Source organism: Glossina fuscipes, unplaced genomic scaffold (assembly GCF_014805625.2).
Source record: "Glossina fuscipes isolate IAEA_lab_2018 unplaced genomic scaffold, Yale_Gfus_2 112, whole genome shotgun sequence".
Lineage (NCBI taxonomy): Eukaryota > Metazoa > Arthropoda > Insecta > Diptera > Glossinidae > Glossina > Glossina fuscipes.
In genome coordinates, this window is record NW_023998455.1 from 8,766,062 (window position 1) to 8,910,240 (window position 144,179).

At 34.1% G+C, this 144,179-nt stretch overlaps 13 protein-coding genes across 35 annotated transcripts in view; 6 read left to right on the forward strand and 7 right to left on the reverse strand.

The window, feature by feature from the left end:
• Positions 1-3,061: 3,061 nt before the first annotated feature.
• Positions 3,062-45,397, forward strand: LOC119639619 (protein tramtrack, beta isoform). 7 transcript variants are annotated; one of them, XM_038037106.1, is made up of 7 exons: positions 3,073-3,721; positions 3,898-4,149; positions 29,899-30,311; positions 30,386-31,018; positions 32,672-32,795; positions 34,046-34,551; positions 34,798-36,652. In XM_038037106.1, exons 3-7 carry the CDS (start codon positions 30,168-30,170, stop codon positions 35,479-35,481), a joined length of 2,091 nt encoding a protein of 696 aa, XP_037893034.1. In that variant the 5' UTR covers positions 3,073-3,721; positions 3,898-4,149; positions 29,899-30,167; the 3' UTR covers positions 35,482-36,652. The 7 variants fall into 7 exon arrangements, with proteins under 7 accessions (XP_037893028.1, XP_037893030.1, XP_037893032.1 ...); XM_038037100.1 differs by lacking the exons at positions 34,046-34,551; positions 34,798-36,652 and adding an exon at positions 40,763-45,397 and having other exon boundaries at positions 3,062-3,721; XM_038037102.1 differs by lacking the exons at positions 34,046-34,551; positions 34,798-36,652 and adding an exon at positions 40,763-45,397 and having other exon boundaries at positions 3,063-3,425.
• Positions 45,398-52,415: 7,018 nt separating this feature from the next.
• Positions 52,416-56,857, forward strand: LOC119639457 (protein takeout). The gene is made up of 6 exons (XM_038036841.1): positions 52,416-52,857; positions 53,551-53,669; positions 53,771-53,892; positions 55,880-56,013; positions 56,332-56,484; positions 56,553-56,857. The coding sequence occupies exons 1-6, from the start codon at positions 52,791-52,793 to the stop codon at positions 56,705-56,707; spliced, it is 750 nt and encodes a 249-aa protein (XP_037892769.1). The 5' UTR covers positions 52,416-52,790; the 3' UTR covers positions 56,708-56,857.
• A 5,131-nt stretch (positions 56,858-61,988) lies between these two features.
• LOC119639217 (axin) lies at positions 61,989-90,036 on the reverse strand. Of its 8 annotated transcripts, none has more exons than XM_038036495.1 (12): positions 89,751-90,036; positions 82,198-82,447; positions 66,797-67,270; positions 66,505-66,737; positions 65,756-66,436; positions 64,091-64,225; positions 63,897-63,993; positions 63,701-63,835; positions 63,375-63,630; positions 62,757-62,889; positions 62,392-62,703; positions 61,989-62,302 (listed from the first exon to the last, which is right to left on the reverse strand). In XM_038036495.1, exons 3-12 carry the CDS (start codon positions 66,887-66,889, stop codon positions 62,164-62,166), a joined length of 2,214 nt encoding a protein of 737 aa, XP_037892423.1. In that variant the 5' UTR covers positions 66,890-67,270; positions 82,198-82,447; positions 89,751-90,036; the 3' UTR covers positions 61,989-62,163. The 8 variants fall into 8 exon arrangements, with proteins under 8 accessions (XP_037892423.1, XP_037892422.1, XP_037892419.1 ...); XM_038036494.1 differs by having other exon boundaries at positions 62,392-62,697; positions 64,091-64,234; XM_038036491.1 differs by having other exon boundaries at positions 64,091-64,234.
• Positions 90,037-93,211: 3,175 nt separating this feature from the next.
• Positions 93,212-95,543, reverse strand: LOC119639477 (protein downstream neighbor of son homolog). Its single transcript, XM_038036884.1, has 3 exons — positions 95,122-95,543; positions 94,839-94,996; positions 93,212-94,774 (listed from the first exon to the last, which is right to left on the reverse strand). Exons 1-3 carry the CDS (start codon positions 95,170-95,172, stop codon positions 93,253-93,255), a joined length of 1,731 nt encoding a protein of 576 aa, XP_037892812.1. The 5' UTR covers positions 95,173-95,543; the 3' UTR covers positions 93,212-93,252.
• Positions 95,544-96,252: 709 nt separating this feature from the next.
• LOC119639479 (ninjurin-2) lies at positions 96,253-102,596 on the reverse strand. Of its 2 annotated transcripts, XM_038036887.1 has the most exons (4): positions 102,406-102,596; positions 97,014-97,190; positions 96,660-96,887; positions 96,509-96,594 (listed from the first exon to the last, which is right to left on the reverse strand). In XM_038036887.1, the coding sequence occupies exons 1-3, from the start codon at positions 102,454-102,456 to the stop codon at positions 96,684-96,686; spliced, it is 432 nt and encodes a 143-aa protein (XP_037892815.1). In that variant the 5' UTR covers positions 102,457-102,596; the 3' UTR covers positions 96,509-96,594; positions 96,660-96,683. The 2 variants fall into 2 exon arrangements, with proteins under 2 accessions (XP_037892814.1, XP_037892815.1); XM_038036886.1 differs by lacking the exon at positions 96,660-96,887 and having other exon boundaries at positions 96,253-96,594.
• Positions 99,014-100,716, forward strand: LOC119639478 (protein maelstrom 1-like). Its single transcript, XM_038036885.1, has one exon. The coding sequence runs from the start codon at positions 99,037-99,039 to the stop codon at positions 100,483-100,485; it is 1,449 nt and encodes a 482-aa protein (XP_037892813.1). The 5' UTR covers positions 99,014-99,036; the 3' UTR covers positions 100,486-100,716.
• Positions 102,597-103,541: 945 nt separating the features above from the next.
• LOC119639500 (actin-related protein 1) lies at positions 103,542-106,609 on the reverse strand. Its single transcript, XM_038036909.1, has 7 exons — positions 106,381-106,609; positions 105,534-105,598; positions 105,287-105,461; positions 105,064-105,215; positions 104,699-105,008; positions 104,074-104,310; positions 103,542-104,005 (listed from the first exon to the last, which is right to left on the reverse strand). The coding sequence occupies exons 1-7, from the start codon at positions 106,414-106,416 to the stop codon at positions 103,862-103,864; spliced, it is 1,119 nt and encodes a 372-aa protein (XP_037892837.1). The 5' UTR covers positions 106,417-106,609; the 3' UTR covers positions 103,542-103,861.
• LOC119639501 lies at positions 105,607-106,145 on the forward strand. The gene has a single exon (XM_038036912.1). It carries the CDS (start codon positions 105,735-105,737, stop codon positions 106,143-106,145), a length of 411 nt encoding a protein of 136 aa, XP_037892840.1. The 5' UTR covers positions 105,607-105,734.
• A 2,288-nt stretch (positions 106,610-108,897) lies between the features above and the next one.
• LOC119639362 (suppressor of fused homolog) lies at positions 108,898-110,439 on the reverse strand. Its single transcript, XM_038036682.1, has one exon. It carries the CDS (start codon positions 110,362-110,364, stop codon positions 108,919-108,921), a length of 1,446 nt encoding a protein of 481 aa, XP_037892610.1. The 5' UTR covers positions 110,365-110,439; the 3' UTR covers positions 108,898-108,918.
• Positions 110,440-114,826: 4,387 nt separating this feature from the next.
• Positions 114,827-127,601, forward strand: LOC119639158 (monocarboxylate transporter 10). 2 transcript variants are annotated; one of them, XM_038036401.1, is made up of 4 exons: positions 114,827-115,739; positions 123,435-124,547; positions 125,328-125,444; positions 125,529-126,044. In XM_038036401.1, the coding sequence occupies exons 1-4, from the start codon at positions 115,376-115,378 to the stop codon at positions 125,681-125,683; spliced, it is 1,749 nt and encodes a 582-aa protein (XP_037892329.1). In that variant the 5' UTR covers positions 114,827-115,375; the 3' UTR covers positions 125,684-126,044. The 2 variants fall into 2 exon arrangements, with proteins under 2 accessions (XP_037892329.1, XP_037892330.1); XM_038036402.1 differs by lacking the exon at positions 125,529-126,044 and adding an exon at positions 127,237-127,601 and having other exon boundaries at positions 114,928-115,739.
• A 3,826-nt stretch (positions 127,602-131,427) lies between these two features.
• On the forward strand, positions 131,428-136,495 carry LOC119639159 (probable cytochrome P450 313a4). 2 transcript variants are annotated; one of them, XM_038036404.1, is made up of 8 exons: positions 131,428-131,782; positions 132,838-133,035; positions 133,099-133,284; positions 134,687-134,756; positions 134,833-134,959; positions 135,027-135,173; positions 135,234-135,663; positions 135,721-136,495. In XM_038036404.1, the coding sequence occupies exons 1-8, from the start codon at positions 131,629-131,631 to the stop codon at positions 135,882-135,884; spliced, it is 1,476 nt and encodes a 491-aa protein (XP_037892332.1). In that variant the 5' UTR covers positions 131,428-131,628; the 3' UTR covers positions 135,885-136,495. The 2 variants fall into 2 exon arrangements, with proteins under 2 accessions (XP_037892332.1, XP_037892333.1); XM_038036405.1 differs by having other exon boundaries at positions 131,430-131,782; positions 135,237-135,663.
• Positions 136,496-136,879: 384 nt separating this feature from the next.
• Positions 136,880-139,602, reverse strand: LOC119639614 (glycine N-methyltransferase). Its single transcript, XM_038037094.1, has 4 exons — positions 139,280-139,602; positions 139,090-139,217; positions 138,763-139,019; positions 136,880-137,376 (listed from the first exon to the last, which is right to left on the reverse strand). Exons 1-4 carry the CDS (start codon positions 139,495-139,497, stop codon positions 137,107-137,109), a joined length of 873 nt encoding a protein of 290 aa, XP_037893022.1. The 5' UTR covers positions 139,498-139,602; the 3' UTR covers positions 136,880-137,106.
• Positions 139,603-142,938: 3,336 nt separating this feature from the next.
• The window catches only part of LOC119639371, a 9,427-nt gene continuing 8,186 nt past the window's right edge, over positions 142,939-144,179 (reverse strand). For all 7 annotated transcript variants that reach the window (XM_038036698.1, XM_038036697.1, XM_038036694.1 and 4 more), the window contains exon 8: positions 142,939-144,179. This exon is cut by the window's right edge. In XM_038036698.1, the coding sequence (XP_037892626.1) occupies positions 143,279-144,179 (901 nt within the window). In that variant the 3' untranslated portion in view covers positions 142,939-143,278.

Below are 144,179 nucleotides of genomic sequence, written 5' to 3' on the forward strand. Positions count from 1 at the left end.
TTCAGTCATCTAATCCAATATCCTTAAATTCCTTTATATTTCTATTTCGTTTCTGTTGTATTGTTACTGAGTCCCTGTCTGTAACGTCCTCAAGATTTCCGAATAGATTGAGATAAACAGAGCTAATCCAAGCAGAATATTCAATGTATTTGCAATGATTATAAATTACGGTGTTTGCACCTACTTGCTATCTTCCCTCAATATATCTTTGGTATAAGGCTGGATGTGTGTATTAGATTTCAGAGACTATTTGGTCACTGTCTCGACATCAAGGGACAAAGGGAGGAAGTTACTGGAAAGACCTTTCCGTACCTAACAGGGCCATGGCACGATTTTCACTCACGACAACACTTAACCTATCCGCTGTAATAAGGCATAATAATAACATATCCAAAGCATAACACACACACACACACACATCTATATATCTAATCAAATCAACACAAACTTTAGCGTGAAAGCCCACTCGGCTGACAGTGTATAGGAAAGATCATGCTGGAGAGAGCACAGAGAGTAATCAGATTTTTATCAACCGTCCGCAAATTTATTGATTCACTTGAACTATTTGTGTATTTAGTCCGACAGCATTGAAAGGGAAGTTTTGAAAGCAGAAGTACAGTCTCAACAGGTGGACGCTCTAGTCGAGATAGTTAATTCGATTCTATTAATCGCTTCGAAGGTTGATTTCACATCCAAAGAACGTTTGGCATCTTTAATGCACCCTGCGATGGGTTTAAAGTTCACATACGACAACAATAATCAACTGCCTTTCACAACCGCTACTCTCTACGTGTAGGTATACCTCTCTTTTTTAGCGAAACAGAGAAAAGGTTTTCCTCTGCCAAGTCGTGAATAGCAATAAAGAAACAGAGTGCTCTTCATTCAGCAAGTGTATGTTTGCAATACACAATTTGTAGGCGATTCGCCTTTTTGACGATTCTTTTGATTTATTCAAAATCTATGGGTGTAATTCTCTTAAAGAGATGCTGCCTGCGAGTCAGTGTACATGAAAACCACAAACAGTGCGTGCTATTATGCTCACCATTAGAGCTGGTGTACTTGCAAATAGCATTGAGGATTCTACTGTATATCAATATTCCTGATAAGCGTGAACGCGCGGGGAATCTAGCGCTACTGGTCTTCCTTTCATTAAAAGGTGAAAACATGTCACAAGAGAGGAGAAATAATAATTATGTGAAGATATGCGGACAAATAATTTTTGTTTCATCATGCCAGCTATACACGAGTACAAGTGTGGATTGGCTGCAACGTTCGTGAGGTGTAAAATTATGTTTGGATATCTTACGCAAGTAGGAGAGAGAAAAGGGAAAGAAGGAGGGAAAACATAGAAAAATGGTTAACAGATCATAGCGACCTTTTACTAGCCTAGCAAAGGTCTTGATCCTTAGGCACAAATTACTTCACTACTCTTTCAAGCTTCCCAATCAAATGGTAATTGCCTCTAAGTGCTAGTGCAAACGACTGCAAACAATTATCAAATTGGACGCTTATTCTCACATTTTTCGTTTATTCTCGTATGTGGCCAAATTTTTATACAAATACTTGAACAATTATTCAACATATGTAAACAAATTGGACATTACAGATTGCTTTATTGTTGCAATGAAAACAATTAACACAGCTCTCAGCAGTTGTTAGTGGTTCCTGTTTAAAAACCTTTCCTACCGATATACACATGAATGTACAAGTAATGCCTGCCCTCTTTAAGCGCAGCCAATTTATTGATTTCATTAAAATTATTTGATAAAATATTGAAAAACGTTTTGTCTGAAAAGACTAGAAATTGGATAACGTATATATATAATGTATCGCATAAGAATATAGGTATATATTCTATGTGTACGTGGCTATGTGTTGTGAGCATTTCGCAAACTTAATATTCCCCTTACGCTAAGTAAAAATATTGCAAAGGCAAGGTAAAATGTGCTGAGCTTACAAGTCCATGTAAGCATGCGTTATAGCGTAAAAAATAAAAATGCACAGATCGAGGACAACAGCCACGATGTAACAATTATTTGAAAGCACGCAGAAACTTTTTTTATATAAAATTCCGCTGTTGTGAAATACACACGAATATATACGTGTATGCATGTGCTGAGGGCAGCATATTTTGTAAAATCTAAAACATATATTAATACGTATGCAGATGTGTTCTACCGTTCAAGTAAAAGCACGAAGAACACTTACATATAAACATATATATAAACAAGCAAAAAAAAGCAAAAACGCAAAATAAAGAGGAGCAAACATAATTCATAAAAGTACACTTTGGGGTTAAAAGAAACTGAAATAAACCAAAAGGAGAATAGCAATAAGAAACTAGTGAATAATTCATAGGCTAACTGCTCGCATAAGCAGCGATAAAAGATTTGATTTTTTAATGCTATGAGAGAGAAAGTGGAGAAAGAGGAGAACAAGAGCACAAGAGAGTGGCCCCCATTTGCTGAGCGATGTAAATGTTTACGAAAATTGGTTTCGTAAACACAAGCGGAATTATGCGATTGCATGCTCTCTCTTTTCTGTTTTGTTCTCCCCAATAGCGGTTTATCTCTCGCTGTTTTTTACACGACAATGAATTTGTTTTTTCCATACTCTGGTTTATGTTGTGTTCGTTTTTCGTATTCGTTTGTATTCTTCTCCGTTGTCTTTTTAACTTATTTTTTTTTATTCGTTTTTTCTTCGCTTTGGCTGCTTTTTGCGCCTCAATTATTGTGATTTTTGAGAACTGGTTAAATAGTCTAAAATATTAACCGCTTGATATTTCATTTAATTTCATTCACTAGTCCGTCCATGCACTTACGCAAAAAGTGATCAGCATTCTGTATAATGCCACAATAAGCATAAGCTCTTCCTAACAATAATGTAACGAATTATGTACAAGAAAAGGAAAAAGAAACATTTCAATCAAAGAAGAAAGTGTCATTCAAAAATGTAAAATGACATTTTTATAAAAAAAAAAAAAAATGTCGATGCATAACAAAATTGGTTATCTGCTGTGTAAATATACATACATATGTATATATGTGCGTGTACATTTTCTAATTTTCAATTGCATGATTTCGTTCGTCCACATAATGTTTACGTGTTCGGAAGCGAGTGTTTTTTACATGGATATCTGACTATGCAGCCAGTAGTAGAGTAGTCCTATTCATATTTTGCCTCCGTCTTAAGCTTCCCTTTCGTTTTTATCTCTTTTCTCGGTTCATTCTTTTTTTAATTTTTTGTATGAGTGCGCGAGTGTAGTGTAGTGTGGACGGGTGTTTTTAACTCGTTGAAGAAAAAGTATAACTGAATGTGTGAATGTATGTGTATATATAAGCATTGTTTTTGCATTCGCCTCCATGAGCATTTTAATAAAAACAATACACAGCGCGGGGATCAACAGTGTACTATTCTCCGTCAAAGTATGTGAGAGTGTGTGCGTTTATGCTTTACTCTTCTTCCATTCTCCTTTTCCTATCAAAATTTCAATAGGGAGGCTCTCCTCGTTGTGTACAAATGGTTGTTGTTGTCGATTGTATTTTAAGTATCTTTTGTGCTTTCGAGTAAGCTTCGGGTTGATGTTGCCGACTACTGCGATTCGTATTCGAGTCCAAGCAAAACGAAAACAACCGACAACCAGTCAACCAACTATTCCATCTACAATCTATCAGGGACAACAAAGCTCTTGATATCCCTACGTATTCAGTATATTTTTGAGGTTTGTCAGCCGCTGGTGCGGTATTGGTTTTTTATTTATTCATAATGTGATTTTTTCCCTATTGGAACAATATTTTATAAACAATTTTTTGTTCACGCTGAACAAATGAAAATTAAAAAAAAATATATATATTTTATTTCATTTTTCTTTAAATATATTAATGAAAACTTTAAAAGGCGAATAAAGTGAGAAAACAACTGTTAAAACAAATGCATTTTTCAATGAATTTTTCTGTGTGTGTGCATATTATGTGGTTTTACTCAAATTTTATACTTTTGTTTTACAAATTTGAGAATCTTGCAAATTGATTGTCGAGTCGCCCTCTTGATTGTTGAAAACAGTGTTACCCACTGTAACAAACTTATGGACTGTAACAAATCGCATAAGATTAATTTGATAGCTGCTTTTTGTCGACTTGTGGATTAAAGGTAAGTGCGCTCGCTCTAAGTGACTAAACTTAGTCGCTATTTTTAAAAGCAAACTTGATACGTTGTAATACGTAGAATGCCGTTGTGGAGTTATTTGATGTGAAAACCTATTACACGCGATGAATGAAATCGCCCTTAAATTATCGATTGATCTCATGTTGGCACATCTGTGGAAAGAGACTTCTCACGAAAAGCAAAAATAAACGATATCCAAGAGATCGTAGTCTGTCACTATCAATATCAAAGGTATATGGATTTGTGTTTGTTTTTACGTGTGTGTGTGTGTGTGTGTGTGTGTAAGTGTATATATCTGTATAATTAACAATGAGCAAGCAAATAGAAAAGAAGGAGGATTTAAACAATTCACTTTTCCGTCCTGTTGGTTCCAGATAACTTTGATATTATGGTGTGCTTATAATGGTGGCTCCTCGCATTAATTGAGTCTAAATTATCAATGACTGGAAAAAGGCGTCTATCAAGCCTTCAAGTAAATTATAAGCAAACAATTTCACGACATGAGATAATTTGGTTGATCGGCTTATTTGCACTTGAGGTTAAGTGACTTTTTAGCTTTGCGATGATTTCATATAAGATGAAGTGCACATACACATACACGTATACATGTATACACGTTGGCTTATGTGAGTGGCTGTGTGTAAATACAAATTCAAGCACTAATACACACTTGCTCGAAAAGGGATACAAGCTGTGAAATATGAAAGTGTGAGAATAATGTTAACGGCGAATTTCATTAGCTATACACTAATGTACGTTCCCCAAAAGAAAGTTCCATGTCACTTATTCCGAATCGCTACTTGTACAATCAGCAACGAATATGCGAAGTACTACGCACAAGAGATTTGAATTCCTCTTCCACTTAGCCGAAAAGTTTTTTAATATGTAAATTATTTAAAGAAAATTCAAAAACCGAAATAATTTGGAATGAAAATAGCTTAGTAAATATGGAAATTGTTACCCCTTTACCCTTTACCGATTGAGAACGCCAAGAAATAATTTACAGATATTCTGATAATAAGATCTATCTCTCTACTACTGGCTAGGTAAGCATAACAACAACTCATCGTACGCTTACAGCAAGCATTTCAAGCAAGCAAATCCATAAGAAAAGCGGTCTCTATAAGGCCTGAAAGGAAAACTGAATATTCGTCCAGGTTACGTGGAGAACCAAATTAATTCATATAAAATAAATCAATTGCTTGAACTAACTCGCAATTGTGAATGCGTACATGGCGTGCGTAATCATTGTATTGGTCCAAGATAAATTTTTGATGTTGGGCTCATCGTCAAAAATACTGCATTTAAGTGCAGCGCATAAAAGAATTGCAATTTTTATAATTTCTCCATAGAGTTTAGGTAAACATTATTGCAATGGTACCACACCTTCAAATCGAAAATTGCGAACAATTTCAAATAAATGTGAAGAAAGAATGTTTACATATATACATACATGTATATATGCGTATATGAATGCATGTACTTACGTACTTACATATAATTACTGAAAGTAGATACATATGTGTTTGTATGCATGCTTGTACACGCAAACCCAAATGCCAATTTAGGGAAAACAAAAACTTGGCACACAATTTATTGACATTTTATTGTGTGCATTGTCGTCTGTTGCGTCTCTTATGAGGAGAGCCTTTCTTGTGGAAATTTTCAATTTTTCATAAGACGGCAGTTAGTATTTGCGGCACAAAAAACTATATATAAAAATAAAAGACAAATTTTTCCGCATCATTCATTTCTAAACTTAGTTAACAAACATTCATATGCATACATGCATAAATACATATATACATGCATATTACGAATAAGCGATATTTGCGTTGCATTCAAACACTACTACTGTCTGTTTTGCTGGCTTTGGGTTTCACATGCGAAAACCTCTCTCTTTCGGTATTGTTGTTATCGCACTTTTTTTGTTTGTTTGTTTGTTTCTTTTCATTTATCGGCAAGATAGTAAGTTAGTGATGAAACATTAAACTTAAAGTCGTCAATTTTTGAGGATAAACATATGTATGTGCATCATGAGCGAAACACATTTATTTTTACAATTTTAGTTTTAATTATTTACACACATATTTCCTACAACATAAAATACCCGCATTTCGACTACTCACTGTAATAATAATAATAATAATAATAAGAACCGTTATGTGCTCATTTTTATATTATTCTTTCTATAGAGATTAATTTTCATCTCGATTGCTTTCTCTATTTTCTTTCTCTCTCATTCTCTCTTTGCCACTCTTTTTCTCGCTTTCTGCGTTTTTGCTCCTCGTTTGCATTCATTCAACATAAATGACACCGTAAACATATAAACCGTTTTAAACATTTTCGTAACAAAAACCACTTTTTAAAAATTTTAAATATATATTAATATATATATATATATATATATATATATGTAAGGGAATTGTCTTCGCGTATATAAATATTAATGGGATTTATTTGTTTTCCAAAATTGGGTTAAATGATAATTTAATAAGCGAATGGAAAGTAAATGTTTCAAAGTATTGCATAAATTCCCTGATGATCAGGATGATTATGGTAACAGATTATAAACGTGTTATATTCATTTTGCATACACCGAACGATATTCATCATTAAAAACACTCTAAACTTTCAAATCTTTGTCAGTCAGAATATGTGTGGACCTGGTCTTGCTTAAAATTTCTTACGTTATAATAATATAATGAAAAATTAAATAATGAAAAGAGTTCAATAATTTACGATAAAAAAAAAGTCCCAAAACATATCTCCTATCCTATTATACTTGTAGGTCTGCAGATTTCAATCAGGATTATCTTTCCATATCTTCAAGTTTTTATTTAAATTTCCTGCACTAGACAGACAGACCAAAGTTGGCATTTCTATATATATGCTTAGGTTATGAGTTTTTATTTTTCTTATTTAGTACAAAACACAAATTTATTTTGCTTTATTTCATGGCCGATATATTTTTTAATACCGATCTTATCGTTTGTTCTTTGATTGAAAATTTCAATGATGTAATGTAAAATGACAAATGCACGCGATCTAATCTTTTTGAGAAAAAGTTTCATTTCATTTCTTTCTCTTCATTATTAATCTGCTCTTTTTCTATAAAAAATGCTGTCAAGTTCAATTCTTCTTTTTTAGCAGTACTCACTTTATTCTTCGCTTCTCCATCCTTATCTTTATCCTTTTCTTCTCTCTCTCTCTCTCTCTCTCTTTCACTCTCTCTATGCCTGTATGCAACAATATACAACAATAAAGGCACAACTAGGACGCATTTCCCTATGAGAATAAATGCAAGGATTTATTACGGAAAATTTCAACTGCGATATGCCACTTTCGCGAAAGTTTTCAGATTTTCAGGCGATTTAGCAAATTGCAAAGCGCCGGTGGAACGCAGTCCGTTTGAACTCCAATCGCAATACAAAAAAAAAAGCAGCGAACAAAAAGTTTTATTCCCAAAAAACCCTAGAATTCCAAAATTCTAGGTGCACTTTCCGAAAGATGATAGAAAAATCAATTGGAGAGGCCCTAAGAGACATTTGGCGGGGCTTTTATAATTGTCTTGAAAGATTAAAAGAAATGATCTGGAAATGCAACAGAATGACATTTATATGTTTTTACTGAGCTACGACTTAAAGGGGTTTTAAAAATAGGAGTCAGTTGCTGGGTAAATAAGTCCGGCACTAAGTAGTAAATGTAACAGAGATTTTGGTAAGCAACATAATACGAGAGATATTCCTTTCATTCCAAAAGCTTTAAAATAGGTTTGTATTTATATCACCAAACTTTTAGGAAAAAGGGAGAAAAAATTCGGGGAAACTGCTTATAAGAACTATTGTGTTAATCTTTTTTATCATTATCGAATTCGTCTGAAGCGTCTGTTTTGCTGTGTTTTGTTCAGTCGCAATATGTTCTTTCATATCTCGGCCCCAGTCTGTCGCCTTTTTTATTAGAACAGACTTGTCTAACAACTAACAACATAAAGGTTTCAACAGTTTTCCAAATGTGAGTTGAAAACATCATCCACAAGAAAAAACAAATAAAAAAATTAGATGCACTTTGAAAGGCAGTTGAGATACCAATCCAAGCTATGCTGTTTTCAATTTCATGTTTCCATGACTCGGATAAATATATGTATTTAAGATTTTTTAGTTTCTTAGCTTCCCGCCCGTCAATAAAATTTACGTTTGTAAATTAAATCCGCTGCGTCGTGTCCGTTTTGACGATTCCTTCTTCGTAGGTGTTACACAAATAACTTCTTATTTGAAAAGCGTGTAGAATAAATGAAAGAGACATGTTAAAGACCTTCAGGAAACAGAACTCATGTTTTGTTACAAGCGTTGTCACGAAACTTGTATAATCTCCCCTCCGACAAATTCGTTTGACACAAAACTTTTTGAAATTCAAAGCGTATAGTAAAAATAATCGAACAACAGGTAGAAAACTGAAAGAAAGCTAAACAAAAAAAAAAAAAATTTAGGGAAGATTAAGAAATTACAAAGGAGGAGAAGTGAATTCTTTCAGGTTTTGTAAGACTTTACACAACACATACACGCATATACAAGCTCATAACAAAGTTATTTTAATCGTATGGTTGTAAGTAAAGATACACGTAAGAAGTTGTTCTGTTTACTTTCTTACCCGAAAAGTTTGTTTTTCGCTCTCTCAACGCGAGAGTCCGTCATCACCGCACACTGCGATCGTTATCTTCATTGTAAACGAAAGGAACACAGTGTAAATGTATGCATAAAAGAATAATGGATTGTGTCTATATATACTTATATACGTATGCGAGTGTGTATGCGTGCGCACATTTTTAAATAAGATCACAAACCCTAAAGTTGACAGAATGCCAACAAGGCAACCATCGTGTACATATGCACATATATATTTACATACATGTGCATATGTATAACCCAGACGAAATAGAGTAAAAGGTTTCATAAATTTGGTTGGAGATGGACGAAGGGGGAATAGCGTTTTTGTTAATTTTGTATTCGTCAGCAAGAAAATGGAAGTTTACATATTTTATCCTTCAATTAATTATGTCGAAAATGACGCGTCGAAAATCTTACGTTACGCCTAAGATTCTCAGTGGATACATCATCCTCTAATAAATAACAGCTTGCCATTGCTATGGAAACTTTGTTCTTATCGAAAACTGGAAGGATTCCCCTACAAAACGTCTGTAGCCGTCAATTTGCTCATACAAGTTTTAATAATAATGCTACCTACTGAGATTGAAATAATGGGTGACTTTGCAAAAATTTACATCACTTAGTCTTTACTCAATAACTTCTTTCCCGACGTATGTTACTACGTGTTTACCGTGTAAGCTTATCTTAAAAACATAGCCGATGACACGAGGTGTTTGGTTTTTACGATTGCGCTTCACTGTCGGTGTACTGGATGCACTCGAACAAATTATTTTCAGGAATATAGCTCTAATTAATGGTAGTAGTAGATCAAATCAATCGTCAAGAATATGCCATCAGGAAGATTAGTTTCTCTTACGGAGATTTAAAATGTCATGGTCGCATTACTTATTTAAGATTTAATTATGATCAAATTATTATTTATAAATAAATTGATGAAAATTTCACCGCATATTTTACAGGCGATGCTGTAGTACCTGTGAAAACTAGAAAGTGTTGACCACGCCTACCTAATCTCCGTCCCTTCGTCTGTCTGCCTGTCTATCTGCCCAACTGTGTAGTATTTGTGGTTAACATTCTGCCGTTCGCAAAAATGAACACAGAAATATTCACACATGATATTTAGAAGCGAAGAATCGAGAGAGGTTCACATATTCAGAGTTCAAGGAGAAAACAAACTCCTTCTCTTATCATATCCATCCTAGATGGTATATTTTATTCCAAAGCTTTTTTTAAGGTATGGAAGTGTACACACAGTATCCCCTGTATATATACTGTGCCCATCCAAACAGTGGTATCGATATAGATGTGCTTATCTTTTCTCTATCCGTTCGTTATAATAAGATGCTTCTAGAGAAAACTAACTTCATGTCTTAAATTTTTTTTTTTTTTTTTTGTTAAATCAAATCGACGTGGAAACAATCATAACGCGCTAAACATCGGGTTATTGGTCACTTTCTCCTAGAGTACAACACAATGCTTAGTTTAGAGCTTTAAGTGTGATCCTCAGTCTTCATGCTGTCTTTGGGGTATCCGCAACCAACTTCAGCATGCTACTCAATTAAACTAAACTAATTTCATCACCAATGAGTCAAACATAACCTAAAAATCAAAAAATCAAAAATTTTAATAAAAAAGCATCAAATATTTCATCACCATGTAAATTTTTGAATACCATCAACGGAGTTCAATAACGTTACTGGATTATGGATCTAAATTGAAGTTAACAAGTCCAATCCATATCGAATATAAACTAAAAAAAAAATTAAAGTAAGTGTGATCCTAAGTTTGCTGTTAGCGAGGTCTCCGCTTCAGCTAACGCACAAATGAGCTAAATAGGACCAATAATGTGAACGTGGCTGTGGAGGCAACCAAACGTACGAGACGCCTACACCAGTTGAATTATTTTCTTCTCCTTCATCTACTAATCCGATAAAAAGTCTTGATATCATTCTTATTTCAATAAAATAAATATTTTACGAAATGAAATCGGCCATGTGCAGGGTACCAATGAGGAATTCTAGCCATCAGGAAATCTACGTAAGTAAACACTTTTCCCTTCTGTCGAAATGCCTGGGGAAGTTAAGATTTCTTGTAAGAATAGGTGAGACACGTGGAGGGAAGTCCTCGGCATAAAACACTTACACACACAATTTTCTATACGTACGATAGGTGATCGATATATCGAATCAATCATGCTTTGCGATCAGTCAATCATTGTGCACAGACTTCTAGAGTTGGGCATTCAATAATTCGGCCTAAGCTCAACTTTTATATTTTAAATTCGATCTTGATGTGGTTTATGATTTGATTTCTGTGTTTTTACGAACATATCGTTGTTATTGTTTTAATATTATGTAGAGTTTTTGTTTTTTAGGTTTTTCCATCGCTTTTTTCAGCACAACAGTATATGTTTTGGTCACTGACCTTTATATCAATGTGTATCACAATTTTGTTTACCCACATAGTACTGTGTAAAAAGTATGTACAAATACATATTCAACACTCTATTCAGCCATTCATTCATCCACCTATTTAAAATAACAAAACGCATAAACACACTCACAATGTCCATGCGTTCATCTAGTTGTTATTCCAACATTCACTCGCTGGCCCATCATCATATCATCAGTTGTTGAGTCGTGTCGGCTTGAATGTGCGTGAGTTTCTTTTACGACTACCTTAGGATTCAGTTGATGTTTGTGTGTTCCACTTTTGATTTTATACTGTTTTCGTTGTTGTTTTATATTTCCTTTTGTTTTTGCTTATTTTTTTTACGGACATTTTCATGACTTGAAAGGAGAAAGAGCGAGAGAGACACAGAGAGAGTATAAGAGAGATCTATTGTATATTACACCCCCTCTTGATGAGACGCATTAAAACAGAGAGTGCTGCACTATTGCAATTTTAGGTTGCACGGTTTGCAAGCTATTATTCACTCCTAGACGACTAACCAGAAGTGTTTCACTTCACCCAGGATTGCTTATTATTTAATGGAATTCTCCCGAAAATTTTTTCTACACATTCATAGAATTGTTGGAAAATTTGATTGTAGTATTTTATCTGTCAGTTTAGCAAAATAATGGGTGATATAAAAGGTCTCCGCGGATTTTTGGTCTTCTTTTGAGCTCCTGTTTATAGCGTGCTCTTTTCAAATGCTTCCAAACTGTCGTGGGCTTATCTATAGCGCCTCCGCTATTTCCTGACAGCTTGAGTGCTGATCTTGCTCTACCGGTTGCAAAATTTCATCGGCTTTTTCAGTGACTCACCAACCAGAGTGAGGTGGATCTTTCACATCAAAATTTCCAGAACGGAATCGAGCAGACCACTCCTGGAACCTTCTTTCCCTCACAGCATCCTCATCCTACATTTCGTTAGTTTTTCGGCATGTTCTTGCATATTTTGCCCGTTTAATGGTAAAAAAGCATCACATAGCGTATTCCTTCTGCCATTTCAGTCATTTTCAAATCAATATACTTTTTAACAAAAGCAAAGACGTAGAAAACTATCTTCACAAAAAATGTAAGCTGAAAAGTGACCTTTTAAGCTCATGTCCGCTTGAGACAATCAGGCGAATGTTGCCCGATATCTAGTAGCAAGAAACAGCGGAGACTTTTTATATCACGCACTAATTTGAAAATGTTAAAACGAGGACCAGAATCCGGCATAAGGTGAAATAAAGGTATCATTTCTGCCGTGAATTTATAAACGGTTTCAATAAAGTTTATGCTAAAAATAATAAAAAATAATTTATTGAAATTGATGTCTGCGAACAAAACAAAAGGGCATAGTTGGGAAAATCTTCCGAATTTCTTCAAGAAATGCGGTTTAACTTTGATGGGTGTTTTTTAATTATTGCAAAATTGTTGGATGAAGAGTTAAAAATTGTAGCATTTTACGATGAAGGATGATTTTTCGACATTGGCGTAATATAATTAATTTCACTTCTCACAGTGCATTGCCTTCCCACATACTAGACGCTTTCTTTAGGTTTTCCGAAAGCAATTCGCGTGTAATTTCTCGTTTTCTTTTTTTTTTATCAGTCGATATAAACAGTACTAAAGAACAAAAGCAACGACCACTCGCAAGGAGGGATACTAACAAGTATCGCGGAGTTTTACGTAACCTGTCTTTGTATGTATTGTAAAGAAAAATTATTATTGCTTTCTTTGGGGAAAGAGAAATTTTCGTAATTCGCGAAATTTATACATATACATTTATGTGAGAAAAGTCCATTTGTCTCTCTTGCTTTCACACGATGATGAGCGTGCCAGTAGGTGGTTGCGATCCTCGCCTGACCACAAACAAAAATAATCGTGCCTAGCCAGCAGGCACCGAAACAATACTTAATAAAACTGATAAACAGAATATTTTTGTATATTTTTTCTGTGTTGTTTCTATGTATAACTTTCATGCATTGGTGGAACCCAAGCGGAGGGAAAAGAGAGCCGCACATTGTGTGGTGCTCGCGACGATCGACTCAATACATCGTACTTCTTGTTTCAGCGATTATGTTCTTGTGTGCATGTTTTTTATATGAGATTGTTTTCCTCATTCTCTCAAGGCTCCCTTTCAGAGAGGATCAGTGCAATATTTTACGCAAAGGAATACAGAATCGAAAGATAGAGGCAAATAACAAGCACTCGTATACGTCCAGTGATACACAAAAAATAAATTCTATACTATACATATTCTTGAACATTAATGCGATAAAGACCATAATATGGGGATAGAATGTGAAGAGAATGTGTACATAACAACTAAGAACACTTAAATCACTTCGATACATACCCTTCTTATTGGTTAATAATATTAAGTGACTGAATGACTCTTGATACCAGGCATACGACCGCAAACTTATGCGACCAAATTCTCGTTTTTTTTGTTCTCGACTCAAAATTTTACTTGAAACTCCTAAGTTAACCTCCAAATAGGGCGAGGCCGAATAAACCGAAAGATGAAAGATATCCACAAAGGCATCATGGACTATTTCACTCCACTTAAATTTGTTATCCATGGAGTATATAACTTAATAAACGTAGCTTAGTCAAAGCTTTTTTCGTTGGTAAGGAGGCAAATGGGTCCATCCACCTGAGTTGCCGAGTAGGCAAAGGATCTGGACTAACAACTTAATGGTCGTGGATTCAAATACCTTCGATGCTAGTTTTAGAAAATATTTCTCTGGGTAAATAATAATGCAGACCTGAACATACCTTCTCTGATTATATTACGATTAGCCTTGTTATTCCTTTTCTAATCTCACTCTTTTATTCCTTTTTTTACTCTTATTGTGGCTTTGCGCAGCGATAAGAGCACTTAGTCGTTTGTTTTTGCTGTGTCAGCGATAAGAAGTTCGATCTTTATCTTTATTGGGCTTCCTTTTTGCTTGATAACACAAAGAATATGCGGATAAGCGGTATGCTATAAAAAGTTTATATATTTGTGTACTTCTGAAGAAAGTGAGGGAAAGGTCTTAGGCCGGATATTCCATATACTCCAAGCAATGGTAAACATGATTAATAATAAGCAATACAAGATTCAACTGCGTGCCGAACTGGGGAGTTTATATGCAAAACTTCAGATTCTGTTTCAATTTTTTTCGGCTTTGCTGGCTCGTACAACACTACAACCGGACTAAACTAATTCTCGATTGAGACGTCATATATTTCGAAATCTTCGATTTTTGCCGTTAAATATATCCTCATCCTTTCCGCTATCATAGTAATTTACCTCAGGTTCATTGCCATGCCCCCTCAAATTTTTCATTACAACTCCTCAACCCGTATAACTGAAGCGCTGCATACATTTTGATAAATTTTTCATTGCATTTAAATATTTTTTCATTGCTTGAGCGAGATAATTGCCGATAAAGAATAAGCGAATAAGCGGACTCACAAATTTTTGAACTGTGCATATATCACTAACAGGATTTTCTTACTTAAAAAAGGTTGCTTGTTATCCACACGCATTGATATTTTAAAATTAAATTTTGTGCCACTTAAGCCTTTTTACCAAGTACAACAGAAGAACAGAAAAAAATCTCTTTAATTGAATTAGCGAATGGCGACATGCGAGGCGTGACAGCAAGAGGAAAGTGTAAGAATGAGGAAACCCGCACTAGGCTAAATGTGAAGCCAAAGCTCAATGTCCCCTAAAAAGGCGACTGCAGCAACAACTACAATTACAACTAGAATAAAAGCAGAGGCACGTAAAAGAAATGCCTGCACTCACTTAAATGCACACATATACATAGTCATTTCCAAATACACACATTTTTCCTAAATTACTATGCAAACGAATTGGGGTAAAACCACTTAAAAAAAAAAAAAAAGAACGAAACAAACGAAACACAGCGAAGAAGAAAAAGAGACATAAATAAAAGGCTTTGCCAGCAAAACAGAAACTAAAGCAACAGTTTGCAACAACTATATGGGTAGGCACACCCTTACGAACGAAGCTATAGTAAATTGGATGGTGTAAAGCGTATATGTGCGCTGATGGGGACGATGTCCGTTTTATGTAATTTTCAGGCAATCAAAACAAATCGAAACTAAAAAGCGAACAGAATGTGTGAATAAATTTAATATACCGGTGTCTTATCGGTTAAAATTAAAAATTCGAAAGCAATCATTTCGGTTTATTTTTCATATCATACGATTCAATCCTCAACAAGAGGATTGCAGCAAATATTTTTTTGTGCCTTTTTTCACCATTTTGCACACGAAGCCAATAAGATATAAATAAACCACCCAAACAGCACATTTATTCTCTTATGCGAACAGCAAGCGCACAGCAACGAAACAAAACAAAATCTAAAACAAAAAACTCTTTCAAGGAGAACAAACAGGAAAGAGTCACCTTCGCCATACATTATTACACGTAGGGATGTACGAATAATAGCAAATCAAGGCAAAATCATGCATGCGCACTTCACGGACTGCTCAGACGTGCATACATAAAACGTACTCGCATGTATTTATAAACACGGCATATATATATATATATGGTAGCAACCACCACGAGCCTCGATAAAAATGAACAAATAACAGCTCGCTTCCCGTTACCGTTACTGCGTGTTCCTTAATTAATGCCATTTAACAAAATGACGGACGAACTATTCACAATACTTTTACGAACATTTTAAAACGTCTTCTCAAGTACCTAGAGAGATTAATACACGGGCCGTCTTCACTAAATGGCAAAAGCTAGCCAAATGGAAAAATTTAAATGCGCCGAGAGAAATTCGAGATGGTTTCAATACAAGAAAAGAGACGGAAGAAAGTTTGGAAAATTCACTACATTCTTAGAAAAAGACACTAATCAAGCCACTAAGTGTTGAGAAGTGCTTTACCTGCCTTTCGAGAAAGCAAAGACAGCTTTTGAAAGCCAACGCAAATATTTTGTAATACCATTTTTATTAAACTTAGAATACAAAATATCATTTATTACGACCAATCACTCAGATAACCTCTCTCTCTCTCTACTCGTCTAACACGGTGACGATCAGAAAGATATGAAGAAAGGAAGAAGGCAGGTAGGTGACTGCAACCTAGTGGGTGTGTTCCCCAATCGTCAAGCGTTATGCGTTTACTGATCTGTTAACAAGTTTAACGTGTAGCCATATTGACCAGGAAGTACACCTTCACTTTTTTTCAAGGGCTATTTGCACACTACCAGTATTTAGTAACGTATAGTTATCTGTTGAATGTTGGTGTGATTTCGTATACCTGCACCTAATTTCGCTGCTGTAATATTCGTAATAGTTATGTGGCTGATAAAATTGAACAACTTAGCAGACTCCATCTTTAAAAGTGGACAAGATTACCCATAGATAAAGTATACTAATGCTATGCTTTTAATACAAGGAGTTTTCGATACGATCGCCAATAGGGTTGTTAGATGAGTGCAGGAACGTTGGTGTCTACCTCTTGGCTAGCAAAGTAGAAGAATAAAAGAATTTCTAGAGTTATACGAACTCAAATGGGCTATTCTATCGTTGCGATAAAACAGCAAAGGCCACTTGCACTCCACCGTCCTGATATTAAAAACATCCAAACATTCTTTAAGGAAAGCTGACGGGACTTAATATTTTAGTATTTAGCCGATTACCTCGGTAGCATAATCAAATTAAATTGAAATAAATGTTGAAGAAGTGTTGGCGCTACTTACTTTCACCTATCTTGACAATTTTTTAATTATTGATTCTTTACCCTACAATACTTGTGATATAGGCTGCATTGAGTTATTTGGGATGTATATAACGCCCAATTCTTGTCTGTCTGTCCGTTCGTTTTGTTCTCTTGTCTTCAACCTAGAAGTCGCAATTTTCGAGATGTTTTGATGAAATTTGCTGCATCGATACGCTTTGGTGTAAGGAAGAACGTTATTGAAAATAGGTAAGATCGAAATAGTTTTTCGACCACTCCCCACGTAGCATCTTATTTTGAGAGATTGTTATACCTATGACCATATTAAGCAAAGTGGTGTAGGGTATTTATGGTGGACCATGACTAACTATAATATTTTTGCTTGGTGTTAGTTACATTTTATTTTCACATCGATCCCCACAAATTTCACGAAAAATAACATATACATTCTCGAGAAACTAGATCCACCATTTGTCCGCTGGGGAAGAAAGCTTAAAGCATCTCAGAAATAACATCTAAAAATGAGCATCACTCATCATGCATAAATGTCTTCAAAATAACTGAACAGTTTCAGAATCTGAAAGTTTTAAAGCATTTTCATTAATATCATACGAGTTTCGGCGCTCGATGCACGCCGGACCAATGCGTACGTCTTTTGCATGTTGCTTCTGTAGCTAGTGCTTAGTGCTTGTATAATCATCATCGGACGGAAAAAATAATTAATAAAAATTTTTACCTCTATCAAGACCTCTTATGCATGCAGCACTTAATACATTGGTTTTATTAGTTTATACTGTACCTGAAATTTACGACAACACTAGTCTTGTCTTTGGCCTACGAAAACGTGAGATTTTTAGTATATTGCATATTTGTAGGGAAATCAAATCCTACTTGAACTAAACTCTTAGAGACAACACCTTTTTTATAACTTCAAAGACCAAAATATATGCGTGACAAACGTATAAGAAAGAAACACACATAAATAGAGAAAAAAACGAGGTCAAATAATGATTGCTTTAATAACTTGTAAAGAAGAAAAAAAAAAAAAAACAAAGCATTTATAAATGATCTAAGCTCCATTTCCTTCCCCCATACCAAAAGCACTATGATGCAATGATGGCCATAGAATATCAGATGTGAAACTACAAATGCATACATACACATGCTTGTTCACTTTGCATATCACACAAATACCGCCGATCTGTGTGGAGAGATAAATGGACGAGGACGAAGAGGCCTTAGTTTCTAAAAGATTTGTATGGATGAATATGGAAAAAACGCGAAGAAGAGAAAACAAAATACAAAAATATATTAACAGATTTTCACAACAGAAATAAAAAACATGTATGTTGAATACGTATACGACGAAGCTTTATCAGATGTCTGTTTCTACACACATGTCGGAAAATATTTCTTTGTCACTTTGAACGCGTGGTATCTTTATGTGTTGAGACTAGTCACTTGACGATTCAATACAGACCGGTGACTTGAACCATAATATAAAGTACATAATGAATAATATGAACAACTTCAGCAGCCACACCATCTCACAAATCATAAACTTTACACCATTTTTTTTGTATTAGGAAGAAAGATAAATTATACAAAAAAAAAAAAAAAAAAAAAAAAATGAAAAAATGAAAAAAAAGCACAGACCTTCAAGATAAAGAAACAGGTACAGATTGGCATTACTGAAAATATCATCTTAGGTGGTGTTGATGGTGAGAAGGGAGTGCTGCTATACGTAATGTGAGAACTTTTAAAGGTGTTTTATACTCAGTGTAAATTCATTTATCATGTTAGTTAGTTGGCTTGTTGGTACCGAAAGCTAATGATGTAATGGTTTCAAGAAAAACAACAGTAAGAACGACCACTTAAATAGAAGAGAGCTCGGTGCACACACATATACAAATATAGAAGACGAAGATGTTCGACCCTACGATCATAAGATAGATACAGATTCGTGCGTATGCTAGTCTTGGGATACATTGGCTGTGTTTCTGTTGAAAAATAGATAATAACAAAAATATACCAGCTTCTTAAAGCTTTCAGTCGCAATTTTGTTTTTATAAGATTCGTAAGAGAAATAACACAAAATATAAGAATTTCTACAATAGTGGCAACAATCACTTAACTTATAAGTCAACCCCATAATCACAGTTAAAATGCCAACATGAAACTTACATTAGAATCCTCTCTCTTTTTCTGTCCCTCTCTCTATAGGATTTTAAGCTAAGCAGATCTAATGTAAAAGCAAATATAAAAGGGTATGAGACTACAAAAAAGACAACAACAAGAGAAAATATTAAAAGTAGCTGTTTTCCACAATATATATATATACGAAGCGCACCCCCCGACAGCTCCCCCAGTTTTATTCTCTTCTTTTCTATCTCTGTTTTCTTCGTGTTGATATTTACTGCTCGTCTTTAACTCGTTGTCTCTACAAGTGCACATATATAATTGTTTGTTGTTTGTAAATGAGTACAAGAATCACGCAATAGGGCAAGGCAAACGGGCACAAGCGGAATTTTTAACATGATCGTGAACAAGTACACATACACACATGCAATTATTCACCTATGCTTGTATTGTGTATCTAAACCTACACTATAATAATAAAATGACTCCAGCAAATACTAAACGATTCAGTGACTCTGCGATCATTTTGCGCCTGGGTGTTGTTTGTCTATCATTTTTTTACGCAGAACTAAAGGTATTTTTATTATTATTATCGTGGTCGTTGTTGCCTGGCATGGTTTAGTGGCATTAGAAACGTGTAGGTAAAAATTTACAAACTCTTATATTTCACATTGTATGATCTTTGCGCATGTAAAGGAAGGCAATTTATAATTCAATGACAAAAGCTTTGACTTTAGATAAGTGAATAAACGAACAGGCAACCACCAATCAAATAGAATGCACAACAGGGAGTGGGCATAAGTTCAATTATTCTAAGGTGGAGATCTAATAAAAACTAGTAGGAAAAATATAGCAAAAACGATGAACCATGAAAGTTGCAAAGGAAAATGTATGGTAGCTTTTTGATTTTATTGTTTTTTTTTTTTATACGATTCTATTTAAAGATAAGTTTTTCTATCGCTTTCCCCTGCTTACTGCTCATATATGTTGCAATATGAAGACCGCCTACCTATAAAGACAAGCTGTGTCCTTAACACGCAACAACGCCTTTTTCTTTTTAATAAGGGGAAATATTTAAACATACGCGTATACATAACATAATTATTTGGATATTTATTTATTTCGTATGCAAAGCTTTTCATCCACCCTTTTTTGTACGCAAAGGAAATAGGAAACTAAAACAGGTCACAAAGCAACACCACAACACTACTAACATAATACAAACAATAATTAACGGTGTCTCAGCTTTGTGAGAGAATGTGCTGAGATAGAGAGAGAGAGAGAGAGAGAGAGAGAGAGAAATATTGAAGAAAAGAGCGCTCACTTAAATATCTGAGCGAAGAGTACTCAAACTTAATAAATACTTAATAAATACGCGACGCTGAAAATAAAGAAGAATGCAATAGACGACATTTATTACACCCTAAATCGAAATTCCTTTAAAATTACTCTGAATGTTTTCTGCATTAAAACATATCTGCCGCACATTTCCATTAATGTTTACATATTTATAACACATGGCGATTATATTTATTCATTCAATTGCATAGCGTAAAGTATAGAAAACGTGCCACCTTATACGAACGGTATTCTTAAACATAAAAAAAGTGATTTTTGAAAATAAATAAAAAATATTTAAAAAAGAAACAAGTAAATGTAAGTACAAACAAATCAGAAAAATCCTTCTTTTAGATTTTATGTAATAAAGTAATTATATTTTCTCGTAATTTATTGCTTAGAGTAAAAGTTTTGTTAAGACGAATGCAGAGAAAAATAGGGAGAGAGAAAGAGAGATACGGATTCATACAATGCTGCCACAGGCTAAATTTTTTCAATAGAAAATGAAAAAAAGAAAGGGTTAACAATTTTTAAACATTAAGTGTAGCAGCTGCTTAACAAAAGAAAGAAATATTCTGCAGGCATACAAACTTTCTATGAAAATTCTATGAAAACGTATGCACTTCATAATAATCACTGTCATATTTTAGTTTCTTTCATATCCCAATACCGGAGAAATACATCGTAAATGATTTTTTTTTTCCTTTTGTGCATATATTTCCATATCAACATGTGGAAACCACATAAATTTTTCTCTCTACTAAACAATCGATCTGGTAACACTCATTTCGACCAATAAAAAGTAATCTGATCATGAGTAATTAGTTAAATAAGTTGAGAGAGAGAGAAAGAAAGAAAGAAAGAGCATCTATTTGTTCTCATACTCTTTGCTGGCAGTCGTAATCCTACTTGATTTGACGTAAAAGGAGACAACGCAAAAACACATTTACACAACGCTGACATAAATTTTTATGTGTAAGTGAATGTGTTTCTATTTGAAATTATATATTCGTTTAGTTTAGTGAATTGTTGTTATTGTGTGTACCCATGCATGTTCTGTTTTTATGTGTAAATATAGTGGTTATTACTGCTGTTGCTTCTGCTATCGCCTGTATCACTTTGTGGCTGCTTTTACGCCTATTGTTATTGTTATTGTTGTCGTAGTTTTTAAGAGGATTTACACATTTGTTCTAATGTAGATTGAATTGTAGGACGGCCGCAAACAAGTACAACAGAAACCACAGATATGTGTACATATGTACAAATGTACAAACACATATACAATTATAACGACAATAGGCAAAACGAGAGGTTGTTTTTCAGCTAACATACAAACACACATAAACAGCGCTTTTATTCATTTTCATATTAAACGACAACACGACAGTCACGAAGTATTTTGTATTTTAGCCTACGCGATCAATGAGGAGCACGAGGACCGCTCAGTCGTGGTAATGGTGTCGTAAACGCGAGTTCAATCATCACATTGTACGAAAGTTATGTTAAATAAGTGCGGGGAAATTTTTTTTGCAAATGATTATAAGAGTCAAGAATTTATTGATTAATCAAGAAAAACCCTGAAAGTGAAAAGGAAATATTCCCCGAGAAAAAAGCAAAAAAAAAAAAAGAAAAGAAATGAATGCTCTTTGAAAAAGCAAATATGTGATATTTCAGTGTTTCGTTGAACGCATTTTCGAAACCTGTTCTACGAAATTATTAATTCAAAGGAAGAAAAATGTATGCATATAAATTTTTCCTATTAGATGTGAGTAATGAAAAACTGTGCGTGTATTCCCTTTACGGTTACCATCAAAACAAGTATCACCACTACAATCGCAAAAGCGATATGATAATTAAAAGAGCTGTATAGCAATTTAACGCTCCGTCATTAAATGATTTGGTGGGGGACGGTTCTGTCTTTTTTATACCCTGTGAGAATTTTCTTACCAGAGAGAACACAACATGGTGGTGGTGTTGTTATATTGCTATTAAATTATAGAGAGCGGATGAACGTTCGTGTACGTACGTACATACGTGAGAATTTTTTAATGCAATGCAACAATTTCCCTCTCATCAACTGCAAGTACCCTAAACACTTCGAGGACTTTAAAACAGTTTTTTCTTTGTTCGATTTCAGCATTCGTTATCGTTAGTCGTGTTTGAAAGGATCTTTCTACAAACCTGCTTGTAAAATATAACTGAAAACAGTGATCATATCAAAAATATGATATAAAGCTTTAAAAAAATATTGTGGAAATGAAAAGCTCCTCTAAGATAAAAATATAAAAACAAAGGCTTGCATTCTGTTAGTTTTATTCCTGAAAGTGGAGTTAAAAAGTAAATATGACATTTGAAAAATATTGTTTCTGTTGTTAATTTATGAGAAGGAAAATAACATTTCAAAATGAAAGAAAAGCAAAGGCCATTCTAATCAATTTTTATACAATGGTACTAAAGCTTGCAAAAAAAAACAATTGTGGAAAAAATCATACAATGCTTAAATAAAAAATTATAAAAATTTATATTTGATCTCTCATTTGCACAATAAAAAAAGTACTATTGATTTAGAAGAAAGAGGTAGAAATAAAATAAGATAGAAAAATAAGCTTCGAGCAGAACTTGAGCGCACATCACATAAGTTCAAAATGTCTGTGGACTAAATTAAATTCATTAGGGGTCTTTCAATTAACAATTGCTCATGCGTGTGTAGTGTAATTAGAGTGAAGAAAGTTGAGGTGGGAGCTTCAATAATTTGTAAACAACGCGGTTGAAGTCATAAATATGTTTTCTTTTTACGCGATCCTTCCGCGAATATGAAGCATTTTGCTGTAAATAAAATTTTGAAACTAAACGTTTACAAAATATTAGAAGTAAAAGAAAAATCCAAACGACCAACAACCACGACATGTGTCTCAAGGCCATTCCACTCTGATATGCTCTAATCTACTCTGCTAAAATAGCACGAATAATATGTTTTCCAATTAGAATTTTGTTGAGCTATGCCCAAGGCAATAAAAAACTTGGAAAAAACCTAAACGAAATTGGAGAGTGATTCTGTCCGTCATCAGAGGATGGATGGCATTGCTCGTAGTACCATCAACAAATCACCCTAGACAAGTGTTATCCCGCTTACATATATCTCTATATCGAATTCTCCTTTGACTATCCTAGTTTATGGATTGTTTGTTGCCATATCGGCTACCAATGTAGTGTCATTCTAATGCCTAATCAATGAGCTTGACATAAGGCCAAATTTAGTAGAAGACTTAAATCGTATCAAAAACGCAAATAATAAAAATAATAGCAACCACCGTCAACATCACAGCATCTTGATCTGTAAAATGCTTATGTGCGGGAATATTTGTAGAGATATTTTTCAAAAATAAATCCCGCGACCTGTCAATAACCACAAGTAGTAACATTAAAGTCTTTCATGAAGAAAGAACGCAATGTTCTTGCGGAGGTGAGGGAAATTTTCACTTTTTACTTTCGGTCTGCCCGTATAGAGGACATTCTTTCAAATTTTAGGCGTTGTTCTCGCTTTTATAGGTTTTAAGATCATATCTGCGAAGGTCGGATCTGGAAGCTTTTATCTTATCTGTTAAGTATATAAGTATAAGCACCTTTTAGAAGACATTCATTTCAAGGGTTCTCTAAATTGACTTTCGTAATTCACTTATATTACAATTTGTTAAGCTCAACATTTCTTCAAACCGTAGAATTGTCAGCAGGTCGATTTTGATTCACATACGAAGTTTAATTAGCTGAATTATTCTGCGATGGAAAAAATGTTAAGGCTACGAAGAAGGTAGAATTCTTGCTTGTATCAAAAGTGAATTAACTAACCATATTTTTTATGCTTTTGTTTTAAAATTTTTAATTTTTTTTTATTACGTTAATTGTAATCGCAACCTAATAAACATATGTTTATAAATAATTTGTATTACAACAAATAGAAGCGTATTACTAGGTCTAAGATGGATTTGTATATTATTTTGCATAAAACTTGGTGGTTATCTAGTGCTATCAGCGCATGGCAAAGAATGCTTTTTTAACATTTCATTCGCCCTTGTTCCAGATTTCCATAAATATTTGTTGGCGAATAAGCAGCCAACGAATGTAGTGGAATGGAATGATCCAATGAGAGTTACTTGCAAAGTACTTGCTTTCAAATATAACTTTCAAAACATTTGCATTAGGGCGGGGGATTTTGTGTTGGAGGTAAAAAATAAATAAATTTTTAATTGTGATTTAAAAATATTAAAAAAAACTGCTAAGACATTGTATTTGACAACTTTAAAAAAGTTTCATCCTTGAACTAAAAAAAAATTTCCATTTAATCCGTCTTGCGATTTCCAATTTTATCTCTTTGACATTTTTTCAAATGTCAAGTTTTTTTATAAGAGTGCAAGAGAGAAAATGCCAATTCACAAGAAATGAAAACAAAAAAAGAATTTAGTAAATGTTTTCACATTGAACGGACCACAAGCAAGTGCAATAAAAGAGAGAGCAAGAAAGAGAGAGAGAGAGAAGGTATATTCTTTATTTGAGAGAGCGTCAAAATGCAATTAGAAATATACGTTTGCGTGCACACATAAGCAATAGCAATAAGTATATATATACATATATATGCAATAAAGGTTAACTCTCTTTTTTAACTCTAAAGAAAGGCTACTTTAAACAAGCAGACAACGAATTACTTATACCTTTCTTTTCAACATTTTTTACATAGTTGGCTATTTTCGGTGCTATTTTCTTTCCTTTAGGCATTAATTTAATATAAACCCAATTAATTAAAAGTGGTTTCTCGAACAACAAATTCCTTACGGCAGGCAAGAAGCAGACAGGAGACGTATTAGTTTATTTGTATTCATGTGACTGAGTATCAGATATATTTGTACTTGTTTCATAGATCCTCGAAATTTAACTTTTAACTAAACGCGAACATTAATAAATGTCTATTTATCGTCACACTCTCTTCTACTTTACTTTTCATAATTTTTTTTTTTTTTTTTTTTTTTTACTTTACTTTTCATAAATGTCATCTATTTTTTATTTTCACAACTGCTTTGTACTCGTTCGCGTAGCGATTGTCTGGACGCGTAGTCTAGATTAGATTAGAACAAACGGGACTCTTGGAAGAAAGCAAGCAATAAATTTTGCCTGTACTCGCTTGCCTATGTATTATTGCATCTATCTATACACTTACAATTTTCCTATTTGCCTTTGTGGCTATTGAAACAGGCAGAGCATATATAAAAACACAGTATTGTGTAAATAATTTACATTACATGTTACGCCTTTTTGCGTTTCATAATATCAGCCATATTAATTATTTTCACTGCAGGCAGTATGTTCGGTTTGTCAAATAGGTGTAGTGCATGAAAGTCCGCAGATGTCACAGATGTGTTAAATATATTATGTTTTTGATTAAAGTGATTCCTTTTAATAGTCATAGGCCTCTATTTACGTGGCTGTTGAGAAATACTTTATTTTTTATTATATAAGACTATGTCCACGACCGGTAAAAGTCTGATACGAATCTATGTCGAAGTGTTAACGAATCGTAATCATTACAATATTTTACGTTACATTACTATATATGCATATAACTTACCTACGACGGCAATTTGTCCTTTTACACTTATGTCACCCTTTCACAGCGGATCATATCTGCATTTCCGCTCTATACGTATAGCCTTGAAGAAATCTTGGGAAAATCTCTTGAATTTTCAATTACGTTAAAAAACAACCAAGGGAATTACATTTTATGTAGTCACAAATTTCGGTGTAGTCTGGATAAGTTTTCTTTCTAGTTTTTCCTTTAAGTATTGGATACACAAATAGTTGCGTGCGCGTGTGTGCATATAAAAGTAGAAAATTTGTATGTAATTGTATTGAAAAATACTGCGCCCTAATGTAGCTTTACAATCAGCTTTACGGTATAGTCTAGCTTTTCAGCAAACACTTATATTGCACGATCGTGCTGTGGAGGAGGATAGGCGGTTAAGAGCGGGCCGGCAGGCACAGTTGTATTTATTCAGTCAACCAGGCAGCGCTCCCTTGTTTTTGTTTCGTTTTTCTATAATCACTACTATGTATTGTATTCATGTGAATGTGGCTTTTGAGGAAAATGCTCTTTTTTTTATGTATATTTATCTAGCTATTGAGTTAGTTTTAGCCGAATGGCCAGCTACGTTGCTTGGGCTACATCATGGAAAACATACAACAACAACGATATTTCACAACAGATCGACACAATGCAAAACATACTTCATAGGATGATAGTATATAGCTTTTTTCTGACGAGGGTAAATTTCATAAGTGCACATGTATGTATGAATGCCTGTAGGCATACATACGTATACATACGAATATCGTATTAATGCACACAGTTGCGTATGGGCACTTTTCATTGTTTCTGTGAGTATTTGCATTATATCTAACAGTATCTGAGTTCAGTCATCTGTGACGTGATCTGCTTTTTTGTGTCCGTTTTATGTGCACATGCATACATAGAAATGCAAACATGCATGTATGCATATAGCGTAAAAGTATAGTTAATGCCTTACTGTAAATGTCATAGAGATGAATAATAATGATGATAGCGACGATGATCATGATGGCCATATCTGAATTTTTATGTTTCCGTTTTAACATTGTCTTGTATATTTGTTCGCATACTATACTCCAACAGTCGCAATAACAGATTTATTATTCTACTTGAATACGAACTATGTATTTTTAGGAAATATGGAATACCAAGATGTATAGGTATCAACAGAAGCTACGCACACAGGACACCAGATCCTGCTTACAATAATTGAAAGATAGTTTAAGTTCGTGTGAGAAATCCTAAAAAATCCAGGCCTATGCTTTTTAAAAATCTCATACATATGCATATATATATATATATATTAAATGAGAAACACAAAAACAAAATTTAAAGCAAGAGAAAATATTCGGCAGAATGTATACAGAATAAATACAGAATAATTGCAAATAGATATTAACTGTGCGAGTATCATTTGGTCAGTCGAAGTCATTCGTACAATGAACTCTACTCTCCTCTATAATTTTTGTTTGAATCGTAGCCTTCTACTAGGAATATATATGGCGAGTTTCAGGTTTCTGTTCAATCAGACCATTGTAGTCTTGAGCTGTTCACGATGATTACCTATATACATATATATTTTGCGGTATTTGTGATTCATATTTCTTGGCATTACAAACTGCCACGAAGGGCATATCTAATACATCGCCATCTTGCAGTAGTGGATATAGCTAGCTGGCAAGTCATTTCCACGATATGTTTAACTGGAGTTTAAGATTTGGGGATTAAAGGCAAGTAAAAACGTTATACCGGGTCACGATCAACCATTAAATACACTACGTTATCCGTTTAATACCGTTATTCATATAAATTCCCAAATAAGGCGTTATTTGAAGAGTGTCCGATAAAGTGGTCCGCAGCATTCCTGCTTGGGGTAAAAGACGTCGAGGTATCAAATTTTACCAAAATATCTTAAAAGCTGCGACATATAGGTTGAAAACAAAAGTTAAAGAGAGAGAGAGACAGACAGACTGAAATATGAAGAAAGTCATTACGAATCAATCGATATGATAAATGAGCCTGCCTCAAGTCTTTCTGCATGTTGTATATAATACGCGCAGCACAAACTTAATATACCCTTATACCACAAGAGGTGTAAGGTAAACATTGTAATTGAGGATAAACAATTCTAAAGGAAAAATAACTAACTCAATGCAATATGGTAACTCCGTGATCGCATCGTGACAGTGCCTTGATCAGTGCATTTATATGCCAACAGGCAGGACCCAAGGAAGTTGGATAAAAACTCCATAATGCTTTCTGCGTACTTGAAAAGAAAATTGAAAACATAGCGTATCCCTTAGTGATATTCGTAAAATTGTGGTCATAGGAAAAGTCCAGTTAGTGTTAAATAAGAAATCAATATCTAAGATTTGATGGCATTTACGCCGCAAGCTGCAAAGTATTTTGAAATTACGTTGAACTCGTTTTATCTTTTAATTATATACATCAAATATGGCTCTTCTACAGCCCTTGAAATTTTAAGTACGTCGGCAAATCAGACAAATTTCGTTATCCTTAATCTGATAAGAACTCCACTGCAAGTGATGTAACATATCGTATAATTTGCGTTTTCTTTTTTACTTAGTGCAAGTTCTTGGCCTTATCTTACATGATGCGATGAGTTATTGGAAAACTCTCCTTTCTCATTGCATCCATTACTGAAAAGTTCAGTGTATTTTGAAATCAAACTCACCTTATTGTTTAATCGCCTTGTGTTGATAAGTATGTGGGCATTAGCAGCTAACTAAATCCAAATTTTACTTATAAAGTGCGAAATAAAAAAGAAACTGAAGTTATACCGAATCACAAAAATCGATCAGTTTAATAAGATAGCCGTCGCTTCCTCTCTCTTATACGAAACGAAATTACATCGTCTTGTTATAAGTTGAAAGAACTGTTCAAACATAACGTGAGTCGATACGTTGTTAGTTAGTTAGTTAGTTATCTCCAATATTAGTTTGGAGGTCTTTCGCATTATGAGCTTAATTCAAAGGTTTAAAAAAAAACAATTGCAATGTATTCGTTGAGACTATTCAGGTGAGACGGATTGTAAAAGTTTACCTCTCACGTATAAGTTTATTGCATATCCATGCGCTCTTCTTCTCTTTGTGCGAACTCTTAAGTTGATGACGTATAGTCCTGCGGTTCTTTTTTTATTTTTTATACACACATACTTTCATTTGTTAACTTGTGGCCTCTCACCGCCAGATTTTCGCTTGCGCTTTCATCTTGGTTCGATTTGAAACGTTCTTGCTGTTGTCCGATATTTTTATATATAAGAAAAGAGTATAAACGATGCTGATGTTGTGTACGATTGTGCTCGTAATTGTCGCGCTTTCCTTCTCTACGTAGTGAACTTTGCGGTGCTGTGATCCTTTGTCTATTTTTAGATGTTGATTTCTGTTCAACTAATATTTAAATTCGTTTATATATATATGTAAACAAATATGCTTCAGCCTCTAGAGCAAAATTAAGAAGGAAGAGAGCAAAACGGTCACGCATATAAATGAAATTTGTATTTTTTTCGGGGGAATTTTATTGTATATTTTTTTTTCAACAAAAAGGTAATGAAGGCTAATTTTAGTTGTTTTCGTATGCCAAGGAATTTTTCTCGCGCACACATACGAAGCTAAGCATATAGAGAGAAGAGCAATTCTCTTTAATGCAATGAATTTCAATGATATATGAAAAAAATTTCATTTCATCTTAAAGAAGAAAAAAATCTACTTGTTTTACATTTATTTCCTTTTTTTTTTTTTTTTTTTCTTATTTAAATGTTTTTGTTTTTTTTCATTTACCATTCCTTTCTCGATAAATTTTCTAATTGCAGGAGCTTTTGAAAAAAATGTTATGAGGAAAATTTTGTTCGCTCTAATATTTGCCTGCCTCATCATCAATAAATGAATAGATAAACCCAACGCGTATGCAGCGAACGCTTTAAACTCTCATTTTACTGGCGAAAGCGGTTTAAAGATTTTTTCAGAAAGAGAATAAAACAAAAAAAAGCACAGTTCATTTTGCAAATCCTTTTTAAAAAAGGTAATAAGATTACTGAATAGTGGTATAGTGATTACTGAATAAAAATAAAACGGCATCCAAATGAAGATGACACCTCAAAGATTTTGCCTAAGATGGAATAACCATCAAAGTAATATGCTGTCAGTTTTTGATCAGCTTTTACATGAAGACCAATTTACGGATGTGACGCTAGCGGTGGATGGACGCTATCTTACAGCGCATAGGGTAAGTTGTTAACGATCCTTGTGTTATTGCTTTTAAGGAACCATTTTTAATCATTATTTTTCGATTTTTTTCAGATGGTTCTTTCTGCCTGTAGCCCATACTTTAATGCCTTGTTTATAAATCATCCTGAAAAGCATCCAATAGTTATACTAAAGGATGTTCCTTATGCGGATATGAAAGCTCTGCTTGATTTCATGTACCGGGGTGAAGTCTCCGTGGATCAAGAACGCCTTACCGCCTTCCTTAGGGTGGCAGAAAGTCTACGTATTAAAGGCTTAACAGAAGTTAATGATGACAAACCATCCGGAGGAAACACTCATAACAATGAACCCACACCACAACCCCCTCAATTACAGCGCATACAACCATATGTTGTACAACAACAACAGCAACGCCAAAAACTATCACATCAATCCGCCAATTCCGTAAATTCCAGCAATATCGCCGCTAATAGTACGCCACAGCCTCCTTTCTCGCAACAACAGCAATCCCTACTTAGCTCAGCATTGGCTTCGATGCCGAAACGAAAACGTGGCAGGCCACGCAAATTATCGGGCAGTTCGAATGGTGATTACGATGAATTCGAACGGGAGGGAGGTCTAGACTCAGAAATGGGCGATAGTAAAATGTGTAATGATTCATATTCGGGTAACGACGATGGGTCCGATGACAACCAGCGCGATCCCGGTCATAACGACGATTTAAATGTAAGTAAAAGCACATAAATTAAATCCATTAACGCATTATTGGAGAATATGATACAAAGATTCGAGAATCACTCTTTTAATAATAATAATACCTGATGTTAACAAATCGGGGGAAATCCATACATCGAAGTTAATTCAAAGAAAATTAGTTAACTGGTGCAAATCATATTTTTCCCAGAATTGACAGAAGTTAGTGTGTAAAACGCCATATATATTGTCAGTTGTGGGTTATATAAAAAACCAATAATTATTTACTCCCTTTAGTAATTAAGAATTTTGGCAATTTTTTAACGCAAAGGAAATAATGGTCCACGCGGTGTTTTCAATTTTATTAGGACTTGTATAACTGGTTATTCCAAGTTTGTTAAAATTTTTTAAAGATTCTCAATGAGAATTCCGTTTATAAGCACCGCAGCTTTCAGAACTCAGATAAATTACAACTTTTCAGTTTTTCAAGATATTAGATACAGTATATAATAATTTATTCGTATCGTATCAGGCAGAAATGTGATAAATTTTTAAAGAAAAATTTAGAATTATTTCAGGGTCGATTATATTCATCGGAAGTTTTTCTTTTCCCAAACCAGAGACAAGAATTGCAGTCAAATTATTTCAAATTTCATCGTTTTCGGAATTTTGCACGTATAGTTTTTTCTGTCTTCATTTCCCGCCCGCTTTTTTACGTTTTTCAAAGTAAATACGGATGTTAACGTTTCTCCAAAATTTAGTGCGTCTTGATAATGATACCTTTTATAATTTCGAAGAAATGCGATGCATTCCACGTGCATTTTTTATCCTAAGCCTATCTAAATTCTTTAGAATGGATAAATAATAAGCGGCTGTTAGTGAATTTCAGACTATCGAGATTTATGATGCATTCACAATATTTTCCGGATAATATTTTTACCTGCGCAATGTCAAGCGCAGTAGAAAGCCCTTGAGTGGAAACCTATTCAAAATGAAAAGGATCGCAATGTTAATTCCAATAAATTGCAATGAAAATTAATTTCATTCATTAATTCATCGTAGTGAGTAATAATAACCGAAAGCAATAGTGAAATTTGAATGAAATTAAGCTGTTGACTCCAAATTTGGCAGAACCATTCGAAGTTTTTTCAATGCCTTTATAACGCACAGAAGTAAGATTCAAAAACCCCATAAAGTATATAAATTCTCGGCTATTTTCAAATTCGCAATGCATGTAAGCGTGTCCGTCTAGTCGAATGTGTCACATCTGTGGTGAACATTGTCCCATTCACAAAAAAGAACGCACCGCCTACATTTTGGAAAAGAATGTGAAAATGACCCAAACGGAAACAATGAACATCTTTGCTTACCGTGTTTTTTGTTTGTTACTTATAAAGAACAACAAGTACACCGCATAATTTTCCACTTTTTTTTTGAAAATAGAAAATATCATCCGCGCTCACCCGACTACTACATGGAGGTATGAAAATTTAATTAGTTGCCTTGTTTTAGTCTTAGGAATATACGTTTCTTACTTGTTTTTTTTTTTTTTGTTATTTTATTGGTAATGCTCTGTCTGTGTGCCACTTTCGGGATATCTGAGGTCTGCAGTAATTGAAATATTCTTTTTAAGCTAATATGTTTCAAATAGCGTTCGAAACTGATTCTCTTAATCTTCAAATTTAGGAAAGCCGCGATTCTGTACCTCCCGCCAAGAAATCGAAACCAGTCAAGGATACTAGAAACCAACAACCACACCAACAACAACAACAACAACAACAACAACAGCAACAAGATGACAGCACTTCCGGTAAGTCAGTCTATATACAAAATTTAACCAATAATGCAGAGAGATTTATTCACAAAGCAATCACTATCTCATAACTTTGCAATATTATAGATTCTCGTAACATAATTGAAAAGAAGAAAACTCATAATGTATTAATTTTAAATTAAAAGTGTGAAATCAAGTCAAAATTCATCACCACCTGCTAATCATTGCCAAACAATCAAACGGGTTTTTTATATATTTAATCAATCGAACTCATACCACTCATATTATGACCTTCTTTGCACCCCTTTAATTAAACCACATAACATTATTCAAAAAGCAAAAAAAAAGAAAAGAAAAAGGAGGAAACTGAAATTATATTAAAACGTGTATATTATTTAGGTTAGAGAGAAAAGAACAACCGCAAACGTATTGAAACACTGTATCGGAAAAGCTAAAAAGGGATTTTACGTGAGAAAGAGTTTTCCAAAAATACTTTATTCAAGTGAAAATCCAAGTGTATTTTTGTTGCTTGACAGTTCAAGAAAAAAAAAAAATAAATAAACAAATAAAAAAGAAAAAAGAAAACGGAAAATAAGAAAGTGTTTAAGTGATTTTCGAAACTTCGGTCTCGCTAACAGCAGCAAACGTTTTCCGTCGGCAGGTGAGTTTCTGCAAATGAAATATTTGAAATTTCGTATAATGCCGATAAAAAATTTGCCAAGGATAACGAAAAGGAAAACTTCAATTTAAAAAAAAAAAAATATGTATATTCTAAAAAAATTACTTAGAAAAGCAATCATTGAAATCAGAAAAAAAAAAAAGAAAAATCGGGATGAGCTTTTAGGGATTCATGGCCGACGTGAAATTCGTTTATAACCGATAGGAAAAGTAAAATTTCTGTAAAATTTTATTTCGAAAATCTTTGAACCAAAATTTCGTTAACATTTTCTAGTCGCAGTAAAAAAACTTTAGTGATTAAGAATAAAAATTTTTTTGTGAAAATTTTAAATAAATGAACAACAAGAAAATGGCTTGAAATCCCTATAGCTTTTCCGATCAAAATTTTCGATAAGTTTCTCTTTTCCAAACATTTTGATCATGTTTAATTTGAAATTTCTTTTTCGTAAATTCCGTAAGTGAATTTTTTTGAAAGCATTATATGCGTTAAAACACAATCCACCTCATTACAATTTCTATATCACACATCATAATAAGTAATAGTTTGAAATTTATTTTGAGTGTGGATGCGTTCTCAACTGTGATCACTGAACTTGAAAATTTTCTAGATGGCAACGACAGCGACAATGATGATCAGTTGGATACTTCGTATATGGAACCGCAATTAATGCTGGACGAATACGATGAGCCCGTTGAATTTAAATTTGATCCAAATAGCAACAACAATAATAACAGCAACAATAACAGCAATAATAATAACAATAGCAATAACAATAACAACAACATATCGTCACAGGACAATAATATTGGTGGGAGCGGTGGTGGTAGTGCTGGTGGCGGTGGCAGCTTTAATCAACAACATGTCAGACAGCAGGCTTTACTGCTGGCTGCCCAGCACCAAAAACACCAGCAGCAATTAGTCGAGGCGACTGCCGCGGCAGTGAGTGGCATGAAGATGTCCGCTATCGTTGGTACAGGTCCAATTCCAGGGACAGTGACATTGTTAAATTCGATGGTCAGTATTCCTAAATTGGCACCGATCGCTAAGCCGTCCAAACCAAAGGTTAATAAACGTTCAAAATTAAAACAGAATGGCCTAGGTTCTGATGGTAAGGTGAGTGGTGTACAATTTTTATTAAATACAAATGTACATGCAGTGACTTAAAATGCGAATATTCCATTTCCATCCAACTTATTAGGTTAGCTTTCTTATTATAACGTTATACATTTTTTCGATCTTCTACAAAATTTTACTCAGGCTTGTGTGTGGAAGGTGGACTATTTCTATTAAAAGTCACTGGGTGCAATTTTTTTTTTTTATTTTCGTTGCAAATTAATCGATTTCCGCTCAATGTTTTAGCCTTATCCAGCTGGTGGCGATTATATGAACATTTTTCCGGATAATTTTATGAATTCAGCAGCTGCTGCGGTCGCCCAAGCTGCTAAATTGAAAACGGCTTTAAGCGGCAGTACAGGCAGTTTAAATATAGCCTCACCACCGCCCAAAACTAAATTGAATACATCGTGCAATTCCATAGTTGAAGGTGAATCAGAAGGTTCCGTACGAGATTATTGTACCAAAGAGGGCGAGCATACATACCGCTGCAAGGTTTGCTCACGTGTCTATACACACATTAGTAACTTTTGCCGGCATTATGTGACCTCACACAAACGCAATGTCAAAGTGTACCCATGTCGGTTCTGTTTGAAGGAGTTCACCCGCAAAGACAATATGACAGCACACGTTAAGATTATACACAAAATCGATAATCCATCGTTGGCCTTAGCAGCAGCAGCAGCGGGAAATACTACCGGTGTAGGGGGAAATGTGTCCGCGTCTGTCTCTCAAAACGTAAGCGCAGCTTCAACTCCAACCCCGCCTGATTTGACTACTCAGTCCTCTAATCAATCAGGTGGTACAATGGGCGCGGCATTAAACTCCTCCACGCCGTTAGGATCATCAGCATCCTCCGTAAGTTCAACTCCAGGAGGATTAAATACGAATACTACGACAACCGTTACACCTGCAGCGGTGGCGCAATGAATATACCCTGCCTCTGGTAGCAGGTGGTGAAGGGGATTAATACTATATAAATAGTTTCATTCTTTCTTTATTGTTTTATTATAATTTGTATGTAGATGATGTAGTATGTAACAAAAAGGTATGAGTTTTCGATTTGCACGCTCTTGCAAGAAACGAACTATCGATTTCAAAAACCGGAATTTGAAGTTTGAAATACAAACAATTAAAGAGCATATGACCATTACTTTACTCTATCAAATTGTAAAAGCACCAACAGGCTTCCAGAATGATTCCAAAAAAACTGTTCTAACGTATAAAACTAAAATATATATTTATGTATAACAATAAAATATTTGTAAAATTTTTCTACCATATCGCGTTTATTAAAAAAGAGAAAACAACAAACCGAAACCTCAGTCAGAGTTGTATTTGCATGAAAGGATTGCATGTCAATATTAAAAGCGTTGGATATATTTTATACTTTAGCCTTTTAAAAATTTTATTCAGTTTTCAAAGCACCGTTTAGGTTAATTTTTTTCAGCGTTACTTCTTTAATACAAAGATAATCTGCAATTGTTTTTTAAATTTTTTAATTTAAAAGTTTATTTATACGTCGGTACTTTTTCGAATTCAATTGCGATTTTTTAAGATCAAAATGTAAGTTCGAATGCGAATTAACAAAAAATCCTCATTCGGTAGCGCCAAAAAGGCGAGACTGGTACTACTTAGAACTGCTGTTCTATCATTTCATTTTATTTTTTTATTTGTCCGAGTCCTAAAATTACGCACAGCTATTCTTAAAGTAAAACTTTGGAGCTATTGTCGGCATAGCATAGATTGCTTCGTGATTTTGTGCGCATTTTATTTATACCGAAGAACAAACGCTTAAAGCAATGAAGTATCTATCACCTTCTTTATGTGTAGGTTTTCCTTTTGTTTGTGTTTTTTTTTTTTTTTATTTTGTTGAAATCATTTAACTAAGACGACAGATCTAATTTTTTCCGAGAATATTTATTTAATTCATCTTAAACTTGATTGAATCCAATATTCTCGCAACGCCTTAACCAGTTAACTCTATCGACCTCTTCACATGTACTCCGTGTATACTGCGAGACGACTTGACAAAATTACATATACATCTTGTAATATACTTATATATTTAAGACAATTACGCACTCATAATTATAAAATTTTATAAGGAATACCGGCAAGGACTGAGAGACGGATCATGATGTATATATTCATTATGCATAGTTAACTGGTTAAATAAATCTCACAAATATTTGTGCAATTTTTTCTATATTCAAAGTTTTCATATAATATTTTTTTTAATTTTTTTTTTTAACATTTATAGCTCAATGAATTGTTTTTTTAATTAAGCCAATTTTCATTTCTCTTTCACTTTTTATTCATTTCTTTGTACACAATTAGGCCTTTTTTATAATGATTATATTAGTATGCCTTATTAAACAAAAAAATAAATAATAAATAAATAAGCAAAAGAAAACGATAAAAACTGCACCAATCGATAATCAAAATTATGAAAATAATTATTCCAGGTTTCAACTAGTTAATTATTTTCTTCGTTTAAGACTTTGCTATTTTATGGCGTAATGCTCTAATACATTTATTTAATTTATTAGTAGTTAATCGCAAACATTCTTCGTCAATATGCTCTTTCAAGTGACATTATTAAACAAAAAACAAAAAAAAAAATAATCATTTAAATAATATTTGCTGATTACTTTCATTCTTTTTTTTTAAAATAAATTGTTATTTTTTTCTTTTAATTTATTAAATTATTTGAAAATTTTGTAATATATATATATATATATATATATATATATATATATTTATTTTATTTTATTTTTTTTTTTCTAATAACTTTATATGTATGCAGTTGACATCATATATGAATCGGAGGCTTAATTCGTCGCCAAAGAATTACAAATTACTACCATATAAAATAATAACCGCAATATTATTTAAAAACAAATAAATGTTTTCTTAAATTTGCCCATTTTTTCTTATTACAAATTAATATTAATGTATAATTTATGAAAATAAATTATGAAACCAACATTTATAAATGTAATTGAAAAAAAAAAAAAAATGTTAATAGCTTTGTTTTGTTTTATATACATAATTAAAACTAATATAGTTTTACGCCCAAATTTCATATATTATTCGATTAGTTCGATAAAAACGCACTCGTAATTTTAAAAAGATCTCCTCATTGTTAACCCTTGCAATCTTCAAAGTAAAATACGGGGAAAAACAATAACTCCCTCAAAAGAGCGCATACTGAAAATCAAGTGAAACGTCATAACCGGGATATCAATTAACTAAATCCTTTAAGCGACATTGATGTTTTAATTAACTAAATGTTTTCAAATCAACTCATTCGACAGAGTTAATATTAAATTCCTTGAAAGAAACAAAGAAATATTCCATAAAAAAGTCAAGTTTTTACTAAATACCAGAAGCTAAGCTAAATAGAATCAATAGAGAATATCAAGGTATCGAACATTTTATGAGATGATTTTGCAAAATACTTTTTTTTTTGTTGCTTCTTCAGTTTCTTTACGTTTTAGCAAAAGTTAAGGATGAGTCAGATAAAAAGTGACTGCAGAGCAGTAACCAATTCAAAGTAGATCTAGTGGTGCCCTTGGAAACACATAAGACGCATGATTTACAACTGAACTAAAATGTTTTCTGCTTTTTATACCCTATGCCACTTGTGCTATAAGAGTATAATAAGCAACACACAGAAGAACTTGAGATGCCCCACCTCTTCTTATACCGATCTAAGCTTGTCTGTCTGCCTGATTGCCTGCTCTGTTGTCCTGCATTCAACGCAAAGGCTGCAATTTCTGAAATATATCGATGAAATTTGGTATGCCAAACTAACGCTGTTCGGACTGCTTCGACTATTTGCCATATAACGCCCTGTTTTAAAAAATCAATACATGAATAACTACGGGGTGGGGTAGAGCGTTGAACGGTGGCCCGTGCCTCACTATACTGTTCGTACCAGTTTATAAGGACAAATAGTTCACTTTGTAACTGGAAAATCTACAACTGTTGATGTAAATGGCAATAATTTAAAAGCGAGCACTTCTTACCACAAGGGCCTATTGATTGCAACAAGTATTCAGATGTTGGATGAATGTTATCAATTTTTTAAGGAAAATTTCAATAAAAAATGCAAAAGATTTCGACTAAGTGCTGAATGGTCGTGAGTTTTAATCTCTACTGCGGTGGAGTTTTCAATAAAGCTGCTAGCCTTCGATGCTAGCCTTTAAGACTATAGTTTTAGAATTTCCTTCTCTGGGTAAATTAATTATAGAATAATAATTCAATGTCGTTTGATCTGAAAAAATTGGGAATTCTTTTTTGTATATATTTTATATCGAAGAAACTTTCATTTTTATTTGATGATAGGTAGAGATGTTGTATATTGTGTGTAATGTGCTCAGAAGCAATTTTCAGGGATGTAAGCGTTATTTTATACCCGGATATTATGAAAGATAATTTCGAAATATTTATACGTGTTTGCGTCTAATCTTTATAGAAAATGCTTCATGTTAGTGTTTGTTGATTTGTTTTTCTCGTTACATTGTTTAACAATTTTTAGAAAAATTATCTAAAAGTGAAAGTCTTAATATTAAAGAGAATAGGAGGAATTGGATGTATTTGCTTGATCCATCGTATATGTTGATATCCTGGTTATATTATAATAATTCTCTTAACTTTGTAAAACTTTTCTTCCTTTCTCTTTCTGACAAGTGCAACTATTGACAAAAAAAAGAAAAAAAAACCTATATTATACTTAACTGATTATTAATTTAGCGTTTAGCTAGTGCAATTTAGTCTTTAGTTTAAATGTTTAAAAGGTAAAAAAAACAAAACAAAAATATTTAATAATCTTTAAAAAATATATTCACATTGTATTTTACTATATGTACTCTGAATACCACCTTTTTTCATCTATATACGCGTAGTAGTTATCAAGAATAAAAATTATATTTTTATATTCATATAATTACATTACATCAGATTTATTTGGCACTGCATTAACTATTACTCCTTATTTCTAAAATTGTTTTTTTAACAGTTTCAGCGATTGCACCCGTTCACGTCATGCTTTAGTTTAATTGATAGTAAATAAAAACATAAACAAACAAAAAATCATATTTTATTGTTAATTTTAAGTTGCACTTCTGTTTCTTTTTTTTTTATAATTAATATTTTCATTATTATAAAACATATAACGTATAATAAAAAAGAGGTTATTATTAATCATGTTCTAAACGGCATTTAAAAAATACACGTTTTATTTTAATGAAAACAAAAGCACACATATTTTACTTTTAAAATGTATATGTTTTCAAAGGACATCTAACTAAAAATTTAAACTTAGAGGAATTTTTTTTTCAAGGACAACAAAGATAGGCAAAGACAAAGATAGACAAAGATAGACATAACCCCATCCTGCGCACGTTCTTGCTATACAATTAGAAGTGTTTGCGTCCCGACGTCATCCGCGATCATACTCTGGCTACTGGAAATAAACTCTTGCATCTGCTTCCGGATGGAAAATTATGCTAACTGCTTAAAGTGAATACTGAAGTATCCAAAATTTTTATTGTAAACACACAAATCGTCCGATTGGGATTATTTCTCCCATGAAGCCCTACCATACACCACTACTGGTATAGTAAATTTGTGCAGACATAAGCAACAACAGGAATGACTCTACATAAACCCACCGTCGATTGTACTGATCGATTCAGTGTATCCGTCTGTCGTATTTGTGTTCAACCCACAGGTCGCAATTTTCGAGATATTTTGATGAAATTCGCTATACAGACAAGTTTCGATATAAGGACGGATACTATTGGAAAAGATCCAGATCGGAACTTTTTGTCTACCATTCCATATGTGAAACCCTATTTTGTAAAGTCGTTATATCAACAACAATATTAAACGAAGTGGTGTAGTGTATTAAATGATGGAGCGCGTCCCATAACAATGTTTTTACTTACGTGTTTAAAGTTTTCTCTAAACTCTCACTTACAACTGGCACAAATTTCGCCTTCAATTTATCGTGAGTTTGCATGCAAAAATTTTTTAGTTTGAGTTACGCATTTTTCAGAGAAGGAAGAATTCTTTTTCATATCTGATTCATTGATATATAATACTTTCAGTTAGAGTGAGGCCTTTAGCTGATTTTTATGCATAAGCTTTTTCTCATGTTTTTCATTTGGGTTTAATTTTTCTTTCAATTACTCAATTGCAGTTCAATTAATTGCTCCGGAATTATCGCAAAGACTGTTTGGTTCGAATAAAATGATTACCATTAGCAATACAACAAGTTCAACGACGCCGGCAACATCGCCAGCAGCAGCAATTCATACTCCTGCAAAACATGCCATGATAACTTTGGTTTCGCAACAACAGCAGCAGCAGCAGCAGCAGCAACCACAACAAAGCCATCTGACGACAGTCAAGGACTTGAATGAAGCGAAAGGGCATTTAACTGCGACAGCACTGGGATTGAAAGTGAAGACCACACTGCAGACTGCAATGCAAGCCATAACTACAAGCACCTCCTCAGTGGCAGGAAATCCCAACTCATTATTAAAGCAACAATTAAGAGCTGGCTTGCGAATAGATTTTAATGACGCTGCAGCGACAACCAACGCTACTTTGCCGAATGTGCAATCATCCGCTAATGTTCATGAAACTCATGAAGCCTGTTCGGCATTGCAATCGCTAGCAAACGTAGCTGAACGTCAAGCACAAAATCATATACAGCCCCCAACAGCTAACAATTTGCATCATCAGTTTTTATTGCACATGGCTGCTAACCCTATGTTAAAACAAACTGGGGAGTATTTCCAACAGCAGCAACAGCAAACACGGTTGCTGTTAAGAGAAGAGGAGAACAATATTGATTTGTTAATGGATCAAAGTGATAAGTCCGATCCTGAAATGTTAACATTAGCCGATGAGAACGCTGGTTTAGATTATAGCGCTAGCACCGAAAACGTCCAACGATCTGACAAAAATAAAAGTCAAGAAAGTTCTAATAATAACAACACCACTAACAATCAGGATAATGGTGCGATGAAATCGGAAAAGTCCAAAAATAATACGCGCTCGAAAAATTCTTCTGGCAAACCTATACAACGCCGCCGTATAAGACGTAAGGCCCAGTCAACCATAGACGATCAAGCCGAGCAATTAACTGAGATGTCAGTGCGGGGATTAGATCTATTTCGCTATGCGAGTATCAACGAAGGCGTCTATCAATGTACCGAATGTGCTAAAGAAAACATGCAGAAGACGTTTAAGAACAAATACAGTTTTCAAAGACATGCTTTCCTTTATCATGAAGGCAAACATCGTAAAGTCTTTCCGTGTCCCTTGTGTGGCAAAGAGTTCAGTCGACCGGACAAAATGAAAAATCATATGAAAATGACACATGAGTCATTTGTGAGTAAAGAAATACAGAGCTTTAATCCTTTGAATTATCTTATAACGGCTGCAGCGTCTGGAGAAATACAAGCAACATTTCCCCAGCTGTCGCGACCGCCTCCTTCGCAAGCATCGAATAATATAACAGCAACTTCTGGTCAAAAGCAAAGCTCAGACAATAGCGGCACTCAATTGAGTGTATTGATCGGTAATAATAACGATTTAAAGGAAGGCAAGACTTTAAACAGTACGCAGGACAGCAAAAAAGTAGCCAAGGACGTGATGATGATGACAGAAACAGATAATTTCAAATTTCCCACCGATATTGAGATTAAGAATGAAATAATTATATCCCCCTCGCCATCACCACCCCCAGCATCTTTATTACCATCTGTTTCAATGTCATTATCATCACATTCGACACTGCAGCAGTCTACGGCTGTGGCATTCTCATTCGGCGATTCACTCAATCTACTGAAAACATCGTCCACAGCACCATCAGCACAAGCAGCTCAAATGCAAAATGCACAAAGACTAGAAGAAGTGAAATAAAATTTAAAAGTCAGTAGATAAATATCTTAAGTTTTCTTACTTAGTTACTAAAATACAGACCTGTAGTTAGAACCACCAAGACTTGAATTGTTAATATTCTAATTTAAGCGTGTTTAAACAGCAACAATAAGTGAAACTATTGCACAAAAAAAAAGCGAACGAACTAAAATCAACTATAGATTAGGATGAGAGATAGATTTTTAATCGTTTACATTTAATTTTTAGATTAAGTTAAAGTAGTTCATAGCAAAACGATTACAGCTTCACTGAAAAATTGACCTTTTTTAATTCTAATTCCGTATAAGTTCCCCACTTAACTTATCTTTCCCTCGACTCCATCAATTAAATTTGGTCACAAGAAAGCCATTTCTTGGTAGATGAATCTTTGTAAAAACTCCCTATAACCCATAAGAAACATGTACAGCAACACAACCTAATTTTGACCTGCGCTCTGAACTGTACCTATATCGCGCATAACGACACCGTCCAGTTCCCTGATTACGTAATAACTGTATCATATTTTTTCTAACAAAAATTTACTTTTAGTTGCTAAGTGCCTTAATTAAGAGATTAGAAACCATTTATCCCCCCATGAATAAGCGGAGCATATAATTGGCTCATTGATTAACGTAAAATCCATAAAGGGCTTATAATTAGAAATATTTATCGCGAAAGCAACCGATCCGCAGAAGCAACAGCGCAAGTGCCTAAAAGTATAAAGATTTTTCTTAATTTTCTCTTTTAGAATGTAGGATATTCGGCAGCTATACTCAATTTATTGCACTCTACTTTTTGTATTGAGACAAACTTAGATATGACATAGAGCATAAGTGACATATAAATGACACAAATTGCATGAGAGCGTTTCTTGTTTTTTATACGTGAACTTCACAAGAAGAAAAAAGACGATTCCCTTAGAAGATTTAGATCAACATTTAAATCCTTTAGCCCCTTTTTTATTTTACTGTAGCTGAGCAGAGTCAGTTTGTTTGCCATTTTTATTTACATTTGATTCTCAAAATCGCCTGCTTGCCAGACTTTGCCGTGAATTTGAGAGTCAATAATTAAGGAAGACCGATATTGTTCAGACTTTTACCCTAGTCAATGAAATGTCTCTTACGCCTGCTTCTAGGTTCTCAACTCCCAATAACAAAATTAATAGATCGCTAAACTAAGCTCTAAATGGTGCTTTAAAAGGCGCAACTGCTTTTTCGGTTAAAAGCTTCATTTTTAAAGCAAATTTACAGTTTCAATTATAATTTCAAAAAAAATGTTTCTAAAAAGAGTTATTCTAATATTTTTTTTATTATTTTTGTTATATGCAGAAAAGATTGTACAGTTTCTAAACTAAATTTTATAATTTATTTATATATTCTGCGTTTATGTACATATTTTCATTTTTCATTTTTACTTGGATAAAAAATAATAATACTAAGGGATCGATCGATAATAAGCTATCAGAAACGTAGCATTATTTTATAATTGTTATTGAATAATTGTGAATAGAAAAAAGGCCGATATTCCCTCCCACCACCGATAGTTTAAAGTCCACCGCCTTTGTAATTACGTTTATAAAAAAAATGTTGTTGCTGCAGAGATCCGTAATACTGCATATATACTCGACTACTATCAATAGCTGGACCGACTTAAGCTATGCCATCTGTGCTCATTGGTTACAAAATATCATTAACATTGATATAAAATTATGAAAGTCGACTCCTAGGATCCTGTCGAATTTAAAAACGAATGGCACTGCAGTACGTGCGTTTGATAATAAACAAAATATTGAGGGCTATAAAGAAAATGTGGCAAATTGTACATATTTACAATACAGAGTAGCACGTAATATATTATGTAAATTAAAATTTTCCTTTTACGGCCTTTTAAACAAAATGACACAGTCAATGTTAACAAAAAAACTGCCCGATGCAGTAAACGTATGTGTATGACAAAGATTTCTTATTTGTTTTATTGCATACGTTATTTAGTCTATAAAATAATTATCCGTCCTTAGTGTGTTAATTATTTTTAATTCATTCATCTTATTATTTTCTTTTTTGTTTTCATTTTGACAAGAAATTGTTACTTAATTATTTTTTAAACAAAATGCTTTTACTTTTACTTTTTGCATTCGAAATATTTGAAAACTAGAAGTTTTACAAGCACAATATCTCCCTATTTAACTAAGGGAATCCCCATTTAGCAAATCTATCCATTTGCCTCTCTTTTAAGCTCACAAGCACAAAACTTTAATTTCTCTTACTTTCGTCAAGTTAAACTGAAAAGTCAATTAGACGATGATTCCACAGCATTGGAAGTATCAACAATCACGTTGCACTGTTTACTCTTTCAATCGATTATGCTAAGTATATTATTCGTAAATTTTCTAATCTCTGGATACGTTGTGCTAACTGCGTGGTTTCGGGCATATTATGTTATACTACGGCTTTTTATGATGACATAGGCTCTGCTCTATTTTTACGCGATTGCGAAATAACATTGTGCATCAACAAGTACAAATACATTTTTTTACACGATTTTTTTTGGTCTAGCACGAATCCCAAAGAAATGTTGTTTTTAATTCTAATTTTGACAGTGTCTTACAGAAACGTACGTGTGCAGCAATTGTGGAACTTTGTGATCAGAAGTCGGTTAGTGACTCGATCTAATATAAGGAATGTCCGAATTTTGTGATTATTTTTCGTTTGAATCAAACCTGACATATCTGCTGATGATAGCATTTTTAGTCCAGTCCGTAGAGAACGTGCACGCTTGCTTTCAAGTAGCGATAAATAGTTGCAAAATTGATTTTTATCGGAAATTTCGATTTACATTTTTTTATTTTATACTAATGGACTAAATTTTCACTCTAGATTAACTTTAATTTTTGTTGTTGTTTGAATTGTTTTTATTTTATAATATAAATAGGTAATGAAGGTTTCACTATTACTTTTTTGCAAGGTTTTTTTTGGATAATATTTAGAGGCTTTTCATCTTACTCAATTTTTTAAAGTTGTGGAACAAATCGCCGAATGCATCATATGTTGCTTTAATTTTTTTTTACACGATTTTTTGCACGGTTTTTTAAGGAACGTAGAAAAAGTGTTGAATATATTTATGGGTGAGCCGAGTACACAGCAGTGCAACTGACAAACCTTTAGTTTTCTTATGTGTTCATTCAAAAAATACAAAGCCGAATATAATTTCTCTTTTTTTTTCCTTTTTGTTTCTAACAAATACTCAAACTAATTTAACGTTCGATCAAAAATATATCTGGATTTTTTATTGTTTTTAATTGAATTACAAAAACAAATTTCTTATCCGTTCTTGAATATAGCATGAATTTGTTTCTTTCAAGCACTTCTCTTTTCTTATGCAACCCTTACAATTGCAAAGTCCAATGTAAAATAAATAAAGATTATATTTCCCATTAAAGTCGGCACAGTCAGACCACAACATTTGAAGTACCTTTAATAGAAATTCAAACCTTTTTTTTTGTCATAGAAAAATTAAGATGTGTAAGAGAGAAGGCATATTGACATCGACTAGCGCGAGATCGTGTTTTTTTATACGTTGGCTTAAGCAGTTAAGTGAGTCGACCTCTTTGGAAATTGCCTTGCAAAAATTCGGCGGGGACGAGTATACTCGTCCTAAACTGGGTACATTCATAATTCAATGAAATTTTATGAAGAAATTAACAAGGACGGATGGACCGATCATAACCATACAGTTGTCATAACGCACAAATTTGTATTTTTTTCATGTCGAGTATACCCTTTCTATACAGTTAACTTCTTAATGAAAATGAGGAGAATAGTTATTGAAAATTATAGAAGACAAACGAAGCCTTTATTAGCTTTCGTTTCAACGTAAGTCGTGCGAGTTGCGGCAAAAATGCCTCTTATTCTAAGCGAGATACATACCTGATCGTCAAAAAAGATCTATTATTTGTTCGTGCTATTCGTGTTTTTCCTCTGTGTACTTCCTCTTACATTTGCTTCAGATGTTATTCATCTTTAAAATGTAATTTTTACTCTAATTAATTGATTGACATATTCTTTTCATTCAATGTCGTACGAGTTGAAAAATTTTCTTAAAAATGTTTGTGCAATCTTATTTTATTTACACATAAAATAATTTTATTTAGAATTTACAATAATATTAAATTATAAATTATACATAGATATATAAAATATCTTTCTTATATATATTCTGGAAATTCTTCTTACTTTATTTGAAATTAATTCAAAGCAATCATTATCTGCAAGACTATTATACATTTATTTATTTTTCCTTTTTAAATACTTTTATGCTTTGCGACCGACTGACTGTCAGTCTAATAGATGCAAAGGGACTTATATACGCATTATTTATATATACATTGTAATATGAATGAATTTTATGTAAATTTGATTGGAAATCCTCCTTAAATTTGATTAGACGTAATAAAGCACTTTTAAGCAATATTTTTGTATGAACGAATAAAAGAAATTGAAAAAGCAATCAGTTTTAGATATTAGTAACAACATTATATGTTTCTTATGTAAGCACCAACAAAATATTTGATAAGGTCATATGCTCAACATATATTCACAGATAACACAAATAACAAACCCATTTAGCGTTTAAGAAAAGACAACACATTTTGTGTGTAAAGATTATCTTCTTTTTACACAGTGACTGCAATTGCTTCCATTTACTTAAGGACTTAATAAATTTAAATTTTTTAAAATTAGTAAAGAAAAAATAACTTGTTTTTTTAATTTCATTTCTTTTAAAGTCGAAATTGTTTATCCTACGATGATAATGTTCAAACACAACGTAATTAAATCGTCTGCGAATTTATCAACTACACTAACAACTTATCGCGTCAATAGGGGTAGCTTTTAGTTTAAGGTTTCTGCCTATCGATTGAAATGCTGGAAGTTTGCAAACATTCACCGATGGGATTATAGCCATCACTATGATTTGTATACCTTGTATACTAGTAAAAGAAGTGGCAGATCTTCAAGCATTTTACGAACAATCTTAGTTGTCTTGATTTGTTTTTTAGTTTCAGTGCATTGCTTCAACTCACCAAAGGTCGATTTGTAGGCTAATTTATTCCAAGTATCTAGCCACTACAATCAAAATTGACGAAGAAGTGTCTGAGAAAAACTTTCCGGCTAAAAACAAATTCATGGTAAATCAAGTATTTCCAAGGATTTTACGTGGCTTTCTGACAAGATCTGCAATTTGGTCGGAATTAAAATTCTTCATCGTTCTCTTACTGGACACTTCCATCTTGCTAAGCGTCGCTCGTCATCAAGCAATCTCCGCAATATTAGAGAAATAACTTTGCACGTAATTTTTAAATTGAAAAAATATAATAAGACTATGATTAAAGGATTAAAAAAAAGAATTAATTTTTAACAATGACTTAAGACGGTTTCCCCGAAAAAAATATCAAAGGCTTCTCAAGCATAAAGTTGTGCAGGGGAAATTCTAAAAAAAAGTGCATTCGATGCGTAAAGGCGGATCTCTAGGTTATACATTTCAATCTATCGAGCTAGGGTCGTGCTAAGTGGATGAAGAAATGTTGAAAAAATTAGATGAATTAGAAGAGTATCCAGAATATTAAGATAGTGCCACCTTTTCGAGATGCTGTGCAAGCTAAAGGCAAGTGCTAAGTGTCAATTTACTTATGTATAATAACAGAACTGCTACATCTTTTACTGTTTTTGATGTGAACGATATAAAGAAATGTTATCCTGAATATTATATAAATAGGATTACCGTTGAGACGCATTAATACAACAGCATAATGCCAGCATGTGGCGAAACAAAATGTATAAATTAAAACGACGACTCACTCTACAACAATGTAATGAAACGGTAATGGACTTTCCCATTCTTCTTAAGCCTGTGTTCACTTGCAAAGCCGGAAAACTTAGGCACAATCGAAACACACGATAAAAGAATTCCTAAATGTATATGTATAGTTTATTTCAATCGCGCATTTCTCTTTACATGAAATAAAAAAAAGCAAAATAACAACATAGAATGTAAGCCGATAGTTTAGCGAATTGCTATTACAGCAAAGAGGACTGTAAACCTGACTGCTATGTTAAAGAGAAAACTGCATTGTTCCAAAAATTGATGATTGAAAGAAGAAGCGAATTTTTCTACGCATTTCATGTGACGTTTTGTATTTTAAGGACGGCTGTCCAGGAAACAGCAACGTTAAGCAGCCTAGGTAGTTGTTCTGTAATCTAACCGAGGATAAGGGCAATGTTAAGTGAGAACCAACCACAAAAGCATTAATAGTAAAAGTGAAGGTTACAACGATTGGAATAGATTGCTTGAGACTTTTCCCATTTGATTCTTATTGGTATAAGTACAAGTACAAATAACATTCTATTCAATTATATGCAATTTTGATGGACGATGGATAGCAATATCTTACATAAGTAAGTATATACCTGTTAGCCCCTATTAACAATAGTGCAGATATAGCTGAAGTTGTGAAGTGCTCTGCTTTAGTTTGTATTTTCTTCTTGATATATAAAAACAAAAAAAAGTGTTCAAATTCATAATCGTTTTCTCCATGCAAAAACTGTTAACAAATACAGACTAACTCTTTGAATATTCGCTTCATTCTATATCGTTAGAAACACAAACAAATAAAAGAATATTGGAATTCATGCAATGTACATAGGGAATGGAAATCTACAAATGAAAGCCTTGCATTAAAATTGAATAGCGCAGAATGGCTCTTAAAATAGGTTATAACGTTGATTTATAAGAATGTTGTTAGATATATTCAGCGACAATTAAATATGAATTTTTGCTGTCGTGTGACGTCAGAATTTAAAAGAATTCCTGCTAATACAGAAAGAGTATGTTTTTATTATAAGAGAAGAGCAGATTTTGTTACTTCGTTCTCTTTGCACTTAACATAGATTATTCATACAGAGAGTCGGTAAAGAGGCAATACAAATAAATAACAGTGTTACCACAATTTTTCAACATCTAACGGAACTTACATACTCTTTAGTCTTTGAAAGAATTAACCATAATTTAACTTAACATAGATTAATTACATTTCCGTTCAAATTTTATTTATCTGATAACATTGTTTTCTATTCTTTGCTGTTCCTAGAGTTTTTTTGATCTTTTTCTTCTTTCCCTTAGATAATTTTAAGTCATAGGTCTGTTATATTTTTGATTTTTATTCATTTTTATTATTTGTCTTGGTCGTAACTAATGTTGAAATGAGAATTTTCCTTTTTCCCAAATATCATTTCTAATTGAATTAGAAATGAGAGCATTGCCCGTTTTTTTACTGATTAAACTTTTACAAACACTTGCCTCAAAAAATATGCGTAGAATGACATTAAAGACGTGACAGCGTCTAACAAAGTCGTTAAATATAAACTTAAAAAGCATCAAACAAAGGAAGAAGGACTCGAGCCGCAAGGTCTAGTGCTTCCCAGCTGAATGCTTCCAACGTGTAGCGAGTAAGTTTCATCGCGTAGATTTGTGGAGGAATGTCATGTTGAAAAGTGGCCTTGCAATATAAATTTGAAGGGTTACTTGAAATTTATAGAGTCCATTATGCACTTATGCACCCCATGCCAAGTTTAAAGGGCAATTTAGAAGTTCTTATTGCAACGCCCAGATATCGGTTTAAATATTTATTTATAAAAGCATTATTCTAATTCAATTGGTTGATACTTTTTCCATTTAACTAGAACTGCGGTACGAGGTGCAAGTTTAACGTAAAAATGAAGCTACGTAAGTAGAAATTTTTAATTTGCTTGGATAAATAACATTATTGATTGATTTAATCTCTTTCAAGGAATACATCTCTAGCAAGATATTTAATTTTAAGACATTACGTAAAATAAAGCGCCTTTTTCGATGATTTGTTTACTTGTTGGTAAACCTCTCGTAAGTGGTTACACTTATGTCTCTTCCTCCTGTTATTTTCTTCTTTTTTGTTCAAAAGCAATATAAGAACGTGTTGAAGTAAAAAAAAATTTTTTCATTGTGTACGTATACTTCGGATAGACACTGTGAAAATTGATTTAATTCATTGTTTAGAATTTGGTTTATCCCGATATTTTCAAGTCGAAATATTGTATTTTGAAAAATAAGTCACGGGAACAGTTATTGATTAAATTTGAATCTTAAGATGTCAATTGTTTTGTATTTAACTGTCATACAACAAAACCGTGTCCATAAATAAATGTAAAAGTTTAAGAAATAATTTTACTGTGTATGTTAATTATGTGGTAATAGTTGTGCGAATGCTTCTTATCAAATAAATTAACATCGTAAACTCGAAATGCTTTCAACGGATGCTTAAAACGCAACAAATAAGAGAAGATATTGATGACATCCGTGAGTTGGAATGCGAATTCTGTCTATTAAAGAGATTAAGTTCTTAAAACCAATCATAAATTTTTGAATTTTACTGATTTTTCGCGACAGTCTTTATGTCATGTGAGAAGAAGAAATTAAGATTCCTTTCAATCCTTTATAAGCGCATTTAATTGAATTATATCTTAGTGTTAGTTCATTTTTGCTTTGAATCCTTCAATTTGTTGAACTATAACTTTTTCCAAAGTTAACAGGACAGCATCGATGCCAATTTTCATATTTTATAAGTTTAAAGCAAGTGCTTAGATACTTTTGGACGAGAACCGATCGTTTTTTAATCAGAATGAAGTACAAAAAAAATAAAAGAAAATAAACATTGAAAAATAAAACTTTTGTTCCTACGCGTCCAATTTACTTGTGCATTTCGTTTAAGTCAGGAGAAAATATTAGCGCATGGCTTAAACATGAGAGATTTGGACAAGTTATTACACGATTACGGCAAATCTATTAACAATGCACGAAGAAAGGTTCCTATGAAAGTACATTATAAACTTGAACTTGAAAAACCTTACTTTATGTATACCAGGAAGAAAAAGTTACGGAAATCTTAGAGCAGGCAAAAGCATTACAGATCGCGAAATATCTTTCGTGCAACCATTCAACAATGTAATCTTAGTGCAAGCTGAAGCCTAATGTAATGGCGTCTTTAGTTGTTTATGATATAATGGAATAAATATATTCACTTTCCTTGGTACTGGCTTAAGAAAGATTGCAGCAGAACCTGTCTGAGGTAATTACAAAGCAGTATTCATTCAGTATTCATTTCTTTCAACGTAACAATAACCAAAACAAAGAAATGAATTCTTAATGAAGCCTTGAGCAAGGGCAAGGGCATGAACGGGGCATTGTACATATCTAGTTAATAACTTTTACGTGTGTATACACGTAGTTGTTAATATTTCCTTTGATTTTCATAAGCCTACCTACACTATAACGTGGTGTATAAAATTTCTTTTGGCAACAATTTTCGTATTTCTCTTGATTCTCTTCGCTTCATAAGAAATACCAAGTGTTTGTAATTCGGAGAAATACGCGTCGCAGGCTGTAAAATGTGTGCATTTTTGATCGATCTACATACACACGATGACTTGATCACAAATTCTTATTAATAAGCAATCATCTTAAATCTTAATTCCCTTTACGAACCGTGGATTTCTGGATAAGAGTGGGATTGAAAATTTGCAGGAAAGATGTACATCAGCTAATAAATGAAGAAATGAAAACTTGAATTTGACTAAAAAGTTTGTTTTTGATATAACGATCACATCACGAATAGTTTGCTGGGTAGTACGTTTCACGTTTCACTTTAACGTGGTAGGAGTCAAAACATTTCGATTCAAACCGATAATAATTTCTCTCTTATTATAGTTTGTATATGTACGCCAATGTACATACATATACTTGCATAAAAGTTTGATGAAAGAAAGGTAAAAACAGAAAAATGTTTCTTTCTTTTGTTTAAACCTGCATAGCTGGAACAGTTTTCAATTCATTTACAATGTGTGAGGCGTGAAAGTTGTACGCATAAACATTCAAAAGAACAGCTTGATAAAACATATTAATCAATCATTAGCGCAAGAGCCGTTTCTTGTAGAACATAAAGCTAAAGTGTTTTCGAGTGCTCGCAAAACCAAAAGAAAGAAATGAAAAAAAGCTTTTTATGTTGGTGTACTTTGACCTAATTTTCAAATAAAGTGAAATTATTAACGATAACGGCTCAGATCGATTATACGGTCACTTACATAAGTACACTTTCGCTTCTCTTTTCATATAAAATTATAAATATCAGCGGAAGCTCGATCGTTAATCAACGGTTAATTTGTTCAAAAATTGTGATTCATTCACTCTCAATTAGAAAAATCAAAAATATCATGAAATCTCTTCTAATCCTTATAAGCATAGTCTCGTGTTTTAATTGCAACGTGTGTGCTCAACAGCGTAAGTATCGGAAAAGAATCCTGAATTTTGATACTCACGTAAATCGCTGCTTACGAACACTTCCATCCCTTCCGTTGATGGCTTTGTATTTCAATTAAAATTTTTTTATTTATTTACCGGTTTGAAAAGTCTGTGTGTATGCATAAGTGCGTGTATGTGTTTATATTAATGAAATTTTTTCAAGTTTATTCAACTTTTTAAAAATTTTTAAAATAACATTTTCTTCAGAAAAATGTGGCGAAAAAAACGCTGACCTTAAGCTCTTAATACAACTTTGAATAAAGCGGTAACAGCGTCAACTATGTAATAACGGAGTCAGCCAATCATAATTGTCTTTAGAAAATATTTGAGATCATCTTCGAAATTTGTTGCATACTTTCCTTATGGAAGCAAACGAATTCTTCACGCCCATAATTCAAAAAAATTTAAAATGAATCTAAGAAATCAACGAACTTAAAGCCAGATGGTGGAATGAATCGAAAAGTTCTTCAAGCTTCGGTCCTGGGCGTCGTTGTTACCTCCACATAATTAAGAATAACGTTAAATGTGCATGAAATTTCTTGAATATATTATTAGTTTCTGTGTGCGTGCATGTTTGTGAGTGGTTGTGCTCCATTGAGGCGTTTTGCTTAAAAGCACTTCAACATCCGCATGTACTTGAGCATTGTTTTAATACATTTTTCCATTTTGCAGCATATTACTTGGAACAATGCCCGCGTGATGAGCTCTATGTTAATGAATGTTTGCGTGATAGCGGTAACAAACTGGTGCACTATTTAAGGCAAGGTATTCCCGATTTGGATATTTATGAGGTAAATAGATACAAAGAAAGAAAAAATGCGACGAATGCACTGGCATCAGACTTCACTAATGCAAGCACAACTTAATTGATTACATTCGGGATGTTTCATAGATTGAACCAGTGGACATTGATGAAATTGGGATTGTGCTGGGTAGTGGACCCGATGGTTATCGGGCTGTATTTCGAAATATCCAAGCGTACGGTGTCAGCAATATAACAGTCACAAATGTCCGGTAAGCTTCAACATATTTTCATATGTAATGCTCAAGAAAGGAGAGAAGAATAACTCCTTTAAATTTAAATTTATTACTGTTATTATCAATTTAGCTAGAGAAATAAATTCAAAGACTAATGTCTTAAAGCATCTAAGGCTATTGGTTTCCCACTCCCATCTAGTTTTTAGTCTTAAAGACAAATATTTTGGTTAAGAAACTTTAGAGCACATTTACTTAAAAGCTTTTCAAGAGGAAAGTTTCACTTAATTTGCTTTTTTATGCGACTTCACTTTGGAAATGTATCTTATATATATATACATATATATATATATATAAAATATTTTTGACAAAGTAGTGCACCAAATTGCTTGCAATTAAATAGCAGATGTAAAGACTTTCTTCAAAAATTATTCGAAAGTTTTTTAATTTTTGGTAGGAAGTACTTAACCGATCATTTAATCTCCGAGTATTAAGAAAACTTACTCGGAAGCAGATATTAAGCTTATTTGGGAGAAAAATCAAACATTGTTTTTGAAGCAAGCAACAATGAAATGAATATAATGAAATTAGTTTTTGGGCTAAAAGCAAAATAATTGATCACTAGCGACACAGGCTACCATAATTGGCTCTACACATACGTGTAGATGTATTTAAGAATTAAAGCTTCTGAATACGTCAAAGCAATGTTACATCAGGCATTGCACTGCATAAAATCAGAAATCGAACCCGCATCGCCAAATCGAGTCTTCCATCGAAATTTGCTGTCGGCTAGGTATTTACGAAAGAATTTCAAAACCACCCACACATCTATACAATCAAAACTGGAAACACTTCTGCTTTCCATGTTCTTTGCTCGTTACTCATAACCTGCAAAAGACGCACGATATAGATTTGCCCTTCCACTCTAAAAAGCAGAAGAAGTCGGTTACACTCACCTAACATTACAGTGTGGAAAGTTAGTCATTTCGTTGTTTTTACTCTTTCCTAAGTTGAAAATGATGGTCGCAGTCGAACGTAATTTTCTCACTTGTTTTCTTTTCGCCACGGCTTTCTTCAAGACAGTGCGACACTTTAGAGTTCATCTGCTTCCTTCTTAATGCTCTTCTCAGTGACTTGCATACATAGAGACCACATGGTGCGATTTTAGTAAGCCTCAGATCTCTGGTGAAATGGTTAAGTTCATAGTTCCTAGTTTCATATTAGATCCTTTAGTCGGTATGTAGTCCGAATAGAGTTAATGAGTTTTACTCAGATTATGATATAGCGTAAAAACTTCATAGAAAATTGTGATTCTCCTATTGTATTCAACGTTAGCTTGAAACTACTCACGTACAACGTACATTGGGCTCACGCCAATCCTGTGTGAAATTTTTTCAAAACAATAATTAAATTTTTCTCACGTGTGTAGAAAATGTAGGAAAGTTTTTTCAAGCGTGCAAGCATCTATCAAAATTCCAAAATGGCAATCAAACATTTGCTGTTGGCAAACGTTAGCAAGAAGATACTTTCAGTATTTCATTGTAAGGTCGATTTTTTACAGTGGCTCTTATTGAATATCCGGGCGATTGAAAAATGAAAGACTTGCTTGCTATGAATTCCTGTTCATCGTTGTGTTGTGAGTTTCACTGCTCTATCTTTAAAATAATAAATTAGAAGAAATTGGAAATATTGAGTTCGTTGTAGAATAACTTACTCGAGAAGATAAAAAAAAGGAAACTGTTTTCTCGGTGCAGAGTTTACTTAAAGCCTTTTAGTTGCTAGTTTCGAAGATTTATAAATTATTTAAATCCCTTCAGTGTAGAATATCGAACTTTGATTGAAAACCATTTCCAGTTAAGATACCTGATGTTTGTTTATATTGTGATTGTGTAGATTGTCATAATGATATCTCATTTAAGTTAGTGAAGCATTAGGTGCAATTGAAACACATAGAGAGGCATACAAAAAGTTAGTGAGACCTTTATGAAGAAATTTTAATTTAAACTAAATGTTTCAACAATTTCAGATCCGATTTAGAAACACTACAATTTCAACTGACTTGCGAGATACCCCGTATCAAAGTTAAAGCACAGTATCGATCGAGTGGTGTATTGATTTTGGTTAAAGCCTCTGGTGCTGGAGACTATTGGGGAGAATATGGTAAAGTATACCTTATATTAGTTATAGTGAAAATCATCTGAATCACCTCGAGGCTTATAGGCTCTTACAAATCTAGTTACAATGTTGCCATGAACACGTGCACGGTAGATAAAAAACTGGGAAAACTGACAAAATCATTTACAAATCATGAAAAATGCTAATCCTTATACCATCGGTGAGGGGTATTTAAGATGAATTCTCAAGCAAATGGAATTTTACAAATTATTTACGGGCAATTGGCCCAAAATGCTTGCAGAGCACATATATTTCGATCAATACTAAGATTAATTTGTATTACTTTCTATTCTCTTTCCGCAGAGGGTGTCAAAGCCAAAATATACTTTAAAGCTTTACCAAGTCTCGGTACGGACGGTCGCACTTACTTGAATACTGAACAAGTAAAAATGGACTTCAATGTTAAGGACATAAAAATGGGTGTCGACAACATTGCGAATGGCAATTCAGTGATACGTAAGTATTGATCCGGAATGATGGTTAATGGTTAATGGTTTCACTTATTTCTCGTCTCGTGAAAACAGAAGCTGCATTAAATTTGTTCATCAACTCCAATGCTCAGGAACTTTTGAAGGAAATGAAGCCGTCGCTTCGTAGCAAACTGACTATGGTTATACGCAATTTTATGGATCGTTTATTTACGAAAATTCCTTTAGACGAATGGATTAACTTAAATTGATAGTAATTTAAAAATTGATATTTTAAGCGGAAGCGTCTTTCGAATAATTAACTCTTAAGAATAGTATTTATTGAAATTATTTATTAATAATAACTTACCAAACAACAACAGTAAGACGAAACAAGGAATAAATTATATTCAGCTTAAGTTGAATATTTTCATATTTACTGTTTACTTGTTTTTGTTATATTTGAATATTAAAAGGAAAAATGTACAACAAGTAACCTGCTAAACATTCATGAGGAAGGGATTATCCAGCAAATGTTCTATGTTATGTAAGAGTGGACACTCGTAATATCACAATTATTTGGTATGCAACGCAGGTTGTCAGCAAACAAGGCAAGGTATTTCCGATTTGGGACATTTACTATCATAGCCAAAACATTCAGCCAATAAGTAGCATTCATAACCTAACATTTGAGTAGAGAAGCTATAACAACGTAAAGAGAGAATTCCTTCACTCGGATATTCTAAGACATAAATTAATAATTTGACATCTAAACAAACTTTTTAGTAAAGTCGTAAGCCGCAAAAGCGCATTTAGTACCCTTTCTCTACTACACCCAGCACAACTGGTGCTTACGACATGCGAGATGCTCTTGAAAGACGCCAGAGAGAGAATGTTATAAATCATTGGTCAGTCAAGTCAATTTAACGCAATCCATTTGCTTGTCTGTAAGCGTTAAGATAGCAAGCTTTCAAATCTGCATTTTTAGCCAATAGCTGCAGATCACATTTAAACCCATAACTTCTTTATCAACATGAAGCTTGTAGATCCAAAGCATGTAGTAATGAGGAGTTTGGGTAGGCTTCGATATCGACAAGAGTTGCGAGAAAAGTGACTCATTCTGAAAGCTTAGGAGCTCTTTCCCATAGAGATTGGCGCCAAGCCTTAGGTAACGCCGATTATGGCCGATTATCTGGTGATTTCTTCACAAATGCAGAAAAGGCGGAATTATTTTGTATTTTACGCTTAACGGTAAATCAAACACTAATCTTTAAAGTACATTAATTCTAATAAAACTCATGTGGTAATGTTTCTGAATTCCTTTTTCTTCTCCTTTTTTACGATATTTTGTTTTTCTTTTTTATTAAAAATTACTCATTTTCAAATCAATCAACTATTTCACATACACGTTAAGATGGCGATTTCATATTTCTTAAAAAAATATTATTACATAAATATATATATATATATATATATATGTTACTGTTGTTGTTGTTGTTGTTTTTGTGGTTGTTTGTGTACATGCATTTGTATGTATACATAATCATGAAAATAGGCATAAGGTATTTGAGAAAGGTAAACAAAATAGAATAAATTGAAATCATAACCGTGAAGAGATATGATTAAATACTAAAACAATCTAATGTTAAGAAATCTTTATACAAATCCTGTGCTAGCAAATGCAAATTTATACGAGTTTCTAAATTTAACATTATCATATATGTTATCAGACGGCGATGAAGTGCTTATAACATTTGCATGGATTTCTAAGGGCTCATATACATAGCGGCAAACCGTTTCGAAAGCTATTCAAGTCGATCAAGGAGATCAAGTAGAAGGACAGTACGCTAATACCCGGTTAGGAAAGCGTGGAGCAAAAAGCCAAGTCTCTCTGGAAATACATTGTCTCTATTTTGAAAGTGCATTTATAGTGTGCGTCAACCAGCAATACAATTATAAATTCATCACTGAGGCTTTATATCCAGATTTAAAACATTACAAAACCCTCGCGGAATTCTTTACAGGGCCTTTACGTCACGGCATGAGGAGAATTGATCCGCATGCCCCATAAAATAAATAAAAATAATACATCTATCGTTTCAAATATTGGGAAAGCAGTTTAACTTACGACATTGTATTTATTTACATATTTCCTTGCTTTGGCCCAAGTTTTTTTGATATAATCAGCTATAGGTTAACAAAAAAGTGAAAGTGGAAAATATTTAGCAAAATCATCTCTAGACGAACTCAGAGAAGCTCTGACACTTGCCTTCAAACAATCATTGAAGTGGTTTTTAAGCACAGTATGAAATAATCTGAAGGACGCAAGACCAGAAAAACATAGCTTCTGTCTAGTTGAAGGATGAAGTTTGTTAAGTTAATCGTATCGCGATATGTGATCCTTATCGAAGAGGGTGATTTGGCTCGGATATAATACTATTCTCTGAGAAGCCTCCAATTATCTTTTTCAATTCACTCCTCCTGGCGGGTAATCTTTGGAAAAGTTTTATTTAACTTCGATTTAATCGACAATGGTAAGTAGGGACTGGTTGACAGGGGCAAGGAAGATCTTGTGTGCACATTGCTCTTTTTTGTATTGCTTCATTACAAAAAAAAAAAAAAAAAAAAAAAACAGGTCTTTAAGGCAATCAAAGCTCTCAAGTTTGCTCAAATCGGCACTGCCTCATAAATCATAGATGTTTAATAGGTAAACTTTTCTTTTTTTTTTGGAAAAGTCATAGCAGAGAATAAATGCATTTAGAAATTTGCGATTTTTTTTTTTTTGTTTTTCTTTTTTATTAGAAAGCACCGAAAACCGGATAGTGATCTAAAGTAGTCTAGAGATTCGGTCTAAACCGAATCCAAGTTCTTATCGGCTTATAAAAATTACTTAATAATCGTGCAATTACATAACGTTTTATTATATTTTTACATCTAAAAAATAATTTAAAGCAAACATGTATTAAAATTGCAATAAAGTCTGCGATTGAAATATAAAGGAAAAATGTGGTCATTTTTTACAGAACCAGAATAAAATTGTAATTAAAAAAAAAAAAAATATTTATAATAATAGAGAATAACTAAAATAAATAAAAAATTTGTGGAGGATATTTGCTTTTGATTCAATTTATACGGCTATCTTGCAAAATGCGTAAAGTCATCTTACACCTTTTCGCAAGATTTATTGCAGGCAGTCCATATTGTGCGTTAACATGTTGAAGTATTGGCATGTCAACTATGTCATCACTATTAAGATTGTATTAATATCAAAAATGAATACAATTAATAGGTACACAAAATGCAAAAATAAATACATGTGTTTTAAGATTTAGTTTTTTCTTTTCAATCTTTTTTTTCTTGTTTTTTTTTTTTTTTTTTTTTTTTTTTTTTTTTTTTTGTTCATTATAAAAATGCTTTACAATGTTGTTGTCTTTAAATTAATCCGAAAATTTTTAATCAATTAAATTTTTGATATTCGTTGATACAAAAATTCGTTTTCATTGATTTATTTATTTATTGATGTTTTTTCCTTTTTTTTTTTTTTGTTTTTTACTTTTGCTAATTTCTATTTCTAATAATCTGTGTGAATGGTTTCATTATAAAATATTTTAAACAATTGTCGTCGTGTGGCTAATGAAAAAATTTCATATTGCTTTTCCTTCCCGGCGTCTTAAATGAAAATATTTTAGTTTACTTAGCGCCCACTGCCAGACTGAAATAACTGAGTTATGATGCTCTCATCTGATCCGAAAAAAGGCTGGATTTTAATTTATTCTAAATCTAGTTTAGATTATGAAATATTAGACAAGCTCACATTTAAAGCCTTCAACTTTAAAGCAATCTTTCATGAGGGTGGTCATTCGTCCCCAGAATTAAGTATATATACCAATATAGAAAAATAAATGAACCTCCAACTCGTATCTTCTCACATAAGTGCGTAAGTCCAATTAAGGACAGCAATTACTTCTAGTGCTAGCGGGAATTTGTGTTGTAAACGGAACTTGTATGCCCCTTACTTGCGGTTTCATAATGCGCAGGTAGATATATATATTCACAGCAAAAATACACCTAATTCTCTTTTTACACGAATTATTTTTTTTTAACACGATCTTAACAAGTTGTATGCATGCGTTATATTATTCACAACTCAGTTAGATTACGTCGATTATATGTGCATATGAGTGTAGAATTACGCATAGGGTAAAGACGTAATGTGTGTTTTAAGCGATGTAGTTTGGTTTTTCAAAGCACAATTTATTTTTTCTAATATAATTAACGAATTAAAATGTGCAAGCACGAAATAAATTCTTAAATAAACGCTAACAAGACTTTTCTAATATTATGTACTGCAATCTACTATTTTCCTATTTAACCAATATCTTCTTTTACAGGAATTTTTGGGAACTCGTCTGTCGTGTAAGAAGAAAATTAGATGTACATTATTTAACCAAATTTTTTCGAACGCAGAAGTAGCGACCGTAGCTCCTAAAATAAACTTGTCCACAATCGATGTACACGTGCCAGTCTTATAGTTGATTCGAAGTTCTTACATCTCAATATCGTGGCATTGTTTTCAAAAATGGGATTTTTCTGTACATGGATTCGCTTCATAATAAGATAAAGCAGACTAGAAGCAATACATTTTGTATTGCTTTCTAACTTTTTCTTGTGCACATGCACATGCATGTTTCCATTGGCAAAATGCATGTATTGGATGATTGACATCTTTTATCAAATTGTTCCTATTAAAAGTATCCAGAATAGTTTCATAAACTTTAATTAGAATCAAGTGTTTTACAAAGTACAACATAAACTGTTCTTAGCAAAAACATTTGCCTGCTAGAATTCCCCATAAATTTGATCTCAGTGTTTGAAATTCAATTTCAAGTGAACATGAAAGATAGTTTGGTCACTTTCCCAATCAAATGAAATGTAGATCAATTAGTGATTCGTTAATTATGACCGCTTTATCGATCAGGTCCATTCTAACATAACGTTTGCAATTTTTCATTAATAATTCCATACAATTTAAGTATATTGACTGAAGGATTTTCAGTTTTTTAATTTACTTGACAGGATTTTGAAGAATTTCAATTAATAGTAGATGAGGTTGGCAGCAAATGGAAATGCGTTAATCAACTTTAAAACTGCATTAGCTGCATTAAGAATATATATATATATATATATATGTATACATACATAAGAGCTGCGGTACATTGCTGAGGCTATGCAAATGACAAAATTAGCACAATCTTGCGATGGACACAGGAAGAACAAGAACCGTTTGTATATCAAAATTTTCGGATTAAAATATAAAAAGTTAAACAAAAGTTAACTGAAATGAATACTCTACCACCCGTATTAAATATTTATTTGTTATTTGTGACCGTTAAGAAAGATAGTGAATATTATTATAAGGTCTCACACACACACTTTTTCTGCCGTTCGTTTTATAATCGAACGATTGAATTTGAAGTCCATACCGATAATTGTGAATAGTTAGTTATTCTCAGTAGAAAAAAAGTGAAAGTCGAGTAAGGAAAACACAGAACCTTAAGAAACGGTATTTTGCAACATATATAACAAAATTTTGTTATCGTTATTATTATTCTTTCTTATGTTTTATGTTTGATAAAACTTCCATTGTGAATATGCAACCAAAAATGTTGGTTTCTGCTCTAATTAACTAAAAAAAAAAAAAAGATTTTTTAAAAAATATTGCTTAATACTAATCGGATGGTTTAACCAGTGGTTTAACCTGACCCATCACTTTGCCCTCAAATAGCGGGAGGATGTCAGAGTCATTAACAATTTCCTCATAAATCACTGGACTCTCAGGATCTTCACAACGCGTTCTAAAAAAAAATCTGAAAATTTCAAAATATTATTTCATTTTCAACGTTGCACTAATAACGCATGAACGTACGGGAAAGACATGCATCGCTTGATTACTAACCTAAAATTACCCTTTTTGGGTAAATAATCCTTGAATTGTTTCAATGTTGGTTGTGTAACAGGTATTTTACTTCTGTATGGATATTCTTCGTCGCAGAAAGAAAATACCACCGTCGTTGTTTCTTGGGGCCTTAAGGGTAAAGGAGGTGGAGCCCCAGAATGGTGCAAACTACTGCTGCCGCTGCTACTGTTACTGAAAGAGGCCGGTTGCTGTGATTGAGTATAACGATGAGATCGTTTGATCTCTTCCAGTCTTCTTTTAGTCTCTTCCTGTTTTGAAGCTGTGCTACTTGAGTCAGATCGTGAACTGTAACTGTTTGCAATGAGAATTTTTCAAAATAAAATTTTTCAAAAAAGTGAGCAAACCTGTTATCTTTGTACTTCATTAGAGTATCTGCTAAGCTTATGCCGCTGTCTGTATTCATGGAAGGCCATTTACTTGTAAGCTTCCTTGAGGAGGAACTGTGATCTGGCATTGACTTTGAGTGTTTTATACCGCCTGAAACAGTAATAAATTCGATTAAGCTCTGCCGATAATAAAATTACATATGGACGTTAGATTCGTATTATTGCTTGTATTTGTTATAAACTTTTTACTAATTTTCGCTCCAGCACCGAAGAATAAAAAATATTACAAACGAATGCCTTCGTTTTTACTGTACAGAGATAAGTCAGTACATAGTGTTTATTAATTTTTATATACGTTTGGATTGCCTTAGAAAAACCTAATGGTGATGGTTCATTTGTCCGTTTGTAGCTTGTCCACGTCGACAATAGGCTAGATTAAAATCCATAGCAGATGTTGCGGTTGTATATATTTGTATGAGAATTGTCGCAAAAATATTTCGCATTGTCATTTAAAACATATAAATAGCTAATGAACATACCCACTATATGAAAACAGATTTTACAACATTGGCGTCAAAGTTTGCATGTCACATCTTTACATGCCTTAGGTATGCTGGTGTTTAGATCACAACTTACTTATACTAGTGGCACCGTCACTCAACATTCCTGAATCATGTGTTATAGTACGCCGTCTAATTGGTAGTGGCGGGCAGGGTGACATTATATCAGGTGAACGATGCGGCGTTTGATCTTTCCACACACGTGACACATGTTGGTCTAATATATCTTGATCATTATCTTCGTCCATGGCAAATTTCTCTCTGATAGCCTGGGCTAAAGCACGATCGCTGGCAAGCCTTTCATTAGTCGGCAGAGTTTCGTCCGATAGGTGCTAAATATTTAGCGAAGAAATAAATATTAAATGTTCTTTTTATATAGAGAGAACCACGCAAGCGACTTACATCTAAACGAGCGCGCTCTTCCATATCCTGTTGACGTTTCACTTCTTCTAATTTAGGGAGCAATTCAGCAAAAAGCTCAGCTCCCGTTAGAGGATGATGTTCATTCGAATGCAGGCGCTGCGTCCGTGGAATGATCTAATAAATATAGAAATTGTTTTATCCTCAATCGTGATTAAAATTTTTCATTCATTTTTACCTGGAAAGAGTTTGTTTCTTTGTTGAACATGGCATTTTCACGAATGGCTTTACTTTCCGTAGAACCATGTCTACGTTGTATGTAAGGCCTGCCGTCCCTGCAATTAAAGATACAACAATTGCTTTAGGAAAACTAGAATAAGGAGAATCATATTCGTAGCGTGAATTATTGTGTGCAAGTATGGCAGTACTTACATCGAACAGCTTGAAAGCGACATTGTATCGGAGTCAGTTCGTCCGCCCGAACTAACGCTTGCTCGTTCCGAATCCACACGTGAATTCGGTACGTAAGACGTATTCGGTTTGCCTGTGTACACATAACCAAGGGCACTACACACACTCACATGCAGATATGGAATATTAAATCCATGCAATTAACATAAATCATCAAAAAAAAAAAATAAAAAAAAAAAATGAAAAATGAAAAGAACACAAAAATCATATCAAATAACAAAATTGAAATTAAATACAAGAGAAAATAAGATAATATTTAAAAGCGAACGCCGATTAATGAACGTGATCGAGAGATTTGTTTCAAATATATTACATGACCAAATATTTATGTATTCAGGCGGAGATTTTTTTATATTTGTGCAGCAAAATGTTTACATTAAAAACGGACATAGAAAAAAATCAGAAATTTATTTGAAAAAGAAGAGAAAAAACCAAACAATGCACATACTTTTACGTAAATAAAAATTATTTAAAAGGATAATAAACACATTATTGCCTAAGCTACGCACTTATCAAATAGGAATGGTCAAAAATAGAGCAAATAGATGGATGCGTATTTTTTAACTACTTTCACAACTAGTTTGTATTATGTAATTTTTGGAAATTCTGACTTTTAATAATAACAGATTTCAATCTAAAGTAAAGTATACCGTTTGCGGCAGTGTATTAAATTTGTGCGGGCGGTTGTGATACTCAGACGGAATTGGGATATATCTATCTCTTACGATACGGCTGGATTCACAAATGCTCTCTAATTTTGCCTCTCTGTCCGACCATGTCTTTATGTGTTCAACCTGAAAAAAATTATCTGCCTCCTCACGGTCTGCCTTAATATTTTTTCAATCCTACTTGAAAATTCATTCGGCCATTATACCAGAATTACCTGTGGATACGTACATAACATTTATTTCATTGCCTGTATGTGAAAAAGAGTTGAAGAACAGATTTTGTCACCCGTCCTATGCAAAAAAATGGCAACCATTTTTATCACATGTCTACAGCCTAGCTACGAAGACGAACATCGCTTAATTAGCGACAATGTATTGAGGTTATATTTTATAATATGATAAATCGCAAAACCATAAATCGTTCATCTAGAAGCTGTTAAAAGAAACATTGAAGCAGCGCGTTTCCAATTTGGTATGAATTAGGAAACCATTTCGTGGGCTCGTTGTGGAATGTTCTGTTCCCATTATAAATGGGATTTTGAAAATAATTTATACATGTGGACATGTCAAGGAACGTGGGCGCTTTCGTTCGCTTTATCGTTGGCGTCGTCATTATAAGTGCCTAAATATAACTCATATCAACGATTTAAAAGTAATTTTTAACGGTATTTAGGGATATCATTCGCTATATTGTTTGCGTCTAATCAGAGTTATTCTTTGTCTGCTTTGTGAGCCTATTTACTATATTTGGTTTACAATAAACGGATATAGTTAGCTAGTTGTTATTCAGAATATTCCAAAAATTAAAAACGTATTTATGCTATAGTGGGGAAATCACGCATGTATCACGAGGTTAAGAGTGAAAAATTTAGTCAAGATGTTTAGTCTCTTCTGCTGGGCAGGATGATACGTTTTGTAAATGACTGTCTTTTGCAATTTATGTGTTAGATTCGCTTACCCAGGGGGGCGAATTTCCAGTCTTCTCGTTTGAGTCGCTAATAAAAGATCACGAGTGAGGCGTATTGGCAACTCAGTTGACCCTCGACCGGCTTCAACGCGCAATTTCTCAAAGTCATCATTTAATGATAATTCAGAATCTTCATGTAGGGTGGGTAAAGTCGAGCTGCGTGGCAATGTGTCTGTAGCACTAACCGATCCACTGGAGCTTGCCGATGTCGAGGGACCGTAAACGCTGCCACTAGCACTGCAGCTACCAATATTAACATTGGTATTCGCAGGGAAATTTACAATTGGACCCATAGCCGGTACGCAAACGTTAATTGTTGATTTATTAGAAATGGTAAGGGGCAAAGCACACGCCCCTGCGTCACCAGCTGCTCCGCTGCCGCCGCTGTTACTGCCACAGCTGGTCCCACTGCCACTGCTGCTACCAGCACTACAGCTTCCAGGTCCGCCACTGCTACTGCATCGCTCGTGGACTACGGACATTTGTCGAATGTACGAAATATACATATCCGATTTTAAAAACGATAAATACAATTCGTTGCGTATAGTGGCCTCAACTTCTTTCTGCATGCTATCAAATATATTTGAACTAAGCGAGACTTCATTCTTTAGGCCCGCTTTAATGGTGTGCCTTAGATCATCGGACACAGATAGTTGACTTTTTTTTAAAAACCTATCGTTAAGAAATTCTCCCTGAAAATGCATTCATTCTTAATTTTTATGAATGTGTGTGTCAATTACCTGTACATGGCTTGAATAATTTGTTTGATTTTTTCGGGATCGGTTTGTTGTTTTAGACCTTCGCAGGCAAAATAAAAATTTAAATGATCATTGTAGGCTGGGTGCTCCTCTTCTACGAATTTCTTGAACAATTCGACGCCATCCCGGTCTTCGAGCAGGTGATTAAATGTGCGGGCCCAATTTAGATAGGATGGTGGGGAATCCCGCATATGTTCTCCCACCCCTTCGGTCATCTGTAAAATCTAACGTTAAGCAGAAATAATCAAATAAATATGCAATGTTTTTTGTGAACCTTTCTAACGCGACTTTCTTCTCCGGGTACTGGTGGTCTTGGCCCACTACACTCATTATCATCATATTTTCGAAATCCCGATGAATGGCTCATGCCACTTTGATGTAACACTTTATACACTCAAAGTGATCTCTGCCGCTGGAACTTATGTTAGTAATTATGATGGCAACGTTTGAATGCTTATATAAAAGACGACTTTCTTTAACAGCTATCTTGAATTCCAGCGTGCGATTCTAGTGACTCACGTATATGTGTATGTATATGTTTTACAATTTGTTTTAATTGCATCGATCTGGCCTACATTTGTACGAGATGTAGGTATGTATACATAATTTATTAAACTAAATTTTAAGTCGCTTGACTTTTGATTTACACACAATTAATTTAATCACTGTTACACCCTTAATATTTAAAATATTAGAGTCATGGAAGATTATCAATACACTCTTATTTTGGAAGGCAGTTAGACAAGGCCTGCAAAGAAACGAATAGAATGCGGGTTAACAGACAAAAACGTATCCTTTGTATGCTGTTATAGATATAATTTCCCTCTTATTCTCTTAACGATTTAATGTATTCTCATGTCATTCTTTCTTTTCTTGTATTTTTACTTTTGTTTTAAATTTTTGCTATGCGAAATCTTTATTTTCAGGCATTTAATTGATCGAATAATGATCGAAATTGATCGAAATCCTTTACAAATACGGCCGGCAAAATAACACTATCATCTAAATCGAGAATCTTGTTTGAGACTGAAATCTCCAGAAGGGGTTACAGCAAAACATCTTTGGCAGGCCCGTTTACAAACAATCGGGGTGTGGCTTCCTTCCTGGAATTGATACGAAATACAATGCTTTAAATGCACTTTACTTCCTCCAATTTGTTCACTCTACACTTCACAGCTATCTTCACTAAGGGTATTGAGAACGTATCCCTAATATATCGTACGAGACATACGCTAAATAAATGATAGCACTTTCTCGCCAAGCTATTAAAAGCAGTTTTAATAAATTTCTGAATTAAAGTCTGTTTTTATTCGCAATGTGAGTTGCGTTCTGCTCGATATGCGGAACTATCGACTGAGGCAGCGAAAACTATAATAACTGAGACGACAGTTTAGACAGAACTTGATACAGTTACAACTAAAATAAAGAATCTCATGATACTTCCATAAACTATATCACTACAAAAAATCTCATTGTTATCTCATGTTAACATACCTACAAAAGCAGAAATTATCTTGAGTAGTATTTTAAAAGTAAATCAAATTATTAAGTGCCCACATTCCGCTTAAAACTTAATTATTGGCTTTGTAGAGGCTCTATCCTGCCTAATGGTCGAATTAATCTCTGATCCAAGCGAGAAACATGAAGGCACAAGGGATATACGTAATAGCGTGAGAAGTAGAAATAACGTAAACGTTATGAAACCGTCAGGAACGAGCACAATATATTATTTGAGGGAATCTAATGAGTTATTGTCGCTAAAGAGGTTAACAATAAAAAACAGAAGATGATGTAAATAACGAAAAGGAAGTAGCTACATTTTCTCGCATAAAAGGAAGAAATCCAAACATGCTCAAGTTTTCTATTTCTAAAAACTCTAAATCTCTTTACATCTCATTGTTGACAAAGAGCTGGTTCTCGGAGATGTTTCGTAGCTAATGTCAAAGTTGTAAGTGTATTATTAAGAGAATGTAGGGTGCATATCCGATGGACATTTAATTATATTATCATATTATAAGCTAAGCAGATTCCATCGTAATATATAAAAAGAAATATTCCCACTGAAGACACCCGTTTAGCTGTGGATATTTCATCATTGACAACAAATTTGAGATAAACATTCTGTTACTGTTTGCTACAACCTGCTAAAAGCTCTCACGTGCCATTTCCTACAAAGATTTTGCTTTCTTTATGGTTAAAACTACGGCTATTGTGCAAAATTTCTATTTTTGCCTTATGGTCTTACTATTCAACGCTATTCGACACTATTCAAACCCAGTTTCTAAAAACAGAAAATTTGCATACACTACGCGGTAAGCTTATAATAAATTTATCAAAAGTTTGTAATGTATTCGAACTACGGATCACCTCAGGTCTCAAGAAGTTCGCCGAGAAACAGCATCTTGTTGGTCCAGTTTCTTAATATCATCAGATAAATGCGAATAGTATCCCTTTCATTCGGAAAGAATTGCAAAGAAGACGTACGTGAACCTTGTTATTCCCCTTATCACAATCAGTAAGTAGCATGCGGAAGAAGTCCACAAATTCTTCACCAAATTAAAATTTGAATTCATTTATCCGTGGAATGTGGCGAAATGAGATAGAAATTTGAAAATGAACAGAACATTACCATGTTGTATGACCAAAAATGCTTCTATCCTGCTTCTATCCATAACTTCCATTTAACTCTTAACTTCATATGTTTATATGTGCGTGAGTAGCTAGGATTAGGTGATAAGAGAACTTCTCGTATTTTTTCAAATCACCCAAGACCTGTGCTACCTCCCAGTTTATCCATGACGGTTTGTGTTCTTTAAAGTTTTAGCTAATAAATGTTTACATCTCTTTAATTTTTTCCCTTTGCATGCATTTTGTAAACATAATAAAGTTATTGGATACATCTTTATGTGTGAGTTTAAAAAATCTTTACAAGAATAACGAACACGCAGGTGCTGACTAAGTCGCGCGGAAGAAGCATTAGTTTTGCAAATTGAAAACAACTAAGAACATTATAGCCGGGAAAGTTCGCCCATTGGATACTCTATTCCACTTCGCCTTTTTACGTAGTAATACACCAAAAATTTCAGATTATTTGAAGCAAAGATAAACTTCATCAAAATATCTCAAGACCTGGCGGACAACCTTCGATCGATATAGTAAGTAAAAGCGCTTAAGCCCTTCGGGGTGTTACATAAGGCCGCACAAACTTAATACGCCCTGTATTACAAGTGTTATAGGACATAAAATTGCGCTGATGGTGGCGAGGCCTATGCCTTAGCTTCTAAATTGCAGTGTGTGAAGTGCCTACGAGCGAATTATTATTTTAAACCTGTTCAACGCAAATGAGATGATTTCAGTTTTTTATATCAATTTTCTTCGACTTTCCTACTTCTAGATAATGGGATAAATGAAAACATTTCCGTCTTTTAGATGTTTCCAATCAATAATATCAAATCTTTCACTAGTAATTAACTAAAATGCTCTTTTATTTAATGTTTAATAGTCAACTAAAATGAACAAACACACCGTAGTCTACGAAGTATTTGTGAAGGGAAGTCATGTTACGTTTTTTTTCTCTTATTGTTAGTATTGCCTTAAAAAAGTCATCGAGGAAGATGACAGCAAAGAAATCGAACATATTTAAAGAATTTAAATGTTTAGAAAAACTGAGGGTTGAAAGGAAGAGTGATGCGCGGCCATTTTGAAAGCGATTTTGATTGGTGGATGAAATCGACCAATACACTCCTTCAGGACACATAGAACAATATAATGAAGGACAATAATTCAGCCATTATTATGAACAAAATTGAGAAGAAGCAAAAATGAAAAAAATAAAAAAAACAAACAAACAAACAAACACCACAGCATCGACAAACGAACATACAAATAAACATAACATGGTAAGGTACACGCGTACTTACTTATATGAGCACATGCACCATCAGAAGTGAAATTAAGAGCAGCAAAGGAAGCTCCGAATAAGTGTACTTTGTGAAAAACACTAACGTCACACAAAGATTGTAAAATCAAAGCAGCGGCAACAGGGTTTTTTAAAATTATCTTAGTGGCGACGTAAACAATCGCATCAGCAAAAATGTGAAAAATGAACGCGTTCGCCTTACGACGTACTTTGGGCACCCATCGCAATATATTTTATAACTTTTCAGCCGTGCAACTCGAAAATCAATATTAATTAACGAAAAGATGGCACACGAGACGAATTTGCAGAAACCAATGAAATAAATTCTCGACGGAGTATGCAGCCTTTCACGAGCATTTAAAATATATTTCAAAAAGTATAACTCTGACGATTATGCTGCATCCACACGTCCCAATGCCAAGCCTGCTCATAGAGAGTCTGGGCTCGTCATTCCAAATGAACCTTTAGCCCTAAAGCGTTAGGGCTGAAAATGTTCAGAAACAGCATGGAATAGTGAAGTAAATGGTAAAGCTTAAGAAAAGAATTTCGTGCACATTTTGAACTTACAGCAGAAGCAGAAGCAGATATTGATAAGAAGGTTGATAATAGCAACCTTTCAGTTTCAGTATTTTTATGTATCCTGTTTTTCACTGCGGAGTAGCATAGTATCGAAAAAAGTAGAAAAAAATGTCGTTAGATTAACGTTGGACATTGCGTACACACAACATAGGAGTAAATGTTAACTTGCGACTATTGCCCATATTTTCCTTATAAGGCACCATTCGCAGGCGGAAAAGTCTTCAAATTAAAACGCCATCGAAACGCGTTCGTTTTCAAAATATGAAAGGAAAAAACATTTAAGTAGACTATGATTGAAACATTTGCAGAGGAGATTGCACGAAATTAATGAATCGGCCAATAACTCTGGGGACTAAACAAGTAAAACTTTTTTTTTAAATTCAAGTTTCAATTCATTGCAATTTCACTATCAACTTTTGACAAGGCCTCTTTGTTCCACTGTAGGTAAACGTGGCGGCGCTGATTTGCAGAACAACTTTCTCATGCGCACATTTTCGTGCAAAATAGTGAATACTTCGCATTTTGACATCTTCAGATTTCCTTTCCTCGATTATTCAAAATAATTTTTAGGCATTTTGTGATCTTTTCTGGTGTAACCATTTTTCCCTCCATCCGTCCACTGCACTAAGCATAATCGGGGTCTGTACGACCTCACATAGAAACATCAAAAAAAGGACCGACATATTGTTGTTTTCGATAGGAAAAAGTGTCCATAACAAAATCAAGCCAATGCTGTACTTAAATAGTATTTTATCCCGCGCAAAAGTAGTATTTAATCTACCCAAGCAATTCGGATTTCTCCCAAAAAGTGTCACTAAAAACGTTGTAATTTGTGAACAAATAATCGATCTTCGCTTTAGTATCGGGAACTATTGGCCAAATAATTACATTATTATTATTACTATACTAACCATCGAAGAGTGATGATGTACTCGTTTTGTGCGCTTTGCTTGCAATACGCAAAAGGAAGTCCTACGAAGTGTAAGTAGTAAGGATCGATTTAAGTCTATTCGCCTGTGTAATGAAGATAAAGATATCGATTTTGAATTTGTTATAAGTAAGTTTTTGATTGCGGCTTAGTATTGAAAATGGTCCAAATCGGCGAAAGGACACGCCTACCGTGTAACAAAGCTGAGAATAATTTTGCTGTCTGGGTTTTTACATTAGCAGCTCATAATATATAATAAAAATTGCAAATAAACAGTCACGCCCACACACAAAATTCTAGGCTATTGAAATTTAATTGTTTTTTTGTTTTGTATTTCCTTTAACACAAAGGTGTTGGATGTAAAAGTTTGGATTGCAGTTGAAGATTACTTTACTTTTTAGTGATGATTTATATAAGAAATTTGATGTAATTTTGGAACACATTCCCATTGGCAAATACTGGCATAGGTACGTGCAATTTGTGTAGTATAATACTAATATAAAAATTTACAAGATCTACGATATTTACATCATTTATAAACGCAGCAATAAATATAATATAACGTAAACTGTAGTAGTGTTGCAGAAAACCAAAACATTAAAACTTTTTTCTCCAGCACAGGAACTGCAATAAAAAGCATATTGTGGCTCAAGTGGAAGGAAGGGAAGATAAAAAAATACCGCTAAAGCTTCAACAGACACACGAAACTGTTTAAATATATTCAAAGCGTGAGTGATGGTGAAAAACGAAATGCACATAACTTATTTGATGCATGCACTTCTTGTTTAGATACACAGCGAGCAATTCATCGCATATAACCTCTTAAAGAGAGGGTTTGAATAATTTGAGGCGCCATTTGCGTACGGCTTGCTCTACATAACGGCTAAAAGAACAAAGAGAAGACTAAAATTGAATGTTTGCCGCAACACACAACATTAAAGGTGGCTGAATGGATTTGAATGAAATAGGAAGCAAATATGTAGATATTAATATGTACTATATATAAGTAGGTATGTGTATAGGCAGTAAAAAGGTGCATAAAAAGATTATTACTTAGTGTACACGATTGTGTAAATGAGAAAGTTTAATATGCGAATTTTAATTCAAGATTACATATATAAGAAGAAAAGGGCGTTTGCATTGAGACGAGTCGGGAACGAAAATCGAAATCGAAGTCTTTTCGAGTCGAAGAAGTTGGTGCTATTTTGAAAAAGAAACTCTGGAATGGCGTGTGCTTCCTACACCGGTTCAGGTCGTTCATCTATTCTAGCCGTTGAAGAAAACGAAAACAAGCAAAACAAACCGAGTCCGATTATTACTAGTCGGATGTAGATATATTTAAGCAGATATTTCGCATCTGGAGTAAGTACTTTTACAAAAGTATCTAACTGTTAGCTTCCATTTTTGCAAATGCACTCATGGACATATCAATAGCACAAACTGCGCCGTGAAAATAAAAACAAAAGTTATTGAGGGTTTCATGAAAAGTGAGAAAAACTTACTTCTACTTTAATGTGCAGCTTAAGGTACACTAAAAAAATTCAAAAATATTTAATTAAATGAAAAAAATACTTATGTAATGTTTATAAAAAAACGATCACAAAACTTGTACATAGAAGTTTGACATAGAAACAACCCAAAGTTCCTTAACTGGAATTGGACTTACGGTAAACTATAATAATAGCGGAAAATAATCGCTTTCCTGCATTTTCCATTTAACATGTAATGCTGTGTCTCGAATTGTCTGCAATTGCGTAACCGGTTTACAAAAATTAACGATACGAGGACGACCGGAAGACAAATTGACGAAGACATATTGAAGAAGAAAAATTCATTCGAATTTTGATCTAAACTTGTTTTATGCGTACATTCCTAATCGATTTAAGATTCTGGACGAAATTATCCACACAAGCGACCGATTTATTCTAACTGTGTGGATTAACGTCATAGATTTCAGTACAAGTTATCAGTCTTGATAATATACGATTGACTTTGTTTTTTCTCTTTTTTGTTTTGATTGATATGATCAATCACTCGGAGAACCCTTCTACTACTTCTATTCGTGTAATGGTTCGTCGATGACCGTCAGAAAATAGGTAGCAAAGATAAAGAGAGAGGGAGGTGGAGGCCTAGTGAATGTGCTCAATCAATTTACCGGCTATGTACTCACTATAAGTACGACCAAAGCAAATTCTACAGCACTACATTCTACAATGTCGATCATTACCTGCTCATGTTTGCTACAAAATCACAATGGCAGCCTAAAAGAGGGGCTTTCTGACGATTTTTTTGGATAGAAGGGAAGATTGATTGCAGGATAAAAATATTTGAGGAGATTGTTAATCATCCCACCTTTTATTATACAGACCTATTCAGAAATGATTCTAACCTTGTCTGCCTATCCGCCCAAGTCTTTATGTATTCTTACTTGTTTTAAAAAGGGACCTGAGCAACTCTATATGAAACTGCAAAATTGTAGTCTTTTATAACTTAGCGACATTTTTCCATTCCTTTCCATTGTTACGTCGGCTCTAACAGATTGCTTAAACCACCTCCTACGCCGACCTGGATCCGTTATTTTATTATTTAAAATTATCTGCATTTTACACATTTTAATACGGATGATTTTGCGAATGATTTTCGAAGCGTGATGCAGTTGTGTACCATGAATCTATATATCATCCTTCCTAGATGCCACCCTCGCTAGCAACCCTCAGAAGTAAACGTCGGACCGACTCGTACTGGATTGCAAATTATCTCTTCTCGCTCATTCACTCTATGCCTCTACCCCTCCCTCCCTCTCTCTCTCTCTCTCTCTCTCTCTCTTTCACCCTTTTTTCATGCTGTTGTCAATTATGGATATGGTTTTTACAATTTAGTTACACAAAATATCTAAAACAAGTATACATAAGGGCAAATGTACATAGATGAGTGAATGCATGGTTCGGTGCACATCGTCCTACGTTCGAGAGTAAAATAGTAATGCTTATAATATAAAGATGTACATTTTCTATTAAAATTCTGGCACGATTACAAAGGACGAAATATTTGCTTTCATTTTTTGTTTTCCATCGCAGCACAAAGAAGTAAAGGAGCCTTAAAGCTATTATTGTCTGTTATTTTTCAGAAACAATCATTAAGTATGTATGTTCTCGTCAAAACATAACGATATGAAATACTTTTCATGCTTATTATTTGAAATCTAATACAATGCAAAGCAAGACAATGGTATGTTTTTCAAAATTATTAAAAAATATTTATGCTAGATATTGTACCTACGAGTATATCTTTAGACGTTCATGCATGAGTTTGTGTGTATTTTGGCGGGGTTGCAACGGTTACTAACTCATATAACAATGAAAATTCTCTGTGGCGTCCGACCGACCCTTTTGCTTTGAATTTTACGCATCACAATCAGAAGGTATTACAAACTACATATTAATAGGATTTAATTCATCTTTAAAAAAATATTAGATCTTTTTTATAAAACAGCAACGTTTATGCAACGAGTTTATTTAAAAGAAACTCGTCAAAATGATGAAAAATTATGAAAACATATGTAAGATGTGTCAACCGAACTTTTTTTACTTTTTATAATTTTAAGCATTGCTATGTAGTATAATATGTTAGAACATATCCTCATGCATTATCGATCCTGACTGGCAATCAAGTTTATTAATTTCGTTTTTCACATGTCAGTTAGTCCATACTTGCCATTGCAGCGTCATTTTTTCGCGTTAGGAGACTTGTAAAAGTAAAGAACGCGAACGGACTGGAAAGTTCGTTCATGGAAATCGAAAACAAATGCGTTCTACAAAGTATTCGATATATATGTCAAACTCGACCATGCAAGACTAAAAAACCAATCATGGAAACACTAAGCGATTTTCGTAAGACTTTTCTAAATCGTGTTTATAATTCAATAAAAGCAATTGAACAAAAATCGAATTGAACGTGTTGTCGCGTCGTCTTCTTCTCTACATATTTATTAATACTTTCACAGAGATTTTTCGTTATCCTATTAGATTTTATGCGAATAGTAATTACCTTTTAATTATCTTTGAAAATGTAGAAATAACACAATATGTCAACACACAATTGCCACTTAAGGATCCTTAGGGATAAGTGTCGCCTCTTTTTAACAAAAGATTGTAAAGACAAAACAGAGCACACACGCAGCAGCACCAAGAAAAGGTAGACAGAAAACATGCGACAAATTCTCGGCAAACCAATAATTTAAATGTGGAAATGCTTCTTGTAAAAAGAATAATTGTTTTGTTTGTTGTTATACGCAAACACAAATACACACACATACACATATACATATATATATATACAAATGCAAGGTATGACGATGGCGGTGATGGCGGTGTGACAAATGAATCCGCACAAAGTACACTGTTAATGTGCAACAAGCAGCACAAAGCTAAAAAGTCAAACTAAAACATGGGTGTTTGAAAAAGGATACGGTTAGCTATTGAAAAGGACCGACGACATCGTTAATAGTTGCTACGTATATATCATGTACTTTGTACATATATACATATGTACAATTATATTCATGTCCCGATATTGTGCTATATATATATATGCATGTATTTATATATATGGAGTTGTTGGTTTTTATAGTATGACTGTTATGCGTGTGTTTGCGTATGTATAATACAAGCATCAAACTTGAAGGGTGTGAATACGCTTGCATGGCATGAATATTTGGGGTTGACTTTGTGCCTTGAAAAAAGGAAAAAGATTGAAAATATAGAAAACCTTGCAAAAATACTAGATACGAGTTCGGATAATTGAATTTCATTTTGAAACGGAGTAGAAATGCGAAATATGCGACACCCAGTATTATCGCGGCACAACAATACACTTTACTTGTGCTTATTTACTTCAACATTAACAAAGATGTTCTTTTGTTCAAAGATCTTTAACGAGCGAAAAGGACGGAAATAAAGCTACAAACGCCATTGCAACCCTCATCCAAATATATGCGCAAGTCCAAAAAACACAAACGACTGTTGCTTTTTATTGTACATGCTGTAGTAAATAGTATTACTTACTACATACATTTTTTCTATCTATGCGTATATAGCATTTAATACATAAACATATAGTATACAGCATAGCATGCAGAGTTTGTACTGAAATGGGAATTCCTGACATTGAGGCAATTGTTAACAAATTTGTTTTCTGTTTTTTTTTTTTTTTTATAAACTTTTAATGAGTTTCTAAAGAATAATGGCGTAATTTTTCTCTTTGTCGTATAGCAAACTTTTTAGTCCGCAGATTAACTACATTTATCAACTTGTTTGTAATAAAATCCTAACTTCTCCACATACATTTGCCAATCAATTGAAGCTCATTTCAAGCTTAAATGTATGTTTCCTTTTATAAAGAATAGATCCAAAGAAAAATCCGTAATTTTTCCTAAAAAGCTTGAGCACTGGCCCAATCTAACAGCAACAACCGCAACAACAACAACAACAAGATTAGATTTTATGCCCAGCATTAAACAATCTCGTATTAGAACTTCGAAATGCTATTTATATCACGCCTTCAGCGCAGTGCTAGGTGCACATATACTATATACGTCCCCTTGACTCACACTGTAGAACTTTTTTAATGCAACAACAACTTACGAGACATTGCGCTATAATAGAAGAAATTTTATAAATTTTCGTGAGCAATCGACATGCGACTAAAGCCAGCTATTACAGCCTCTCTACAACTATTATTAAGCGTACCTACGTTTAATAAATAATGTGTAATATACACCTGCATACATGCATATATTATATTAGTATATAATATATATTAAATATATATATATATATATATAAATACATACATATGTATATATTTGTATATATGTATTTATACATATTAATCTGTGCAAATTGTAAAAACTAATACTTTTAGATAAAACATTGCGCTGGATTTTAAAACAAGCAAAACAAAACAAAAAAGAAATTGTAATGAGGTTAAAAGTTACCGCACTATGGTGGTATTTTCACGTTTCAAATTATGTTCACTGTCTATCTAGAGTCTAGACAAAGAATTGTTGACCTTCATTACAGTTGTTTTTATAAAGTCTGTGTAAAGTTTTTTTTTTTTATGCTCACATTTGAATGCATAGACATAGTTTAGCAAATTAATAAAGAAAATTTCAATTTTTAGTTTCGGTTTAAAGGGAAAAAGTCAAATCGCAATGTAATTTAAGAACAAGTAAAAACACCATAGAGGGACACGGCCCACCATTAAATATCCTACAGCATTTGTTTAATGCAGTTACGCTCATACGCCATTTCAGAAAAAGGTACTATGTACATGGGACTTGGTCGAAAAAGTGATCCGATCTAAACCATTAGTATCAATAGTATTTATCCTAAGAACAAGAAACATCAGTGTGACAAATTTCATCGAATACTTCTCAAAATTTGCGCCCCGCAGGTTGAACAAAAGAATATAAGGCGGATGGGCCGACACACGGACAGACATAGCACAAGCATAGGCTCCGCTCTCTCGTCCTTCTCCTTTTGCCCATTAAGAATTGGAACGGATTAGGTAACGCTTGGCCGTGCATTTATATATATGTTGTTGTATTGTATTGTGTAAAGTAAATAATTTTTATTTTATACAATGATTTTGAATGCATCTTGAATGAATGTCCAATGAATAAATATCGTACACGCTCCGCGCACACGGTATTGCAGCTCGTTTTCCAATCATGTTGATATCTTTTCTTATAAAATGAAAAAGTTTTCGGGAATATTTTCAAATCTCGCTCCTGCTGTCCGACTATTTCGATTTCTTGAATCACCAAAAGGTGTGTAATTGAAGAGAAACGTTGTTTGTCCCAATCACTCTCAGTAAATCTTGATAAGCAACCATTCTTTGGTTTTGAACGGTGGATAGCTGTTTGCTAAATTGTTAACCTTACGAATCGAAAATTGCACTACCTACGGGATTTTACAACGCGAGGTTATATTGTTTTTTGGTAAAACGCCACAAGACCTTGTTAGCATTAACGCTTTATCACAATTAATTAGGTATTTCTGAACAAATGCATAATTTTATGCTTTGTATGAATAGGATTTCAAATTGGTTTACTTTGTTCGGTAACAAAGATTTGCATGTGTGATGAAAAGTGCCGAGATTCATAATCAAAGTGCTTCATCAGACAAAGATTTTTAAATGGTCTTTATGCTTTTCTTCTGTCTCTTCAATTGGGCGTCTTAGCGTCTCTTCAAATCCAAAAAGAAGAGTAATAACATTGCTTTGGGGACATGATTAAAGAAAAAAAGGAATTAGATGCGTTGTGAAAAGCCTTCAATGATAGCTCTCTGACATCTTTGTATTCGCCACAACTCTTGACTTCACCCACGGGAAGTCTAGTTCACAAGTTTAAGAGTGACTTGGCAAAAATGCCCAAGGCGCTTAAAAGCGCGACAAACTATCGGTAGCTTCTCTAATTGCCTGCTCTATTTGACAAAGCAAGCTTTCCGGTAACAATATTTCCCAATTCAACCGACTTTCTAAATATAAGCAGGAAAGCAGGATTTCAAGAATTCTGTAGGCTGCAGTTCTTAACAAACAAAATGGAAATGCCCAAACAGTTGGGCTATTATAATGCCTTACGGGTATGTAACAGAAAAGCCCTAAGTGTGGGCTGCGAACTTGAAAAGTTTTGTTTGTTTTGATTGGGTGCGAGACTGCTGCGACCCTATTTCCGGGCGAAAATGCTAACGGATATTTTCCTGTATCCCCTACCGAAATGTCCAGCAAGAAGCCGCCGGTCTGCGTGAATGTGTGTGATAAACATTCTTGCATTCGTAAATATTAAAAAATCGGCTTCAAACTTGGTAGTTGACAGTTCTTGCAAGTGTCGATTGGTATTGACGATAGGCCAAATCAACCAAACGATAACATCTGCAGAGAGCACCTCTGTTTTCAAAAACAAAGAAAAACAAATAGAGAAGCTATGCCAGATAAGGCGATAAAAATTTCTCCCTACATTCGGTGAGTAATCGTACAGTACCTGTAGATATATGCAAAATCGGCCGCCTCCGCTTACTTCCTTTTCTTTTCCGAGTTTTATTTTAGAGAAACGTTGCGGACGTAAGAAATGGAAACAGCTGCGGCCCAGTACAATTTTTTTAGAAACAGGTCAAGGCAACCCTATTATTAAATCTGACGACATTTGCAACTGTTACGCAGGCATCATCTTTAGATTATTGCTAATGATTACAGTGATATTTCTAATGTGGCGTAGCTTTGCCAACTTGTTAGCTACAAGTACTACATATCCTACGATCAATGTTACTTTTTATTCTTTCATGTCAAAGGAATACTTTAAGAAGGACTTCGTTCGTTGCAGCTTTTACTTGTGTATTGCGGTTAATCGCTTTAACACTCTCGGCCTGATTGGCTAACTTTCACTGACCATCTATGAACTTACTTCAGTATCAATTAATTTTTTCTTTTCATATGGCAAATGCATAGTATTTTGTTGTTTTTATTTTCTATTCAGCAGAGGGAGAAATCTCTGGTAAGTGCTTTTCATATAATTGATTAGAATGTTTCATTTTAGAAGAAGAAGAAAAAATTAAAGTGGTTTATCCCTATCTGTGCGACAGGAGCACATTCTTGATAATGCACCAGTTCATCAGCACCTAGTTTGTTTGTTGTTAGAACGTTCACGATAGCAATAATTGAGAAAGAAAACTGACACACGGCAGGACCTACTTACAGGCAGAATAACGTTTCCAAATATATACAAGTTATTATCTGCAGCAGATGCAATCTAAAATTAGATGAAAATATAAAAAGAAGCAAACATTGTGCAATTTTTGTTTATTGGTCGGGAGTGATGGTAGCCTAATGGTTAATAGACTTTCTTATGCTAAAATATTTCTAAATGGAAATATTCCAATAGTATCAGTCTTCTTATAACTCCCGTACAGATGTACGCGCCGGAAGCCGATTGAGACAAATCATCCCAAACAAATTGTGCACCGACTAAATCGTGCCCACCACTTAATCGATGCTAAAGTGTTTAAAGGCTGAAAAATTGGTAAATTGAACTGAATTTTGAATCATCAATTTCGAAAAAATATCTCATGAATAATCTCCGGGAGAGAGAGCCGCCCAAAAACTGAAGATGGTTCGCTTTCATTCATTCATTTAAGGCAATAATTATGAAAGATTCCTTAATAGATTGATATGCAAAATTTTTAGTTATTTTCACTTTATTAACACATCACAAGGCATTTTACCCGCATTGAGCACATATTAAATTTAGCTTGAGCGAGAGATGAATATAACTCTCTTGCCTGTATCATATCAATAAAATATCACACGTTTCGATTGCCACAACAAAATTGCGAATTATTGAAGTATAACAGACGAATACATTTTTATCACTTGATTACACAAAGAAAATTCTTTATTGAATTCACACCGCACGAGATACGCACGTTCAACTTATACATAGACGGACTTGGCGCTAATATTAGGATAGGAGTATTGCGTCAATGAAAGCATAACGCACATACGCACACGTTTTCAAAAATTGAAGCTTTTCAACATTGGCTGGCGTTTGATACAATTTATTGTTTAGCTCTGTATTCTTCCATGCAATTAAATATAACATTTATCAGAGCGTACCACCATCTTGGTTTATATCCGTAAATCTCTCTCAAAAACAAAAAAAGAAGCAACTTCAAGGAAAGTCGGGCACTGTCTTGCGTATTTTGCCGCTGAAGAGGAACCAAAATTGAGTTAAGTTATTGTCTGTTCTAATATGCACCAGGTACCAATACACCCAAGTTTATAACGGTAGTATCACGTTAACGATGTTCTTATGAGAAATAGCAAAAAAAGGTGCAGCTATCCCTGTCAACGCCGTAGTAGAATTTGAGTTGATTTTTAATGATCGAAAAAATATGTAATCAATGGAAGAAAAAGGACTTGACTAAATGTTTGACTGTCCTTCATAACTAGGCTCCGATAGTTCTGTCCCCTTCGACACAGTTTCAGCTTAAAATCTGCCGCCCTCTGCACTAAGTAGGGTTGCAATCTCTTCATGGACAACGGAGACATTACTTGAGCTTTTGTTTTACATAATTTTTCTGTCTTGTTCCCCAACGTTGCAAACCTAAAAACGCCACTGCTTTTTACCGGATGTAAATTTCAAACCGTTTTCTCTTTGAAAAAGTGTTAAAAGATTAAAGTTAGTCGTACTTACCATGAGAACAAAAAAGGTAAAACGCCAAAACAAGTGGAAAACAAAGATGGGGACAACAATTTCAAAAACGTAGAATTCGACACAAACTCGCACTTTAAGGGAAGATTGCATAATAGTTTAAAAGATGAATTTATTTATAATATATGTATTTTTTATTTGTGTTTTTAATTTTTCGATGTTCCAATTTTTACGATTTACTGATTCGCGTTTATTTGCTATGATTTCCTTTAGGATATTCCCACTTGATATTCTGAAAAATAAAAATGAAAATATTCAAGAATTAAATCGGAGTTGAATTTGTGAACAAGCAACGCTCGAGCAGTTAAATAACGCAGTAACCTACGATCTAATAGATTATAGTCGCATGTGTATGTTATAACCACAGCACAGCAAGACAAGCTTATATTCATTTTATTTGTTTTGAGTAGAAAAGCGGAGCTTAGTTAGCCAATGCTACGTTTAAAAATGAAGAATAATTCTAAAAAGAAGTAAAATAACTGCTCCCCCCTGCACTAAAATTTTTCAGCATTAAATAGTAATCCCGTGATCCCACCGTGATGAGCGTGCCTTGATCAGCGCATCTGTGTTGCAACAGGCACGACCCAATCATATATGGCATGAAGTTTAGATAAAGACACCATTACGCTTGACTTTTGATTCTATTAACTCAATAGAGGGCGCCTATCTTTATCTTTACCCGTCCTTTATATACATGGTAGTAAATTTAACAATATCAATCCGGGTCTTAACTTGCAGACCTTGTCATTATCAGCACTTCACTAATAACAACAATAACTGGACCAATCCTACTTGGAACTACAATGCGTATTCATTAAATTGGAAGCCTTACTTATCCCCATAATGTGGTATATTTGCATTTCAACTTTAACAGGTTCGTTTACAGCTCTAATGTCACCGCAGTCTATAAACGCAGGTGTTTCGGTCTCGACTTTTAGTGATAGTTATTCCGTTTATCGGCCTTTATGTTAAGGTGCTTGTTGTTGTTTTTTTTGAGCTAAGAAGATCATTTTCGAAATCAAGACTCAGGGAAGACAACAAACGAAGCTCACTGCTATTAGTTGCCTTTGTTAGTTAGACTCGCATTAACCTTCGGATATATGTACAAATACGTTTTTGCCTTTTGTACCCTACCACTACTATTGCCTAAATGGGATATTTTAAATGCATACGGATGTGTGTCTAGAGATGCTTAAGACAGGCCTACATTTTGTTATACTGGCTGATCCAAAATCATATTCCGAGTAGTCCGTTTGTCTGGCCGTTTGATGTCCGTCTAATTAAATTGTGTTCGTCCTACAGATGGCAATTTTTGAGATATTTTGAGGAAATTTATTACATTGCCGTGTTTTGGCCAAAGGACGAATGGTGGTGCAATTCATTTGGATTCGGCGACTTTTCAACCATTCCTTATATGCTGCCTTGTTTTGATAAGTTGCTATATAAAAAGAAAGTCGCAATTTTCAAAGTCCCTCGGCAAAAATCCTTGAGTAAAAATAGTTTGACATTCTAAATTCTTATCAAAAATTTGGATATGAAGGGGAAATTTTTTGATCCCCCTTCCTACAACCATTTCAACGAAAACTCAATCTTTACTCAATTGAAAAGTTAAACTTTCAATATTTCATGGAAAAATTAGTACAAGTTTGACGCAGAAACTTACGAAATGTGGACCATACAGTTCTATTTTTTGGATCTCATCTCATATAAGGTCGCTGTGAACGACAAGAGTCTATATAGCAAATTGATATAAGACTAAATTTAAATTTGGATCAAGTGAGTTTACTTTTCAGACATCGCCGCATATAAGGATCATCATGAGATATAAACCTTTATATGCCAAAAACAACTTTTTAATATTTTATGCTAAAAATTTCTCTATAATAGTAATTTAACATAAAAATTAACTCGTCCGAATTTCGACTGAATGGATCTATTTTTTGGATTCCATTTAATTGAAATGTTTTGCTGTTTTTACTTAATTTGTTTCTCGAATTCTTTCAATTAAGTTCTGCTCCTAAGCTGACGACACAAACCATAATTCAGACGATATTCTGAATTTCTAACTGAATTTTGAATTCATAGCTCAATTTTCTTAAAAAGTGAATAAATGGGAAACGAAATCTCTAAAATCGGCCATATGAGATAAGGAGAGCGCACATTTATAAACCATACATTAGGAAGGCTCAAAAGCTAAACGTGGTTTATAGTTTATACCTGTGTGAATAGCGAAAATGAATAATAATATTGATTACATTGTTTATCACTTATATGCAAATGAAATGCGCGAGCTGGTGATTTGGATTGAAAATGCAACCCTGATCGAACGTAAATAAGTTAGTACTGTTTTCTTGCATGACCTTTTAAAAGCTTTTTTTTAAGCGTGACTATTTCATAATATATATCTGATTTCAACTATGAATTTCTAAATCTCTGGATTTGAAACGATATAAGTTGTGAGTTCCTAAAAGAAGGGTCGCCAAAAGGGTCACTATATGGGACGTTCTTTCCACAAGGTTATAACGTATCAACCCTGTTTTCACTTGCGCTATCTGAGAAGTTGTTGTTATGGCCAATAAATTGGCAGGATGATTAAATTAAGTCCGCGCTGCTCCTGTGTAGAAGTAGGAAACAGCCCAAAACAAATAGTCTTAGGCAAACTAGAAAATGTTCCAGACGCGGGTTATCAAACAGTACTAACGCGCGCATAGACATGTTATTAATCTATTTAAAAACCTGCAATAGCGTTTAACAACTAATAAGCAGGAAAAGAAAACAAGTCCAGTCGAAGTGTCTTCTGTTCTCTGAATCGAGACCTCACCAAAATATAAGCATTGGGTCGAACAATTGGGTAAACCTACATAACAGCAAGACGCAGCGCTGTCAATGTACGAGAATTCGCAGCTTATGTTCTGGACATAAGAGTATAAAACGTCGTTCGTTGGATAAAATATGTATTCGAAATATCAAAAGATATTTTCAAAAGCGCTGCAAAATGTAGTTCATTGCAGCCAACATCACTACTACTTACACCTCTTAAGCGCGGTCAATATTAGCGCACACAAAATTCGTTTCTGTGCGCCGACGCGCCCAAATCGTGCTCGAGCGGGTGTAGCGGAGAACTCAAATGCTCATTGGTGACGAAGATGAATGCAGCGTCTTTGATACTCTTTGACACCAGTATCACATGGTGACCATGGCTGCGCCTATGTAGGTACCTATGTGGATACCTCCTAAAAAGACGATCACAAACATAAAAGAAAAATTTGCGCGGCAGTCGCGTCCTTTAACCCAATAGAGGGAGGGTTGATGAAAGAAAAAGAAAGAGCTAGCTGAGCAACCGGCGTAGAAATAATACTGCGGAGAAAAGGTTACATTACAACGGATTCCGAGCCTCTGAACTAAAGTGAGAACGATAATTTTGGAGATAACCAGGGAGGATTGAAAAACTATAATCGTTTATCCTAAAGTAATCCGATAATAATTCTAGCATGAATACACTTTAAATTGATAGCGCTACACTGTGTTGTAGCGCGCTACGATAACGACCATAAAATAACCAAATATGCAAACTCCAATCAACAAGTGCAGCATTTTCGTAAAAATTTATATAAACTTAAGAAAACAAGTGAGTTTTCTTGTAGCTGTGGGTGGGTTTTGATTTCCCAAAATAACTTGAGGTATTTTATAAAAAAAACTTAAGACTTTAGTCTTTAGTTCGACAAGGACATTGCTCCGCAATAGTATCACCTTCAAAGTGACTTAAATAATTTGGTTATCTGGTACTTGTTAAATTTTATGAAATTAAATGTAAAAAAATGCCACAAACTTTCTTTTCCAAGGAGGAAGTCATTCAATACCAAGTGTTTCATCGATTCGCATAAGTCGGACAACGTAGATTCGGTTATCGGTTTAGGGGTCCTATTTGACCTAAGATTGCGTTTTAATTTGCGCATTGCGCTCTCTTCAAGTAAAGCTAGGCCGGCGATAAGTTTCGTTAAGAAATGGTCCAAAAAGCTTAAAGATCCTTACGTTGCAAAAGCTATACAGGCGCTTAGTTAGATCAATACCTCAATATATCTCTGTTGTGTGATCTTCTTCCTATAGACGTTATGAACCAATTGAATGCGTTCGAAAGTAACTCTTGGTGTTTTCTCTTAAGAATTACTTATGAAAATAAATCGCTTCTAATTAAGTTAATTAATGGTACCATCGATTTGCCCACATTAGTTCGTGAGATAAACTTTAATATCTCTAATCGCTTCTCTAGGAAGTTGGCGATTTTCTCAGGTCGTATTTAAACTAACTTACAACCTTAACTATTGTCTGTTGTCTGTTGTCTGTTGTGATGCGGTGTTATTTACTGTCATCGGTTGCCGCGCTTTTATACGTTCGCGATGGCTTAGGGTTACACTCCCAACTTGGATCTGTATGGGTCGTAGCTTCACGTCTGTGCTAAATGCGTACATGCTTTTTTCTTTCTTCTCTTTCTTATTTATTTATACATGAATTGTTATTATTTCTTCTTTACTTCTCTTTATATACATTGTATCAAATCAATAAATAAATTGTATTCGATCAGCTAACCGAGCAGCTTTTCAATTTCAATATTTTCCATTTTAATAAGCTCAAGCTTGTTAAGTTCAAAAATTAAATCAGCCCATGGGCCCATTTTAAATTTTAGTTAGATATTACACAAGTTCAGACACAAAGCGAATTTTATGAGAATGATATGAAAAGTTTGAAGAGCAAGCTCGAGTAACCTGCATGCATAATATGCCTTCAACAGCCACGACAGTGCCACTTAAAAGCCTATACACTATACACGGCACTGCGAAGAGACACAAAAGTTACCTAAATCCAATTATACAATTGAAACTTTTATTAAATATTTCTTGTTTGCACTTTCCGACCCGTAGTTAATATCGCATCATACATTTTCATGTAGAGTGCCGGTTTAGGTTTATGCAACTTTTGTTACAACTTTTTACGAGCGAAATTTATTCGAAGAAATTTAAACAGAAAACCAAGATTTCTTTATCGCCAGAGACTAAGACTCTTACGAAATTGGCCTTTCCTCCTTGCAGGGCCTATGTAATCAAATAAAATTAAGATCAATAAAAGTAAACTCTCAACGCATGTTGTAAATACAGATCTTCTACTCAAATATTTATTCCAGTAGTTCAGTCGAATCTTAGCTCAGTAAGCAAATATCTACTTCAGTAGTTCAATATACGTAAGACTTTGCTAACAATTCCGTTATCTTTCGACGTGGAACTGTATCTTTAAAATTAGACCTCTTTGCTAATAAAGGGTTAGTTTCTTTAAGAATGGTTGCGCGCAAGGGGTTCAAAAATTGTTGTGCACATTTAAAATTTAGCATAGTGAAAATTTATATTAAACCACTTCTATCAATTTTCAATAGGCGTGGGGGGTCCAAATTTGGTACAGTGAGTTTTTGTTGTTTTAAATTATTATTATGGGTCAGTTAACATTGAAATTCAGACTTTTCTGCCCTTCGTGAAAATCTACATAGAGAGTAGAATCCAAAGAATAGGCCGATATGGTCTCAATTTAGCGCAGTTAATTTTTTTATCTTAAATTATCATTACGGTCTGATTTTCATCATTACACAATGGAAATTAGACCTGCTGGTCATATGAACTTCAATTTTCGTGGTATGGCATGGGATTCAAAAAGTTTCTCTAATTGATCCAAAGTTTTCGTACCAATTTAAATGCCGAAATTTTATTACTTAGCTGCTTTGATGCTAAAATTTTGAAAATTGCGATTTTTTCCCCACGGCCTCTTATATTAGCGTTATATGGAGGGAGGGCAAAAAAGTTGGCCGATCCTAACCATTTCAATAGAGTTCGCCGTTGGGTCAAAACACGTCAGTGTACTAAATTTCATCAAAATATTTCAAAAATGACATCCTGCAGGCTTGAATACAAATTTACATGGACAGACTTAAATCGATTTAGAAAATGACTTTGATCTTTTGCTGTTACATACGTCCGCACAAACCTAATATTTTTGTACCACAAATGATGCAGCGTGTAAAGACGTACATTCTTACAAACAACGCTTTAAGAGGTCAACAGAGTTTGTAAGACCATTCATAGATCATAGTGAATTGAAAAGAAAATTTACTACGGCAAATTTTACGTGTAAAGGTCCATTTTTTGGACTCTTCCTCGTTTTGCTAGCGTTTTCTTGAAAATCAAGTCTATATATGACAATGAGATACAAAATTATTCAACAAATGTAAACAAATTGGACGCTTATTCTCACATTTTTCGAATTATTGAGAATATATACGCTTATTCCCGTATGTGGCCAAATTTTTATACGCTTATTCTCACATTTTTCGCTTAAACACACAAACATACCATTAACACACGTTGCCGCATAGAAAGCTAAATTTCTGATATTCTAACGAATTGTGGAAGACAAGCGACAGCGCGCAAGCGTGAAAGCACTAAAAACATCATATTATATATGTCAAACGCATAAATATATATTGCAAAAATCATTTCAAATTCCCCAAAACTAGGCTATAAAAAACTCATATGAAATTGAATTTACACAACGAACGCAAACGAGAATATGGCAGAATCTATTAGTATATAATTAACTCTAATCACACCTAAAAGGTTGTAATTTAACTTTAATAACATAACAGCGCCCGCATACATTTTCATTTATTTTGAGGTTATGTTCTATTTTCTCTCGATGTTTTAATCCCACAAAGTCTAATATTCAATGGAGAAGCATGCAGTAGCAGGCAATTTATCCGAATAGTTTAAAAAGCTTCGCCTTCGTTTATATACTTTATATGCGCTAAAGCGAAATTTCGGATATTTCAAGAGTTCCGCTAAGCGAATGACATCCCACCTCGTGCAGAAATCTAATTGGCGATGAATACTTCAATGCGTTTTATACATTTTTCGCATTTAATAAATATAAAAAAAATATTGAATTCCCAATTTGTTTCCTCTTATTGATCATTTATTTTGGGGAAATACGTTTACGTACGGATAACAACCATAATGACAATGAATCGCTTGTCTACAGCTTTAAGCGGTTAGTTACGGCGCGTATAAGGTTCAAAGTATATTCAAATAGCAGAACCGATTTTTATTGATCAACCTTCGTCCTAATGGAAAAAATTTTTAATACAAATTGGAATAATGTAACATAAAATTTACCCATAGTATCAAGAAGCTGAACCACATACAAAAGCATTTGCAAAGAGTCGGTCTGAAATAGGTGATTCAGTTGAGAGATTAGCTTTGTGTTTTAATCTAATGTAATTCTTTGCTGTTAATCATGAATATGAATCGAAGCATATTTTTGTGCATTATAAATACGTGAATACAAAGATAAAAAAAATTTGGTTACCTTACAATTTAGTCAAAACAATGTTGTAAAAATCTTCTAAAAATATTTGCGAAAATTTTTTAAATTTTTCCTGCAAAATAGGCGCGGTCTTTTTATATTCAAACTCATTTTGGGTTAGGTGAACAACTTACCTGTGAACTCAAAAAGGCGAAGGTTTCTAGCGGTTGTCACGAAAACAAAAGAATAAAGCAACATTATTATTCAATATTGACACCAAACATTGCTAGGATGTAAAAGGTAAGAGTAATGGATGTGGACGGGTTGTAAATTGCTTCTGGTGATTTGCCGCTTCTCACACGTACGCATTAGAGTTCGAGATAAATAACTGATGACGGCAACGATAACGATGCATTGATGAAGGATTTCAATATTTTGTTTTGATTCAGTGCTCAAAGTTAGATTTACTTTTCATTAGTTATTGCAATTCTTTTTCATAATATTAAACGCAAATGCATCAAAAATATTTAACAATTGATTTAATAACAAATAAACAAAAATAACAAACGGCATACACTGAAATATATGGTAAGGGCCGGAGAAAGATTTTAAAAAATATATAGCACCAAATAATGTCAGATTCTCGCGCTGTAGATCTAAAATATTAGAATGCTTATAACATGTATAAGTTTGCACACAATTTATGAACGGACTGTGGGTGTTTTGCGGCAATGCTTTCTTTACTTTCCGATGGTAAAAGACATTTAATGCGTTTTGTACGTGACGGAATTATCCGTTCACCTCATCCTTATTGCATTTCCAAGTAATTCGTGTTGTAAAAATCATGCCTTCTAAGGACGCTCTGCGATGCTTACTTAATCCGCGGAAGTCTCTGTAAACATAGACACATCCAATTATCTGCTAATATACTTCTGCAATCCTTAATTAGGCATTTCGCTTATAACACTTTGATTTCGTTTGCTTAGTGTCATTTATTTAATTGGTAATTAAAATATTTATATACATTTTACTGTTTTTCTTGCGTTTTTTTTTTTCTCCTTATTGCATTTTCTTTTTCTCGGTGCTGCCGTCTCTGCTGCTCTTTTCAGTTTTGCAGGTATGCTATTGCTGCTTTGTTTTAGTGCAAATTTTATAATGGACGTAATTATTGATATGAAGTTGTTTAGAAAAACTTAGAGTAAATGAACGGAATCACTGTGCTTCGATCTAAATTAATATTAACTAATTCTTTTATAAATTTGCACTAAAAACACACGCACAACTATAAATTATTCTTTTCTCCTTTTTAATGTCATCTTTTTGAAGAGTTAACTCTGCCCCTTTTTCTCATCACTTTATGGATATGATTACCTGTTTTCCATATGTCTCTTGATGTATTAATTTAGGGATACGGGGATATCTGCAATTATTCGGAGACGAAACATTCTTTCAAGTCGACGTCGCAGGCGGTTATTTAATATTTAATTTAACTTTTTTTTTATAATTACGGTAAACGTGACTTGAAATTAATTTATTTGATTTTCGAACTTTTTACGAAAATTTCAAACATAAAATCTGAGGTGAATTTATAATATTATTATATTACATCACACAGCTGTTTTATTTCTGAAGAAAAAATGTGTCCAGAGCTGCCGTTGGCAATGAACAATTGGGGACTTTTGCCGACGGCTTTGCAAATTAGTGATTTCTCGGATTGTAAAGCTGTTTTAACAGATTTTCTGGGTTGTAAAGCTGGCGGCTTTGCTTGCCTATCTTTAGGCCGTAATATTCCATTCTTTCTGCAAATTAGCTAAACATTTCGAAAGTTACCTGATAGAGAGCGTACAAGTGTAAAACTTCCCTATCGGACCAAAGATGGCCATATTGTATTTATTATTCTCACTTTAGTTAACACGGAAAACATTTGGAATTTTTTTTACTGAGAATTTTAAGAGGAGGATCTTTTTCTAAAAAGATGTGTATGAAAATAAAAGTTTTCATGCATTTATAATATTTTACAAGTTATCTTAGAATTAAACAGTGATAATTTTTAAACAACGCCCTCGCTTAATTCCCTGTTGAAAGGCAAGGCACAGAGTCGCTTATAATAAATAAATGGTTAAAAGCCCAACTTAACTTAAATGTTAACGCCAATCAGCTGTGTTAAATGCCCAGCTTTACCGACAAAAGGAATTCAATTCTGTTAAATAACAGACGAAAGGGATTAAATTCTGTTAAAATGCAAAGCCGTCGGCAAAACAAAGATTCAATTCTGTTAATAGTTATAGTTATAGTTTGCAACAGGGTGAGACAGTTTTGAATATTCTTTAAATTGAAAATTCCTAAAAGTAGGCAAACTATTTTTAATTTTTTTTTAAATCATCATTAAAATCTGGTAGTTACTAATTGCTTTTATTGAAATCTCTCTTAGAAACATTTGCATCGGGCAGATCAGAAACAAAGTATATTGTACGACCAAAAAAGTGTATTGTACGACCAGAAAGTATATTGTACGACCAAAAAAGTATATTGTACGGATAAAAACTGTTCCGGTAATAGTAATGAAAAGCCGCTAAATTATTTTGGAGACAAATGTGTAGAAGTTGCTGAACCTATTATTACGATACCACCACCACCTAGAATAACCAAATCCTCGATAGCTTCACGATTTGCTAACGAACCGGAAGGCTATGCTGAATGTTATCCTGGATTAGAAGAAATGAATGATGCCATTGATGATTCAGACGATGAAGTGGATTACACTAAAATGGATTTAGGCAATAAGAAAGGACCTATCGGGCGTTGGGATTTTGATACCCAAGAGGAATATTCCGATTATATGAGTACTAAAGAAGCTTTGCCGAAAGCAGCATTTCAATATGGCAAAAAATGGCAAGACGGTCGCAAAACACGGAAACATAAAACAGATAAAAATGAAAAGGCGGAATTAGATCGCGAGTGGCAAAAGATACAGGCAAGTGCCTTCGTAATTTCTCAATTGAAATACTTTACGGCACCATTTGCAGGGTATAATACATTACAAAGCCATCATCCTTCAGCAGATTTTATAGACTAATCGAGGATGCTTGTAAACACAGTCTGTGGAGATCACATTACTAGAATATTCTACGCTGCGACAAATCAATGGGTCAAAAAAGAAATCAATTGCAGCAGTCGAGCGTTCAATGGATAGAAAATGGAGCGTTATTCCGTATCCATATAAAGTATAGTAAAAAGTATATATTATACTATTTCTATATTTATCATAATAAACTGGAATTTGCTTCTCGCAAATATTATATATATATATTTTATAAATTAGTGACCCTTACCTTAAATTCGTCTTGTACTAGGTACAAGAGCTTTGCAAATAGCTATGTGCGCTCCAATTATGGTTGAATTGGAAGGCGAGACAGATCCCTTGCAAATTGCTATGAAAGAACTCAAGCAAAAGAAAATTCTCATCATTATTAGGCGATTTCTTCCCGATCACTCGTATGAAGACTGGAGCATAGATGAGCTAATAATAGTGGATCATTAATAAGAACGTTCTGTGTAATATTAAATTTTAAGCTGAATAAAAGTAAATATTTTTAGATAAAAATTGATTGATCTACTAATTTATTAATTTTACATAACAATAATCAAAATTATACTAAGAGAAAACTAATACGAACTTCGCCTTTGTATACAAAGCTAACTCCAGGCGTAGCCGTGTTCTTTGTCATAGCACACACGTTCTAAAAGTGCAACCGATTGTTGACCTGTTTGACACATACTTTCGACAACACATGTTCCTAAACCACAATCTGAAAGATTTTCTTGCCCAAAAACCTGAGAAGCCGCTTCATCGCTTGCACTCTTCTCGCCCGTCGAGCACGGCTCGTGATTTTGTAGCAATTTTTGAGTAGCTTTACTAAATGCTAGTGTGTTTACGCTGGAGGCCAAAGTTGCACTGAAAGTCTCTTTCGTTTCCCCCAAAAGGTGACAAGTATAAGGTAAAAACGAGGGCAGAATTACACCTTTTACTTCTATACTGTAATAATCTATTCCATCCATACGTACTTTGCTTGATCGTGTATTTAAGTGTTGCATGGTGGCTTTGGGAAATGCTATTGGGGCTAATAAAGTGGGTGGGACGCCCGCCAACCGACCTACCGTCCCTATCGTGCTTTTAGCATTTAGCAGAAAACTAAAGAATCCTTGACATTCCGCACCTTCGATAAGCATCAACGAATTATCACTGAAATCGTCAGACATTTCTTGCGATTTCAATTTGCGTTCGTGTGCTGACCGAATTTTCCGAATTTCTTTCACATCTACTTCTAAGCGTTCAAGCCACTCTTCATCCTCTTCGTCTTCTTCACTATCCGCACTTTCTTCTTTGCTTGTTTCGTTCTCTAATTGCGTCGGGTCACTACTATCTGGCTTTAGCTGACTAGACGTTTTTTCCTTCCTCAAAGGCATCGAAAATTCTATACCTTCTTGTCGTAAAGATTGACGTAAACCAGATGTGGTAGGAGACATAAAAGCATGCATTTCGGCTCTTCCCCCTACACCAGCTGCTCGAAATAAAACAGTAAAAGTGTTCCCACATAGATAAAAGTAAGCACACTGCCTGGCTCTTAACAATTGAAACAAGCCTCTAAAGCTATAATTCCAATCTTCGGATAAGGCGTTACGTTCCTTTTCTCCTAACGTAATTCCCGTATTTTCCCGACTGTTGCGAGGAAACAATGTCATCCATGGTATGTGGGGATGTTGCCAATAATAGGTAGCTTGATTAAACCGGGTCGCAGGCGATAAATCCAAACCTTTGCCTTCTGTCTGAGTACTAATGCAACGAACGAAGCTGGTGAGACCACTAGCCAGCTGACTGGTCTTCAGTTGCGTGGATGGCAATTCATTGCGGCAAAAGAAACGGACTCTCGTTTTTAAACTCCAATCCATCGGTAAATGTTTGGTAATTTTTTGGTCATCTAAAGTGATGTCTTCATCATCCGCAATGGACTGAGTCGACGTGGTCTTCCGCAGTAGCTCGGAAAAAGCCTTAGGATCAAAAGGTTGCAAAACTAATTTTGCAGGAAGGGGGCGGGTGGGTGTTTCTCGCACAATAGCCTCTTTTTCAGCGGTTGTGGATGCATTTTCGGCTTTTACTAGAAAATCGTCGCCATCAGCGCCGATGTCTGTTTTATATTTTTTGGCATTTTCAAGCGATCTGGAAAAGACAATGATGTCATGAATAATACATTAAGTTAGTTTCACTTATTTATTTGACAAACTTTGCAAATGGATTCTTTCTTTTTTGAACAATTTTTGCCTCCAGCAGAGCGGCTTTATCAGTTTCGTTATTCGTTTTGACTTCATTGTTGTTTCTGTTATGACTAATACGGGCCGCTAATTGCTTTTTTTTCTGCTTCAATCTTTGTAGACGCAGCAGCTGTAAGAGACATGTATGCATTTTCGTCCGTTTGAAAGGAGAGAATACATTGAACGCAATGAGTAGAGACATGATATCTCAAGTTTTGGAAATTAGTAGTTAGTTTTCCTATATATCGTACATACCTCATCTGGTTTTTTCCAATTTGCAGGTAAAGAGTTTTCCGTAATCGACATTTCAGGTTTTGGTTGAAGTAAAATGCTTAAAAATTTTCAGTTTTTCCAGAAAGATGTATCTTTCATTAAAGTTTTTTGTTTTTTGACTTTTTCGTGTTTTGGCGCATAAAAGAGCTAATGGAAATCTCAGATTAGAAGTATTCACGCTATTCGCACAACTAATCTATCAGCATCTGATCTCTAATAAAAAATGTAAATAAAAATCACATGTTTAAACGATATCAAAAATGACGCCGTAAAGTATGTTATACGTTATTGGCGAAAGTAATCGATGCTAATTTGTTTCGCTGATTAACAGCAGAAGAAGAAGAATTTATTTAGCATACAACGATAATATAGATAAGATAAAATATTGACAACTCATTACTTTTTGGTTGCACGCTATACTTTTTTGGTCGCAATCTATCAATCGCTTAAGTTGTGTACGTCTTTTGTCATTGTATTGGATGCTGATAATTATTTCCTTTGTTTGCGAAATTGATTAAGTTCAAAAAGACACGTTACTTTAAGAATACGCTTCCTTAATAGCCACAAATTTTAACTCTTAATTTAAAGTGTCAAAATAATTACTTATTTGAAGTTCAAAACTATAATTTTTTTTTTTTTTTTTTTGGTATTGATATTGATAGATACAATCTCATAGATTTTTGTTACAGCATTTTATTTATGCTATTATTTAAAAAAAAATTAATAAAGTGCTCGTAACTCGTATTCGGGGCGAATAATACTTTCCTATTATTTTTAAGTTATCCTTATTTACATGCCATTAGAAGCTCAAAACATAAATATCATTAAAATTACAATCATTTAATTACTTTGTGAAGTGACCTCATCAACATCCTTGAATTAGTGTACCGCAGGATCTAAGCCAAAATTCATTTTCACTATATCACAGAAAACCGAGAGAAATATCAATCCATTAACGATATGATTTAGGCCTTCGGCTGTGGAACGTTCGGTTTTGTTTCTATGTATTCCCATGAAAGATGTTATCATCAATAACACTCCAATGATAACCTATAAAGGAAACTTCTTTAAATTTTCTTTAATTTTACGCTTAATTTTTTCTTATTATGTTTGAAAGCTATTTTATTATTTTTTGGTGAATAAGCTTAATACTAAGTTAAAATTTGAATTGCGTAAAAAATCCTGAATGATTTCGAAAGCCTTAAAATTCTTTCCTGTGTTGATCCGAATGTCGATATAGTCCGCGGAATTAATTGCCCTTTAAGGCGAATCCATTATCTTTCGAAGTGGTTGAGATGAATATTCAATGCCAAACCCGGATATTATAACATTTATTGTAGATATTACAAATACGACAACCAAAATTACATCATTCAAAATCACGGCCGCAGTTTGATCGTTTTTCCGATTGATGTTAAGACTTCCGATGATGACGAATAATATGCCGACCAAAAGCTGCAGGAAATAAATGAATTGTGATGAATTTCAAAGTAAATTTTCTTGTAATCGCTTATATGTACGTTGCGGACTTGATTTAATTTGCTCTAATTAAGATCACTTAAAAAGTCTCCTTGCGGTGGTGGCAATCGCGAATCAAAGGCCGAAATGAAAAGATTGAGCATGGTTACGAAAAAGGCAAAACCTGTACGTATATGATTAATGACATTGGCGGATTGATGAAATTCTGGCTTATGCATACGACGATCGCGCAGCAGACTCAGTGATAGACTTAGAATGCCAGAAAGAATCTATGCATACACGCATGTACACATTGCAATGCATAGCGCCCACCAATACATACATATATTTCAAAAATTTTGAAAAAAAAAACCATAAAAAATTACTGTTTTATATATATATTATTGCGAAATTACCTGTAATACGATTGATAAACTGATCAGAATCAACATTACTTTATAAAATTGATGTTGTTCGCCAACTTGAAGAATGTATTTTAATTGGGATGCATTGGCGGTTAATAAAGCAATATCTAGCATACCCTGGGCAATAGTTTTCTTCGTAGCATATCTGTTAGCGTCCATGGATTTCATCTGAAAAAATTAAAAAATTGAGAGTCTGAAGCGTACACTATTGTGTTTTGAATATATATAAGCCTCAAAGATCTATACAAAATTAATTTTAACCTATTAAGTTTATATCACTCTATACTATATACTATACCTATTATATGTTCGGAAAGTACTCTCGCATAAATATTTTATTGAATTATATATTGTTCATTCTTGTCCAATATCTTTTGTCATCTTTTTTTTTGGGCAGTAGCATGATTCTATGCTCACAAAACTTTTATTCCTTGCCGGCAAAAAACTGATCCAAGTAATTTTTGACGCTGCCCGTTTGAAGTTAAGGCTTTACCGCTTACAAAATTTTGCAGAGGACGATAAAAATGGTAATTAGAAGGTGCGACATCTGGAGGATATAATGCTGGCGTTGTGGAAATCATTTTGATCCGCTAAGAAAAAGAATATTGTGCGAACCCTTTTGTTAAGTGCTGCTTTTTCAACAACTTGATTTCACATAATCAGTTCTATTCGATGAATTATCGCTAGCATTTTTCTTAGTCGCCCACATCATAAACCAATAACTTTGAAAATTCAACCTAACAATATTCTCCGATCCAAATTTTTTGCCAAAAACATTAGTTATTTCAAAATTTTTCTACGTTAAGTCCTAGAAAATTCTGCTCAAATAAGATGTCCATTTTCGTACGAAATTCTAAAGCTGCCCATGTCATTGGATCCTCAAAGTGTATTCCGACAATCTGATGGAAACACATTTCTACAAAACTTTTCCTATTCTTACCGTTACAATGAAAAAATACGTCGCGTGTCTTTCATTTGAAAATCTGGAAGCCCGTGCTAAAGCCTTGTCAGAATGCAAAGAGGCTGTCAGATAAGCAAACTCTTCAAGCCTTAGAAAAAATACTTTAGAGATTAGTGCGTTGCCAAACAAAAATGCAGCATGGCGACTCGCTTTTAATCAAGGTCTTCTAACCTCTGTTAATGAGTTCCGTTGGAGAATAATAAATTTTTCCCCTACCAAAAATAAACCGAATTATAAAGACTTCCGTCCTATATGTCTCGGGTGCGATTCTTCGATGTTAAAGCTTTCAATGATCTGCCACAAAGTTTTTTCACAGTCCACTATTTTTGCAGCTTAAACGCTGCGTATCTTGAAAAGTTGAACCTCGTTCGTAAGATATATAAAACTTTATGTATATAAGAAAACTCTTCAGAAAAATTATCATCGTTATTAGTGACGGAATGCCTCTAGTACAAGCTCGTTTTTTAAATTCCTTCATAGAAACGTATCCAATACTTTATCAGTCAAAGAACATTACAAATACATCGTCAAAGAAATTTTCTCTGCTACGTATTTACTAACAACACCAACAAAGTCAGTCTCCAGTCAGTCTCATCAACGTTTGAAATTGGCAAAGCATTCATATACCTTATGGGGTTTCGGAAGTTTGCTTCTGTCAAATTCCAATTCGATAGCTTCGTTTTTGTGGGCAGAAGTACGTTAAAAGGACATTGCGCAGACGGATACACGGACGGGCTTAAACCAATTCGGAACTTCATGCTAATCGAGAATATACATATAATTAATAGGGTTTCTAAAGCTTCCCGCTGACCTTTGCAAACGTTTTGGCAAAATGAATATACTTCCCATCTTTCGGTGATATGTATGAAGACATTACATAAGTAATCCGCGTTATTTTGGTATATCAAACGCAACTCTACTACAATAAATCCTTTTCACAGCTACTATGCCTGGCAAAATATGTCAAATCCTAATTCGACTGTGTCGGTTCAATTACACTGCTTAGGCTACCCTGACAACACGAATTTGAAAGGCTCGCAAGCAATTGACAACATGGCGCCGAAAAAAGCATGCCCCAATGCATTTATGATTTTCACAATGGAATGGAAAGCCAAACATGGAAGACACTTAACAAACTTAAGTATGGCAACTGCTGAAGCGGGAAAAATTTGGGAAAATATGAGTGCGCAAGAAAGGGGGCCGTATAAGGATAGAGCTAAAGCAGAAAAATTGAGGATGCGAAACGGTTGTGAAAAATTGACTTGTGTCGGTAGGCCGATATCGGAAATGCACCGACAAAAATTGGAACTGGAACAAAAAGAGAAACAAATCAAGCGTACAATTGAGCAAACGGTTCGAAATAGCAAAAAAAATGGTGAATTGGAGAATACATCCTATTTTTTTATTGCGGTTAATTACTTCACCAAAACCTCGGATGGCAGCGTTTACATTCCCGCTGAATTATCAATCTGTGAATATTCTTTGAAGCAAGGCGTTATCCGCACTTTCCACACCTTTATAAACCCCGGTGTTAAAATGTACGGTCATCAGCTTGAAGCTCAACGTCATTCGGACGCAACCCACGGTTTACCTTTTCCACCAAACGCTATGGGTGACAAAAATTTGGGCAATATTTATAATGCGGTGTTGAAATTCTTAAGCTCCAACGATGACTTTCCTCCCTTGTACACGTCGCCGGGATGTATACACATCGTGGATTCGGTGCTAAACTTTTTAAAATCTGACATCGGCGCGAATAACGCAACTTTAAGTGTTTATTCTATACAATACCTGTTTTACGTGATGAAAGAGGCGACATGTGACCAGGGCGAGCTGGAAAAGCCAAAAACTTTTCACATAACAGATGCGTATTTCGAAAGGGATTACTTTGAATATCAAAGTGGGATTGCATGTCAGTTTCATGAGGATAAAGACAGGGGAAAATATTGTACACAATCTTTAGTTATAAGATGGGGATACATGTTTTCAGAATATATGTGTCAAGATATTGCTATATCGCTAATACCGGGGAGGCATGTACCGCGAAGTACCAACTTAAAATTTATTACATCTAGATCTTCGACAGAATGCTGTGAAACCAAATCCCTCGTCCCATTCGCGACAACCAGCAAGTATTCCTACGAAAACGCGGAAGCAAAACTGAATCACGATTATCAGGAAACCGCAGTTTCCCTTCCTTATGACACCAAACCATCTTGGGATAGTGATTTCCCAACAGGAGTCCGTAAAAGAATACCACTCGTAGCCGACGAAGACTCTGGCGCTTCCTCTTCGAGAAAAGATAACTTCGGACAATATTATGCTGTTTTGACAGAAGCAAGCCGCTCGTTCCCCTCTGAAGCGTCTCCCCCGGCCGACTCAAATTTTAAGTTTCTCTCAAATTGGCAAAAGGATCAGGATACCGATGCTGGTAACTCCATATCGAACATTAACATATTTAATACCAATTCAACTAGATCTCGACATGGACGTCTCACCTAAATCTTGTACTGTTTATAATAGTTTTCATATTTTACTGTTCTGTCCACAAACTATCTATCTATCTATTTTTATATGTAATAGACGACAGAAGACACATATGTATCTGATAAAAAGGCAGTAATTTGCATGGATTTTCAAAAAGTACGAAGAATTGCTCAATGACCTTGAGAAAGTGCATACATTCACTAGGGAAGCAACACAAAATGTAAAACATTATATATACATATATATATGCCAATAATCAATAATAGTTAATAAAGGAATCAATTGCTTTAAAAAGACTGAAAGCATTACAGGAATAATTAATTATTGCTTTTCGCATACAAGCAAAACTTATCAGTAAAGTTGGTATGTTAAGCTCCTTACATGGTTTGAAGTGTATATGAACTTCAACCCTTTTTCCTATCGTCACTGGCTATAGCGTAAGAAGTCTTCATTCTTGGTGGTCGCCAATTAGGCTAAATATAAAATAGGAAGGGCGGTGCGCTTTTAAACTATTAAGCTATTTCGGGTGAATTAAACGCATCATCCCTTTTTTTTTTGAGCGCTCAAAAGTGGATGAAATCTTAATGTTAATACCAAAGCCTTGCTTATTAATGACATCCGTGTATGTTGATCAGTAAGTAAATAAAGGCTTTGGGAAATTATGAATGGGTATATGAAGGATTTGCGCACTCAATGAATTATTATTATTATTATAAATTATTTACACCGAAGAAATAAATTGTAGCGCTAAAAGTAGGATGTAATAGGATGAGCGCTAGCAACTAAGACAGTAGTCTCTTTTTTTTAAAGATAGATTACATTTATAGTTTTGTAGATATTAAGATCTCCACGAATTTTCAAGGTATCCATACAGTTACATTTTCCCTAAACTAATCTTTGAATATTAGGTAGATTTTGCCATTTAGAAAGTACATGTTTGGCCGTAAGGTTTCGCCGGCAATCGCATGCAGATCAGTGGAGCAGTTTTCTTATGAATCCATTGATATGTTGCAATGTGATATGTCCAAGTCGGAATCTTGCGAATGTTTCGATCGTTGATTACATATGGAGGTGGAACGAAATCAACATATGCATAGTATCACTGTCGATTTTTTCGTAAGATTTCTCTTTATTTTCTCTCCTGATATACCGTTGTAGTCGAAACTTTTCCATTGTGCCGATCATAATTAAAGATTCTTTTCGTATATATTTACGTTATATACGTTTTTCAATCTTTTAAAATAAAAGAAAACTTGGACAATAAACTTAATAGTTGATACGTGATCGTGTCGCACGTTACATATAACTAAACAAAGTTTTCACACCGCTGTCCCTTACATGCCAAATACAACAAGAAAGAACGCCTAATAGCAATTAATTGTAATTAACATACACATAGAAGCGCATCTATACACAAATTTTAATGTGCAGATATTTGCACTTAATTTCATGGAGACTACATGTACATATAGGAGTTTAAAAATGTATCTATAGTATGCACATTTTTTACATGCATATAATTTTCCCGGTTAAATAATCAATCTTAGAGGTGGTGGAAATTTGTCTCGAAATCGAAAGTGAACATTCGAAAATTGAATTTATTTTTATTTCGACCTTCAAAATGCGCAATAATAGGTAAAATTATATCTGGAAAGTTATGTAGAATTAAAGGAATCCCGCTATAAGTGTTTATTGTTGAAAAGCTTTCTTGTATCGAATGAACGCATTCCTCGCAAGTATGGCATTGTACCAAAACATTATATTCCAAACCGAGCAGTTAAATCGGCTCGAAACGAAATGAAGAAACTTATGATGTTTTCATAATAACAAAAGAAGCCAAAATATGAGTAATAGCTTAAAAAATCGTTTATTGCTTGTCTACGTTTCATGATTTCGAATTCATTTCACTTCATAATGACTTGCACTCACACTTACTTCGGTTTCATTATTTAACATATTATTAACACCCGCCATAATTTGCGCCATTATGAAGACAAATTTTTTTCAAAAAAATATAATTCATACGTCCTTTAAATTCTATTCACTTAAACATACGAGGGTATGAAAATATATGATACAAGCGTATGGGATTTTTATCTCTATGACAATTTTAGTCGCTTGCTATGGATACAACCTAACGATTTAACAACAAACTGAAAACTAACTGAAAAACAAGTTCTGCAGTTCGGCAGCGGTTTGTTTACTTAGCGCGAAGCTATATCATCATATGCATGCGAAAGAGTAAATAAATGAAGATATTTCTTATTCATTTTGCAAACCATTATCGTCATTTCCTTTGTAACACCCGGAAATACACTTCAGAGGGTTTACAAAGTGTACATATGCTCGATGGCATGCGACTTTGATTATTCAGTCGATCTCATAGATCGAGCCTGTACAATTTACCCACAGAAAAGAGCTTTCTCACTCAGACAAGGGTAGACTTGTAACACTCTAAAACCTGCCCCCATTGTCTACTAACTATTATTACCACTTGATTTAAATGTAATATCTACACCATGCCCGCTAACAAGGGCACAATTAAAATGTGAATACATTACAATTTTTATAAACTCTGTTGAGATAATGGGGTATTCACGATTCGACCACAATGAATAAACCGTTCTTACCTTTGTTTTGCTTAAACATTAGCGAGACAAAAAATCGAAAAGACGAGCTTGGAACAAAAGAAACAATCAAACTTTGACTTTTTATTTCTTAAGTTTTTATGTTCAGTCTAAGTTGATGAGAGCATTATCAAATCTTGCGTGTTTTTCATAATTACAAAATCTTGTAAATATGCGTATACTTTATCGAATTTTTTACCTCTTGGTTTTTATTTTTAAATAATACAAAATTAATAAATAGATTCGTTGTAAAAAAAAGGAAAAACGAAATTATTAAAAGAAGGGAAATATTCTGTAGCATGAAATATACGCGGTATTGTAATACTTAAACTTGAAAACTTTAAATTATGAAAATACGCTAAAAAGTAATACATTGCCTCTAATGACGATTATTTATTTTATATCTTATAACACAGCAATTGAGGGAAGAGAGTTCGCGTATACTTCTAGGTTAGCATTTTTATTTTTTTTATTAATTTTTTTTTTAATGTCATTTTACAAGCTTTCAAGGAAATGCAAGCTAACGCAAATAATTAAGCGGGGGCTGATATCTTGAAATCATCTTTTTTTTCCTTAGTATTTCTAATGAGTTTTTTCTTCAAGTATTTGATGATTTAGTTTATAGAATTTTCTTGGCCTGTATTCTTTCAAATACATCTAAGTTATGAAGAAGAATAGCGCATATTTCTTAAAGAAAATAAAAAATTATAAAGTATGACTTTTCCTATAGAAGTTAAAAAAAAAAAAAAAAAACAATAGAATATCTAAAAAGTCTTTTTGTGCACGGCGCGTTGACCTTCTTCTTCGTATTCTCGTTTAGAAATCCACATTTTTTTAAAGGTATCCAACGAAGCCAAAATCGAACCACCCATCCAAGTGGAGTAGAGTCGCTCTTGAGGAGCGGCAATCTGCAAAAAAGAGTAAAGTGGAAGCATAAAGTTTACCTTTACAGAGCGCACCAGCCAGTTGCACTTACCCTGATTTTAAGATCCTTAGCGGAGTGTTTCCGCAACTCGGATAACAAACGATCACCGAAACCTTTGAAGAGCGTAGAGCCACCGGATAATACAATGTTTTGATACAACATCTTTCTGAGATCCATATCGGATTTTTCAATGGCGTACATCAACACATCATGAATTCCTTCACATTCTTCTCCCAACAAATCGGGTCGAAATAGAACTTCGGGTGCTCTAAATCGGGCTTGACCTATCTGAAAACGATATTTTGCAAATATCAATTAAAAAAACTCTACTGGTTTCGAATGAATTTCGCAAATTTATAGACATCATAGTCTGCGGTCAACTTCACCTTTCGCATTAATTGTGAAACTTATGTAAACAGGCTTATATTCAAACGAATTTTAAACCTATTTTTTGAAACAGAAGCATAAAATTATGCTAAATCTCAACTTGATGTCCCAATTTTAGCTAATTTTCACCCATCGGTTAACAAACACTTAAATAAATTTACAATTTCACGATAATGCACAATATAAATGAATAGTATAGCTTTCTAAGTATTTCCAAGGGAATGAACATGTGTTCTTACTCCGTGCTAGAAAATCTAAAACTGAATTAAAGCAAAGTTTGTACACTTACTTCCAATAATTTACCATCAGGCAGGGTATAAGCAAATTTTTCTGTCTCTACTGTTTCTTCTTTATGAGGATTGGTAGCTAAGTAGCACACTTTTTCTTTGATTGAGCGAACAATTTCAAATTCCGCCGTTGTACGAAAATTAAAGCCTTCTTTACGTATCAGAGTCTTGAGATAACGTGACACGTCGCGACCGGCGACGTCAACACGCATTATACTGTGTGGCACAGCGAATCCTTCATAAATTGGAACTGCATGCGTGACACCGTCACCCGAATCTAGAACAACACCTGTTACACGCCCAGTTGCATATCTGCAACGTTACCGTTGTAGATTAGTAATACTTAAATGCCTTCAAACACACTTACAGGCTCAAAACCGCTTGCATAGAAACAAATAGTGCGGGCGCATTAATACCTTCAAAAAAAAATTCCGCAGCTTTTTCACGATTCCTGCGAGGGTTTAGGGGAGCTTCTGTAAGTAATACCGGATGTTCATCAGTGCATGTAGATAGTTGTTCCTAAAAAGTAGACGAATAAAATTTTCCTTCATTCTTTACCCATAATTGAAAGCAATTGAAAGCAAAATTACTTTGCTGTAAATGTAACCCCATATATGTTCCATATCATTCCAATCGGTAACAATACCGTGTTCCATAGCGTACCGAATGCTCAGCAGACCGCGATGTTCTTCAGCTTTTGGGCCCACAAATAAATCACCCTCCAAAGCACCGGCCATAACACGAACATGCTTTGGACGTCCAACACTAAAACACAAAACGGTTAACTTCATTTTAAGGACTTACTGGGTAGTAACCAATGAGTGAAATTACACTTACTAATTTGGAAACCTGCACTTTGGAATGTTCTCACCTGCAAAGCCAGCTTTAATCATACCAGAACCCTAGAAAATTAAGTTACATATATATACACATGACAGCTGTACGTAAAATTCAAAAAATCAAATTCAACGTATTAGATCGGAAGAAAAAATATACGGAAATTATACTATACTAGTTGTTGGAGGAAAAAGCTTAAAAATGAAAACAGTTATTACACCAGAGGTGGATATGCTGTTGGTGGCGCGCAGTTCACAAAACCAACGAAAAGCGATCATGAATTTCGCGCCACGAATTGGTCTTGCTGTGGTGGACTATGCTCGCCTCGATGAAATCGATCGATTCTATATTGACTGTCAAAACTTTCGCGATTATTACCGAGACCCGTATTCTCAATTGCACCTTCCAATCGCCTTTAAGAAGCACTATGGCAAATGCGGTCAACGGACCACAGACAAATGCATTCAATTGTTTACGAAACCAACTGAATGGGTTCGCGAACGTCAACCTGTCATATACCCTGTTGAATACGGACGTCAATTAAATTTAGATGAAGGCATAAAATTGGGCGGGCTTTACGATGTCACGTCATGCATCAAGTATAAACGTTAAAAACAATTATGATTGTGAAATTTTCTTTGAAATATTATTTGGAAAATCTTGGCCGTACTTTCTAAAAATCTAAATATGTTATATACAAATTATTTTAAAAATGTGCATCGTCTTTGGACTACCAACCCAGGATGAGCCAGCCGAACAACAACTACAAATGATGTCACTCCCATTACCCTTGTCTTTTTTGGAAATGATTTCTCATCGAATTTTTTAACGTTGTTCTTTTACTTACATTATCAATAACTACGGGTTGATTATAGGGTTCCATGGCTGTGTAGTTTTCTATTAAATAAATAACTTTTAACACACAAATGTTGTACTATTAGCAAATTTTTACAAATTCCTTTTTGTTACTTTTCTGATGAGCAAAACGTTAAACCCTTTTCCATAATGGGAAGGTGGGGTGGCCAGAGTATTTCTCTTTTTACTAAGCACCAGAAATATGGATGGAAACTTTAAATTGGATAAAAGAAATAACGAAAGAACAATCAAAAAATCTAGGAAAGCAGAGATGCCACGTGTTTCCTTTTTTTGATTCAAAACGCTGCATTATTTTCGCATGCTTAAAAAGTTTGTTTCTTTGAAGTTGTCTATGTTGTTTTGATTCGCACAATCACACATTATATATATTTATATATATATATATATTTGTATGATATATAAGGATATTTAGAACAATTAGGAAATTTTTCATTTTGCTATGCCGACGGCTTTTTTTAATTTGGTCCGTTAGATAATTTGGTCCGTTAGATAACACATCTGATTGGCTTTAACATTTAAGTCGTTAGTTGGGCACTCAACCATTTACATGGGCGACTCTGTGCCTTGCTTTCAACAGGGAATTTAGCGAGGGCGTTGTTTAAAAATTATGACGGTTTAATTCTAAGCTAACTTGTAAGATATAAGAAATTTTAAATGTTCGATATTAACCTTTGACACATTTTCACACACTTTGACACATTTTCACATTTTTGAAAATTAATTCAATAATTAAAAGTAATTCAATTATCTTATCTTAATGTTATTAATTAAAAAATGAAAAATGAATATTAAGGCCAAAAGTAATTAATTATCTTGAGTATTAACTGTTCCTTCGGCTAGTGTTGGTGGGTCAGACAACCTTGCTGGCAAATGACCGAGGTAGGCATCATTATCGATGCAGTAATTTATGATCTTACGCCAATGATGATCCAAAAAAAGTGTGTCGGGGTTGCCGTATATCATAAGAAGGCAACGGGGCCGAGAAGTTGCGAGTTTGGTTGACCTTCCGTTTTTTATGAATCCTAATCCATGGTACATATCGTTACGTACATGCTCCATGCTTGATCTCACTCCTGAGATTAATATTATATCGCGTTCCTAAAAACAACCAAGCGAAATCAACATTAGTATTAATTGCAACATTAGTGTGGGTATTCACGAACAAGGCAACGGTCTTTTCGAAGGCGGAAGACGTGCTGCGTGGATGTGGAGTTTCAACATTCAACAGCTACCCCTGCACATCTTATAGAGATGGGATAGAGCCGACATAATTATCCCAATAATAATAATAATTATCCCAAATATAATTATTACATTTCGTCTAATGAAATGAATTCTAATACTAAGGCATTCCCACGGTTCAAATACGTTTATATCATGGTCGCGTCTTCCCCGCTGTAATGGAAGATGTCGATCAAAATTCAGGCTTGGAAAACGACATTAGGTAAGTAAAGAATTAAGTTATTTTCACATAGGTTAATCAGATTAATTTTAAATATTAGGTTCACCGACTGATATGTAAGTATTTAAATCAAATTAAAAAAAAGAAATAGTAAAAATGATAACTAAAGGTTACATTTCCTTGTTTCTGTAGCGGAGGTTTCAGCGCTGATCTACACGATGGGACCTTCGCTAAATGAAATATATAAATACATTTTTATATAATAATTTACTGTATTTAATACACAATTTGTAGCGTTGGCCTCAGTCCTGGTGATGATTAAATTTTATATATAAAGATGACCACGAACTTACCATTAGCCTCTGGTATCCATCCTGCTGAAACGATAGCGAAGACGTGGAGGCCTATGCTTAACTCAATTTGAATTTATTTCACTTGCATATTTATTTGCATATTTTTTATATATTTCCATTTTTGCTAATTTGGCTTAGTCCATCTGATGTCAACATAAAAAAAGAACTAAATATATATATGGATGTAATATAATAATATTAAAAGCAAAGGAACATATTATCTCTTTTTACAAAGTAGTTGAATTGTTTTTTGAAAAATATTACGATTAGTTGTGAGCAACTCATAGAAAATTATTCGGAGTTTTAACACACCTTGTGCAGAAAATCATCCAATACTTATTAGCAATTTCGATTGGTCCCTCTCATTTGGTGCAAATTAAAAAAAAGTGAAAAAATTAAAGTAATATAAAAACCTTAAGCACCCCTACACTTCCTGACCGTCTACCTATGTTTTTAAGATAAAGATAAAATCTAAAAGGGTAATTAACGCACGTCACAGCTATCTTTCCTTTATTTCACGAAAAACGATTCCGCTACTTCATTACTCATATATATTTTATTTCCTTTATTTTATTAGATGTTTTTTTAGTTTATTAAATAACAATAATACTTATTCAAAAAATTTTTGAATTCGTTTAGTCTAGATGGATTAGTTAAAAATTGAAATGACGGAAAACGCTTCTTATTTTAAATATAATTAAATGAATAAAATATAGTAAAAAAAAATCGAGAAATAAAAAAAGTTTAGTAATAATTAAAAACTTGTAGGTTCAGGCATTGCCGGAAAACGGGGTTGGTCAACTATTAGACTCAAACTTTTGTCGGGCCATCTAAACTCTAAGCGCTGCTCATTTTCTACACCAATTTCCAGGCTGGCGTCTTGAAAATCTTTTATCATCCGCGGAACTAAATCGTCCGGTATTAGAACTTGTGTCCAATATCCAATAACACTATAGGGTGCAGATTTACATACTGATGAACCAGTAACAGACTCAGCCACAAATGTTAGCGCAAGGTGCTGCGCCTTAAAAGTGAAGTGACGTCCATGTCGTATACGATCTTTAATGGCTAACATAAGATATTTTGCGGCATAAGGAGCTAATGTAATCTCAATGCCATCGAGTGATATAGATTCGGGAGTATTGGGCTGATAGTCTAACGGGCATGACTTATGCAATGAATTACTGCTTATAGACATTGACGCAGGAAATGGCGTTTCATCGCGTTGTTTAGTTTTAGAATCCTGCATGCTATGATTATTTTCGTCAGACATACATTGAGCGTTGAGACTTTGTGAGTCAATTTCCTTTTTAATTTCCTTACATGCTGGTGATGAATTTGTGATTTCTCGGAAAGTGAATTCAGCGTTTACCCCAGCCAAATCGGATCCCTGTTTCTCAAGATCATCCTGAAGCGATATCAAGCGCTCTGGAAATAATTCAAAGAGGCTTAAGTTTCGTTGCATACTTGTGATCAACCATTCGCCTCCAGTTTGTACATCTTGCCTTAAATAGTTCAAAACTCCTCGACCGTTCCATCGTGATGCCTGTTCTAATTCCATGTCCGTAACGCCGACAATTTGACAAAAATCCACCATACCAAAGGGACCATCTAACGTACCTAATTGAGCGTCTTGAGCGATTAAAATATTTTGTAGTCGTGAATTGCTTTTGCCGTCTAGGCTTCTGCGCCAGGGAATATTATCGCCAAAACACAATCCATTACCGGTTTGAAAGCAATAACGGGCTATACTCTGTAAAAGATTTGCGGGCCATGTTGGCGGTCTTATCGCTTTTTCTGGATGATTTTGTTCTTCCATTAATTCGTCGCGAGTTTTTTGCAAGCGAAATGTTAACTCAAATCCCATTCCAGAGCGATTGCTGATTTCGGCATTATCATTATTCAAACTGTGCACTCGGCCATCGCCATGCAAATCACTTAATCCAAAACTGACGTAATGCCAGTGCGCTGGTATATCTCGTTCCGTATCTCCACCATTGTTATACATGGAGATGTAATCTAGTGGATCCTGACCTCCAAGCCAATATTTAAGCAGAGTGGTAACTTGCAATGGATTCGGCTGATCGGGATAAATTCTATGTAGCATATCAATTAAGGACTTCAAACCAGCTGGAGGAGGCGGTTGTAAAGTGTTGCTATTTATTTTTCTACTTTGATCAGCTTGACTTCCGCTTGCCATTGTTTTTAAGTTAAGTTAAGAAGGCAAACAAACTTTACAAATATTTACTATGTTAATTTTAATTTGCTGAATAACAGAAGAAGAAGAAGAGGAATGTTTACTATTGTTGCCATGTATCGGGGCAAAATCATATATGCGATCGACCTGAAAATAAACAACCGAGACGAGAAATCAATAAATCAATAAGGTCTTCCTTCACACAATGATATGTTATTCCATTTTCCGAGTTAAGAAGCTCCGAGTGGTAAACATAATGAGTAACGAGGCTACCATATTATTTTATTGGCAAAGAATTGATACATAAACAAAATTGAGTGGTTTTATAAGCAACACTAAACAAATCAACATAAAATGTAAACAGCAAATATATAAAGAATAATTGTAAGAGAATTGATGTAAAACCGAATTTCATTTTCGGTTGATTAATGAAATAAAAATGACTTTAGAAGAAGGAGCATGAAAGCGGACTTCACTGACGCAGAAAAACAAAGCGAAAAGATTGCTTTAATTGTTTGGATTTTAGATATACCTATAAATTTGAACATAAATTGCCTGTACTGCTCGTTTTTCATTGCTTATAAACTAAAATTTCAAATCGTAAAAAGACACAAATTAACACAAAATAAACACAAATTAGATAAATAATTTCTATATTTAAAATAAATTGTCTTTATTTCTTCTTGTGCGTTTTTTCTTTTAATTTATTTGCGTGTATTCATAGAAGACGCTTGTATTCCGACGGACAAGAGTAATTTTTAAGTTTTCCCTAAATATGTAAAAGCGAAAGTGAATGAAAAACTTTTTTTTTGCCAAACAGCTAAAATATCTGCAAAAGCTAATTTTTTCGAAATAGCTTTAACGGAAGGAAAATTTTTGACACATGATTATGCTCCTGTTCTCTTTTGCTTGTGTTTATGGTTTTTTACATTTTCTTTCAAATTACCCAGGGTTGTACAAAATGTATTGGATTTTTAGTTTTAACGCCAATTAGAATATACTTTTTGAAGGCATCATTAAAATGATCTACATTTTATGGAGTGGAATGGAAAGCAATTTATAAAACTTATGCGTCCATTATATTATAATTATATCATGGGCACGTCGCATTTGTCCTAATTTTTGACATCATATTGTTGCTCGCAGCAAATATCTCCTGTGTATTATTATAGATTGGTGTGCACCGATATTATTAGCAAATTAGAAGGAAATTTACAAGTGTATAGAAGATTTCCTGTCGTACTTTTATATGTCAATTTTGTAACATTTTGCGATAATGAGAGCAGAGTTTGTATGTTTATTGGATAAGTTTTAGCGTTTAGTGTGTTTTGCACAAGTTCTATCGGTGTTAGATCCTCTTTTATGAAGATTTACTTTTACTGATTGGACATTTGATTGTCACAACAATTGCAATTGAACAAAAATGTAACGCATTTATACATTTCAAGTGCTGGCATCCGCTAATTTGTTTGATTGGAGTTTGAATTGATAAATTTGAACAAATGGAGATTTTTCTATTCGTAAAATGATGTTGCGGCGTCGTCGTTGTGACTTATATATCATCTAAAATATGTTATTTTCGTGTGTAAAAAACTTAATTGAAGTTAATTGCAATGATATTTTGCATGGATCATTTACGTTTAAGTGGGTCATACGTTGTGTAATGTCGAGCTTCTTATAAAATTTGCATCTTAATTAGAATTTCATAAAATTCTACATATCACCATTGAATTTTAATGGGGAAATTGTGGATAAATTTGGCACCATTTTAAAGGAGCTTTGCATTTACTTAGAAAGGCGCATTTTTTTTTCATACGATTCTTAATCAATTTGTGAGTAGAGATAGTCCAACGTGTAACAAAATAGCAAAATCATGTAAGACAATAGATGAATATTATTTTCCTGAGAAATTTGTCAATTTTTATTCATTTCAATACTTTTACTCAACAAAAGCTTCCAAGCTTCAATATCGTTTAATTACTTTTTTTTGAAAACAAACTTTTAATGGCTATAACTTATTGACGAAAGGATATCCTTTATCGTTTAAAGTAACCATAAAGTTTTTTTCAAGTAGTAATTACGGCTTGGGGACACGAATGCAATATATATCAATTTATTGATAGCAACAACACTTCTAAAAGATTTTAGAAACAAATCAAAATTGAAAGGGTTTAACGGACGCTTTATATCTTATCTACAACCATCACTCGAAATAAAATAGGTTTATATCATATATCATTATATCATCATATCAATAAAATATAAAAATAACATATGTGAGAGTGTGTGTTGGATGCGTTTTCAAAGAAAAAAGAATCGACATTTTTGAGGGTGTAGAGAGTAGCAGAAGTTGTTGTTGCCTTTAGTTCCCTTCATTCGCATCATCCTAAAATTGTCATATCGAACTTGTGTAACCAACGTGTGCGAACTTTGCCCTTGAAAATTTTATCACCATGCGTGAATGAGAACCGCGAATAACAAAAATTTTTTCGCGCTCCCCATAAATTTGTTTATGTTTTTCGCATGCGTTTTTGCATAGGAATGCATGAATAAACGTTTGTTTGAGAGCAAACTTTCTGCCTCTCATCTAGTAAAATATTTGTTGATTGTGTTTGGTGCTCTTTGCTTAAGAACTTAAAAGAAAATTTTAGTTTCTTGAAATTTTTAAATCAAATCGGAATTTTCCTTTTCTTTTTTATTCGAAGAAATAGAAGTTTTTTCCAAATAGGATATTAGAACAATTTTGACTGTTTGTTTTCATTTTAAAGTGATTGTTCACGTAATATTGAATGCGCTCAAATTCAATATGAAAATCTCTGAGTTGTTGATTTTCTCAATTGTAAACAAATTCATACGGGCTCTTTGAATTACTTTGAATTACTCTCAGATGCAGCAATTTGGGACGGGCTTTTTGAATTACTTTGAATTACTCTCAGATGCAGCCAATTTGGGACGGGCATTGTTATTGCAATTTTGTTTGCTCTGAGAGAAATTTCTTTGCTTACTCGTGTCACTCGTGTCTGAAAAAGAGAGACACAAACAGAGAGCACCATTAATATAAATCTAAACAATTTCTAGATTTTTTTCAGTTATTTTGTTTCATAAAAATGGGTAAATTCTTTATCGTCAGAGCTTGTGCGGAATAATGTGAAATATTGAGAAAAATCTTAAAATTGAAATATACGAAATAAAACGTTATAAAGCCTAATTAAAATTATAATATTGCCTTCATAATTGTTTCTTCATTTAAAATAAAACGAAAGTCGTGAGTGTAATAAATTTTGCAAACTTTATTATTATTTAAAAATTCGATTGTTCCGTGTGTGCGGAGAATAACTATTTTTAGCAAAATTGCTTATAGTATAGAAATTGGACACTTCGTGAGAAACTATTTAACAGCTTTTATTAATTCTTAAGGATAGTCGCAAGTAACAACCACGTGCCCGAAAGTTTTTAGAAAGTGATATAAATGATTTATGGACACATTCATTATCACAATTCCCGGCAAAAAATATGTTGTGTACATCTTAAATTAAGTGACACGTTTCGAAAACCAAAATAAATGTTTAGGACCAATTACAAGTTATATCGTTTTTTCACTTCATTTGCAAGGCAGAAATTAAGGAGATAAGCCCAGGAAGCAAAATTCTATGTATGCTTAAAAATACTGGATAATGTTTTAGCGGTAGCGGTAGAAACCACTTGGGCTCAACAAACCACATCGCAGCATTATAATTACCACACCAAGAAGGACTTGAGTTAAATGTACCTGCTTTTTACCGACCGATTCGTAATCATTTTCTGAGGCACTTTCTGAATTGATCTAAGCTTTTCCATCTGTCTGTCGTATTTGGTACACCGACATGTTTTGACCCCCGCCAAAATTGTGCGGATAGAAATATTTGGAAAATATTAAACATTACAATTTTTTGATATATTAAATTAACTGTAAATTAACTGTAAAGACTCTCTCTTTTAATAAACTCGAAATTTAGGTTAGCCGTCTAACAAGGTCGACTCCATTTGGCAAAAGACCTGCAATTAAATAAAACAGTAAGATGTTAGAAAATGTTGAGGCAAAGGGACCAACTGTTAGGTAAAAAAATATATGAGGATTTCAAATTTATTGACTTTCCCTGAATCTCGTGACCTGATTCATCTCCTTTACTATCAGGTCATCCCCGTTTAGCAGTATACTCATCTTAGGAACTGAAAAAGTTGTACGATAACTTTATATATCTTAAAATTGTTTACAGAAATTCCTTACAGAAATCGTAAGTTTTCCCTGCGCTAGAAACAAGGGGAATTACTTCATGTATTTGTTAACATTTAAAAGAAAGTTGCAGAAATTTCATTAGTAACATCATCTTTCTTATATTTGTTTCAGTGAGTTAAATATGACTTCGGTTTCGTGGTGCAGCGTATATCTTGCATATATTTATAAATAATATTTATTCAAGTTTCTAAAAATAAACCAGATTACACGCAACGGGAAGGTCAAATTCGACGCTCTTTAAAACTTTTATTTTAGTTATTTTTTAATGGAATGGTCTGTAATGATGGTGTTATTATTGGTTTTTATACCAACCATTAATGTTAATTGTGCCATTCAATTCACAAGATTTAGGGCGCCATCAATGATCGTCATGCAGTACGCAGTTGAGTATTAAGTTTCTTTCTGCATATGGTGCCGATATCCGCAGTCTGGGCATAGCACTTAATAAAACAGTTTAAAAGTTTGAAAAATCGAGAAATTGTGTATATTTTCGTCAGCTCCGGACAAAACCTTTGTGGTTTTTGTATATTTTTGTAAAATGTGATGTGTATTTAAGGACAATACTGTTGTCAAACTATTTGGACTTTAAATTCAGATGTGCGTTGCGGTGCATAATGGATGGCAAATGATTTTTTTTCCGGGTGTAGAATATAAATATCAAAAATTATACGCATTTAAAAAATTTTTGCTGTGTTTTCAAGTTATTTTTCAATCCCCGTAATAGATCATAAAGCGAAAATGACCTTAAATAGATCATTAAGTGAAAAAATCGAAAGTAATGGCCACGTATCCCATGAAACGGAAAAATTTCTGCTTGATAGTAAAAAGTCCATCTGCATAAGCGATAATTTGGGTCACGCGGTTAACGGAAAAGAGAAAGCATTAGAGTCGTTTATAGAAGTGCACATTGAAACGCCCCCCCGTCGGAACACCTTTGACAAGGAGCCACCGGATGGGGGTGTACGAGCATGGTCAGTTATGGTTAGCGCATTCATATGCAATGGTGTAATATTTGGCATTATTAATACTTATGGCGTCATTCATTCATTGTTAACCGACCGTTTGGCTGAACAAGGTGACACCGAAGCGTCCAGTAAAGCAGGTATGTATATACATTTTCCTTCACTTTCTGGAAATTTGTAGTAGCAGGACAGATCAAAGTAATTTGAAAATTTGAAATTTTCGAGAGAGAGTTCATCCTTCGGAAGTCCTAGATCACGTTTTTAAAATGCAAGTATTGGGAAAAAGGCAATAATTCGTAAATACGTTAAGCACTTTTACCCATACAATGCAATAAGACTATTTATTTATTTAAATCAAATAGAGATTTTAACGCTGGACGCATGCAAATGTCTACATGTATCTATGTCTGCATATTATCGTGCGAACTTTTTAAAAGGTTCAATTAAAGTACAAAGAACTAGCGACTTTTCATAAGAATCATGCATATTTACAAACATACATATGCGAACACACAAGCGGAATTAAATAATTGTCATTTACGAATCATTCAAGACTAATAAACGTCAACTTCTACAGTAGGGAGGGAATTGACATACCAGATAGAAAGTTTGTCATACCGATTGGAAAATTTAGTTAGTTCTTTAATTTCAAATGTAACTCAATAGGATATGTAAAAATTGCTGTATGTGAATAACACGGCATAAACCGTTGCTTATGTCGGTTTTTTGAATAAATATTCATACATAAAGAGGATTGGTTCACCTTGTCGCGTAAGCATAGGCAATGGGAGGCAAATCTCCAAATGTGACTTAAGCGGATCTTGAATCAAGTATTTTAAGCCTCCAACATCGAAAGAGTTGATGAATTTAAGATGATTGTAGAATTGATGTTAAATTGTTTTTGTCAATTAAGAAATTTAATACAAACATGCAAAGGTTATGTTACGGTCCATGGAAAAAGTAACGTTGCAATTGACGATAGGCAATGGGTAATATAGCGGATGCCCGGAATCTCACTTTCCATATCCTTGTTTCTTTCATTATTCTTAACGGTTATAAATGCAAATCCCTAAAATAAACAAATTTGAAAGGGGACTTATTTTCGTTTCACGCTATAGAAAAATTAATATAAAGTATGTAGTATTTCAGAATCGAATGACAATTTCTTCTAACACTGTAGGACGGTTCCGTGTCCCCATTTACTATTCTTCTTCGCATTTTAGTTTTCATCACGCAAACGGCTAATGGTTATGTGTATCAAAAGGCATTATGTGGTGTAAGGAGTTGACGAACAATCCGTCAGTTCACATAATTTTCGGAGCAAATAAATATAGGGAAGACAAAGATTTTGCTAGCATTAAAACCTGACGGGTTAATATAAACGGTTTATGTCGTCACCATCCTTACGGAATTCAAAGGTGAGTAACGGTAAATAAGTTGGTTGTAATTGTACGTGTGGATCTTCTTTTACTGCCTGCTCAATCAACAAAACATCTAGCAACACTTCTTTGAAGTCGTCGTCCGCCTCACGACGAATAAATATTCTTTTATAAATATTCTTTTATACCTAATAAACGACATAAATGGCGGCTTTTACGACTTTAGTGCTCGCACTGTTGACAATGTGTTTCGCCGCAATCAAAAGGGAAATATGTCTAACGTGAAAGCAACCTTCACATCGATTACATTTCCCTTGGCAATGACAGTAAGTTTTATAGTTGTTTTTATGGCCGGTTTAGACACAGTAGAGCATAGCGTTCGAAATTCATTGAATTTTTTCCTTTAATGTAAGCAAATTTATTATGAACGCACATGATGTGAACATGCGGAATATTTCGTTCGGCTAGAGCCTAGAATAGCTTCATAACCGTCGAATCATTTCTTAATTCAGTATTCTTTGCTCTAACATTAGCTAAATTAACGTTCAACTCCGTCCGTCAGTGATTTTATGTAGACTGACAGATACATGTTCACTTAAATGTTTGTTAACTTACGTAGATATGACAACACAATTGTATTGAGTTTCATTTTAAAAAATAGTTACGTCATACGTGTGTAAACATGTGTAAGATATATCACGGCTGCTAGTTACAAAGGTAGTCAGTAGTTCATATAAATTTGTTCTTCTCCTATTACGGTCTGCTATTCTTCTATTTGTCGAAGTACGTATGTATGTACATGTGTATGTTATAGTTATGACCCAGCAATAGAGGGTTGAGATATACTAATTTTATTATGCTATTTGCAACATTGAAATATATATAGTGGATGCAATCATTTTCCGCTGTTTGTAATTTTATCGCTCCACTTTTACGGCTAAGACTTTCTAATGTTTAACAATATTTACTTGATCGATTGAATTCGGTAGATGAGGATGGTGGACTAGCTGTAACGAGAGAGAGTGGAGAGTTTACACTTTCTTATCGCAGATTGAAAAATATTCCAAACGTAAAACTGCTGACGAGTAATGTAATAAAGTTACAATCGAGTTTACTCACCATAAACAAGGTCTTGATTTTATATGTGAACTTATAACTGAGTTATATGTAGCAGGTAAGTTTGAACGACTCAAACAGGCTTTTGCATCTTCCCCTTAGAAGATTACGGAATTTTTGTATTCGGAGTAAGGCGTATGTTAGCCAACTTGATTCTTCTTGCGTTGCAAGAGATGCGATTGCAACATTGGTTTGAAAAAATAAAAAAAGGAAAACGCGCTTTTGACTTTAGATAACTGATAGATTGAAAATATTTAGCGATGTACGTAAATATCGAATTCGTTTCGTTACTACCATTACGTTACTAAGTTTACAGTTGATTGAAGACCAAGAGACGACTTCTAATAGAAATTTGTATTATGGTTTGAACAAACTGCTGACCCAGTTAAAGCAAATGCGAAGACTTGCAAGTGCTTCAACTGTCAATTCATTTATTCTACAAGTTCCGCAACTTGATAAAATCTTAACAGAAACTTGACACTGTACAATAATTTAGCATCACATGATGTTTGTCAGACGCTTTGTGATTGCATGACGTTTTATAAACAAATGAAAAATGTAAACTCAAATGTCACCTTGCAAACGCGTGCTAGTGCGGTGCTATCTAATTAGTCTTGGCCGAACACGGTCTGCTGACAAACATCTCTGAACACTGTTTCCCCTAACATTATATCTGTTCTTCTACTGTTTACTCCTTTGCTCTAACTGCAGAAGTTTGTTTAAAATATAAACCACGGTTTCAAAATATTCTTCTCTCTGGTATCAATGAGATAATCACAAGATAGGTAGCTGTCCATGGAAAACGCGCTATTATCGATTTAATAAATAATGATAGGTAAAATTCCTTTATTACGTTTATCAATCAATATGTGTTAGAAGCGGCTAATATTGTTTACAGAAATGAAAGATACATTTATTAAATACCGCGCGCAGACTATCCTTGAATTGACCATATTGCTCCGCTTAATCGATTTGCTTTCTTGAATGCCGCGTTTCCGCTAACGTATGCAACTTTGGGTCCCTTACTTGTGTCTACTACAATTCTCCGCATTTTCTTTCAAATATATGTCCGTGTCATTTATTGTCTAAAAAGTTAATCGAAATCACAATTACCAAAATCCCTCACGTCACGTCTAGATGTTCTGCTTGTTACTCATAAAGTGCAGCATGCACCCTATCTAAATTTCCACTTTTATTAAACAGAAAGCAGAAAAAATCAGCCCCGCCCATCCAAATTCAAAGAATATGACATTTTAGTTCTTTTCATTTGTTTAGTCGCCCATGGGTATAAAGAATTCGGTCATGACCGAACACGATTTTCTTGCTTATGTTACTTGTTCTCTTTTGATATGTGGGTACGTCGGGTAACTATCTCAAGCTAATCCACTTTTATATATTTATTTTTGCAAACTCCCTTTTTACCGTATTAGTAGATATGTGATTTTTTCAATATTAGACTAAATATTAATCTATAATTTTTTCAACTATTGGTTGATTACAATCTACATGTATTAAAACTAAAAAAAAAATGTAAGAAAAATGTAAATTGATATATGGAATAATTATTAATACTTTCGTATGTGTTTTATAAGATATAAGATATATTATAACTGAAATCATCAGAATACCAAAATTTTTTCCTTTTTGTTTTTTAATGTAATAGCTTTGAAGTATTTTCGACTACGTAAGTTTTGTGCAAAAAATGTCATTAATAGATTTAGACATTGAAATTAGAAGAGAAACTATATATAAATAAAAGAGCTTGATGGCGCTTCTCGTATAAGACAAAGAAGGAAGTTATATTCGTTTCATAGCGAGTCTTTGATATCCACCTCTTGAAATCAGTACATTATAATTATTAGTATGAATATTAAGTATTTTACTCAATGTATGAGTGGCAGTTGCTCGATCGTCACCATGTCTTCGTGTTATTGTTAGCATATACGCCAAGTTATAACTTTCCCTGTTGGATCTTCGCGATTGCAAGCACCTTAGTAACAGAGAGAGAGAGAGAGAGAGGGAGAGAGATAGAGAGAAAGAAAGCAGAAAAAGGTAAACAGAGAGCCGTACGGATAGATTATAATCAACTACATTTATGCTTTATCGGCTTTCTGATACCTTTTTGTAGCTGTTGCAAAGGTAGGATCAAGTCCAATATATCGCCATCCTTCGATGTTGTTGTGTATGAAAAAGAAATTGGGGATCCCAGGACAAGGGGTGCACTTGCTTTGTCGTAACTTTTGCATTGGTCTCAGTTAAAAAAAAAAAACAGAAAGCCGTCATTGTCTATATCTTCGTGGTGAGCTTAAGACTCTGAACCGGTATGGCTTTGTCGGCCTGCTTATCCGCTGCTTTATTTTCTGTTTTGGCAATCCCCTGTTCCAATGTCCAATAGAAACTCTGTGCATGTGTAATTATTTCATACGCTTTTCGAACAAAGCTTTCCAATTATTTAAGCCTGTTATTGAATCGTATAATTCACTTATTCATTTATTCTTCGTTGGCAGCTTGGCATTAGTTTGACAAGTCAAATTGAAAAGTTAGACGTCTAAAGGGCCAAAAAGAAGGTTGGGAAGGGATAGTGTTAATATATTGCTCCCTGTAGCTTACACCTCGTAGTATGCGTCGATCAAAAAGATTGCAAAAATATTTGTCAGTCTATAATTAGCCAAAAAATTTCCAATTCTTACATATTCAGTTAAATTCTTCAAAAGTAGCGAATTGGTTTGAGGGCATAGATATTGAGGATTCGGCTCAAAGCGAAGGTCCAATTTTTTGTTTCCTTGTATTCCAATTTCTAGATTTACATGATTTAAGGAATTAGCTGTCACGACTTCTTCAAAAAACACAAAACCGATTTTCTGTAACGGAAAGTAATATTTTTAGTCATTCAGTCAAGCAGAGACACTTTTATGTAACGGTATAATATATTTTATTAAGATTTTCAAAAGGTCAGGTGGTCAGAACGATTTCACTTGTTATCCAACAAGCACTGCCCACTGCACGCGTTAAAGTGCGCCTGCGTAGAAATGCAGGTGGAGACAGAGGGGCGGAGGGCTACGGTCTTCTTCGGTCTATAATTTTTTGTGGGAGACCCCCACGTTGAGCAAAATCTTACCAAAATTTATTAAAGATACCGCATTTAAAATTCGCAAACAAATCGATCTTAAATTACTAACACCACATATATATATATAGCCATGTTGTTTCTATTTATACCAGAGTGTAGCATATTAGCAGTTCGCTAAGTGCACTTTGCATGCGGTATTCCGGCACTGCGGCACTGCGGCGCTATTGGCAGCAGTCCAATTAAACAGCGCAAACACATTTATGTCTGTACCTTGAAAACGAGAGCAATCTTTTTTTGCAAATATGCGTTACATTGTCAAGGCTTATAGATTTTGAGTTTCAGCGTGAAAAATTTGTTTAGGGAATCCGTGAAACTTGCCATTGGGCTTGGGAATTTTTGGTATTTACGTAAACAAGTTGACATTAAATAAGTAGGTTAATATTAAAGTAAGTTGCGAGCATTTGTTGTCCGAGATTTAAAAAACATGACGACAATTAACGAAAGTATATCGAGGATGTGAGTATGTAACGTTTTTCCCAAGGTAAGCATTCGGTTTGTTATCAATAAACACTAGAAAAGTGAAAAGGTAGACATCAGTAAGATTAACAAAGTTCCGATTACTGTGTGTTTCTTATTCTATATGCGTTGTTCATCCTTTGTGTTGCATTACTAGGCTGCAAGCTGAGCTTAGAAGACAATGTTTTTTGCTTCCTTATCTCTTTGATTGCCGTTTAGAATATTGAATTTTTATATATTTTTATAGGCGTGCCTGTGTGTGTATATATATATATATATGTAAAAACGTAAATACATATTTAATTATCGCTAAGCAAAAACTGATGATTTACTATTTGGATCGCTCGAAAATTTCTTTATTACTTTTACATCCACTACTGCAGAATGGAAGTGCATTAGGTTTGTTATTGCTCTTGCTGCACTTACATACATGGTACGCAATGTTTATTTAGCACTTCAGACAGCCATATCTACTACATCTTGTAAAACGTTTACATATCTACTTGATATAAATATGCAGATTGGATTTGAAAATCCACCAGATTCCTTCACCAACACACCTATAGTTGCTAAGAATTTGGAAAAATGTTATGATAATAAATGTTTCGAAATATCGTTGTTAATAAGTTTTAGCTATTGATTCAAAATTTAGCGCAGAAATTAGTATAAAAATGGATTGCAAATGTGGTGCAAGTCGACTGGCCGACACTTTCAGAGTGAACAAAGAACTATTTGGTTGACGACGAGAATAATTTATTTTTTATTATTATATTTGCATCGACGACTAATTTAGAGTAATGGCACAAATTGATATCAATACTGTGATACGTTTTTGTTGATTATTACAACGACTTTTGTTTTGTTCCTAACTGCTCACATATAACTCTGCATACACTGCTGCTATTATAGAATAAAGCCGCGTAATCTAAACAAGTAAATGAAATAATTGAAAGCGAGAAATGATAGCTTATTCCCAATGCCCATCAATTACGATTCATTTAATTAATTTCGTGTGTATTGCGCTGGAAAAACAGCATAAATCATTGAGCGCATGGAGGGGGGGCACCATTTTACCACAGTGTGCCTCGCAGGCCCGTAGTCAGAAAAGAACCCCGTATTATCTTGAACAGAATGCAACCAATTGATCCAAAATTTGGAACAGAAATGTGTTGAAGAGCAATGAACTGAACCAAAGCCTACGCAGAACTGTAATGTCTCTGTTAAGATTCGTCTATTGCTAAGATTCTGCTGACTGCAAGAAAGAAGCTTTAGTCTTCAAATTTTTGCATTTCTTCATAGCTCAAAAACGGTGTTTTGTGAGCCTGTGAGCCTGTGAGCCTGTGAGACGCGTCGTGGTATGATTCGTTACAAAAACACGCGGTCCGGATAGGGTTAAAGGAAACACGATAACCACAAGTGAAAAACAAAATGCTTGATTTTGTATGTATATACAAACGGCAGAGCCAAAGAGTTATCGAATTTGCTTTTATTTTTTTCAATGCTATGTAGGGAAAGCTTGAACTGATAAAAAAAGAAAGCTACGAACGAATGGCCAACCCATAATATAAATTTCCGTGAAGTGAATTGATCTTGCTCTTCTGTTTGAAGCAATTGCTTCTGAAGGCAACTCCTTCATTACGGAATTTTATTTAAGTACCTAATTTTTACTGTCTTGACAGAGGGATTCATTTTTTTCGAACTTTTAACTTTTTGTAACTTGCGTAAGTTCTTTACTGTTTTTTTTATTGTTGCAGCACTTGTTGGGTCATTAACAATTGGCACAACGTTTCTTCTATCACCGGTTGCGGGTTGTTTGACTGATAAAATCGGTCTACGTCTCACTACGTTCATTGGTGGCGTTTTGTCAGCTGGCGGCCTATTAATGTCATCATTTCTTACCCAAAATATTGTTGCGCTATATTTAACATATGGAATTATGTTTGGCTTGGGTGCCGCCTTGGCCTATACACCGACATTAGCGATATTAGGACACTATTTTAAACGCTATCTAGGCAAAGTAAGTGGCTTTGTGACGGCGGGGTCAAGTGTTTTTACGGTTATATTACCGCCTGGCATGGACTATATGCTTAAAGGTTATGGACTCGAAGCGACACTAAGAATGATGAGCTTAATTTCGACCTTCATAATAATGTGTTCCTTTGTCTACAAACCGTTGCATCCACCACCAGAACCACCAAAGAAGAAACCAGGCCGGTCGAAAACTAATATGTTTTTTCGATCTATTGTTAACGTACAAATTTGGAAATGTAAGAAGTACGTGATATGGGCTATGTGCGTACCGATAGCTTTGTTTGGTTACTTTGTACCTTACGTGCATATGATGAAATTTGTGCAAACAGCGTTTCCAGGAAGAAGCGAAAATCTACCCGTAATGTGCATTGGCATTACATCCGGTATGGGCCGTTTAATGTTTGGAGCAATTGCCGATATGCGAGGAGTCAATAGAATTTATTTGCAGCAATTATCTTTAGTTTGCATTGGCCTTATTACTTTACTGTTGCCACTTACGAGCTCTTACGTTTTATTAATTGTGTTTACTTTGGTAATGGGCTTATTTGATGGCTGCTTCATTTCATTGTTGGGACCGATTGCTTACGAAATATGCGGGCCATCTGGGGCAACACAAGCTATTGGTTTCTTGCTGGGTTTAAGTTCCGTTCCTCTAACGGTTGGACCACCCGTTGCTGGAAAAATCTTCGATAGAACGGGCTCGTACACAATGCCTCTAATAATGGCCGGTATTCCACCAATAATAGGTTCAGCTGTAATGCTCCTCATACGATTTGTTAAAGACGAAAGGCCGACAACACCATCTACTGATAGTAAAACTTTAAACGGTACACCAGGTAATAATAACAAGATTTTTCAATATTTACAAGGCATGTTTTAATTAATCTTCTGAAGAAAACTATGAAGCTTGTCAATTCGCTATCAGAATTTTTGGTGAGCTTACGTGAGTACTTTCCATGAAGAGCTGGGCTTAATCTGGTTTTATTATACCAATATTTCAATATCCGTTGATAGCAACCATATTCAAAATTCTTCAGTCTTGTAAGCACTGAACAAAGGTTAAATTGGTGCAAGTCAAGCCCTCTTCTCAACAGTAAGCCCCCAAAACAAAATGCTTTCCGCATTTCAAAATTTTCTTAAGATAACATTTTCTAACAAGCGTTTATAATGTCACGCAAGGAAAAGTTTGCGTTTGCCCTACGCTAAATTGTTTGATACTCATTACTAGGAAACGAAAGGAAATATTAGCAAGATTTAGTCCTTTTAGTGTACCTGCACTATTGTTGGGTACCAGATTAAGTTCCAAAATGCAATGACACGCACGAAATAGAGAAAGATTGTGTTAATATACAAAGAATATTTGCATTTCTAATATTTTTTATATTAATAATTAACGTAACTTTCGCTCTTTGTGGTGAAGCTTAAGGACATATCTGACTGGCTGTGCTTTCCAGCAAAAGGAAAATCTGAAAGGGTTTTAATTTTTACAAGGATTTACCATATTCAACATTCGTCGTGGTAGGGGCGATAGCTAAACCCATTAAAATTTTCCATTAGCGATTATGGAGAACGTACTTGAAGTATTCAAGACATTGTTTGATTTTGTTTCCTTTCAGAATGCACACAAAAGCTGCCTCTTATGAACGGACATTCCAAGTTCACTGCCGAAGCTTATGCAATTCCGGACAGACCGACAGCCTTGATAAATGGCAGGGCACATTTAGCTGACACAGGTATTGATTCCCTTTCAAATTTAGCTTAAAAAATTTTCATTCCTTTTACGCTAATCATAATCAATTTATCGCTTGTGCTTGCAGTAGTAGAGAACACTAACACTTCTGTAAATTCGCATACAGCTCTAATGTCCGACAGTTGCTTGTCAACGTTAATAGTTAATGTTGAAGAACGAAATGTAAATGCATCTTGCAGATCTTTTGCATCACAACGCCAATACATGTATTGCGTCTATTAATAATATGAGCTAATTATTTAACAAATTCTTTATATGTACATAATTGCACCTAATCAATAACTGAATGAAAAAAAGAAGAAGGCATCGCTAGTGGCAAAGGAATTTTTTGTAGTTGAATAACCGAGAAAAATAACATCATCGTACTGTAAGGAGTAATCAAACCCTTCTTAAGTCATCTCTCGCTATGCCTTTAGTTTTTTTTGTGCTAAATTGAGTCGCAAAAACGTAACTGTTCTTTAATATATATTTCTTTAGTCCATCTATCCCTGAAATCTATCCGATTTCAATCTGAAATTTCATAAAATCTGAATTCATCAAAGTCTCATCTCAAATGTAACAAGTAAGAAAATTATATTCGGTCACAACCGAATATTTTATACCCATCGCCGTTATTCTAAAAATGATGCAAAAAGTAAAATAATTAAATTTTAGTATCGAGTTAACGCGGTTTGGCATCGCCCATAGAATATGCGTTCAAAATGTTGTACATTTAATTGCTATAGTTTACGGGTAACGATCAAAAATGTAATTTTTTATTCATTTTGGAAGACAGACGCGTTGTCAGTTTACGTAGTGATGTGTCCGTGTCCCACGACAGGTTTGGTCCATTTCCAATACCAAGTTGCTTCCAACAACTTCCAATCTTTCTGCCAAATTGAAAGCCGATAGCATCATTGTTGCGGCCAGGAGAGTGTGTATAACAGACATTACACAGAAGAACAGACGCACAAACGGGCAAACGGTCATGCCCAAATCTATTTAGAATTTGATGCGGATCAAGAGTATATGTATGGTTTGTGGGGTGATTGATGCTGCCATCGGGGCGCTGCAAACGTCTTGACAAAATGAATGTAACTTTCGTCCTTCGGTGATGGGCATGAAAATGATATCGATTAACTCACTAATAGATCTCTATCTACCTTATGCTTAATTATTTTTATATGTTTGCTTCCGGAGCATATTGTTTTTTAACTGTTTTAAACATACTACCATTATTTCGTGGTTTGTGGTTGTGATTTATTTTGCAAATTTTTCTAAAAAATATGCTTATGTTATTTAATACAAGTTTCCTTTAAGCTTCGCTTTAAGCTTATTATTTCACCTAAACTACCTATGTACTATATACGTAAATATTACTTTAACTTGCAATTTTTTGTTTCTTTTTTCAAAAGTCTATGTATATATATATATATTTATTTATGTTATTATGATTACAAAATTGTAAGCAAAGTAGTGCTTGTCACAAAATATACAAAAGCTTTGCTTAAGCCCAATGTATTTTGGAGCTCTTTCTCTCCCCGCTTCCGCTATTTTTGCTCATTCATTTAATAAGTTAAATATACATGCTGTAGGGTATTTGCTTGTGCTCAAACAAATGTATACTTTTGAATATTTCGTAGCTAATCGCATAAATATGTACATTTATTTACTCGTCTTGTACGTTCTATGTTGTAAGTGTTTAAAATTCATAATAACTTTTATTTATTTGAAGAATGGAACAGTCTCTTTTATGACTTTTTTTTCTTTGTTCTACTTCTTTGTTATTTTTGCAGAGTCCTCAGCGGATGCATTGCAACAATCCATAGAATCGCTAAACTAAGTACTGTAAATACTCACTTGTAGTTACGCACCGTAGTACATTCAATTAATCAAAAAATTCAAAATTGCTCGAGCGTGATCAAATCAAAATGTAATCATTAGTTTAATTAAGATCAGTGATAATTTTGTCATCTATAGAAAAACAAAAGGTAGAACTTAATCGTTAATTAAGATTATTTTATTGTAATTAAAATCAATATTTGTGCTCCTGAAATGAATTATTTTTATACCTACTTACAAACACATTACATGATAAGATTTTTTTACAACGTTATACATCTTAGGAGGGTAATTGTACAAAAAATAAATTGATTATATATACATACATAAGCAACAAAGTAAATGTGTTCAGATACAATTGCAGATTTTATAATGCGTGCCTAATAAACATATATATGTATACATATTTTTATTATGTGGAAATAATCAAATTAAAACAAAGCTACAGGCAATCTTTTTACTCAGCACTGAATAGCAGTCTTGAGGGACTTCACAAACTCCATGTACTACAATGGGTTCAGCATTTTATCGTAGAGGCGGATGTTTCCTTTAACGCTGATAGTCACTTTAACTCCACTTGAAGGACATATGCAATCTAAAAGTCAAAGGAATATTCGTTTGATATGGGTTAGCAGTTCTCATCCGCACTTCCTAAGCGAGAGGCTAGACACTGCATATAAGTAATCAGTTTATTGATATTATTCCAGTCTTAGCTTCCACAATGGCTGAGATTGTTGGGAAAAAGATATTTCAAAAATGACAATTACTTCAAAGCTTACGTTGGCCATTTTCATCAGCGATCTAGACATTTTATAGGAAAGTGATAAGCATTTGGAATTAATTTCCAAAGCAAGACCTACTGAAAAATACACAACTTATCGATGTGATCACGATAAATGAGAAGAGAACAAAACAATAATGAAATGTGCCTTTAAAAGGAATGCGAATAATAGGAAAACGGCCGACCAACACTTCATCTTGCGACAAATCTTTAATACCGATTCACCCCTAAAAAAATTATAAAAAATGTTATTTTCAAGTCTTGTAGATGTGTCAGTTAGTCGACCGGAGCTGATGGATGAATGTAAAGTAGTAGATTCCCTCTTTGAAACATTTAAAGGCATATGACCAGCTACGAGCGTCCAAACTTTACATATCTATTCTTAATTAGCGATCGTAGATCAAGCATTTAAGTGGTTGTGGGTGTGTTCCGATCACCATCACTCCCAGAAGGCCATAAAACTATTAATAAATAAATGAAAGCGAATGTTTTCTAAAACCATTTAAGTCTTAAATCACAAAATTAATGTACCTCGTCTATGAAAACACGTGCAATACAAAAGAATACACTATAACTTAACACCTATAAAAGATACGCATCTAAAGACAGAAAGTAATGCTTATAAAACGCAAATATTTCACAGCGATATAGTTTAACACCCTTTCTAAAAGTGAATGTATTGATAAAACGTGCACAACACATGCGCCCGTTTATGTCTAATGAAAATCAAATCATTATTATATTACATTATCGTTATTTTTGTATTATTTCATATCACATTATCATATCACATTAAAGCATTATTATATAGTGGAAGGCGAAAGTTAAAGGTAAACAAAATTTGACTCACCAATCAAAAGCGAGTAATACCGTCAATAAGTGTTACCAGATGGAACTTGTTCAAGATGATGTACCAAGCTTCCCCCTCTTTCTGTCTGTCTCCATGTCGAAAAGCTATTTTGGGAAAAGGGGAAAAGCGAGTGTAAAAGTAAACTTAACAGTTGCCTAGCGGTTTATTTAATAGCAGAAAAACAGCAAGAATTATTTTTATAGAATAAATTTTAAAAAAATTTTAATTGAGTAATAGTAAGTTAATACCGAAACCAAGTTAATTAAATTTATCATATAACTTTTTACGGTGGCAGTGAGAGCGGGTATGGAAAAGGAAGAAATTGCAATTCACGATTTATTTTTATTTATTATTTACGGTTAAAGGACAAGCAGTTCAAAAAATATAGTGTTGACGGTATTCGGACCTTGCAGCTACTGACAACGTACGAGTTTTCTTAATGTCTTTAGTTAATACTATTTTATTTGTGGAGTTGAGGGCTGTGGCTAATGATGTTCCTTGGAAGAGTGAAGTCAAGTATTTAGGTGTAATATTGGATCTTAAGAGTGTCTTTAACTACCAGATTAACTATATTATTCATGAATTTAACAGTACTACCAAAATTCTTTATCCATTGATTGACAGAAGATTGCAAGTGTAAACATACACAACAAGATATTGATGATCAAACCTATATTTCTTCATGTCTTACGTCGCGCCGGTTTGCTTCTCTACTGTTTAAGGCCATATTAAAAACTGCAAATTGCCCAAACCAACTCTTAAAAATGATTCATAATTTATCCTGACATTTTTGTACAGTTAATAGGCATTCATTTTCTAATTTCGACAAAATTTTAAAGTCATGTCATAATTTCGACGGCAAAAATCACACTGTTCTCACAAACCAGTTTCTAAAATTAAAAATAAATGGAACCAAATCAATTAATTAGTAACATTAAATAACATTACAACATGTAACCGATCAACATTTCTCTTCGGCACATCCAATATTATATTTTCTATATAAGCATCTCATTTATTATTTCTGCACGTTTACGCAGCTGCAGATTTTCCATAAAAGAAGGAAAAGAAATTAATTAATGTACGGCTTTTTTTGAATTATTAAGTTGGATAACATTGTAGAGATGAGTCATGATATGAATTTCGCTTCTTCTTCTTCTTCTCATTTAATTTTTATTTTTCATTTTTAAGTGAAAAGTCGTTATCTACTAGTTAAGTTGTGCAACACCTTTGATCTTTCCTCCCATAAGACGGCAGATAGACAGTAAAGGATAGATGAGAACCTCACCCCGACCAAAATTATTCAATTTTTATGCAGAGTTTGAAGTGCATTGATGAGCTTAAGAAATTGGCTTACAAAGCTGTGACTCTAATCTTTTAAGCTTATTACTTTTTTTAAACTACCTTCTTTCTCTTCTTGGTGTCAGCGGCATATTGTTTAAGAGATTCATAAACAGGAGACGCACTCCAGGAATAAGTCTCTTTCGTGCATATGAATGCATTTTAAATGATCGAGTCATTGCGAGGGCGGTGAAGCTGGTGTATGTGCTTTTCGAGTTTGCCATAAAAATGAAATCAATATGTAATTTTATCTAACTGGCCACTGAGTTAAATTACGCAAGCTATGTATTCCAATCAGGTAATAATAATTTGTCTAACGTGGATTTGTGATTTATTACTATTTAGTTGTATTATAAGCAATAGCCGTAGATCTCAATGTCGTTACCTCTTTCTTTTCGTGCTGGCACTATTGGTAGCTTCTTTACTCTATTAAGCTGTGTATTCCAATATATTAGCAAACGTATGCAAAGTCTCAGATGGTATATATTGCATTTGCATTGAATATAGTTTCACGTAAAAAGTCATTGAAGTGAAGGATCCACCTGAGTAGCCCGAGTAGGCCACCGAGTAGGTCTACCAGTCAATAAAAGCATAACACTAGGCTGCGGCCAACACTCTTCTATTTCTTTCCTTTCCTTTTCCTCTCCCTCTTTTGACAGTCACAATTTCGCACGTATAGGTTCGTCTCCTAAAAAAAAAAAAAAATTAAAGTCTTAAAACACGATTTTTTTTGTCAGCGATCGGACTGCAACTAATAAGACGCTAACATTAATATATCTTTTCTCGTATTGGCTCAAATCTATTTAGTTGTTAATAATAATGTTATAAAACTAACCACTTCGTCAAAGTAATTAATAATATGTATATTCGTAATCGATGACAGCAATTTCTTCAATGTGGATTATTGCTTTACTGTTATTGTTATTTGTACGCGTAGTTGCGTTATAGTGCAATTTTATGGACCATTAAATCGACGTCGTTCTTACTTTATCGGTTCTGAAGACTGATGTTTACTCTATACCGCGTCAATTATATTCAGAAAATCCTTTCGATGCCCTCTTCAGTCCGTTGCAAAATTGAAAAGCACACGTTGTTGAACTGTGTCAGTTTACGCACAAATCCTCCATTGGATACAAACGTAGCGTGCATTTGTTGAGAAAAACACTTTTCATTATTGTTTTCGTAAGAGTGCATATATTAAACGGTCCCATGTAGGGCGCTTAATTACAGCACCATATAAATTCATGTTCGCATGCAGTGATTTAGAGGGCGAGTTAAACATCATGCGATTCATTGATGCGAAACTATAAAAAGGCGAATAAATTTTAATGTGCAGTTATAGCGTTTGTGAAATTTGAAATTTGCGTTTAGGAAATGCAAGCGTTGTCTTTATATTTTACTTTAATTACCCTGTTGTGGATTTATTGGCTATGGACTCGGCGAAAATTTTATTCGTTGTTTTTAAAACTTCGCGGTCCTTTAGGTTACCCATTTATTGGCATGGCTCACCATCTAATCCGCCGAGAAGGTGCGTGTGATATTGATGAATGTATATGGTGCTGGAATTGAATTCACCGGAAATTTCGCATTAAAACTTTAAAAACAATTTGAAATATTTTACCAAAACAAGATTAAAGCAAAGTAAAACTAAAGAAAGTCTGTCAGTCCAAGAGATTTTAAGTAAAGAAATAAATATAACATAAGTAAATTAGAAAAAAAAGTTTAGTGGAAGAAGATTACAAAATATTGAAGTGAAAAGTGGACCATGATTTCAAGAAAGAAAATCAGCAACAAACCAAGCATAACGTTTTCGTGAGACAAGTCGTTGAAAGACGAGAAACATCGCCACGTTAGCATTTGCGTAAGCTAATTAAGAGAATTTGAATTAGGACCGAAAAATGAACTGATTTTCGGAACTTCTTTCCGAATCGATTTAGTCCTGTGTTTAGCCACTTTCGTTGCTCTTGAAATCAGTATTTCGATTTTAAGGGCTCATTCGGAAGATAAACAACTAGCCCGCGTCTTGTCAAAAAAACGCGTTCATAGGTCGCAATAGCAAGAAAATATACTCTTCAAAATACGAACTTTTCCATTGAAACTTCGATTTTCTACTTTCTTCATACTGTTCCCCGTCTATGAAAACCGTGAAGTTGAAAAAAACAACTTTATGCCTATCGTGAAATTATTAAAATAATTTTTTTTTTATCACAATTGGTCCGTGTCCGTGCATAAACTTGGCCATAAAAGCACACAATAAAATGAATGATTGAAACAGATTTCTCGAGTGAAAATAAATTAATAAATAAAACTTGTGCTAGATAGAGTATAGCTTCAGCTGACCTTTAATTTCTTGTCTCTCTTATATATATGTATATATATATATATATATATATATACATTATTAATATTCTGGATGTAGACATTGAAAGATTGAACCGATATTCTTTACATAATTGATATTCTTTTACTTCCGAAATTATTCAAATTGAAAATTAATGCTATAACGGTACTTACAAATTTGTTCACGTTGTCATTTGTACCTTGTTCTTGAATTATACAATGCGGAAACGATTCTGACGTTAGAAGTGCTATCAAAGTTAAATGTGTACAACAAAATGTATGGGCCTGTATGGTGTTCGTGGGTGGGACCTTATCCATTTGTTGTAATAAGTGACCCAGTTATAGCTCAAGAAGTACTTCTTTCACCGAACTGCGTTAACAAATGCTTTATATATGATGGGCTGGATTATACGGTCGGCTCAAGTTTATTTAGTTTAAAAGGTATGTATCACGGCTAACGCTAAATGAAATTAAAATTCTGATATAAAGAACATACTTTGCAAGAGCCAAGATGGAGTGTGCATCGAAAAATATTTAATCCAGCCTTCAATCACAAGATTCTATTGAGCTTCATCCCACTATTTAATGAAGAAGTTGATGCTCTAGTGCTGACTCTAGATAAATATGCCGGCAACGGGCCTGTGGATTTAATGCAAACTATGCAAACGTACACACTGTGCTTAGCAACAAGTAAGAAAGTCTTCATATAGTAGAATAACCTTTTTTAATTCATTCAGTTAGAAATCTTGTACCTTTGATCACATTTTTTTTATGTAAATTTTATAATCTTTTTATCTTCTTCTAAGAGAAGTGAATATTCCTTCACTTTCGGTCTTGAATAATTCTGTCAACTTATTGTCTCGCTTTCGAAAAAAGATTTCTTGGAAAATAGTATGTCGTTTGATGGGTCTCCAGCACCTTCTTTTGTACAGCCTTTAAATCAATTGCTTTCCTTGTTCTCGTCTTTTTCCATTTGACCAGTTATTGCTTTCAAACCCACTATTTTCTTCATATTAGACTTCAGTATCATATCTTTTCGTATGCTCTACAGTGCAGTATTCCAAGCCTTCTCCTACTTTGTACTTTTTACCTATGCCTTTCTAGGTCTGTCACCAAAGGTCTTTTTATTGTAATGCTCTTATTTATCTAATAATTTTTTCTTTTTATACCCTACATTGCAGGGTATATTAAGTACGAGTGTGTGTGTGCAACATCCAGAAGGGCTGGAGATAGCCCCGACATTTACTATACCAGCCAATAAACTGTCTGTCTGTCTATCATGTATTTTTATGTTCAACCTATTACACGACTCAATCTTCGAGATATTTTAATGAGATTGTGGGAAGCGACATGTTTCGGGCTCAAGATCGAAAGCTATTGAAAATAGTTCAGATCGGAGCACTTTTCTTACCACTACCGCTTTATTATAAGAAGTCGTTATATAAATATATTATTGTATTAGGCGAAGTGATGCAAGGTATTCAATGGCGGGCCGTGCCCCATGTCTCTCTTTGTTGATTATTTTGGTTGTTGTAGTGAGTGACTTTTATCAATAGAATGGTCTTGCTCAGGGGTCCAAGCTCCGCACGTAACAATCCACGTTTACAAAGTTACGGAGCTTACATAACCAAAAGCTTGCGATGACATAATCGCCGAAGAAGAAAAATGTGACGCACAGCATTGCACGCAGCTCGAGTATAGAAATTCCTATAAAGATTGTAGTACGGATCGCCTGCAAAGATCGCAAAAAAAGGGGAAATCATTTTTAAGGCGAAATAAATGCTCATCTGCATGAGCTCGTGGGTGCATATTCATTTCAATGACAAGATCTTTTGGATCTTCCCCTTTCTTTAAGTACTATAACCTTGTGTCAAGTTCTTCAATATATAAGAGTTATCTTAAACATATATCAGGCAGTAGATATCAGGCAGTAGATAGGGCGAGTTCTTCACTTCGTTCTTAATCGTGCAAGTTAAAACAAGAAATGCTATCAAAGATACAACAAAGGCTGCAATTGTTTTGTGGTGACTTACATGTACACCTCTGTCTCACTTTCCACCTTTCGTGATACATTTGATTACTTTGGCAACAGGGACTACAATGGGAGGTATGTCGATTAACAGGGATCACTTTGAGAAAACTTTAGTTCAAAGTTACCAAAGGTGAGTTGTTGTACATTGTGGGTTAATAGATTAATCCTTTTATAATATGCTTACTTCGCAACGCCCGGATTCCAAGTGCATTAGAGAATACTGCGGATGTGGTTTTTTCGCCATGGTTGAAGTGCGAATTTTTACAACGGATGAGGGGAAAACAGAAGAAATACAGCAGCGCAAGAATGGATATAAATCACTTTATAAGAAAAGTGAGTTTTTCATTCATTCAGATTGTGTGTAAATTTACGAAGCGCTCTAACCTCAATTTGTTTTAAGTTGGTGAACGCACAACTTTCGATTAACGATAGCGATGAGCGAAGTCCGGATAACAGCCTATTTATTGATATTGCGATCGAGAATTTTAAATGTGACCGCTTTACGCGAACAAATGTGGATAATGAGTGTGGTGCTATTGTTTTTGGGGTAAGAATTGCTTCAAATTCTTCAAGCATTGGTAATTTTTTAGTTTTCATTTCATATAAGCAGGCGTTCGAGACTACAGCAAATTCCATTGTCTATACTCTCATGCTGCTGGCTATGTTTCCGAATTGTCAAGAAAAAGTTTACGAAGAATTACTTTCGGAATTTCCGGAAACGGGCAACGTGAATATTACTTACAATAATACTCAAAATCTTATTTACATGGACATGGTACTCAATGAAACCATGCGCGTCTTAGCGCCCGTACCGCTGGTAGCAAGAGAAACAATGAATGACATTAAACTGTCGAACGGCGTAACATTACCAAGCGGCGTACAAATTGCTATTGATATATTTAATATGCATCGTCGCAAAGATATATGGGGTCCCGAAGCTGAGACTTTTAATCCGGATAATTTCCTTTCCACTAATTTGCAAAATAAACACTCGTACGCTTTTATTCCCTTCACAAAGGGCTTACGATACTGCATAGGTAAATTTACAAATTGTTAATAACTCGCTTAAACTAATTTTTTAACTTTTTCATTAGGGTGGAAGTACGCCTTGCTATCTACTAAAATTACTTTGGCGAAACTCTTGCGAAATTATAAATTTACAACAGATTTTAAGTTTGAACATCTGAAGTTTGTAGAGGACATTACACTTAAACTTCAGAAGCTGCCTTTATTTACTATAGAAAGAAGAGATGAATAAAATTCGTGTGAAAATTGAACCACAACAACATTTTTATATCTTAGATTATAGTTAATGCAAGAACCTTTTTGCCGCTCTGGTTTTTTAGGTTTATCCTGCCGAAATTAACGGTATGACACCAGAGAGAATTTATTCGGCGAGTGACATATTCATATGTCATTGTTATGTACGTCTTTAAAAACGCAACCGGCACTAATGCTATAAACGCTTTCCTACTCACCGTCGCATTCCGACTTACGGATTAGAAATAAAAATCTGGGATAGGCCACGAAATATATATAGTTTGCCTTGAGGAGCAATTCTTAACCTATTCTCTCATCAACATCATTAGGCTTTGTTTCATGTGCTTCTGGTCATCTTTGGCTATCATGCAATCTAAACCGCTCTTCAAAATTAAACTTGGAGAGAGAGAACTTCTGTTGAGATTATCTTTCTGCTGCTTTTTTACATGCTTCTGCTCGCTAAGCGTTAAATCACATATTTTACCCTTGTGCGAATATGCAGAATTCTCTGTAAGGTGCGTTATTACATTCCAGCTTACTCTTTCCCGAGTAATTGATTGCAAAGAGAAGTTCTAATATTTAAACGTTATGAGCTTACCTTTTCATTTGCTTGTGCAGTAGGTCGGTCTTCCAGTCGTTTAGTTTCCGTCAGTTTTCACACAGTGTTCCCTACATTCGTACATTCGTACACGTGCAAACAACATAAATTCAATTTTAATTTTGATTACTTTTCTCATACATATTTGTCGCAACATGGTGTCAATTATTCTAACAAAATTATCCAACTTTTATGTGAAAATGTCAAATTATATTAAGACAAATGCGAACGCTGTTCTCGAAGTGGCTGTAGTGGCGCTATTTTTCGGGGTGATACTTAACAAATATTTATTATTGTATTAAAGTAATCTAAGTTGTATACGTTAAAACAAATGTAAATAAATATATATTCCTCTCCTTTGTTTCTATAGATAATAAAAGAAAAAGACAGGAAAGTCGCAGGTCGCTTTTTTTATTCGCTATGCAAATTATGCAAAGTAGAAATGAAATAAAAGAATTAGAAAACAAATGATAAATGTTCCCTTTGCAGAGGTGCGTATATAACAAATGCAATTAATTAAATTTAATAAAAGAACGCGGGCGCTGCTTTCAATTATTAATCAATAATCGTAACATATCAAAAGCTTTCTGATAGGATTATTGTAATATTCGTCTGTGTGCAATTAATTTAAATTCTTTTCGATTAAGTGAATATAAAATGCGGGATTTTTAATGTCATTCAGACTCTTAAAATCGCCGAACAATTGATGTTTAGCTTTAGAACCAAATATCTCCTTCAGAATTTCGCTGAACCGTTTTAATTCGTGCGGATAGTACGATAAGCGGAACTCACTTGTCAAATTATTGGCCTCAATCACGTAGTCCATTGTCACCATCGCCGGTTTTCCGCAATAAAACAGAACAGATGTTTTAATGTCAGCAGTATGGCTTGTCTGAAAGGTGCGAAAGAAAAAAGCTTTAGATTTTTTATTGATTTTGCAAGAAACTCATTGTGAAATAATTAAATTTTCTTGTTTTTCCACACTAGTAATATGAGGAGGTGCACCTATGGTATCGAATTTTGCTTCAAAATTTTGAAAAGCAAGGACTGCGATAGACCTTTTAAAGAGTAAAAACAAGTCGGTCCGTAATAGTAGTTAACTTTCGCAAAATTTGCACTGCGTAGGTTTACTTTTTCAACCCTATCCCATATAAGGCTTCTTTTTAAAAGTATGATTTTATAGGGGAGCACAGTCTAATATTTGGTACTTTGACCTAAAATGTAGTTCTTTTTCCAAATTTGCTAAAGTTGGGCTTCCTTCTACGTAGTATGTAAGGGCTATCAAGAAAACGATGCAGTAAACGTAATACTTAGAACTGACTGAAATCTTCACCTAATATTATATATGTAACATATGTATAATACACACAATATTATATATTTTCCGTTACTTGCGTTGGACGAAGTAGTGTATTGTATATGGCCTAGCCGACCGTCCTTTGCATTTTTTTAGGTCTTTTCCGGTTTTATCGTCAGGCAGAGTTCACACTTGCCTGCTAATATATTCTGACGTTCCATTTATAGCCATATATTCTTGATTAATGTAAGATTTTGGGCCTATTTACGTATACATGTTCGTCCCTCCATTGTTGAAGTGCTTGCGATGCTTGAAATCTTACATACGTATTCTTACATGGTGGTTATAGTTCAAGTTGAGAAATGGTTAAAGTTCCAGGTAGAGGAAACATCGCATGACTATTGACTTAAAGGTTGGTGCAAATGTTTGTCAGGATTGATATAAAATACCGGCCAAATACTTTATAAGCTTCACTGACCGCTTTGAGGCTGTCATTTGATAGAGGTCTAAGAATATGTAAAGCTTTACGCGTCTCTTTCATGTCATTGTGGATTCACAATGGAAGCATTGGTCTGTCTTATCGAGAATGGTCATCGTAGGTTATTGCCAAATATTTGAATTGATTTCAATTTTGATTTCGGTAAAGCTATAAGCCTGTTAATGCAATACATGCTGCATAAGTTATTTCCATTTCGGCATTAAATCGACAAAAACTAATAATCTAATCATATTTTAAAAAGGGGTCATGTTATTATCTGATGTATACATCTCTATAGAGAGGCATTTGTGTATGTACGCACATACATAACGCAATACCGAAATAGAAATAGTTTCAATTAGAAGTAGTTGCAACTAATACCCCGTTCTCCTCTTGATATTTTCGTGTTCGTACTTAAATAATTAAGAAATAATTCTTAATATTATATACATAGCTTGTCTAAATTAAAGGCTTTTCAAGTCTACAAAGATGACTTTACTTACGTTATAGTACAGACTTTTGGCAGGTGTCGAACCAGTTTCTAAGATGTTATCATAATTACGATGGTCAATCAGAAGCATGCCACCCGGCCTAAGGCATTTTTCGAAATTTCGAATGGCTTTCTTGTGCTCGCGTTGCTCAGGGCTAGAATCCATCAAATGGGCGAAGGAATTGCCTAAACATATGACAGCATCAAAACCTTTTCCTATGAATTCGTTTATATCGTTATAGAGAGTTAGCCAATTGGCCTCTTCAATGACTAAACATATGTAATTAGAATTTATTGACATTAGTGTAACATTTTCATATCTCTCACGTTAAAGACTCACCCCATCTATCAAAGGCTGGCTCTTTTCGGCGATTCCAACGCTCTTTTAAAGCGTATTTTAACATTTTATCAGAAGCATCGACTGAGACAACTTCAAAACCCTCTTCCAATAACATAATCGAATCGACACTGCCATATATTTATTCAAAAAAATAACGATCATCATGAGATAGAAATAAGACAATTCTCACCCAGTGCCACAGGCAACATCCAAAATGCGTTTACAGTTCTTAGACTTTAACAAATTTATTAAAAATTTTTTATAATTATCGGTACGTGAGTTTTTATCACCGATGAAAATTTCCCATACTTTAGCGGCCCTACCGTCCGCGTATTGGTCACGAACTCCTTCCGCGGAGATACCTTCTGAACGGGCAATAAAAACACTATCCGGTGAGGTGACACTCATATTATTTACGACTGATTTGAATAATCGAAGCAAACTGAAATTAAGTTCAAGCAGTAGAACTAATAAAAACTTTCGTATTAAACAGTTGAAGGAAAAATAGAAGAGAGAGAAATAAAAACCAAATGTTACTAACTAATCTACAAAAGCAAAACTTGAAAATATAGAAAAAAAAGTACATATGAATATGCACTCACATCTGATAATTAATAGAAAGGAAAGATTTTAGCAAAATAGAAAAAAGACCTTGAACTTGGAAAGAAAAAACACTTGTAAAGAAGATTTTACAAGCTCCCTATTAAATGGGGTCAAAAATTAGAATAAATATAAATTATACTACCATGTGTCTTCTCACGTTTCGATTTCTGATGGTATGCTCGGTTATCTGTCTGGGTCACAAGGAAATTTTTGCACTGCCCTTCATCTCGCAATCGCCCGATCGCTCACCACATGAAAGTTTTTTTTTTAGTAGAAATCACTTGCAAAATTTTAGAAACATTTCGGGTTATTATGTCTGCAACTGCGCCGATATATTAATTTCAACATTGCCTTTAATACACACAAGAAAGCCAGCGCGAATTTTTAAAGTCTTCTTCCATGATAATGGGTGTTGGCTCTCAATGATGACCAAAGTCACGCATATGTATACGTAAGGAGGATAGCAATGATGACTAGTTCTCTTGCGTGCCGTACGTACATGAGGGATACAAGCTGTATTCTTGCTTTGTATCTGTTGAGGTAATACCTCACGAGAGAAAGTTGTGCCGACAAAATTTAAGTACCTTTGTGCGGGGACTCGAGGAATTGGGCTTCTAAACGTATTTTTGCGAACTTTTAGGAATGGAATTGACCATTTTCCGATATATATAAGTGCAAAAGCTGGGGAAAACGAGCACAATTTGCTTCTTGTTCAATGCAATATTTATGTTGTTTGTCACCTAAGGCAATGATATTCACATTGACGTTAAATGCTTTAACATACCTATGTAACATTAAAACAGCGCGCCACTCTAATATTTTTTTAACGCTAATGCCGAAAATTGCTTATCATCTCCCTGTTCTCTTGCTATGAGATTGTTCGCTATTGCATACACAAGAGATTTTCCACAACATGCCGTATGTGACATGCAGAAGCAACGAATCATCTAAAGTCTTTTTAGAAAATCTTTGATCTTCAGTTTATTCACTATTATCACTATTAATAATAGATTAAAAGAAATAAAGCCGATCGTCTTAGACGCTAGTGCTTTAAGACTTTAGTCTTGGCGTTTGTTTCTCTTGCTAAATTAATTATAATAGCAATGATAGTAATAAAAGACATATATTTGCAAAGAAAGCCGAATTTTATGTTTTTTTTATGATTATGAATATAAATTCTTCCTTTAAAGGTGGTCGTAGTCCAAACTGTGTAGCTACGACCAAATCTGGGAATCTGTCTGGCTTTAACTTTTATTAAGATGACTCCTTTACCAATTTAATTTTTTTTTACCAGAGCCGCCAGTCTTAGTTGCCAGTATTCATCTTACGTTAATAAATGAAATTGTTTGTTTGGGCTAAGTAAATTATAATCACAAAAATAGAAAAATTTCTTTACCTATATTAAGATGTACATAAAAATATGAAAATGGGTAATATTCGTCTACAAGTGTCATCCGATTATGTGATGCAAAAGTTAAAAATGCTAAAAATGAAAAAAATTTAATTGACACATTTATTGAAGACAAATCTGGCATAAATGCTCTTGGAGCCCATATATCACTCTCTAACAATAATAATATTAATTTAGTGCTCGTAACACTGGTTTGTTCCGTATATAATGGCCTTCTAATACATTTCACGTATTGATAGAGCAAGGCGGGTTGTTTGAGTGTGAACCAGCCTACACATAGTTAGACCATCTCTTTAAGCAAGGGGCCTCGTGGCGCCTCGAGTACCAGATCAATTTAAAGTGTGTGGCCCAATAATCACGTTTTGGGTAGCGTTGGGGCCTTTCGTTCGCTTTTGGTGATATTTGAAAACTACGGCCAGCACAATGCCCACCGACAAGCCGTACCCAACAGCCAGGAGTCACGTTGATATCTACTTAGATCGGCCTGAGGTAGAGGTACCTCTAAGCGAGGTAAGTGGTATTCCGTGAGCGGTCCTCTAACCTCCGTAGAGCTTAAAGTTAGACTGTAAATTCTTTAGCATTAATTCTGCTAAGGCACAGAAACGGAAATGTAGTCGAATAAAAAAGTAGCGAATTTCGCTCAATCGCATAACGGCTTGCTTATTTGAAGTTCTCCACGGAAGCCATAGGTGTTCAATAATTCTTTCCAAACCCAATAAAATTGTTGTAATTTTTTTTCAAAGAAAACTAATTAAACAAGATGTGCCATTAAACAGCTTTGTTGCTTTAAATAGAAAAACGAGTGTCTAGATTAGACTCTTCTTAATGCACCAGTTTTTGTCTTGGTAGCTTCACAGTTCGTTTGATTGCTTGCTCTTTTAGAGCAGAGAAATCTGAAATCAGAAAAAGAGCTGCTGCCTGCTTTAAGAATGAAAACGAGAGCGCGGATCGTATTGACTTGCTTTACTTTTGTGAAGAGAGAGTTTCTTTCCAAATGCATTATATTTTCGTTAATTCTTTCTCTTTCTGTTGTCGTTGCTCGTCTAAGAAATTCCTTTCATTATTTCTATTCCTAGTTGTTATCATTATTGCAATTGCTTGTGGGGATGTCTCACCAACTGCTACAGAAGAATTGGAGATTGTTAGGAAGACAATTTAGCTACAAATTTAGTGGATCGTAGATTAACAGGGATATTGAAATAAGAATTTAATTAAAACCTAATTAATCAGGAGATAACTTCCAGTTTCTTTGTGAAGGTATTCGAAATATAAGCAAAGAAGGCCCGTCGATATTTGAATTTTTTTGTCCAGCACTTGTTCAGGGGCAAAAAAGTATGACCATTCATTAGGAGAGAATGAAATTATAAGCATACACACGCACATGCACAATAACTTGGTCTTTGGTTTACTGGTGTTCTTCATCTATGTAGCTTTAAAATTTTATCAAAAATAGCTTCCGCTTATCTTTGTTGAGAGCTTGAACAAAAGCAAATTACTTTTCGCGCTTGCCCCAGATTTGCCAATTTGTTGAAAGAATGCGTGCGCATGGGCAGTAATTGGAGGGAACTAACCAAGCAGTCTAGGATAAAATAAAATTCAATATAATAAAAAATTATTAATAATCCGTGTATATATTGCACTTTAAAAATTGCAGTTACAGGAGCAAAGAGTTAAATTACACAAGTGTTCGAGAGAATAAAATTATGTAGGAAATTATTATTGCACATATGGAAGCGGAAAAAACATTGCAACTTACTTAGCATATAAATATTTATTAATTGGCATTTATATTGCACAAAATTCGAATGAAAAGCTGTAAATGTTACGGTCAAATAATAAATATATGTATAAACGTCTAGTAAATATAAAATAAATTGTATCTTTTTTTTCTTCTAAATAGTGATTACGTTTCGCAATAGAATTACGTCTAACATCTTCATTTGTGTATGTGTATGTGCGTGTACGAGCAATTCCATTGCGAAACATAAGCTTCTATGGATTGACGTAAATATGTACAAACAAAAAAAAAAAAAAAAAAAAAAAACAAACAAAAAACACGAAGAAACATAAATTCTTGCGTTGTGTGTACATTAAATATTAAATAAATTAGTCATAACTTAAATGCATGTAACTGTGAAAATAAAAATTATAATAGAAAAAGACATTTGGAAAATGTTATGGCAAATATCCTAGAGTCTCTTCCAATGAGGCACTAACCGCACGCATTGATTGATAATTGTTTTGGAAGTTCTCACGCAGTATAATTTCCTTGGTTTTACTGCGACCACTATGTACTGACGCCGCCCGAGCAATATTCTTTTCGATGTATGACAATTTACTCAACAAGTCGTCGGCACTGCACGACTTTTGCGACGAATTTGACGAGAGTGATCGAATGGCGGTATTACGTTCGTTGTGTCGCCCTATGCTAAACGATTCTCGTTTCCGGTACGAATTTAACAGTTTGCGTGTTGCAATCGAGTGCGAGCGACAACTGCCTACGTCCTTTGAGTTCGCATTTCCCTTACAAAGACTTTTAATATCAGTTGTTTGGCTAAGCTTCACATCCGCAAAGATAGCGGCCGCCTCAACACTTTTCTTAACACTTAATGCCTCTTGTGGCTCCACCGATTTTGTATTTGCATTAATATTAAAAAGCTCGTAGTCCAAACCCAGTTTGTCAAATGTTTTGCAAACGTTTGAGCGCGACTTGTGGGACTGGTCTCTGACATTCTCTTCTATTCGTTTGTGCATGTGCTTCCGTTCATTTTGTTTGCAGTAACATTTACTGGCACTTTCGCAACTATCTGTGTCACACCAGGTGGTATCGGAGTGAATATTACCTGAGTCTTCCTCGCCGCTCTCATTTCGATCTTCCTCCTCTACCATCGAGCAATAACATTTTTCGTCCGATTTACAGGAAATGTAAGAGCTACGTTTGTTGTTATTATTTTTAAGTTTATTTTTTTCCGATTTCTTAGAATGCTTCCGATCGGTTTTTCGTCGCAAATAGTTATTGATTTGTTTCGCACGTAAACTGCAATAGCATCGGTCGGCAGACGTGCAAGTGCAAGCT

Excerpts from the sequence above, each read along its gene's own strand:
- LOC119639619 (XM_038037100.1), top strand. The coding sequence starts at position 30,168 with ATGAAGATGACACCTCAAAGATTTTGCCTAAGATGGAATAACCATCAA. Across the intron at positions 30,312-30,385 it reads GCTATCTTACAGCGCATAGG|ATGGTTCTTTCTGCCTGTAG; the intron begins GTAAGTTGTTAA and ends GATTTTTTTCAG. Across the intron at positions 31,019-32,671 it reads GTCATAACGACGATTTAAAT|GAAAGCCGCGATTCTGTACC; the intron begins GTAAGTAAAAGC and ends CTTCAAATTTAG.
- LOC119639457 (XM_038036841.1), top strand. The coding sequence starts at position 52,791 with ATGAAATCTCTTCTAATCCTTATAAGCATAGTCTCGTGTTTTAATTGC. Across the intron at positions 53,893-55,879 it reads ATAACAGTCACAAATGTCCG|ATCCGATTTAGAAACACTAC; the intron begins GTAAGCTTCAAC and ends CAACAATTTCAG. Across the intron at positions 56,485-56,552 it reads GAATGGCAATTCAGTGATAC|AAGCTGCATTAAATTTGTTC; the intron begins GTAAGTATTGAT and ends TCGTGAAAACAG.
- LOC119639217 (XM_038036492.1), bottom strand. The coding sequence starts at position 66,889 with ATGAGCCATTCATCGGGATTTCGAAAATATGATGATAATGAGTGTAGT. Across the intron at positions 66,437-66,504 it reads ATTATTCAAGCCATGTACAG|GTTTTTAAAAAAAAGTCAAC; the intron begins GTAATTGACACA and ends TCTTAACGATAG. Across the intron at positions 63,836-63,896 it reads AAGAAACAAACTCTTTCCAG|ATCATTCCACGGACGCAGCG; the intron begins GTAAAAATGAAT and ends TATATTTATTAG.
- LOC119639477 (XM_038036884.1), bottom strand. The coding sequence starts at position 95,172 with ATGTCGATTACGGAAAACTCTTTACCTGCAAATTGGAAAAAACCAGAT. Across the intron at positions 94,997-95,121 it reads ATTGGAAAAAACCAGATGAG|CTGCTGCGTCTACAAAGATT; the intron begins GTATGTACGATA and ends TGTCTCTTACAG. Across the intron at positions 94,775-94,838 it reads AGAAAGAATCCATTTGCAAA|ATCGCTTGAAAATGCCAAAA; the intron begins GTTTGTCAAATA and ends TGTCTTTTCCAG.
- LOC119639478 (XM_038036885.1), top strand. The coding sequence starts at position 99,037 with ATGGCGCCGAAAAAAGCATGCCCCAATGCATTTATGATTTTCACAATG.
- LOC119639479 (XM_038036887.1), bottom strand. The coding sequence starts at position 102,456 with ATGGCGCAAATTATGGCGGGTGTTAATAATATGTTAAATAATGAAACC. Across the intron at positions 97,191-102,405 it reads TGTTAAATAATGAAACCGAA|ATGAAATCCATGGACGCTAA; the intron begins GTAAGTGTGAGT and ends TAATTTTTTCAG. Across the intron at positions 96,888-97,013 it reads GTTTATCAATCGTATTACAG|ATTCTTTCTGGCATTCTAAG; the intron begins GTAATTTCGCAA and ends GTGTATGCATAG.
- LOC119639501 (XM_038036912.1), top strand. The coding sequence starts at position 105,735 with ATGAAAACAGTTATTACACCAGAGGTGGATATGCTGTTGGTGGCGCGC.
- LOC119639500 (XM_038036909.1), bottom strand. The coding sequence starts at position 106,416 with ATGGAACCCTATAATCAACCCGTAGTTATTGATAAT. Across the intron at positions 105,599-106,380 it reads AACCCGTAGTTATTGATAAT|GGTTCTGGTATGATTAAAGC; the intron begins GTAAGTAAAAGA and ends TTAATTTTCTAG. Across the intron at positions 104,006-104,073 it reads CTAAGGATCTTAAAATCAGG|ATTGCCGCTCCTCAAGAGCG; the intron begins GTAAGTGCAACT and ends TCTTTTTTGCAG.
- LOC119639362 (XM_038036682.1), bottom strand. The coding sequence starts at position 110,364 with ATGGCAAGCGGAAGTCAAGCTGATCAAAGTAGAAAAATAAATAGCAAC.
- LOC119639158 (XM_038036401.1), top strand. The coding sequence starts at position 115,376 with ATGACCTTAAATAGATCATTAAGTGAAAAAATCGAAAGTAATGGCCAC. Across the intron at positions 124,548-125,327 it reads AACTTTAAACGGTACACCAG|AATGCACACAAAAGCTGCCT; the intron begins GTAATAATAACA and ends GTTTCCTTTCAG. Across the intron at positions 125,445-125,528 it reads GGCACATTTAGCTGACACAG|TAGTAGAGAACACTAACACT; the intron begins GTATTGATTCCC and ends TTGTGCTTGCAG.
- LOC119639159 (XM_038036404.1), top strand. The coding sequence starts at position 131,629 with ATGCAAGCGTTGTCTTTATATTTTACTTTAATTACCCTGTTGTGGATT. Across the intron at positions 133,036-133,098 it reads AAGTTTATTTAGTTTAAAAG|AGCCAAGATGGAGTGTGCAT; the intron begins GTATGTATCACG and ends ATACTTTGCAAG. Across the intron at positions 133,285-134,686 it reads CACACTGTGCTTAGCAACAA|GGACTACAATGGGAGGTATG; the intron begins GTAAGAAAGTCT and ends CTTTGGCAACAG.
- LOC119639614 (XM_038037094.1), bottom strand. The coding sequence starts at position 139,497 with ATGAGTGTCACCTCACCGGATAGTGTTTTTATTGCCCGTTCAGAAGGT. Across the intron at positions 139,218-139,279 it reads GATGTTGCCTGTGGCACTGG|TGTCGATTCGATTATGTTAT; the intron begins GTGAGAATTGTC and ends AATATATGGCAG. Across the intron at positions 139,020-139,089 it reads GCCAGCCTTTGATAGATGGG|TCATTGAAGAGGCCAATTGG; the intron begins GTGAGTCTTTAA and ends ACATATGTTTAG.